General features: G+C 37.5%; 5 protein-coding genes, 1 long non-coding RNA gene, 5 other non-coding genes and 1 pseudogene across 12 annotated transcripts; 2 read left to right on the forward strand and 10 right to left on the reverse strand.

Moving 5' to 3' along the window:
- Positions 1-24430: 24430 nt before the first annotated feature.
- On the forward strand, positions 24431-26104 carry LOC111887822 (UDP-glycosyltransferase 43). The gene has a single exon (XM_023883971.3). The coding sequence runs from the start codon at positions 24572-24574 to the stop codon at positions 25985-25987; it is 1416 nt and encodes a 471-aa protein (XP_023739739.1). The 5' UTR covers positions 24431-24571; the 3' UTR covers positions 25988-26104.
- Positions 26105-28169: 2065 nt separating this feature from the next.
- On the forward strand, positions 28170-28383 carry LOC111887839 (small nucleolar RNA U3). Its single transcript, XR_002848926.1, has one exon. It is a non-coding gene; the product is annotated as a small nucleolar RNA U3 (small nucleolar RNA).
- Positions 28384-62924: 34541 nt separating this feature from the next.
- LOC111887813 (UDP-glycosyltransferase 43) lies at positions 62925-64638 on the reverse strand. The gene has a single exon (XM_023883959.3). The coding sequence runs from the start codon at positions 64525-64527 to the stop codon at positions 63055-63057; it is 1473 nt and encodes a 490-aa protein (XP_023739727.1). The 5' UTR covers positions 64528-64638; the 3' UTR covers positions 62925-63054.
- Positions 64639-71568: 6930 nt separating this feature from the next.
- On the reverse strand, positions 71569-71781 carry LOC111887841 (small nucleolar RNA U3). The gene has a single exon (XR_002848928.1). It is a non-coding gene; the product is annotated as a small nucleolar RNA U3 (small nucleolar RNA).
- A 1777-nt stretch (positions 71782-73558) lies between these two features.
- LOC122196478 (uncharacterized) lies at positions 73559-75454 on the reverse strand. Its single transcript, XR_006188174.2, has 2 exons — positions 74804-75454; positions 73559-73858 (listed from the first exon to the last, which is right to left on the reverse strand). It is a non-coding gene; the product is annotated as an uncharacterized LOC122196478 (long non-coding RNA).
- LOC111887842 (small nucleolar RNA U3) lies at positions 75103-75315 on the reverse strand. The gene has a single exon (XR_002848930.1). It is a non-coding gene; the product is annotated as a small nucleolar RNA U3 (small nucleolar RNA).
- Positions 75455-78342: 2888 nt separating the features above from the next.
- Positions 78343-78555, reverse strand: LOC111887840 (small nucleolar RNA U3). The gene has a single exon (XR_002848927.2). It is a non-coding gene; the product is annotated as a small nucleolar RNA U3 (small nucleolar RNA).
- A 1636-nt stretch (positions 78556-80191) lies between these two features.
- LOC122196617 (uncharacterized mitochondrial protein AtMg00810-like) lies at positions 80192-81118 on the reverse strand. The gene has a single exon (XM_042899724.1). It carries the CDS (start codon positions 81116-81118, stop codon positions 80192-80194), a length of 927 nt encoding a protein of 308 aa, XP_042755658.1.
- Positions 81119-90882: 9764 nt separating this feature from the next.
- LOC111887843 (small nucleolar RNA U3) lies at positions 90883-91084 on the reverse strand (annotated as a pseudogene).
- A 1516-nt stretch (positions 91085-92600) lies between these two features.
- On the reverse strand, positions 92601-92814 carry LOC111887838 (small nucleolar RNA U3). Its single transcript, XR_002848925.1, has one exon. It is a non-coding gene; the product is annotated as a small nucleolar RNA U3 (small nucleolar RNA).
- A 2117-nt stretch (positions 92815-94931) lies between these two features.
- Positions 94932-97614, reverse strand: LOC111887828 (membrane-bound transcription factor site-2 protease homolog). The gene is made up of 8 exons (XM_023883976.3): positions 97455-97614; positions 97301-97366; positions 96983-97049; positions 96710-96906; positions 96451-96598; positions 96277-96357; positions 95259-95930; positions 94932-95162 (listed from the first exon to the last, which is right to left on the reverse strand). The coding sequence occupies exons 1-8, from the start codon at positions 97583-97585 to the stop codon at positions 94998-95000; spliced, it is 1527 nt and encodes a 508-aa protein (XP_023739744.1). The 5' UTR covers positions 97586-97614; the 3' UTR covers positions 94932-94997.
- An 18885-nt stretch (positions 97615-116499) lies between these two features.
- Positions 116500-127488, reverse strand: LOC111887810 (phosphatidylinositol N-acetylglucosaminyltransferase subunit C). Of its 2 annotated transcripts, none has more exons than XM_023883957.3 (3): positions 127287-127488; positions 127096-127173; positions 116500-117450 (listed from the first exon to the last, which is right to left on the reverse strand). In XM_023883957.3, the coding sequence occupies exon 3, from the start codon at positions 117439-117441 to the stop codon at positions 116527-116529; it is 915 nt and encodes a 304-aa protein (XP_023739725.1). In that variant the 5' UTR covers positions 117442-117450; positions 127096-127173; positions 127287-127488; the 3' UTR covers positions 116500-116526. The 2 variants fall into 2 exon arrangements, with proteins under 2 accessions (XP_023739725.1, XP_023739724.1); XM_023883956.3 differs by lacking the exon at positions 127287-127488 and adding an exon at positions 117823-118259 and having other exon boundaries at positions 127096-127167.
- Positions 127489-140604: the final 13116 nt, after the last annotated feature.

Below are 140604 nucleotides of genomic sequence, written 5' to 3' on the forward strand. Positions count from 1 at the left end.
GCCTTATGACAAATCTAATTTAATGTTATTTGCGAAAAAATAGCATGTGGTAAGGGGTCGTTTTTTGATGTGTCATTCAATTGTGAATGGCTCCTCGTTCGGTTGCGATTACGTCTTATGTTTGTTTGTTTATTACAACGTTTGATCTTCCGATTGCTATTGTAACCGGTCATTTTTTGGTGTATAAACGAGGTGTCGTGGATAATATGTTCAAAAAGTGATTTGCTTATGCTCATTTATATGTATAGTTGTCGAGTTGTCAATTTTCTTGTTGATTTGTTATTTTGTGTCGGATCTGAACAACATTGTTATTTGAGGTATCTACTCTTTGTTGTTTTGTTTTGCATTATTTGTTTGTTACTTAGGTATCTACTATTTGTTGCTTTACTTTGTATTGTTTGTTTGATCATGACATGGAAGTGTCTTTTGGAACTGTGAGAGTAGTCTGATAAGAAAATTCAATGGATTGCCCAAACGATGAAACGTCTATATCTTTATCTTTCTTCATGATAATTTTTCTTGATTGAAAATGAGAAATGATAAATAGGAAATAATGTAAAAGAATTATGGTGATTTAAATTGTATGAGTGTTTGTTGTCATCGGTGTGGTGTGGTTTTTTTAGATGTTTTATATAATATTTGTTCAACAAGTATCATATGTTGTAAAAAAAATTCTATGATGGTTAGAAATCGCACATTAGTGTTATATATAACTTTCCAGGAATCGAATATGAATTTTTATCATTCCAAGAGGTCGACAAAACTTTCTATATATTTTGATCATCTATCGAGTTTAGATGTTTACATTTACCTTATCTACTTTGATTACTTTTTTCAATTAACTTTAGGCCTTAGAAAATGGATTTATGTTTAGTCAGTTTATCCATATTATTATTATCTCATCTTATTATTTTGATGAATAATTGTTACTATATTGAGTCAATTTGATATTTGTATTTATCTTATTTACTTTGATTACTTTGGTTCAACTTATCCACATTATTATTATCCTATATTGCTATTTTAAATAGTAGTCAGCACTACATTAAGTCAATTTGATATTTTCATTTATCTTATGTACTTTGATTAGTTTTCTTAATAAAATTTAGGTTCCAAAAACTGGAAATAAGTTTAGTGAATATATACACATTATTATCATCTCATATTATTATATACACATTATTATGAAAAAAAAAGATGGTCATGATTATTTACCATTGAAAAGTAGTCATAATTACATTTCATCTTTTCAGTTGCCAAGAGTTTTGTGAATTCGAAAGAGCTCAACACACCTTTTTATATATGTTGATCGTCTATTTAGTTTTGATCCTTACATTTATCTTATCTACTTTGATTACTTTTGTTGGTAAAATTTAGGCCTCGAAAAATGGAACCCCTTTCTCTCACCAAATTGACCAACATGCGAAATCCGCTACAACATGCTCTCGACAACGAGAAAGATGTCAAGGAGAAGACCAGGAATGTTTTTAGTGATGTCAATGAAGAGTATGAAGCAAATGATAAATTGTTAAAGGAAATCAAAGATTTGTCAATTTCACCTAAGCACTTGGGATTAAAAGTGTCGGTAATTGATCTAAGAAACAAAGATTTGCAAACAATGAGGTCTTTGTTGGATGTTCTTATATCCATTAAAAAGTCGATCAAGGAGCGACGGATGTCGCTTCAAATTGTTGGAGGATATTTGAGTAGGGTGATGATGGAAAATCAGATTTCTCTTGGATCGTGTAAGTTCACTTTACAAACTAACATTTCCTCCCTATGCATGGGTTACGAGAAATCCAGTCTAGGATAATCCAAGAGGGTACTTGTATATCTAGGCACAGAAACACAAGCCAAATCACCATAGGTTTCTAAGTTCGTGTAGAAGAACTGAAAAAAAAAAAAAAAGGTTCTACATACAGCTTAAAAAGAGGAGTCGTATTTATACTTGACAGATTAGGGTAAATATTCTATATTAGTTATACAAATCTCGAAATTAATGACACAATCAATGGTTACCATAATTAACGAGATTTGTCAATTTTATAAATCGTCTAAATTAGTTATACAAATCTCGAAATTAATTGTATAATCAATGGTTACCAAAATTGACGAGATTTGTTAATTTTACCATAATCACCCACTAGAATTCGGATTTTCCAGAGATAAACTAATTCAAAATTCCAAATACCTTTTGGGGCGCTGCCCCAAAACCCCGCCTTTCTGTCGTACCGGCTTATAATTCGATCTCATAGATGCATGCACTCCGCATTCACAAAACATAGAATATAGAGTACAAATGATAAACCCTTTAGCTCACATGTCAGTTCCAATTACAGAAAATGCCAGGTGACACTAAAATCACCAACAATTCTCCCCCATTTTAATGTAACCATGAAGTAACATAAACATATCTAAACAAACCAAACCAATTCATAAATGAAAATATCGAAACGATTGAATTCCTATTTTAGTATCAAACAATTCAAATACTCGAGAATCAAGGTGTTCTGAGAATTGAACCCTTCAACCCAACTAAATACCTGAAAGTAAAATGCATACTAGTTTATTAAACATTCTAGTGAAATACAACTTGACACTATTATAAAGTCATTTGTCCTAATCCTCACATGATAGTATCAAGGCCAAGCCCCCAACCTCTTGAAATGTGGCTACACTTCACAATCACGTAGGTAATTCCTTTACTTCATGTAGCTGCATATACATTTTATCAAATAAATTATTAAGAAGTTATACTTTAGCCTGGTCAACTTGCAGAACCAAACACATACCTGGGATGTATACTTCATGTGTTCCGATCTATAAGTGTGATCTTTCCACATTGAATTCAACTCTTAATGTCATATTAGAAGGGAAATGGGTGTCTCACCATTATAGAATTAAATGCACTTTAATCCCATCCCTATAATAGACTTGTGCAATAAGTCTCTTGTCATACCTTTAGTCAAGTAATCTGCCAAATTTTGTTGCAATTTCACAAATTCTACAAAAATCACACCATTCATGATTAGTTCTCTAACCATACTATGTCTAACACCTAAGTGTCTAGACTTTCCAATATAAACTTGGTTGTATGCCTTAGCTAGAGTGGTTGCATTATCACAAAGGATAGATATAGATGTTATCGGCTTGGAACACAAAGGAATCTCATAGACTAAATTCCTTAGCCATTATGTTTCTTTGCCAGCAGAAACTAACGCAACAAACTCAGATTCCGTTATCGAGTTTGTAATGAAAGATTGCTTCTTGGAAGCCCAGAAAATGACACCTCCTCCAAGCAAGAACACCCAACCAGTTGTTGAGGAATGACCTTCCATGTTTGTTATCCAACTTGCATACAAATGACCTTCTAAGACTGAAGGACTTCCCAAGTAACTCGATCCATAATCCATGGTTCCCTTGAGATACTTAAACACTCTATTGACTGCTTGCCAATGTTGAGCACTAGGATTACTAGTATACCTGCTCAACTTTCCCATTACATAAGCAATAGCAGGCATGGTACTTGTCATTGCATACATCAAGCTACCAATAGCCTTAGAATATGTCAATTGTGAAATAGGAATGCCATTGTTAGGCACTAATTTCACACTTGAATCTATGGGAGTACTAACAGGAGAATAATCACTGAAATTTAACCGTTTGAGAATTTTCTCAAAATAGTGACTTCGAGTCGTCACTAAACCTTTGTTCGTCCTTTTAATTCTTATGCCAAGAATTACATCCACCTCTCCCAAATCTTGCATAGAAAACTTAGATTACAACAATTTCTTTGTTTCGTCTATTTGTTCTTGGTTAGTACAAAAACCATCATATCTATAACGTCCCAAAATTTTAAAACCAAAATTTTTGTTTTCATAATAATAAACCCATCAACAAAATTTTTTCATAAAACCATAAAGGAAGTTAAAAGTATGTCAATCAATCATCCCAATACACCAAATTCAAATAAAGCGGAAATCATGGTGTGTGCGATGCGATGAGATCACCCCGATCTCTTCCCCTTTGATCTGGAAGTACCCAAAACATAAACTAAAAACTGTAAGCACGAAGCTTAGTGAGTTCCCTAAAATACCTCATACCCTAGATATCAAACATACAATGGGCTATGCCTGACAGCAATTAGGCCACACTCGGCATCGAGCTTTTCTCGGAACAGAAATGTTTGTATCTTGTGATGGGCCCCGCCCATCACACCCATTAGACCCTGCTTGGCATTAGGCCTCACCCGGTATACATACAATACATACACACATGCAAGGTCACACAGACAACTAGCATAGACAACTAGCATACAGATAACTATAACCCATGGGTAGGCATTGGTGCCTTCGACCCGCTAAGCACTGGAGGAAACTCACCTCAAACTGCTGAAAAATCAAATAAAAGCTTGGGCTGCTATTCTGGGAAATCTCTGCACTAAATATCATAAAATAATAACCTAATTAATAATTAGGGTCATAAACCATAACCGAGACTTTAATTTCATAATTCTCGACTCCAAGGATAAAATACCATTTTACCCTTCCTCAAATGGCCCAAACTAAGTAGCACTTAAAGCTCTAAAATGGCCAAAGTCCATAAGATATTCCAGGCCCAAAATCCTATAGCCCATGAGTGACCCAAAATCGAAAGATGCCCACAGCTAGGCTTACGCCCCACATACCTAACATGTACACCCCGCATACGCGCGTTGACCCGGAAGCAGGTTGCTAACCCAGTATGCGCAACGTACTAAGGAGTACGCCCAACGTACTGGCCAGAGTCCCAAAAGCTAATCAAGGGTCTTAATCTCTTAACACCTTAATGTCTAAACCTCATATCTACATCATTTTAAGGTCTTAACACGTAAAGTTGACAACTTTATAGTTTTGCATGACTTAATGGGACCCAATACTCTTTTTTACCATTAAGATCGATAATAAGAGCCCTAACTCATGCATGGTCCAATATAACACATCAAGATAGCAATTTATGCACAAGGAACGTCAGAAATGCTAAGACATACCATCCCTAGCTTATGGAGTAGCTTATACTCCCAAGCATGACATAAGGGACCATAAAATGCACAAAATCAATCCCTAAACTACATATATCATAAAGAACCATCAAGTTAAGAGCTTTATACCTCGAAAAGCTTTCCATGTTGGTGATGGTTTTAGATCCACAAGCTTCAACTACACCAATGAAACTTCCAAGAGCTCTTCTTCCTTCAAGATCACCAAAAACACCCTCAAAGGTCACTTCCAAGCTCAAAACACTCAAATGGCAATTAGGGTTTTGTTCTCAGGGTTTGGGGGGGTGGAGGTTGGTCATAAGAAGGTCCAAGAGCAACTTAAGGTGTTTAAATAGGGCTCAAACCCTAAAAATTAGGACTTGTCCCAAGTGGCTATACGCCTAACGTACGTGGATGCATCCACGACTAGCTTATTGGCCTAGTACGCCCAACATACTCCTAGTGTATGCCCAACGTACTAACTAGGGACCCATAAGCTAAATTTTTTAATTTTGAGAACAAAAAGAGAAATAACTGAAATGTGAATGTTACAATTCTCCCGCACTTGAATCAGACTTCGTCCTCAAATTCCTTCGATGCAAACAACTTCGGATAATGTTCCTTCATCTCGACCTCATGCTCCCACATCCATTCTGAACCCTTGAGGTGCTGCCATTGCACCTTTACCAGAACCACCTTCTTATTCCACAGAACCTTCTTCTTCCTATCATGGATGGCAATCTGTCTCTCAATATAACTCAGGCGATCATTCACCTAAATATCCTCCAATGGAACCACCGCAAAATCATCAACCAAACATTTCCGCAGCTGAGAGACATGAAACGTGCTATGGATCTGACTGAGCTCCTCGGGTAGATCCAAGCGATAAGAAACCTTGCCCACCCCGACCAAAACCCTGGAAGGACTGATATATCTACGACTCAACTTGCCCCTTTTCCTGAATCGGATGACACTTTTCCAAGGCGACACCTTCAGGAGCACCATGTACCCAATGTAGAAGTCTAGATCTTGTTAGTGCTTTTCGGCATAGATCTTCTTCTGACTTTGTGATGTCTAAAGTCGACCCCGAACCTGTTGTATCAACTTTGTCGTCTTGAGTACTACCTCAGTACTCCCCATGACCCACTGACCGACCTCACCCCAATATATCAGGGTCTTGCACTTCCTCCCATAGAGCATCTCAAAAGGAGGTCGATTAATATTGGCGCGATAACTATTGTTATACGAAAACTCCGCCAAAGGGAGATACTTTTCCCAACTCCCTACGAAATTCAAGACAGATGCCCGAAGCATATCCTCCAAGGTCTAGATAGTACACTCACTGTGTCCATCAGTCTGTGGGAGGAAAGACATGCTGAAATGCAGACGAGTACTTAGCTCCTCATGAAACCTCTTCCAGAACCTGGAAGTAAACTGGACATCCCTGTCTGACATCACTGAAACAGGCACCCCATGTCGTGCCACAACCTCATTGATGTAAATGTCAGCCAACCCTCTCTGCAAGATACTCTCCTGAATCAGAATGAAATGTGCGCTCTTGGTCAATCGATCCACAATGACCCATATCAAATCCACTCCACATGTTGTCCATGGAAACTTCGTGATGAAATCCATTGTAATCTCTTCCTATTTCCAAACGGGACTGTCTAACGGCTGTAACTTGTCGTGAGGTCACCGATGCTCGACCTTGAATTTCCTGCAAGTCAAGCACCTCTCCACATACCAAGCAACATCTCGCTTCATGCATGGCTACCAATAGTCAAGTCGGAGATGTCTATACATCTTTGTTGCTCCGAGATGAATAGAGAGCCTCGACTTGTGCACCTCCTCCATCAAAAGTTGGCACACACCACCCAAATATGGAACCCACACCCTCCGATGAAGGGTCAATAACCCATGGCTATCATAATCGAAGTGATCCACCTGACCCACTATGTGCTCAATCTCCCGATGCTTTTCCTTTATAACCTCAACCTAAGCCTCTATGATATGCTCTAAAAGTGGGGTAATAACTGTCATCCTCAAACTCATATCCCTGATCGGAGCCACGAGCGCCTTACAGCTAAGAGCATCGGCCACCATGTTGGCCTTCCCTCAGTGATATAGGATCTCACAATCATAATCCTTCACCACATCCAACCATCTACATTACCTCATGTTCAGATTCGGCTGGTCCATCAAATAACTCAGGCTCCTGTGACCCGTGTAGATAGTACAATGGACCCCTTAGAGGTAATCTCACCAAATATTGAGGGCAAACACCACAACCTAAACTCCAAATCGTTCGTAGGGTAGTTCACCTCGTGAGGCTTCAGCTGCCTCGAAGCGTAAGCAATCACATAAGCATGTTGCATCAACACCACACCCAAACCCATGATTGATGCATTGCAGTACACCATAAAATCCTCAACACCCTCCGGCAAGGTCAGAATCAGTGCCTCACACCATCTCTGTCTCGGAGTCTCAAAAGTTGCATGCTTCTCAGGCCCCCAAAGAAATGTGACGGTCTTCTCCGTCAGTCGAGTCAAAGGAACCGCTATCTTGGAGAAATACTAAATGAACCTCTGATAATAACCTGCCAATCCAAGGAAACTCCGAATCTCAGATGGAAACCTCAGAACCTCCCACCTCATCACCACCTCGACCTTGGCCGGATTGACCAGAATACCATTCTGGTTGAAAAGGTTCCTTAGAAAATGTACCTCGTGCAACCAGAACTCACACTTGGAGAACTTCGCATACAATATCTCCCCCCTCAATGTCTCCAATACCTCCCTCAAATGCTCCTCATGCAGCTCTTGGGTCTTGGAATAGACCAGGATGCCATCAATAAACACAATCACATACCAATCCAACATAGGCTTGCATACACGATTCATGAGATCCATAAATGTGCCTAGATCATTGGTGATCCTAAAGGGCCTCGCCATAAACTTGTAATGGCCATAAAGAGTCCGGAAAGCCATCCTATGTGTATCCTCCTCTCTGACCCTCATCTGATGATAACCTAAATGCACATCAATCTTGGAAAACCAAGATGCACCCTGAAGCTGGTCAAATAAATCGTCAGTCATCGAGAGTGGGTAATAGTTATTCATCGTTAGCTTATTCAGCTTCTGGTAATCGATACACATCCAATGCAACCTATCCCTCTTCTTCACAAACAAGATCGGCGCTTCCATGTCGAATTACTCGTCCGACTAAATCTCTTATCTAACAGCTCCAGCATCCGTGTAGACAACTCATGAATCTCTGGAGGTGCCAATAAATAAGGTGTTTTTACAATCAAAGCCGCACCAGGAACCAAGTCAATCTGAAACTCCACTTGCCTCTCTGGAGGCACTCTAGGCAAATCCTCCGGAAATACATTTGGGTACTCCCAAACAATCGGAACATTGTCCACAGTTGCCTTACCCTTCTCCTGGGTATCCATAACATGGGAACACAAATTCGAAACAACCATGTTGAAGATAACGTCTAGCCCTAGTTGCTAAACATAGAACCGACCAAAGATGAACACCCTCTCCCTGAATCACTAACTCTCCCCCACTTGGGGTTTGAATACGCACCAACTGTTGCTCACAATCAATCATTGCCCTAATGGGGCTCAACTAATCCATCCCTACAACAACCTTGCTCTCATATAGGGGAATAGGAACCAAATCAATCAAGTATCTCTCACCGAATAAATCCAAAACACCACCCCGATGAATCCTTAATACTTACACATGACAATCATCAACAATCTCAACCTCTAATGGATAATCTAGCTCCCTCGGAGCATCGACAAATATCTTGTTGAGCGCGAGAGATACAAAGGATTGGGTAGCCCTCAAATCAAACAAAACCAAAGTAGAGATATTGTTCACCTGGAATGACCAGCCAATAACCTCCACTCTTTCCTTCTCCTTTTCTCTACAAACCCTAATCCGCCTCCACCACTACTGAATCCCTTTTATTTATCCTTAAGGAATAACCCAACCAAGCTCGTATCTCAGATCAAGTACTTCGGCGTGGAGTTAACCCCGCGACTTCAGATGCAGCCCAATACTCTCTCCAGAGCTCTCCGTGGAGGCCTTGAACTCGTTGGAAAATTCTTACTCTCCAGCCGTTGGAACATCGAGACGGTCGAGAAGAAGATGGAGAAGGAGAAGGTCGAGAAGAAGATATCGAGGTTCTTACAGTGCCCTCTTCGAGCTCAAGTCCTCTCTGACGTGCATCACTTGAGATTCGATACCACTGGGTGGTTTGATCGACTTGAGGGCTCCGCTCAGATGCTGGAGTAGCAGATCGGGTCCATGAAAATCGGAGGAGGCATTGAAGGATGGTGGTTGGAGGAGGCGATGAATTCTAGCTAAAAAATTCCTTTGAAACTGCACTGGATCAAAGACCTCATGGTGTTTTAGGTGTATGCAGTCCCATACTCTCAGCAATTGGGAATACATTCAAACTTCAGGTCAAATAATTGAACTTCGTGGATCCAGCCTCTCTATTTTGTAGTGGCATTATTTTACCAGTTTCTCACTATGCTTTCAAAGTATTATGCCATGCCATTTATATTTCTTCAACTAGATCTTTCTGCTTTTTTATATGACTATCACTTTAAATTATTTAGCAGCAATGATTCCCTCCCTTGCAATGGCTAAGGGCAGATCCCGAAATGGAGTATCTTGCTGAGATTCATTTTAATCAACATGTATAGATGTGGGTATGTATGTTCTTGTATATTATATTCTTTAATTTTTATATATTTCTATATTTGAATGTTTTGAGAATCTATATAAACGCAAAAACCAGATAAATCAATTGGAGAAGGACAAAGATGTTGTGTCTCAAGTACAATGAATCACAGCACTAGAGTTGTTCCCTCAACTTCTTTCAATTATTAATGCTTTAAGTAATGTCCTGTCATTCTCAGGTACTCTTTCCCTCTTGTGCACCAAATATAAACATACTTTTTGTTTATTTCTTCTACCTGTCCATTAAAAAAATCTATCCAGTTATAGAATTTTCAAAGTAAGAAATTCTTTTAAAGTACAATGATTTAGTTTTCTGTAAGAAAATTATTAAAGTGCAACTGTGACGTTTTCTACCTTGTTAAGGCCTTTTGGTGTGTTCGGATTGAGGCGGATTTTGCTTTAGCTAGCACAACATCCGAGGAATATACTTGTTTGTATAAATGATTGAAATACCCTTTCTAAGATTATTACTATATTTTCTTGATATTGGTCATTGATGCATCATTTACTTTATTGTTCTTCTAGAAAATTTATTGGGTTGGTTTACTGCATCTAATTAAATTTTATAAAAGTCGAAGAGATGATGAGAAAATTGGATTCCCAAAGTAAGTGTTGCATCCTTTCTCAGTTTTAATAGACATCAAAACAATCTCAAAAGTTTTACTGACTGAAATACCCTTTCCTAAAGATTAATTTTCTTTTCATGCTCAGGCCAAATGACTTTCATGATTTTGCAGCGTATTTTGTACTCGAGGTAATGCAATGAGGTAAGATGTGTATTGTCAACAATGTCCAAAGTTTTTTTTAAAAAACACAACATGTTTTGATAATCATATTGATACAAGCAACATATTGAAATGACATTTCAGCTTTTTAATACAATTATATTTGTATTATTTATACAATATTATTTATCTAGGCAAAATCATTTATTGAATTTGTTTAATTTTGTGGATTGTGATGTCTTGACAGGCTATTCCACATGTTGTAGCTTTGGTTAGAGCAGCAGATAAGAAAGCCCTCGTGAAGCTGTTGATTGCATTTTACAACTTTTAAAAGTAAATCTTTCTTCCACTATTCCACTCCCACACATATTACCATTTCATTATCTGTTTTTTTGTATCTTCAATGTCGTTTTCTTTTTTGGGGGTACTTTCAGTACAATGAGAACAATGGGAATCCGTATTCTGATCTTTTCTGGCTTGCTGCATTAGTCCAATCAGTCGGTGAACTTGAGTTTGGACAACAGGTTTGTTGGCAATTGGCATGCCTTTATATCGCATATATAAATTTAAGTTTCATGAAAATATTTTGATAATCAATTTTTTATCTTTTGATTTTGCAATATAAAGTACTCTACTTACATTTGAAAGCAAAGTTTGTTTCTTTCTGTAATATGTATATATTCAAATCAAAATTAGACTGTTGCATATGCATATGTGTTTATGATTGCAACATGCTATATCAAATCCAATGATATGAGAAAAGAAAACAAATAGTTCCTAACTTCTTATTAGAAGCTCTATAAATCCCATAAACATGCTATATATCAAATCCAATGACATTATTGTTTCTTGATAATTATTGCAGTACTGATAATCAAATTAAGTGTTGATAGAGCATATCATATTGGACAGAAGAAGGATGTTATTGTATACCATTTGATGACTTGTGGTACAGTTGAAGAAAAGATATACAGACAATAGGTTAAACATCATCTGATCTTTGAGTTCTTTATTATGTGGAATATAGCTTATTGCTTAAATTTAATGAGATAGATATACAAAGGGGGTTCATTCAAAAGTGCTACTGAAGACAAAGAGCAAATTCACAATTTCGATTATTGGGTGAGTACTAGAAAGTTGGACATTATTCTTATTTTATTTCAGTTAATAACTAATAAGTGGGAAACAATACTCACATGTGCTTGATATCTCAGGATCTTAAGGAGTCTTTCAGTCTCCCCGAGCAGGGTTTTGATGTTTCTCCAACTCAGCAACAGTTACATAAAGAGCATAATTTAAAAAAAGTTTGGACTTAATGGGAAAGCCTAATTTCCTTTACTTTCCCTATTAGATCCCTCTTTCTAAATTAAGTCAAAAAGAAACATGCATATATAGCTAACCAGATAAAGTCTTGTCCCACTAAGTCCATTAAGTAAAAAAGAAACAAATTCTAATTAGTTACTTATGATCATCTCATTATTAGATAAACATGATGCCTAACTTTGGTATTATTTTTTAACCATTTCTTTAATATGTTATTTATTTATTTGTTTTATTTATTTTTGAATTTTCTTTATTTGTCATATAAGAACTTGGTAAACCTTGCAGGTTCAGAAAGAGCTGCAAAGACTGGTGCAGAAGGTGTTTGCTTAAAAGAGGGATAGTAACCATTACAAAATACAAAAGTATTACTAGAGAAATATGTATTGGGTATATAAGCATATGAATTTTACAAAATACAAAAGTATTACTAGAGAAATAATAACCATTAACCCCAACTTTGACCAGTGTATTTTGGCGCTTATTTGCTGGAACAGCAACTTCTGCTTTATGTAAAAGAGGTTGAAGGGAACCTGCAGCTGCTTTAGGGTCGCTTGCAAATGCACTCAGACATGGTTTCAGGTACATTATAAAATTATCATTTGAAATCTTACTACTATTCTTACAGCAGTAAAATTTGGAATGTCAATAACAATTGAAAGCAAACTTTTATCTCTTTCTCAAGGCTAAAGAAAATTAGGTGATGCTGATGTCATATTTTATCGTATCAAGGATTTATCAGGCTAACCCATTTCCTATTTTTACTTTGACCCATACTCTCGCCCAACTGAGAAAAGAGGTGGTGCATGGATGGATGAAGTTGTTGCAAGAAGTCGTGTACTATTAGATGACAAAAACTCTGCTAGGTTACCAATTGCCCATATGGTCTGCAACCAAATGCCACCTGTTGGAGACAAGCCAAGCCTTATGACATTTCGTGAGGTACATCCATCCATCCATACATGTATACTGCATAGCAAAATGAGATGATGAAAATATGATGTAATGTAATGTGTGCAAACTTGTGTTGTTTATATTTTGGTTGAAAGCTCTTAGTTAATCTAATTTTTAAAAAAAGTAATCCATTTGAGTTTTGGAATATATTTTTGGTTATTAATTTAGGTGGATACCATCTTGTACGTGCATGAGCGATATGAGGAGGTACGTTGTTATATTATTACCTTTGGTTTTCTTGTATATACCTTACCTTTTGAGGTGGTTGGATTCCTCAGGAATTGGAATTGAATTCCATTTGATTCACAAAATCCTACCAGTGATTCCATAAATTCATGTTATTTCGATTCCAATTTCCATAAATATACAAGAATACGCAATCTAAACCCCACTATTAACGTTGTAGTATGCTAGTTATCATCAAAATTTGTAGTTGGATCTTCTGCCAACCAAACACGTGACAGATTCCAATTCTTCTTCAATTCCAGTTCCTGCCAGAACATTGTTACTGTTGAATACAAGGTAGGGGCATTTATGTCTTTTCACCAATCTTGTTGCATATTCTTAACTTATCCAATTTTGGCAGGTTGATCCTGGTACATGGCCAATAATGATCTTTAGGGTATGCTAGAAGGATTGGAGATTAATTGTTGTTAAGCTTCTATCTAAGACTTCACGCCAAGGACTTGATGAATTTAAGCTAGCAATGTTTTACTTGATTTGGACATGAACCCCAAGATATCATACTTTGGCATGGCTAGAAGCTTTGGAGGAAACGAGACTCAAGCAAAAGCAAACACAGAGAGAGTTGTTGGCACATAGTAAGCTAGATAATGCAATTATATATAAATTATGCTTCAATTCTCTTGAGTTCGTTTTTTAATAACATTTACTCACTATTGGAATAATTATTTGTATTTGACATATTAGTGAAATGAATTATCTTTGTTATTTATGGTATTTTATTTTGTATTATGAGATTTTTAATGTATTATTTAATTTGAAAATTAGTAAATCTATAAATAATACTTTTTTTTAAACATTTAAAATTATGATACGCAAAAATGTGTGTCATCTTCATTTATGACATGGCCTTTCTTGACAGGGGCTTTCTTGATACGCACTGCGTGTCATTAATACGCGCGTCGTAAGGTTACGACACACGAATGCGTGTCGTCTTTCTTTATGTCAGGGCCTTCCTTGATACGCATTGCGTGTCGTAAAAGCGTGTCGTAATTGCGCGTCGTCTGAGCGTTTTACGACGCGCAATGAGCGTCGTAAAAGGCTGTTTTTCTAGTAGTGCTAATACTCTTTAGACAATTCACACACCAATTCATGACAGTCTTTATTCATACCTACTTCCAACATATGAACAATTGTGGCCCATTCGAATAATTTGACTGTTCTAAACCAATTAAATTATTCAGGAAGTCAAAACATGCAAAAGTGAAACACAAGGATAATACTAATCTCATATGGCCTCAAACCTTTGAGTATAAATAAAACACCTTTTATTTATCACCATATCGATTACACATTATTTGTTGTTTCGGGTAATCAACTTCTTACTTGAATTATTACACTTGTCCCATGCTCTTTTCATGCACACAATGTTTACCTATGGTTCTTACTTGGTGAAATAGATCAAACGAACACATTTCCAATCATACTCATTTCACAACTCCAAATCCTTTTTCATAAGTGAAAGAATATCAAATTCTTGCCACTTATAGAATATGCTAGATTCTAACATTTTATGCAATGATCCTTTCGTAATGTCATAGCAAAAAAAGTCACAAAGACTATTGCCAACGATATTACAAAGTCTTCTATCAGAGATTGTTACAATACAATTCCTTAGATATGATGTCTCTCACTCAAAGTACATTCTTTTGAACATCCTTTGCATAAAAGCTTCTAATCTAGACATAGATTTCTTATGGGATGTTACAAATGATATCAGAGCCAGGGCACGGGTCGATGTGTTCGACGGGGAGGTCGAAACCTATAATGGGGGGTGAAAGTGGGTTAGATCTGATCCCACATCGGCTTGGAAGGAGAACGAAACATTTCCTTGTAAAGGGGTGTGGATACCTTCCTTGTCACAACGCGTTTTAAAGTCGTGAGGGCAGCGTGCTTGGGCGGGAGTAGTACCAGGATGGGTGACCCCCTGGGAAGTCCTCGTGCCGAGTGGCCCAAAGCGGACAATATTGTGATACATGCCAAAGGGGGATGTTACAAATGGTATCAGAGCCAGGGCACGGGTCGATGTGTTCGACGGGGACGTCGAACCCTATAATGGGGGGTGAAAGTGGGTTAGATCTGATCCCACATCGGCTTGGAAGGAGAACGAAACATTTCCTTATAAAGGGGTGTGGATACCTTCCTTGTCACAACGCGTTTTAAAGCCGTGAGGGCAGCAGATCTCATAAGAACTCTGCAGTTAAGCGTGCTTGGGCGGGAGTAGTACCAGGATGGGTGACCCCCTGGGAAGTCCTCGTGCCGAGTGGCCCAAAGCGGACAATATTGTGATACGTGCCAGAGGGGGATGTTATAATGTACCTTTCATTGATCAAGGTCCTTAACTTTTATGCATTCAAATGAGAACTCATAGGGCTCACATGCATAATTAACTCAATTGGAACGGCACAGAAACAAAATGGTGTCAACACGATAGGTTGTAAACCTCAACTTGTGTGCTAGTGACGATCGATAAGGTTTATTTTGATTTGTTCTTGAAACCTTTCAAGACCATTAAGACTCCCACTGACTCCTTGACATATAAGATTCTCTTGTCAATAAACATTTCTTGACAAACAAATATTCAAGAGTTAGTGTAGTTTTTATCAAAACACTTCATAAATTGGTCCTAGTTGGTCTTTGTCTTATCCAAGACATCACAACTTTCCACATTTGATGAATGTTATAAACCTTCTTAATACTTATCACTCAATTTCACAATCATAACTCTAAGACTTGTTTTGGAACGAAGTATGATTGACTTCTTGATTTAACCATTTCTTCAATTCTTGATTCCTCTTCTTAGACATACAATTGTACTAAGACTCACTTAGAGGATCAATTGAGATATGGTTCTTAATCATTAAGGCCTATCATAAAGCATAAAAGGTACTCTCCCTTCTTCTTAGAATGGAGAAACTTTTATCTTTTTGCCTACTTGATTCTTCTTATTCATTCTGCTATTGATTTAAACATTTTTAATCAATTCAGAATTACACTTAATCTTATAAGTATAATCATATTTACTAAACCTTTAGTAAATCATGACGAATATCTTGGTTACTCTTATGGTGGACTTGATCAATACGCAACTTTGTGTACTCCTAATCCTTCACTTGACACTTTGTCAATGAATTAGTCTAATTTCCAAATATGGAATTTCTCATTCATCGTGCAACCAAGTTGCATGATTCCAAGTTTCTGTCCAATTGAAACTTGGGCGATGAGAAACTCTCTCTATTTGGTAAATTCTCGACATTTCCATAAATAATATAATTAAGAATCAAATCCATTATTGCTAATAATAGAAACATTCAAACATCAATTTTCACATACGCCATTGCAAGGATAATATAAAATCAAAATTTATTTTATTGCGGAAAAATTTGTCCTTACAATGCAATTCATTGAAAAACTATGCTAATACATCTTTCTTGTAACACCGTGAATTTCAAAATAATTTTTCGCAATAAAAAAAAACATTTCTCATTTAATTTCATAAAACATTAAGTTTCAAATTCCAATATGTATCATACAAATCCCAAGATCACATAAATATATCAAAGTCCCCTGCGTGTGTACAGATCAAGCCGGCGCCTTCCCACCGTCATCGCTAGTACCTGAAACAACAACACTAACATTGTAAGCACGAGGCTTAGTGAGTTCCCCAAAATACCACATAAAACACATATTAGCCACTCGAGGCTATAACTCTATGGGTCCGTGCACCCAAATCTGTGAACCCTCAGGTTCTAACTCTAGGAACCTTTCGGTTCCAACCCTGTAATCATGCACAGCATAAATCACATAGAAATAATGCAGTACAACATATGGCATACACATAACATACATACACTAACACATAGCTCTGATTACCTACTCAAGGTAAAGTATAGTGAGAAGACTCACCTCGCGTGTATCGGTATCTCACGAACCCTAGAAGCCCCTCGTGCTCAATCCTCCGAGCTCTAATCCTCCTATAACATCACATGACTCTAATTAACACTTTTTATCTCTAAGGTTGACTATCCCTAAGAAGTCAACACAGGTCAACGGTCAACGGTCAACTTCGACCGGACTCGGCGAGTGCACACGGCAACTCGGCGAGTCTAGACGTTCTCACCAAATCTCTAGGATTCCCTTTCTACACGTCGAGTACTCCCCCCTGACTCGACGAGTTTCACCTGGCAGAAATCGCAGGGCCACCCCGACTCAACTCGCCGAGTCTCAAGAACGACTCGGCGAGTCCCAGCTTGACTCAGTCCACTTGACAACCCTCTCTAACTCGCCCTGACTCACTGAGTCAACCCCTGACTCGACTGGACCACTCACTGGCCGGTCCAAGGCAATCTTCAAGCTACTCGCCGAGTCTGCTCATCGGACTCGGCGAGTCCATGCCATGCAATCACTCAAACTTGCTTCTAAGGTCAGATCTACTCCAACAATTCATAGATCTGACCCTCCTAGATTGATTCACCACGTAAAGCCCCAGACTTGGTGCATAAACAACCTCTATATGACCATATATGAAGAATTATCAACAAATCTCACTACTCAAGGTCATAACCTCCATTGTTCTTTATAAAGCTTGATGAATGAGGCTCTCTGGACCTCTATGGATCCAGATCCGAAGTCTCATCACTAGCAAGGGACTATTTGGCCATCCAATCAACTCAACAAGGTCACAAGAAACCCTAAAATCAATTATACTTCACAAAACAGGAGATGAGCCGAAATCATACCTTTAGATTGAAGAGCTAAGCTTCAAATCCACCGAATAGCAGTCCCCTTTGCCTCCTCTTGGCTAGAACCTCCCTCTTCTTTGCTAAACAACACACAAATGTCAAGAAATGCTTCCTTTCTCTCTCAAATCGCTAAGGCACTCTAGGGTTTCTCTCTATGGACTGTTGGGTGCAAATGACGGCCATAAGGCCCTTTAAATAGGTCCCAAACCCGAGAAATTAGGGTTTCATTAAACAGCGTGGACTCGCCGAGTCCATATCCTGGACTCGCCGAGTCCAGACGAATCCCGCGTCCAGAATCACGACCCTACTCGGCGAGTCTGAGCTCCAACTCGCCGAGTCCCCTCTCAAAACACAAAAAAAAACAAAACAATAAAATACCTGGAAATCCGGGCTGTTACATTTCTTAGTAATCTAATTCTAACTCTAAGTGGCAGCTCAAGATCTAATCTTCAAGTAATGCGATCGAAATCCATTTCTTCACGGTTAGATTCTGCTCACTTCTTCCCTTAAACTTCCTCTCTTTTCTTTGATTCTACAAAACATCAATTGTAATCTTATCACATTATGTATTAAGAATCTAGAATAGGAGCTTAAAAGAGTTAGTCAATGGATTTTACCTAAGGCAGAGCCATACGTTTTGACTCTCCCATCTCTTAGATCTCTTAGGTAAATAGGGCAGCTTCATTTCCAATGCCCCTTCTCTTAGCAATAAAAGCAAATTGACTCTTTTGGAACAGGACATGGAACTACTTCAGACATTGCCTTTCTTTTATGATCAGACTTTTCGATCATAGCATGTCTTTCGTTGCCATTGTCTATATCCATAGAGGTCTTGAAGGCAGATTCACCAATAAACTTTGCTTTTCTATTGCGCCAAACCATTACTGATTCAGCAACAATGAGCATATAGGTGAGATCTATAAGGGTCACGTCGCAGTTCATCATATAGTACTCTCTTAAGAACTCACTATATGAGTTAGGAAGTGACTGAAGAACCCAATCAACAGCCATCTCCTCGCAGACAACGGATCCCAACATTCTTAACCTGTCAATGTGTGACTTCATCCCTAGGACGTGTCCACACATCGACTTTCCTTCTTCATGTTTACTTGCCAAAAGGGCTTGAGTGAGTTTGAACTTTTCAAGCCTTCAAACTTGTGGGTTAGGGAGAATAATGGGAGGAGGTGGAGGAAGTGAAGCATGATTTCTTGTTCCTCGATCGAATCGTGGAATATCATCTTCATGTGGAAGGCTTGTTCCACGGAATTTGGGAAGACCATAGTTGTCGTACTTTGACATCTACAAAACGGGAGAACACGAATTCAAGTTAGTTGATTGATTGAGTCCTTAGTAAATCACCCAAATGAGATACTAAGGCTAGGACATAGCACAATACGCTACAACCTAGAAAAGCGATGCCGTAATCTAGTTGCAAATATTTGAAGGTAAGTGAATGACGATTCACCAATTTCCACCATGAAAAATGAAAAAGAACTTTAAGTTTTAAATTTATGAAAACTCCTAGATCCTTTGAGATTCATTGAACATTTCAATGGCATGTTTAAATCTCGATATGCCCCTCTTGTTTGTGACTGGGATGTCGAGGATCACAAAGCGGGTGTGAATAACCATGCAAACTTACATGGTGCCCTCACATGTTACAGTCACCTATTCGATGTGCCGATAAACCACACACGCTCCACCAAACTATGACAAACATTGAGTCACCCTTTGCTACCTTTGCTTAGAATCATTTAGTGTGCCGGTTAACCACACGCGCTCCACTAACGTCTTCGCAAGGGAACAAAGTGTAATTTCATGGAATTGCATCAATTCACTTTTGCCTAAGTAACTAAGATTGGGAATTTGTAAAACATTTAGTTACTTTTGTACTTCATTATACTTATAATGGAAGGTTTTGTCCTATCCTACGCGTTCGGCTAACGACCCTCCACTAGTCAAGAGTGCGGTGGGTAAGAGTGGATACCCATTCAATCGCCATTTTATAGGCAATTTCCTTAAACACCCCTTATAGACTAACTTCGTGAATGAGGCCTACTAACGGTAAGACTAACTTTTACTCATACATATATATATATATATATATATATATATATATATATATATATATATATATATATAATGTTAGACTTTTAATGTTATATATAGTATATGGTGTATTTTACACTTTTAAAATACTAGGTGGTCAAATTTAACAATTATACTTTTAATTCAATTAAATTGTAAACCAAAACTTTTATGGATTTATTAAACCTCTTTTAATTATACACCTTAATTAATTAATAAAACCATAAGGGTGTGATTTGAATTTTTCAAAACAGTACTAGGGTTTTAGAATTTAACATTCCTGGATTAAACTTTTAATCAAACTTTTAAATTCCAAAACTTGAGGGCAAGTTTTGAAACATTTCAAAACATTAGGGTTTCAACTATTTAAATTTCAAAACTAAACCTTTTGAGTTCAAATTTAAACTATAAAACCTAAAGGGGAAAATTGAAACTATTCATAACACAAGGATCAAATAACAAATAATATAAATTAAACAATTAATTTCATTATTATCTATATTTGACCTAATTACAATTTCTTGCAAAATAAGTTACCCAATTAATACAAATAATCCAATCTTTATCATATAAGGAAATAAATATTTTATTAATTGATAAATATCTTCAATTAGATCAAGAATATATTCATATATATCATAAAATCGGATTTATATTGATCTAATATGATAAAGGCAAGTATCTCAAAGATAAACAGCAAGAAATCCCGATATTTGCTCCTTCTGACGCTTGAACTCGCCGAGTACCCATATGGACTCGCCGAGTAGGGGCTACTCGTCGAGTCCACAATGGGACTCGCCGAGTCCATCAGGCAGTACCATAAAATCGATTTTTTTCAACTTGAACAAACTAATAAGGCATCAATACAATAGAAACCAATCAAGGCTCTGGTACCACTGATGGGTTTTAGCTATAAAAACATCCTATGTGCTCATACAAACCCTAATGCTTGGATCTAGGTTTCTCTATTTTACATGCAAGTTATCCAATACTATAAACCCTAATTCTAGCATATAAGTAATCATATTAACATAAGAATGGGTTTAAGATATTACCTTGATTGTTATGTAGCAATAACAATCACAATTCCTTCTTGTAATGACTTTAGAAAGCTTAGAGTCACAAGTGTCACTCCTCTAATGGTTCACAAACACCAAGAGCAAGAGGATGAAGAGAAGAGGTAAAGGAGGCTGCCCAAAAATGTCTACAAACCCTAGAAGGAGTCTTGTTTACGTTTTTGAGGCATAAGGACTCTATATATAGTGAGGCTATTAGGGTTATCTAACAAGGAAACCCTAATTTGGATGCTTAAGCCCTAAGCAACCCATGGACTCCTTTAATTAAAGGCCTTGGACGATTTCTAATGGGTTTCCCCATAGAATTCATCCACTCCTTAATATAAGGCAATCCATAGCCCAAATTGCAATTATCTTATAATTACAATTCCAGTCCCTTAAGTTTAATTAATCTCTTTTAATCACAAAACTAATTACCAATTAATTCTTGACTAATATTAATTAAACAATATGATTTCTCCTTTAATATATTATTCTCATAATATATTAATAAATCATATTTAATCCTTTATCTCCATAATTCATCCGATCAAGTTTCTTTGGTGAAGGCAACCCAAAAGGACCATGCACCATCGGGTCAAGTACATACCAAAATAGTTATGGACTTAGACACTAATCCAACAGTACTAACGTTTGTTCAAGTGTTTCTCAAAAGTTTTTCTCTCAACAGACCTTCACCTCCTTGGGATAAAGGTTGGATCAGAAGGCGTTCTCGATGTCTACCAACCAACGCCTACTTGCAATCGGGTCCTTCTTCCCGAAGAACTATGGGGCTCCAGATGTTAAGAACTCATGGAAGGTCAAAGTGCGAGCTCCCATCATCGCCACCATCTCAGAACAAAAAGTGCCAAGGCACTCATCTAGAATCTCCATGATACCCTCCTTGATTGTACCGAAGATCATAGGAGTATGCTCAAGAATATTGCGGGTAATATCTGATGAAATAAACTCCCGCATATGATCATCCATATGTCCGGCCCTAGAGCCCGAACCCGAACCATCACCGGCACCCCTATCTGCACTAGAAGCTCCTCGAGTAACCACCATACTGAAACATAAATCCAATAAACCATCAGAATACACTAAAAAAATCCCACACTTTACAAGCTTCTCGATATCATCGTGACTTCCCTTAACTTGGGTATGGATCCTCTGCTTCCAGTAGAATGGGCCCATAATACCTTCCACATCTATCCATACTTTCCTTAAAGATATGGTTCTCCTGAATGTGTCACCTTGGAAAGGTGTCATCTGGTTCAGGAAGCGGGGCAAGCTGGGCTACACGTATATTGTTCCTTTCATGGTTTTGGCTCAGGTGGTCTGGCTTGCTTATCGCTTGGATATTCCAGATGAGCTCATTCAGATTCATAGCACGTTCCATGTCTCTTAACTGCGGAAGTACTTAGTGGATGATTTCACAGTGGTACCATTGGAGGGTATTCAGGTGGATGACCGCCTGAATTATATTGAGAGACCAGTGACGATTCTGGATTGGAAAGCGAAAACCTTGAAGAACAAGGTTGTCTAGTTGGTAAAGGTGCAATGGCAGCACCATAAGGGTTTGGAGTGGACTTGGGAGCCCGATGATAAGATGAAGGAGCACTATCCGGAGTTATTCGAGGCAACGAACTTCGAGGACAAAGTCTGATTCAAGTGGGGGAGAATTGTAACACTTGGATTTTAGGTATGTTCCTTTTAGTCCCTTTTATATTTAATTGTTTCATTTTAGTCCTTAGAGTAGTATGTGGGGCGTACCACATGGTACGCTTAGCGTACTAGCTGAGAAGCCAGTACGCAAGGCGTACCACATGGTACACTTAGCGTACCACATGGTACACTTAGCGTACTAAGGTGGAGCCAATTGGAGGTGCGAGGCCTCATATACTGGGCGTACGAGGATTAGGCTTGGTTTAACGGTTAGACTTGGAAAGCCTAATTTCAAAGGTGTTACACCCTATATAAAGACCTTAGGGTTGGCCTTTTTACCGACCTCTTTATCAGTTCAACATTTTTGAGAGGTTAGTCTCCTTACCATACCAATGGGTCGAAGGCACCAAGGTCGGCCCATTTTGTGATATGCGGAACACTAGTTGATGTAGTGATATGTGGTATGTTAGTTGGTTACATATTAGGTGTTATGCTAGTTATATATGTGATACTTGCAGGGAAGACCATAGGGGGGAGCCCATTACACTTGGGTGTAAGACCATGCTGAGTAGCCCATGGCTTTCCAACTAAAGACCATGGGGGGAGCCCATGGCATCCTAGAGTAAGACCCTGGGAGGAGCCCACGACATCCCTATATGTTTGTATGCATGACTTATATGGTAGCTTTTATAGCTAATATGGATTATGCGATTATGTGGATTATGTGGGGTATGCTCTGGGGAACTCACTAAGCATTACAGTTTATTGGTTTGTTTCAGGTACATCTGAGCCTAAGGGCAAGGGCAAGGCTTGATAGCGCGACATGCATTCTCTCAGGCGTTTTTTTGGACACCCTGATATTTGAAATAAATTTGTTGATGTTATGAATTTGAAAACAATTGTTCTTGAGATTTTGTGGTTTATTGGAAATATTTTGATTATTTAAAAATAAAAATTTTCTTTTGAAAAATTAGGTCGTTACAAGTTGGTATCAGAGCCTTGGTTTGAGGGATTTGAGCATACTCTTGGGTGTGTCAGGACTCAGACTAAGGAAATGGTAAAATTGATTTTAAAAAAAAAAAGTCAAAAACTTCTTAAAATGGAAAAGAAGAGAGTGCAATGCGCGTGATCGGCCGAGCCAAGTAAGTAGTTCCCCAATATGTTAGCCATGTTATATTGATATTTGAGTTATGATATTTGAGTTATGATAATCATATGAATCTTGCCGAAAAAATGTCAAATCATATAGAGAGTGAAGCCACATCAGCTTTAAATGCATGTAACCTGGTATATTAGATCGCAGTGACAAAAAAACAAGCTAACATCAATTTTGTTCTCTTAAAAGGCAAAAAAATAATTTTAGGGACTATAAGGGTAAATTTGAAATACATAATAGGGCCTTTGCGTCATTTCCCATGAAAATAGGGGAGAGGTGAAAAAGAACATGGAAAGAAATGAAGGAAAAAATGAAATTTGAGGGTGGGCTAAAAATACTCTAAGTTGTTTTTTAAAAAGCTAGATTATAAGCTAATTTTTGTCCGTAAAAAACTTCTTAAAATGGAAAAGAGGGTCTTTGCGTCATTTCCCATGAAAATAGGGTAGAGGTGAAAACAACATTGAAGGAAAAAGTGAAATTTGAGAGTGGGCTAAAAATGCTCTAAGTTGTTTTTTAAAAAGCTAGATTATAAACTATTTTTTGCCCGTCGAACATGACAACTTAAAAGCTTGAAAAATAAGTTAGTTGTTGCGCACCAAACACCAAGTAACAAGCCCAAACTTGATATATTGATTGTAAATAATAATAATAATAATAATAATAATAATAAGTAAAGATTACCTAAAAAGGAAAAGAGAAAGATGCTCTAAGGTTTTTCTATCGCCCACCATACAATTTTCTATTCTATTGTGTCTCGCGAGACTATGCGTCTATATTGATTAGTTTATTACGCGTATGAGTGGATTCCAACGTTGAACGAAGAGCAATTCCCAATTTCAAGATATGAGGAGAGCAGAGGTAGCAATCATCGCAACACCCTACATGGGTAACCTTGTTCCTGCCGTTGAGTTTGCAACCCGCCTCATCAACCACCATCCCGATCGTATCTCCGTCGCAATACTCACCATCTCCATGCCGCAAATGCCACTCATCGAAGACTACATCCAATCACGCACCTCCATCGAACATATCCGATTCATCCAAATCCCTCCGGTTGACTCACCACCGTCGGATCAGTACAACTCTAGGATCGAGTTTACTTCAATCTATATAGGAAACCACAAACCAATAGTCAAACAAACACTCAAAACCCTCTCAACCTCGGTTCCACTCGCCGGATTGTTCGTGGATATGTTCTGCACTTCCATGATTGACGTCGCCAACGATCTCAACATTCCGTGCTACCTTTTCTTCGCGTCTCCGGCAGCTTATCTGGGTTTTGTACTCCACCTCACAACCTTGCCGGCTAACGAGTCAGTTGACTCAGCAAACGAGTTAATAGTACCTAGTTACGCCAAACCTATTCCTTCAAACACCCTTCCAACGTTCTGTATCAAGAAAGACGAATTTGGTTACTCGAGATTTGTAAGTCACGCGCTAAGGTACAAAGAGACGAAGGGTATTATTGTAAATACCTTCCAAGAGCTCGAACCCTACTCCATTGACTCTCTGTCTTCCAGTTACATGGATTTGCCACCAATTTACCCGGTTGGACCGATAATTGATCATGTTGGACCGGCTAAGTGGCACTCAAACCGTTCTAGGCATGAAAAAACCATCGAATGGCTCGATCATCAGCCTGAATTATCAGTTGTTTTCCTGTGTTTTGGTAGCATGGGGAGTTTAACCCCGGTTCAGGTGAGAGAAATAGCTAAAGGTTTGGAGCGAGCCGGGTACCGGTTCTTATGGGCATTACGTGAACCGGCGAAGGAGAATTTAAAGCTTCCAAACGATTATGAACATCTTGACGAGTCTTTGTTTCCAGATGGGTTCATTGATCGAACAGCTGAGATAGGATTGATCTGTGGGTGGGTCCCGCAGGTGAGTGTGCTGGCACACAAAGCAATTGGTGGGTTTGTGTCCCATTGTGGCTGGAACTCAATCTTGGAGAGCATTTCGTACAGTGTACCGATTGCCACGTGGCCTTTATATGCAGAGCAACAGTTGAATGCCTTTGAAATGGCAAGAGAACTTGGATTGAGTGTGGAGATAAGACTGGATAGTAGAGATAAGGGTGGGGATCTGGTGTTGGCGGAGGATGTTGAGCGGGGTATAAGGGAGTTAATGAACGGTGGTGATGGTAAGTTGAGGGAAAAGGTCAAGGAAATGAGTGAGATGAGCAAGAAAGCTTTGATGGAAAATGGATCATCTTTTAGAGCTATGGAGGATTTGATTAATATTCTTCTATCAAACGTATAAATACCCTATTTGACATAACCTACTTTATATGTTTGTACGGATTTAACAATCCACTCTTTCATGTTGTATTTTACATGCTTCACATAATATTTAACTCAACTAAACGTCTTTGCATTGTTTTCTCCACGTGCACCACCAACATATAAGACTCATAATCTTGCAAACTAAAAGGTTCAAGATGTTAGTCCATACAAATCTTAAAAGAATGCTAGATCATTATTGTTATACGTGAAGTCAATGAACATATGGTAGCATATACATGGAATAATAAGAAACTACAAAAAGGTAATAAGCTTTTCAAAACATCAAGCATTTAAGTGCATGTTAGTTCATACATATCCATCTACCATCACAAGCCTAATTTGCTTACCACACTCTACAACCATGTTTCTTCTTTTAGGGTCTAGGAAAATACAAAATATTCATGATTTTCTAGCTTCTAGTGCATCAATTTCATAATTGTAGAACCAAATTAGAATCCTTACCTTATTATTCTCTGTACTTTGTATCAAGGGCAAATTTAGCATGTAGCATAGGGTAGCATGAGTTATCCATCAAATTTTCCCGTCAAATATAAATTTAGTGGAAATTCATCGAAATTTCATCACAAATCCGTTGGAATTTCGTCACAAATTCATTATAAATCCGTTGACAATCCATCACAAAGTATGATAATTGTGAATTTAGTGTAAATTCGTCGGTTTAGTGACAATTTTGTGACAAAAGAGCGCTATATGAGCAACCCCTTAAAATTTTGTGCAATCCTTAATTTTTCTTTTTGGGTCTGTCACTGCCTTGTATATCATAACAAAGCCTCCATCGAAGAGCACTAGTGTTTGTTTGAGGAGGTGATATGAAGACGATGATGGAACATAAAAGAAAGTAGTATGGGAAAACCACCGCAAGAGACAAAGAAACTCTGACAATGGTTCTCCTTTCCGGCTTCATCTCTCCTCTTTAGATATGCAAGTATAGGATGTTGACATAGTCGGTATATGACAACACTTCCGACAACAGGTTGTTGATCTATACGAGGTTGACACCCCCACACCTGAGTTGTTCGCTACAGCTCGACGAGCCAGTCTAGGGTGACAAATATCTTTAGAAACTGACGCTTGAAGAACGTCAAGACATTTGCGTTAGTCACATTAGCATGGTTGTAACGACTCACATAGAGAAGGAATATATTATTTTGGATTATATTATTTTGTGTATTGTTCTTGTGTATGTGTATTATCTTAATGGAGAATCGATTTTAGAGGTGGCCCTTTGTTGCTTTAGTTCACTGACACCGAGGATACGTGAATTGGTTGTTCGATCGTGTTTAGTAAGAGGAATACTTGTTTGTTGTCTTTTGATTTCGAGGATTTTGGCTCTTGTTATTTCATGAATGAATATTGATGGTTTAAGATCAACCGTTAGTAGGAAGTTGTTTAATATGTAAGACTGACATTTTTCTTAATGGTATACACATGAGCACTTTATATATATATTTTTTTGAACAATTGATTTTCTAAAGGCAAAAACAAAGTGCAATGACTTTTTTCACACTACCATTGGAGCTTTAGACTATGTTTGTTAAATACATTTTCTATATGCTCGTATATGTAATTTGATGTTTTCAAAGTAACCTATCAATTATTTTTACCAAATGTTATTTTTTATCGGTTAGCTTATAATCTACCAACTAACTTTTTAGCTACTAGCTAATATTTAAGTTATTCTGTTAAATATAGCTTTTAACATTGCGAGACTGCGAGCGATCAATAATTTTTACGGAATTTTAGTTTATTTTAAAATAAAAAAATGTTTAATTTTTTTGTAATCTTAAAAACGATAAAATTTATAATAACTAATAAATAACATAAATTGAAATACTCAAACTATATATGATTATACGTAAAAGAGAAAGATAAATAGATAATTATTAACTTGAGATAGATTTATTAATAATTATAATTATAATATTTTTAATTTAGTAAGGGAGAAAAGTCCAAAAATATAGACAGTTAAAAAACAAGTAAGGATTAAAACGTCTGTGAATTAGTTCCACTTAATTTCTTACCAGCCCCTATACAACACAAGGTCACAAGAAGACCCAAGAATCTAGAGGCGACATCCCACATCGCCTCCGAAGTGCAAATAAATCGGCGATATTTGAGGGTTGGAGAGATTGATCAGCACGACCTTACTTGAACAGGATCTGTTCTATAGGCTCGTACCTCTGTATTCTTGATTCCTAAGAAGACAGAAACCCATGTCTGGTTGATGAACCACGACCATGTAGCCAGAGCGTGATTAACAGAGCTTCATGGTCTCGGCTATGGCTCAGTAGATGATCGTTGCCAATCTATCTTCATGGGTCCTGGCATGGTTGCATGGTTGTCTGACAGACAACTATATCTTTTTGGTGCCCAACAAGTGTTCGATGAAATGCCAGTTTATTGAGAGTTGAGGCCTTGTGGATGGCAACTATACATATGTGGAAAGGGAAAAACAAACTTGCCATCGACTAGCTACACTTACAATATACTGTGCACGAATATGGCATAATGCAGAAGTAAGTTAACAAAATCACAAATTACATTATTACCCTTTTTGCTGATTCAACATTTCAAACTCCACATTTGCACTTATGTCTAGTTTGTGCATTAACTTTGTTCCTGCTACCATTCATCTTATATCCACTTTACTCCATGGTTATTTAACGCCTATGCTTTAATAGTTTCTTTTTTATAATCTAGAGAAAATTACATTTTTGGCCATTGAGTGTAACTTATTTCTTTTGCAATTTGGTGCTTATTTAAGGTTCTTGTAATGTTTTTTGGTCCCTGAGTATAGCTGATTTTTCCAAATTTGATCCCAAGAATATAGTCATTTTACCTTAAACAGAAACCAACAATGTGACAAAAATTTCACATAAGGACCAAAATTGCCAGAGAACAAATTTGAAATTTTCAGCTATGTGCAGGGACCTAAAATATAACTTACTCTAATCTATAGTTTTAAATCTTCACTTATGGATATTTTTTACTTTTAGAGAAGCAAAATCTCAAACCAATAAAGGGTATTGTGTCCCAAATATAGTGATTGCAGGAAACAAGAATACTCAAGTTGTAGAAAAACACTTCACATGTCAAGATAGCATATTTGCTGTTTTCCCAACAAGGGTGTGTAGGGGAGAAAAAAATGTGATGGATGTGATAATATTAAAACCAATGATATTTGCTATAAATATTTTTTCTAATAAGAGATTGAGCTAATAATAAGTTGGTTGATAATAACAAATACGTAACAAAAATAAAAATATTTGAGTTACACACAACCTTTGAATGTACAATGGATGAACAAATCACAAATGACTCCACATTTCACATTTGCAACAGACCTATCAAGAAACCAAATGGGTAAGAAAACACCAAGAGAGCTTTTTCCTTTTCACTCACCAACATTATCATGAGAAAAAAATGGTGTAGAAATAGTAATCTAACTAATAAATAAAATGTAAAACTTGTATACATGTCATACGAACTCAATCTCATCAACAAAATAACCACAATAAAGTTCTTGAAGCAATTTGATTAGTTATTACATTACACAAGAAACATTTCCAAAATTTCCAACTTCTTTTTCAAGTTCCAATAATCTACGAACAATCAGCAATGGGTCCCATTTTATCAAAGTAAAGAAATTCCAAAATTGAACAATGTTTAACCTATCTTGCTTGTGTCACACATCCTATGCTTCTATTTTTTGTAGGAAAATTGTAAATGGGGTAACAATTTATTTTATTGTATCTTCAAAAATTGATGTCTCATCTCTCATTCATGAATCATGTCTATCTAGAAACTTCTCAATCACAACAGAAAAAGCAGCAAATCCTGCACAACCAACACAAGCTGCCTTTGGACCTCCTGAAAAAATCACCAATACAAATCTTTTACATTAAATTAACACACAAACTAATTTTCGTATAAAAAATATATCAAAATAAATAAATAAATAATACCCTTTGCAGAAATTGCACCCCCAGTTACACACCCAGCTGCAACTGTGTTTGTCATGTCATGTTTTGCTCGTGCCTTTAAAGAAACAATCAGCATCAATGGAGATGAAAGAAAAAAGAAAGGAAGAATATATTGCTAAAAAAATTGCATCTTGCCTTTTCAACAACACATTCAGCAGCTGAGAAGATAAACCCCATAACTGCAAAAGCCTTACAGGAACCCCAGCTCCTTCTACCCATCTGTTTTGCAGTATAGATAAACTGTTGTCTACCACTCATCTCATCTTGCATTATTGGATTATCCAATGCACCAAGAAACAACCCCATAGCTAGCCCTAGTCCACCTCCTGTACCATTTATCACAATCCAGTTTAGGTCATGGTGTGTTGGAGATCTTAAGTTTGTTGATCTGAAACAAATTGGAAGTTGGAACTAGAACTGGAATCGCATCAAAAGTTGAACTTTTATTAGCTTGAAGTTCAGTTCTTATCGTTGAAATCAATGCTCTTAAATGCAAACAGAAAATCAGGTTGATTCACAACCAGCAATTATCGATTTGTAACCCTTGCTAAGATTATGCAACAATTTTACACTTGACACAAGTTACCTTATGACGTTAGAACAAAAATAAAAATCTATTCGGTTTTCTAGCAAATTGAAAAGAGGAGCTTGTTTAATTTGGGGCCAATGTAAGAAAAAGGATGAAGAAAATACAGAGAGGTGAGAAAGAGAAGAAGGATGAGGGAGACAAACCCATGACGCCGCTGGCAACGCTACGAACAGCACAGTTGTTCCAAATATCTTGGCCCCTTACTTCTTCGATTGTAGGCATTCGAATTGGTTCTATTGTACTCTTCTCAGCTTCATTTGTGTTTGCAGCAGGAGGAGGAGGAGGAGGAGGAGGACTAGTGGATGAATCTTCGCTCATTTTGTCGTCGGCCGAGTGCTTAGCTGGTTGTTATGCTCTGCTGCCAACGAAGAAGAGATCAAATTACTCGGAGGAGGCGGAGATGGGTGGGAGGATCCAAGGAGGTCTTGGATTTGGAGGGTGGGTTTCTTTTTCTTTTACTAAAAGAAAAAGAAAATCCTAAGGAGCACTGTTAGGGTTTTTGATCCTCTTTCAACTTTGAATAGACCAAAATGAATGAGGATATTTACGAAAAGAGAAATTAAATATTCTTTTTATTAATTTCATTTTATGATATCAAATGTTGACAGGTGGATTAAATGTTTATTAATTTCATGAAATGTGTAATTAAATATGAACATGTCAACATTTGATATGGTAGGAGGAAAAGTAGAAAATCCGACAGAGCACTGTTAGGGTTTTTGATCGTCTTTCAACTTTGAATAGACCAAAATTAATGAGGATATTTACGAAAATGATCGTAGTGAGATTTTAGACGAAAAAAGAAAAACTTATTTTTTAGGCGCTTGTAAAAAGAAGGCAAAATTGCAAAAATGGCCCCTGTAGTATGCATTTTTTTTGGGGTTTCAGTCCAAACTTCGACTTTTTTGGATTCATGGTCATTTTGGCGTAGTTTGTGTGTAGAAATGGTCCATCGACCTAACTTTCGTTAAGTTATTGTTGTTAATGTAGTTTTGCATTTTTAGCTGGGACTCGGCGAGTTGTAGGCCCGACTCGCCGAGTAGAGACGAGATATTGAGCACGTTTAAGTTGACGACTCGACGAGTCCATATCCTGGACTCGGTGAGTCCGCCAGTCTGGATGAAACCTTAATTTCAAGGGTTTGCACCCTATTTAAACATCTTTTTGTGCCTCATAACGGCCCCCATTACGTCCAGAGCACCCCTCACGAAGCCCTAACCCTTCTTTTAGTGATTTGAGTGCTTTTGGTGCAATTCTTTAAAGTGTTGGAGAAAAGAGGAAGGTAGATCAAGAGAAGAGGAAAAATATCCAGAATCTTTGTGCCATTTCAGAGCTTCTAGAGGTATTAGACTCGAAATCCTCTCTGTTCCTTCATTATTATCTCCTTAAGAGCTTATGTAGTCATTTTAAGGCCTCTTCTAGTCTTGATCTTTGAGTAATGAGCTTATAGTGTTAAGGGACTTCAGGTCTAGGCATGATTGAGCTCTAGGAGCTTGGATCTATTGCCTTTATGAGCCTAACTTGTGTATAAGTCCTAGATCTACTATTCTAGTCCTTTTTTAAGACTCTTATTTCCCTTTTTATGCATAAATACACGTAAAGTTGGAAAATTTACATGTAAAACCTACCCTAAGAACCCAGATCTATAAACGGAATGCATTGGATTCAAGCAGAATCGAGTATATAGTAATTGCATGCATGCGACTCGGCGATTCGTTCATCGGACTCGGCGAGTCGAGTTGCGAGTCCCCGATTTTCCCATTTTAAGTTATGTCGAGTGGGATCAGTGAGCTATAAGTGGACTCAGTGAGTCGAAAGCCATACTCGGTAATGGAGGGACTCGGCGAGTGTGACATCCCCAAAATCTCAGCCAGAAAAAACCGATTTTCATTTATGCTTTTAAATAATTTCAGAGTAAATCCTTTTGATTTGAAAGAGTTGCGGAATTTGTTCCCAAAACAAAACATGATAAAATAATATTTATCCAAGCATTTCATCAAGAGATGCATTTCATTATATAATCAAAACTCGGGATGTCATGTTCCGATACAGACCATAAAGCATAAACGATAAACATTACAAGTCATTCAACAAATATATACATATACAGACTTGTAAACGAAACAACAAGATGATCCATCCATCTTACGCCCTTGTGCCACTTCCTGTAATACAAATAAAACTGAGTGGGTCAGGCTTGGGAGCCTGGTGAGCATATAGGGTTTTCAACCCACAATAAATAAGTAATATATTTAATTTCACCAACCAAACACTATCCCGATTACCCATTCCCGTTATCCTCACTTTACGTCCCTAAAACAACTATCTCAAGGGACCTAATCTAGGATTTTCATCGGGACGGACATCACTGCGAAGGGGTTTCCTCAACAATAGATATCCTAAAGGCAACCATGAGGGGGATAGAGTACACCGGTGAACACATCGTTCACAACACCTACAGGTTATGAACCTGCTAGCGTTCCACTGGACTGTCTAGAAAGAGTCTGTGGTCGTTATCCATACTCCGCTGAATAACTAGATCAACAACAACAACAACATCGAGGCCTCTCATCTGTTTATTACACACCAACTATCTACCCATGTTCTACCCAACATATTAGTAGATAAAATATATATTTTCATACGTAGTTTAAAGAAAACCTGTATAGCATGCTTTAATCAACACATATATCACATAACAGATGAGGCACACACACACATAACACATATCTCATAAAGAAATAAGCAGATCTATAAGATAGAAGAGAGTGAATACTCATTCACACATAACACAACCAAATATATACACATAGCACGTATTTTTATATAAAATACTTCGTATTATTGTATTAGAAGAAATAACTACACACTCACTTGATCAGAAGACGATCCAACAACACTACGACTTATAGAAGTAGTAATCCACAGCAGATCTGGAAGATCTCCTCGAAAATCGAACTTCTCGCGGGCAGAGCTTCGACTCGGGAACCGCGCTTCTCGGGATCTTCGGGATCTCGGGACTTGCCTCGGGGCTAGAGTATGATACCGGGGCTTCGGGGTAGCTTCGGCATGAAAAACGATGCAAAAGACTAGAGAGAAGAGAAGAAATTGAACAACAAAGAAGGCTGTCTTCGGATCCTTTATATAGAGGCTGGAACCTCGGAGTACGCGGGGCGTACAGGCGTACGCAGCGCGTACGCGTCCGAAATCGTCATTGCATGCGTCATCCGAAGTGTCGACACTATCGGAGTTACGCGATAGCGTAACCTCGTACGCGGGGCGTACTCCGGATTACACCGGTGACACGGCTTCGGATAATGCCTCCGAATTTTGAATTAAAAATAAATACAAAATGATTAATAAACTTCGGAAATTCATAACTTCTTCATACGAACTCCGTTTTCAACGTTCTTTATATCCACGCGAAGGTGAGACCATGCTCTACGACTTTCGTTTAGACTCCGTCGGCTAATTTTGACTTTATTTTTATTAATTATTTTTAATAGGTCGCGACAGAAACTTTCGTTATAAATTCATAACTTCTTCGTTTGACGTCCGTTCTCGCCTAACTTTTTATCGCTTCGATACCAACAATGAGATCTTCGATTCTCATTTAGATTGCTTCGGCTAACAACCGCTCGATCTCAATTCGAGTATATCAGGCTGTATACCGCTAAGCCTGAACTTCGATAAATCATAACTTCCTCATACGAAGTCAGATTTGGGCGTTCTATATATAATCGGAAACCTCGTTTCGACTACTACAACATTAACCAAAGATATTAAGTTTATTTTACACTTAAATTTTGACGCTTATTTTTATTTTTAATTAATCAGACCACATAATTAAGCAATTAAGCACAAAACACATAATACTCAAATAATACATTCTTATTATTTCAAAACGGGTTACAAAGGTTACCCTTGACTATTATATTGCTAAATATGGCAAGCCCGGAAACACAGGCGTTACAATTCTCTCCACCTTAGAATGATTCCGTCCCTGGAATCACACATCAACAAACAAATGCGGATAGCGACCCATCATGTCACTCTCCGTCTCCCAGGTGAGATTCGGCCCATTCGTGTGTTTCCATCGGACAAGCACTAACCCAACCATCTTGCGTCGCAATTTCTTAGTCTTTCGGTCAACAATTGCCTCTGGTTCTTCAATCAACCTTTTGTTCTCATCAATTCTCAATTCAGAAATTGGAATTATGTCGGGAACTTCTCCCGTGAACTTCCTCAAATAACACACATGAAAAGTGTTGTGAATTCCATTCAGTTCTTCGGGTAATTCGAGCTTGTAAGCTTGGTTCCCAATCCTCTGAAGAACTTTAAACGGTCCAATAAACCTTGGACTCAACTTTCCCCTTTTACCAAATCTTATAAGTCCCTTCCACGGCGAGACTTTAAGCAAAACCGAATCCCCAACCTCAAAAGTTATCGGTCTCCGCTTCTTGTCAACATAGCTCTTTTGACGATCTTGAGCCGCTAACATTCTTTCCCTAATTATTTTCAACTTTTCAGCAGTTTGATGAACCAACTCCGGTCCCATAAACTGCTTTTCCACAGCCTCAAGCCAACAAGACGGCGTACGACACTTCTGTCCATACAAAGCTTGGTAAGGTGCCATCTTAATGCTCGAGTGGAAACTATTATTATAGGAAAATTCTACCAACGGTAAATGTTCATCCCAATTACCTAGGAATTCTAGAGTACATGCTCTCAGCATATCTTCAAGTGTTTGTATCGTTCGTTCGCTCTGACCATCAGTCTGCGGATGGTAAGCTGTACTTAAACACAACTTGGTACCCAATTCCTCTTGTAGACTTTTCCAAAACCTCGATGTGAAACGGCTATCACGATCCGACACAATCGTTAACGGAACACCGTGAAGCCTCACAATTTCCTTCACGTAAGAATTCACAAGCTTCTCCATAGACCATTTCTCCCTGGCCGCTATGAAATGCGCACTCTTAGTGAATCGATCAACGACCACCCAAATCATGTCGTGACCATTCTTTGTTCTGGGCAGTTTAGTGACAAAATCCATAGCAATGTCTTCCCACTTACCCATAGGCACAGGCAAAGGTTCTAAACTCCCGTACGGTTTCTGATGTTGTGTCTTGACTCTCGCACAAGTCACACACTCGGCCACATACTTTGCAACATCAAGCTTCATCGTCGGCCACCAGTAGTAGGGTTTCAGGTCCCTATACATTTTAGTGCTACCGGGATGAATCGAGTACATGGTTTTGTGAGCTTCTTCCATCAGAAGATCTCTGACTCCTCCTGTCTTAGGTATCCAAATCCGATCTTGGAACACCTTCAGTCCATGACTGTTTACACCGAACACCAACGTTTTGCCCAAACGTTCCTCCTTTCGGTCATTCTTTTCAGAAGCTTCGCTTTGAGCTTTCTTTATACTTTCCACAATGGTCGAGACAACTTCAATTCTCAACGCTCTTGGCCTTTTCCTTTCAAGATTGACTTTCCGACTAAGAGCATCAGCAACAACATTAGCCTTACCGGGGTGGTAAAGTATCTCGCAGTCATAGTCTTTAAGTAATTCTAGCCAGCGTCGTTGCCTCATATTCAATTCTTTCTGATTAAAGAGGTATTGGAGACTCTTATGATCAGTGAAAAGTTTGCACTTCGTGCCATAGAGGTAATGCCTCCATATTTTCAGAGCGAAAACTACCGCTGCCAACTCCAAATCATGAGTCGGGTAGTTCTTTTCATGCTCTTTCAGCTGTCGAGACGCATATGCTATCACCTTTTCTCTTTGGGTCAAAACACAACCCAATCCAACACCAGACGCATCGCTATAAACAGCGAAGTCTTCAACTCCATCAGGTAGAGAAAGTATCGGTGCCTCGCATAGCTTCTTCTTTAACTTCTCGAATGCTTCTTTATGCTTCTCACTCCAAGCATAAGTAGCTCCTTTGTGGGTCAAAGCTGTTAATGGAGTAGCAATCGAAGAAAAACCTTGGATAAACCTTCGGTAATATCCAGCTAATCCCAAAAAGCTTCGAATCTCCGTGGGACTTTTCGGTTGCTCCCACTTCGTCACAGCTTCGATCTTCGCTGGATCAACCATTATCCCTTCTTGGTTGACCACGTGACCCAAGAATTGGACTTCACGAATCCAAAAATCACATTTGGAGAACTTTGCATACAGCTTCTCCTTCTTCAGAACTTCCAACACTTCTCGCAAGTGTTTGCCATGCTCCTCCTGGCTTTTCGAGTAAATCAGAATGTCGTCTATGAACACTATCACGGATTTATCAAGGAACGGGTTACAAACCCTATTCATCAAATCCATGAACGCTGCTGGAGCATTGGTTAGTCCAAACGACATAACCAAGAACTCGTAGTGTCCATATCTTGTTCTGAATGCAGTCTTCTCGATATCTTGCTCTCTTACTTTCAACTGATGATATCCTGACCTAAGATCGATCTTCGAGAAATAGCTCGAACCTTGCAATTGATCAAACAGGTCATCAATCCTTGGCAACGGATATCTATTCTTTATTGTTGCCTTGTTCAGCTCTCTGTAATCGATGCACATTCTTATACTTCCATCTTTCTTCTTCACAAATAACACCGGAGCTCCCCAGGGCGATGAACTAGGTCTAATGAAACCTTTGTCCAACAACTCCTGAAGTTGCATCATTAGCTCCTTCATCTCCGTCGGTGCTAATCGATAAGGTGCTTTTGCTATTGGTGTGGTTCCTGGCAACAAGTCAATACGGAATTCCACTTGTCGATCAAGCGGTAATCCAGGAAGATCTTCGGGAAATACTTCCGGATAATCACACACCACTGGAATATTCTGCATCACCTTCTTTTCCTTCTTAGCATCAATCACGAATGCTAAATACGATGTACACCCCTTGGTCAAACATTTTATGGCTTTCATCAATGAAATGATTCCAGAATTCACTCTGCGTTTATCTCCATACACCATAAACGAATCTTTCCCATGCGGGTTTACTTTGACTATTTTCTTCTTGCATAAAATTTCGGCGTCGTTGGCGCTAAGCCAATCCATTCCCAATACGATGTCGAAACCATTAAGTTCGATAGGCAATAATTCCTCGTGGAACTTATTCCCATTCAGATCAATTAAGATGTTTTTCATGTGATAGCTAACAGGTACAAACTTGCCACTAGCAACTTCGACTAATAAGGCATTATCTAGTCTAACAACAGGCAAAGCTAGCTTTCTACCAAATTCATGCGATATAAAGGAGTAGTTGGCTCCAGAATCAAATAAAATTTGGGCAGGCAATTCGTTAACGAGAAAGGTACCTGAAGCGACATCAGCTTCATCTTTAGCAGCTTCCAGTGTCATCTGGAATGCTCTCGCCTTTGGCTTTGGTGGAATGTTGGGTCTAGCTGCCTCCTTCTTCTTCGGGCAATCCCTCGACATATGACCCTCCTCACCACAACCATAGCAAACTTTCTTTGTGAGGGTACACTCATTGGCATAGTGCCCTGGCTTTCCACACTTGTAGCATGTGTTCGCCACCTCACATTTTCCATGATGCTTCTTCTTACATTTGTCGCACCATTTCGCTTCACCTCCACCTCCCCTCGAACCAGACTTCGAGAACTTGTTTTTCTTGTTGGACCCTGAAGTTCCATCGAACTTCCTCTTTTCACCAACATCTATTCTTTCCAGACCCCTTTCCTTCTGCTGGGCCTCCACATTCTTAGCTGCACGAACAGCCGTTTTCAGAGTGGTTGCCATTTTGACTGTCGGACCAAAGTCAGCAGGCAGTCCGTTAGCAAACCTCTCAATCTTGGAGAGTTCCGTCGGCACTAGGTACGGAAACAACTTCATCTTCTCAGTAAATGCAGTAGCATAGTCATCTATGCTCATCTTCCCTTTCTTCAAGTTTTGGAACTCATTGTTCAGATCAATCAGATCTATCTCTGAACAATACTGCACCCTCAGCTGTTCCAAGAACTCCTCCCATGACATTTTCAGGGCTTCTCCTCGTGGCATAGTATCTGCCAACAACTTCCACCAACTCAAGACCCCAGTCTTCAGTTGTCTAACCGCAAAGACGGTTTTCTGTTTGTTGCTACAGTCGCAACTTTCAAATACCATCTCCATTTCGGAGATCCAATCCATTATCTCAACAGGCTTTGGGCTCCCAGAAAGACTTGGCGGTTTGGCGCCCAAGAAATTCTTGTACATACGCCCATCCCTGTTGTTTCTCCTTTCTGGATCGTTCCTTCGTTCCTCTTGAGTCCCAACTTGACTCACCATGCGACTATTGTTCCCTTCCTCCGATTGCTCGGGAATCAATTCTGGTTCCTCAATAGGTATGACAGGTTCATCCCTATTATTATGCAACATTTGTCGCATCTCCTCCCTTTGTTCGGCTAGCATAGCCCGAATCATGGCTTGCACCGCAGCCATTGTTATTGGTTCTGGTGCTGCTGCTACAACAGGTATCTGCTCAATCACTGGCGGTTGATTCCTGTTTTCATCCGCGTTTCCAACGCCACTTCTCGTTCTCACCATTTTTGATCTACACACCGAATAAGGTGAAATTAGATCCTCATTCACGATAGATATTCAAATCATCCTTATCACTCTGAAACGTTTACATGCTAGTTCTAATAACGTAGACATACGCTTAGAATCCTACACACATAAGGTTTCCAGATCCGGTCGGCAACAGACCGCAGATCCGAACAAATAATATCATATATGGCAACATATAACATTTAGCACATAAAAGCATTTTAGGCAACTTTCCTAAAAATAAGCTAGTGCTTGTGTCCAAAATCCAACAGACACACATCTCAAAATTCCACTTAGCATTCTAAGTTTAAGTCTAGAAATCCTACAAATTCCTAGTTCGCTTAAACTAATGCTCTGATACCAACTGTGACATCCCCAAAATCTCGGCCAGAAAAGACCGATTTTCATTTATGCTTTTACATAATTTCAGAGTAAATCCTTTTGATTTGAAAGAGTTGCGGAATTTGTTCCCAAAACAAAACATGATAAAATAATATTTATCCAAGCATTTCATCAAGAGATGCATTTCATTATATAATCAAAACTCGGGATGTCATGTTCCGATACAGACCATAAAGCATAAACGATAAACATTACAAGTCATTCAACAAATATATACATATACAGACTTGTAAACGAAACAACAAGATGATCCATCCATCTTACGCCCTTGTGCCACTTCCTGTAATACAAATAAAACTGAGTGGGTCAGGCTTGGGAGCCTGGTGAGCATATAGGGTTTTCAACCCACAATAAATAAGTTATATTTAATTTCACCAACCAAACAATATCCCGATTACCCATTCCCGTTATCCTCACTTTACGTCCCTAAAACAACTATCTCAAGGGACCTAATCTAGGATTTTCATCGGGACGGACATCACTGCGAAGGGGTTTCCTCAACAATAGATATCCTAAAGGCAACCATGAGGGGGATAGAGTACACCGGTGAACACATCGTTCACAACACCTACAGGTTATGAACCTGCTAGCGTTCCACTGGACTGTCTAGAAAGAGTCTGTGGTCGTTATCCATACTCCGCTGAATAACTAGATCAACAACAACAACAACATCGAGGCCTCTCATCTGTTTATTACACACCAACTATCTACCCATGTTCTACCCAACATATTAGTAGATAAAAATATATATTTTCATACGTAGTTTAAAGAAAACCTGTATAGCATGCTTTAATCAACACATATATCACATAACAGATGAGGCACACACACACATAACACATATCTCATAAAGAATAAGCAGATCTATAAGATAGAAGAGAGTGAATACTCATTCACACATAACACAACCAAATATATACACATAGCACGTATTTTTATATAAAATACTTCGTATTATTGTATTAGAAGAAATAACTACACACTCACTTGATCAGAAGACGATCCAACAGCACTACGACTTATAGAAGTAGTAATCCACAGCAGATCTGGAAGATCTCCTCGAAAATCGAACTTCTCGCGGGCAGAGCTTCGACTCGGGAACCGCGCTTCTCGGGATCTTCGGGATCTCGGGACTTGCCTCGGGGCTAGAGTATGATACCGGGGCTTCGGGGTAGCTTCGGCACGAAAAACGATGCAAAAGACTAGAGAGAGGAGAAGAAATTGAACAACAAAGAAGGCTGTCTTCGGATCCTTTATATAGAGGCTGGAACCTCGGAGTACGCGGGGCGTACAGGCGTACGCAGTGCGTATGCGTCCGAAATCGTCATTGCATGCGTCATCCGAAGTGTCGACACTATCGGAGTTACGCGATAGCGTAACCTCGTACGCGGGGCGTACTCCGGATTACACCGGTGACACGGCTTCGGATAATGCCTCCGAATTTTGAATTAAAAATAAATACAAAATGATTAATAAACTTCGGAAATTCATAACTTCTTCATACGAACTCCGTTTTCGACGTTCTTTATATCCACGCGAAGGTGAGACCGTGCTCTACGACTTTCGTTTAGACTCCGTCGGCTAATTTTGACTTTATTTTTATTAATTATTTTTAATAGGCCGCGACAGAAACTTTCGTTATAAATTCATAACTTCTTCGTTTGACGTCCGTTCTCGCCTAACTTTTTATCGCTTCGATACCAACAATGAGATCTTCGATTCTCATTTAGATTGCTTCGGCTAACAACCACTCGATCTCAATTCGAGTATATCAGGCTTTATACCGCTAAGCCTGAACTTCGATAAATCATAACTTCCTCATACGAAGTCAGATTTGGGCGTTCTATATATAATCGGAAACCTCGTTTCGACTACTACAACATTAACCAAAGATATTAAGTTTATTTTACACTTAAATTTTGACGCTTATTTTTATTCTTAATTAATCAGACCACATAATTAAGCAATTAAGCACAAAACACATAATACTCAAATAATACATTCTTATTATTTCAAAACGGGTTACAAAGGTTACCCTTGACTATTATATTGCTAAATATGGCAAGCCCGGAAACATAGGCGTTACAGCGAGCCAATGCCCTGACTCGGAGAGTCCAAGGCAACCTTCTTACCTCAAGAACAAACTCGACGAGTTTTTCATACAACTCGACGAGTCACAGGCTTGAGTGTTCATTGGATGAAGATGAACTCGACGAGTTGTTCATACAACTCGGCGAGTCGGATGAAGGATCATTGGACATCAGTTTAGAAGGAGAACTCGTCGAGTCATCGCCCAACTCGACCAGTAGAGTCGGGTATGAGGACAAATGGGAAGGATAGGGACTTGGTGAGTTGGCGAGCCAACTCGGCGAGTCAGGTAGTTGACTTTGACTTTGACTTGGTCAGGGGTAAAATGGTCGTTTTACCCCAAGGGCAGTTAGCAGTGTTTGATTGAGTGTTTGGTGGGAAATTACAGCCGGAGGATTTCCGAGCAGCAGCAACAGCAGACAGACAGTTCCCACACAGATCAGCAGCTACTACGAGGTGAGTTACCTTCCAGTAGCGGTGGGTCTACGGCCACAATTCCGGCCCATTAGTAGGAGTTGTAAGATTAGATGATTGTCTCCGTGATATTCATTTAGGTTTGCTACTACCTGATATGTTTATGTGCTAGTATGATATGATGCTATGTGCTAGTGACAGTAGGGGAGATAGTCCCCAGATTACCGGTCGATAGGGCCGAAGGGGTAGTAATGCCCAACCATGCTAGATAGATTACGTGATATGTGTTATGTGGTAGTAGTAGGGGGTGAAATAGTCCCCAATATCTGGTCGAGAGGACCGAAGGGGAGACCAGCACCCAGATATGCTAGCCAGTATCCGGTCGAGAGGACCGAAGGGGAGACCAGCACCCAGATATGCTAGTCAGTATCCGGTCGAGAGGACCGAAGGGGTAGGTCGGGCACCCATATATGCCTGACAATATAAGTACGTTATGTGATTATGGTATGTGGTACAGTGGGGGAACTCACTAAGCTTCGTGCTTACAGTTTACAGTTTTGGTTTCAGGTACCTCTTCGTCGAAGGGGAATGAGATGGCGTGGTAGCGGCACATCATACACACACTGTTTTCCGCATTTATGGGATTGTTCTGGGATTTACACTCTGACGTTTTGATTGATTACATGTTTTGGTTTTCAGATATGGTTTACGTATATGAAATGTACTGATTAGACAATGTTTATTTACAAATGATTTTACTAAGTATTGTTTGAAAAATGAAATTTTTGGACGCGTGAAATGGGTCGTTACAGTTAACCCCCTCATGTGCATCTCACATGAGGGTATATTTGTCTTTTCACATATAAAGGACCATTTTTGCACCTAAAAAATATATCTTTTTTTTTAAATAAAAATTAATACCTATTTATTTATTTTAATAATTAATAAATAAAAAAGCTCTCTCTCTCTCTGCAAATAAATTGATAATCCCCATCCACCATTAATATCCATCAAGAACAAAATGGTATAGTAGAGGATATACGACATTTGTTTAGAGACTCAGTTGACTACCACAACCGCGCATATCTCTATTTAAAAATCCCCTTTCGTCACCCCCAAGCATCTTTCATCGATGGAGATTCAGATTCAGTGTTCCTTTTGAAATCGTCACCGGATTCACCTTAATCTCGGTGCCATACATCTTCTGGAGGTGTTTTGATTGATGGTCCCGTAATGCATACCTTCGAAATTAAAACCCCAAATCTCCACAATTATTGATTCTAAAGAAGAAGGAGACAGAAAGGAAGGGTTGGGGTTTGGAATCAGAGAAAGGGAAATGGGTAAGATGGTTTGTTTATTAGGAGAACTTTAAAAACAAATGATGTTTTTTAAAGCTAGATTTCGAAAAGCATATCACTCGATCTCTTGGGAGTATTTAGACTGTATTATGGAGGTTATGTGATGTGTATTTTTAATGCACTAGCTTTTTATTTATAATTTTCGTCTATCACATCTAAGCCACACCTTACATGCAGTGAACCTGACCGAGTATAATATAGTTTTGATAAACAAAGGTATCGAACTCAAGAGGAACGATTGTGAATTAACATTAGAATATTTGATTATAAGTTATACTAAATAAAAGAAAAAAATAAAAGGTGGGGTTTTCTTATTAAATCTTAATTAAATCAACAACTAAACTAACTAGATCAACTGACTGGAAACAAATCACTTTAGGTATTTTGGTTTAGATTGGATTTCATCACAAAATATTGGTTAACTACTATGTGTAATGGATATTTATTCATTATTCACTGATTCCTAAATTGACTAGTTTTCGGGTTTAGACAACTAATCCTTTGATTTAGAGACTTTTCATTGCAGTGATCAAGTAAACTAGTTAACCTAAAAATCAGTGTTCAATTCGTATTGTGAGAGACTTGAATTATGAGCATCAAAGGTCATGAAGCTACTACACATGAATGGTCATCATATATACTTTATACATTAAAATTACAAACTTTATTATTTAACCTTAGGTTTTGATCAAACATTAGTTAAACCAAGCTTATGATTGTAAAATTAATATGATTCAAGCAAACTTAAATATATTGATTGTTTAATCTATGAATTACTCAACAATAAATAGTATATCAATTTATGTAATGTCCCAAATATCATGATAAAAAATTTCATTTTTCAAAAACCATTTTATAAACCACACGTCATACAGAACGATATTTCCAAAAACATAGTCATGAAAATCATAGTATCCAAAAAATTCATTTGTCTTCGCCTTGCCCCGATCATCTGATGTACTTGAAACCATGAAACATGTCACCTATACAACAAAAAGGGACCAAACCTCAATCTACGACTCAAATTACTTCATTTGACCTAAAGTCAAACTTGGTCAAAGTCAATGGTCACCGTTCAAAAAGTCAAAAGTCAACATCCAGCCAGATTACACAATGCATAACAGCTCTACGCAAGGTGTGGAGCCTAATGTGGAAAAAACAAGGGGAAAATGGAGTTATGCCTCGCATAAGGAAATTTACACCATGTACTCCCAGAAATCCTAACTTAATCATTAAGTTCTTAATACAGAAAGTTCAACCACCAAACTTCCAAATTTAAACTAGATAGACGTATTAATGGATAAAGTCTCTGACTTTATCCATTTGTATGCATACCAAGGGCACAAAATCATAACCAATGTCAAAAAATTCACCCAATGCTCCATAACTTGTGCATGGTTGAATGAGAGTGACCAAGCTCTCAAATTTATAACTTATTGTAACAATTGGTAAAAATTGGTCAGGGTTCGACGGTCAAACCACCGCGAACTACTATGTATCAAAAACCAATTGTGGTTAACTTTGTGTTTATAATGTATATTAAATATATAATATTCATAAATTCTTTTAGAACATATCAAAACATATATTGTTGAAGATCGAATCGAAATCACCAAAAAATTAATTTATTGGTGACGTTAAAAATAAAATTTTTCATTGAGTATATTTGAGAGTTATTGATGAGAATTTTGAATAGATTATGTTCTCCTAATTTTGTGGATATAAAGAACATCCAAAACGGAGCTCTTATGAGAAAGTTATGCCTCTTTAAAGTATAAAAATCAGTATTTTTCTAATTTTCCTGAAACGAACCATACACTGCTTCATTTGGAATAGCTAGAAGCCTCGTAAAGTTAGGGACCAAACGTGATATTTTGACCAAACCATAGAGACGAAAAATGCAACGAAATCAAACCATAGGGACGATCCGAGTGCAAAAAAAAGTTAGGGACCAAACGTGTAATATCAAACCATAGGGATGATTTTAGTAATTTACTCAAGTATAAAACAAGATAAAATCAAATTTTTATTTATTTATAAAATACGGAAAAACTTTTTCCTTACAATGCAATTACAAATGAAACCTATGTTTCTAAACATTTCCTAAGCAATCTATCACAACTGCTAGTAGTAGCTCAAAAATCTGATCATCGAACCATGCAATCGAAACCCATCTCTTCGCGATCAGACTCAACTTACTCTTCCTTTAAGCTTCCTTTCTTTTCTTTGATCCTACAATAACACCAAAATGTTATTACATTACATCATGTATTAATAATCTCCAAAAAGAAACTTAATAGAGTTAGATAGTGGACTTACTAAAGCAGAGTCAAACTCTTTGACTTTACCATCCTTATGATCCTTCAGGTAGATTCGGCAGCTTCATAACCAATACCCCTTCTCTTGGCAATAGAAACATATGGACTATTTGGGAATGGTACACCGGACTATCTCTGACTTAGCCTTTCTCTTTTCTATTTGGTCAAATGACTTGACCATGGTCGATCCCTTTTCGTTGGGAAGAGAAAACTTTTCTGGACTTCTAATGTTACCATTGTCAGTGTCCAAGGAAGTTTGGGAAGTATATCTTCCAATCAAATTTGCTTGATCGGTGCGCCAAATCATTGCTGATTCAGCAACAATTAGCAAATATGTAAGATCGATAAGGGTCATGTTGCGGTCATTCATATAGTAATCTTTAATGAACTCACTATATGACTCAGGGAGTGACTGAAAAACCAAGTCAACAGCTAGCTTCCTTGAGACATCGATTCCTAACATTCCTAACCTGTCAATGTGTGACTTCATCTCCAAGACATGTGCACACACAGACCTTCCATCTTGGTGTTTGCTTGCCAATATTTCTTGAGTGACCTTGAACTTTTCAAGTCTTTAAACTTGTGGGTTAGGGATAAATATTGGAGGAGGTGGAGGAAGTGAAGTATGATTTCTACGAACATCATCTTCATGAGGAATGCCTTTTCCAAAAGCTTCGGGAAGACCATAGTTGTCTGAACTAGACATCTAGAAGGTAAAAATTCAAGTTTAGTTGATTTAAGTCCTTAATATAACACCCAAAATGAAATGTTAAGGCTAGGACCCAACACAATATTTTACAATTCGGAAGAGGGATGTCGTAATCCAATTACAAAATATTTGAAGGTAGGTAAATGACGATTTACCAATTTCCACCATGAAAAACAAAAAAGAATATTATGTTTTAAATGGACTGAAATTCCTAGATCTTTTGGGATTCATTGAACTTTTCAACGGCATGTTTAATCTCAATTACGCCCTCTCAAGTTTATAACTGGGATGCCGATGATCACAAACAAGGTGTGAATAACCATGTAAATTAGTTTGGTACTCTCAAGGTTACAAATCACCCAATCAGTGTGCCTATTAACCACACATGCTCCATTGATCCATGATTAACATCAAACTACCCTTTGCCACCCTTGTTAGTCTCAAGTTAGTGTGTCGATTAACCACACATGCTCCACTAACGACTTAACAAGGTGCAAAGTGCAATTTCATGGAATAGCATCAAATTCACATTTTTCCTAAGTAACTAAGATTGGGAATTTATAAGCGTTTAGTTACTTAGTATTTGTGACATCCCCATTTTCACGGCCAGAAAAGACCGATTTTGTTTATGCTTTATAAAAGTCAGAGTACTTCTTTTCATAAAAATGTTGCGGAATTTGTTCCCAGAAAAACACGATAAATACGTTATTAAAACATTTTCGAAGAAATGTATTTTATTCATTTTAAAACATTTGGGATGTCATTGTCAATACAGAAACATAAGCATAAACATAACTTACATTTATTTACACTAGTGATCTACATCTCTTTAATCTCTCAGTGTAATGTGACTTCATATCAACACCTGTGATATAAATAAACTGAGTGGGTCAGGTTGGGAAACATGGTGAGTACATAAGGTTTTCAACCCACAATAATATAATTATTATGTTTAAACAATCAAGCAATTAAACCCAATTACCCATCCCTATTATCCTCTTTACTCTTAAGGTTCTACCCTAAGAATCAGCTATTTTTCGTTCATTCATTCCAAAGGATTATCCTAAGGAATCGGCACGAAGTCCATCGTTACCAAAGCTTATAGATTACAAATGGTGAACACGTAGTCCAAAACATCTGGTAAACACTTAGTTCAAAAGTAACTAGTGAACACACTTAGTTCAAAATACCTAGTGAACACACTCAGTTCAAAGATACATAGTGAACACACTCAGTTCAAAATACCTAATGAGCACCTAGTTCAAAAACACCTACAGGTTACGAGCTTACTAGCGTTCCACCGGACCGTCTAGTATCGCCCATGGTCATCATCTATACTCCACTAGATGACTGGATCACTGACAACATTGATGTCTCCCATCGTGTTATCACAAAAAAAAACTATTTCATCTACCCATGTTTTACCCAACACATTTTGTAGATATAAAATACATATATAGTTTAAATCATTTAAAACATGTATAAAAATCTTTCACCCAGCATAGACAACAAGTATTGAGACAATATGCACACACAACACGTAATTTATATTAAAATACTTCATATCTATGTGTAAGATGAAAAGGACTATGCACTCACCTAAGAAGGTGGTGACTCGGTACTCGGACAACGCTTCGTTTACTTTAAAATAATTTCCTTCGACGAAACCTAGTATTATTACCACTAGATTTTAGTCTAATATTTACCGTGAATAATTATTAGTCTTATTATTATTATTATTATTATTATTATTATATAAGCGTTTAAACAATACTTTCCAACCACTATGTACAGACAGGGGCCAGACATAAAACACCAGAGAGCAGGACCATTTTGGCATATAGCACTTCTGAAATCCAACAACCCTATGCGGCCCTTTAAACTAGATTCCCCGTACCACGAGTAGTTAAAAAGATATTATAACGACACTTATATAAGTCATAATAATAGCTCAAATATTTATTATAAATTTATAATAACAATACTAATTTTAAATATAAACTATATTTAAAATAGGGTAAGCATAACTTACTTACAAGGGGACTTTAGCTAGGAGTCGGGCTTTGTAGGGGCAGAACTTCGTCGCTGAATCTTTCTAAGAAAGATTCGTGCAGCGCTTCAACGCTCACCTTACTATACTAAAACTTCAGAAAGAGAAGTCGAAATGCTCGGGGGATAAGGAGAGAAAGACTCTTGAATCAAGAGAATGGTGCAAGAAATATGAGAGCCCAAGCCTCTTATTTATAGTAATTGAATTTACAAAAACTACCCTCCATAATTACTTAATGACCTTATAGTTATATAAACAACTAAACACCCCTTTATAATACTATTTTAAATAGATTTAACAATATTTGCACTAAACTAATGTCGAAAGAACTCAACATTAGTCTTATAATGACCGCATCGTCGATACCTTTCTAATGATATATACATATGTATATATATATATATATATATATATATATATATATATATATATATATATATATATATATATATATATGTGTGTGTACGTATATATGATTTATACTTTATTTTAATACGTAAATATGCTATTATATTTTATAACTCGTTCATACGAACTCCGTTTTTGACGTTATTTATATCCACGCGTAGGCGGGAACGTACCCTACAACTTTCGTTTAGACTCCGTCGACTAATTTTGAACTTATTTTTAAAGTTATATTTTTAACAGGCCGGGACAGGATTGGTCCGTTAAAATCTCATAACTTCTTCATCCGATGTCCATTTTTGTCTGTCTTTTTATCGTTATGCTACTAATAACGAAATCTTCGATTCTCGTTTAGGTTGTGTCGGCTAAAAACCGCTCGATCTAATACTCGAACTTTGGGCTGTACATCGCTAAGCCGAAAAATCATAACTTCCTCATACGAAGTCAGACTTGGGCGTTCTTTTTATGGACGTTCTTAGGTTAATATATTATACGACTTTCATTTAGATTACTAAGGCTAAAAGTCGTTCTATCATAAATTCACTATTTATGTCTTCACGGTGTCGTGTCGGTTCCATCGCTAAACTTCGACGGGTCATAACTTCTTCGTTATAACTCGGATTTCGGCGCTCTTTATATGTACGAAACCCTTGAGACATATTCTACAACTTGGTTAAGATTATTTATTCTAATAATCTTTTGTCGAAAAGACATTTTCGACCCTTATTATCTCTAAATTGACTAGCCCGGATCTACGAGCGTTACAGTATTTTCATTATACTTTTAATGAGAATTAATGTACTATCCTACCCGTTCGGATAATGACCCTCCACTAGTCAAGGAAGCGGTGGGTGAGAGTGGAAACCCATTAAACCACCATTTTATAGGCAGTAACCTTATACCCCCCTTATACACCGGCTTCGTGAATGAGGCCTACTAACGATAAGACTGACCTTTTAATTATATATATATATATATATATATATATATATATATATATATATATATATATATATATATATAATATTAGACTTTTAATTTTATATAGTATAAGGGTGTATTTTAAACTTCTAAAATACTTGTTGGTTTAATTTATTAATAAATTATACTCTTAATTTAATTAAACTTAAACCATATGATTATGGATTTAATAATACTCTTTAAATTAAACATTTAATTAACTATTAATAAAATCCATAAGAGTTAATTGAACTTATTCAAAAAACATCAAGATGCTAAATCGAAGTAAAACTATTTAATTGATTTTAAGTTATGAACCTATGAGTTACATTTTTGAAAACTTTTCAAATTCCTAGGGTTTCTATGAATTCAATGTTTCTTAATTGTGACTTTTTAACTGTTAAAATGTAACATCCCGGAAATTCAGAATTATAGTTGAAGGGCTAAAGTGTAAATAAGAAGGTCAACTCGGCAAGTCAATGGATAGACTCGGCGAGTCGAGTCGTGATTCTGGACGCGTGTTAAATGACCAACTCAGCAAGTCGGCATCTGGACTCGACGAGTTAGTGTTGAAGGAGAAAAAAACCCTAATCCAGGGTTTGTGCCATATATAAAGCTCATTATAGCCACCCTCAGCCTCTTTACTGCCATTTGAGATCCAGAAAACCCTCATCTTGTGTGTGTGACTCCATTGATGAAGAGTTAGAGCTTGGAAGAGAGTGTTTGGTATAAGAAGCTGGGGGATTTGGAGACCATCATCAAGGGGCTTGTGTAGATCCGAAATCTACTCCTTCTTGGGCGCATTTCTGAGGTAACAAGTCATCACCTTGAGTATTCCTCTTATAGATCTATTATTGGGTTGTCAATTTGGGGTTTTAGCTTGTTTAGAATCCATTTCGGGTTTGAAGGTTGGATTTGAGGTTGCTACCTCAGATCTGGACTTGAGAGGATCCAAGAAGCCTTAAAGTGTGTGCCTAAGAGTTGTTGGTGAAGCCCTTTTTGTCCCAAACACTAGCCCTAGAGTGTTTTATGCTTAGATCTCCTTGGATTCATGTAAAGTTTGCCACTTTACGTGATGGGTGGGTTGTAGAGGAGTAGATCTATGGTTGGGAGCCCGAACATGGCTTAGAAAACCAATGCATGGGTTAAGAGCCAGAGATACTTGGCGAGTCGCATGGGTGGACTCGGCGAGTTGGATGGAGATAGGCAGGAACTCGACAAGTTGGAAGAACAACTCAGCGAGTCTGTTGAATGTGACTTGGACTCGGCGAGTCTGGTCGAGGAGTCTTAACCTTTTCGGGTTGAACGGTGAATTGGCGAGTCGAGGGATGACTCGGTGAGTTGAGCGTGAAGTGATTCAGAGTAGTTGGACTCGACGAGTCTTGGGGCGACTCGGCGATTTGAGTCGCGATATGGGAGTTTTCAGAGCATAGGGACTCGACGAGTCAGCGAGTTGACTCGGCGAGTAGAGTCAGTCAGGAATTTTGACTTTGACTGAGGACTTTGACTTTGACCAAGGGTTGACCAGTTTGACTTCCAGGGTTATTTTGGTAATTATTGGTTTTGGTTATTTGGTTTTGACCAGTGGTGAAGTTCGTGTCGGAGTTTGGAGCAGCATGACCTTATTTCTTCAGTTAGCAGTTGCGAGGTGAGTTATCCTCACTATATCGACAGGGTCTATGGCACCAAGGCTGACCCTTTATCGGATGGAAACCCGGGTAGTTGTTGTTATGTTATTGATTTGCTATCTGTGCATCCTGGTAGTTAGGATGGTATATGTTAGAGACCTGGTTAGGGTCGGTATCCTGGTTCATAGGATGATGCTATGCTAATGACCGGTTAGGTTAGTATCCTGGTAGGGATATGCTATGTATGTGATATGCTAGATTGGTTGATTAGTTGTGAACTGCTATATGATTATGTGTTTATGTGCACATCGTTGTTGGACTAGGGTTGGGTTGAGGCGGGTCCTGCTTTGTGCTGTAGGCCAACATACCCAGGGCGGACCGGTTATCCCGAAGGCCCAGCGAGCGGCCTGGATAGGCTGTAGGTCCCAAGAGGGTGGACCAGACGTGCCGAGGCTCGGGGAGTGGACCAGGCCGACTGAAGGCCCGGTGCGGGCAGACCAGTCATACTGTAGACTCAGAGAGTGGACCGGGTGGATTGAAGGCCCGGTGCGGGCGGACCAATCACATTGTAGACTCGATGTATATGACCAGACTCGGAGGGTGGACCAGGTGGACTGTAGGCCCGGTGCGGCGAACCAGTCACACAGTAGACCCGAAGTGCATGGATGTTCTGTTCTGTTTATGATATGATATGTTATGATTATGGTATAGTTGGTACTTTTGGGGTATCTCACTAAGCTTTCGGGCTTACAATTATGGTTTAATGTTTCAGGTACTTCAGAAGACCATGGCAAGGCAAAGGCGTGATCATACTGCTCCTCATGTTTATGTTTTATGAAATGGTTATGGGAATACTCTGATAATAAATGTATTGAAAACCTTTTTGTCATGATTTAATGAATATGGGTTGTTTTTGAAAAGTTTAAATTGGTTAAAATTTTTAGAGCGTTACATAAAACTTGAGGGAAAGTTTTTTAATTCTTGAAAAACTTTTGAACTCCATAACTTAAGTAATTAATTTGTTTTATGAAGATGAAACTTATCAAGTTCCATAACTTATGGAACTCTTCAAAAAAAACTTTTGAGTTGCAAATTTGATGATAAATATTGTAACTCCTTAAAAACTTTTAGAATTTCAAAACTTAATAAAAAGTTTTGTAACTCTCCAAAAAACATTTAGATCAAATTAAACTAATCCAATTATCATATAATTCATCATTTACCAATTTGACCTAGTTCATATTCAGGATAGTTTCAAATTTTACCAATAATTAGTTTTTAACAAAATCAATTAATTATCTTAAAATTTGACAAACTTCATGTTTTTGGATGGGGATAAACATTACCATATCATTAAAACCGAATTTTATGAACCTAAACAGTTTGTGGTAATGTTCCTAATCCAAATCAGGCCAAAAACTCAAAAATTTTGTCATAAGATGCATCAAATCGTTGAGTTCCATTATAGACTCGTCAAGTTCATGGCAAATCTCATCCAACTCGTCGAGTTCATAGATGGAATCGGCGAGTTGGCCCTGGTAGAATCCCGAAATGCAGTTTTTTCAGCTTTTAAAATTACATAATTGCATCAATACAATAGAAAACACCCATGTATCTGATACCACTGTTGGGTTTTATGTACTCTAGCATTCCTATGGTGCATATACAACCCTAATGCGTTGGATCTAATTTTTCTCTAATTATACATTCAATAAACATTTTTCCAAAGCATGAAGCCTAAACTAACATGCAAGGTAGCATTTAAATCATAAAAACAGTTAGAAGAATACCTTGTGTAATAGCTTCCTTGTCTTTGACCTTTAGGAGCCTAGCACCTCAAGTGTGATGCCTCAAATGTATTATAACAAACCAAGAACAAGAAAATGGACTTGAGAGAGAGGTTTGGGAGAGCAAAATCGGCTAGCTACAACTAGTGTGCATAGGGGTGCGATTTTAGGTGTTAGGGTCTTCTTATATATCTTACGATTACAACCATGCAAACCCTAATGACTCTTCATATTTCTTAGTCTTTTAGGCTAAACCTTTATGGACTTTCACATAGGTTTAGTCCAACTTTAATCAACATGAGTCATGAGCCCAAATAAGAAGTCTTACTGGTTTACTTAATCAGTCCCTATAACTTTAATTCGTTTCTTTTCATCACTAAATTAATACCAAATTAATTCTTGATCAATACTAATTAAATAATGTGATTCCTTAATTAATATATTATACTTATAATATATTAATAAATCACAATAACCTCTTTATCAAGTATCCATCCTATCAAATTGTTCCAGAGTGTTACAACCTAAATGGACCATGCTATTATCGGGTCAAGTACATACCGGTTATAGTTATGGGCTTAGACACCTAATCCAACAATCACAACCAAGACTAATACGAATCGAAGGGAAAGTCCAACAGCTGACGATGAGCTTGCCGCGAAACCATAAGATTTGACAGTTGCGTAAAAATCTGGAACTTAGAGAAATCTGATTGGAACCGAATCTTGGCACAAAGTCTTCCTGCTGCGAGGTTCCACTCTCCCCCACTTGAAATATGCTAGAAACTAAGGACTGCATAGTCCTTCGATACTCCGACTAACTTAAACTCTATTACTAGATCTCAACCATTGATATCCACACACATAGGAGAATCTGATTTCACACCACATTCATACATCCCAACTCGCATACAGTCGAGGTCAAAGATAATTAATCCATACATATCAAGAGATCAACTGAAGCTTATTAGTTTTACATATAAACTATACAAATGCTTGTACAAGGTTTCTAGAGTAAAGTTGGTTATTTTATGTTTTTCACAAGATGCTATATGACTTTATTTTATATAAATTGACACTCAAAATCCTTATATAAAAACATTTTGGTCATGGGAACTGTATAATTTTGATATAAGTCTGAATTACTTATGCGTATTTTTCCAGATTTTGTACTTTTGGATTTGAACAAATAGTATTTATGAATGAGCCCAAATACATTTTTATAACTCAATTATTTTATACCTTTGATAGAAAAAGTGCGTATTTATAAAAGCTGGTCACCAGATAAATTTTATAAAACATTTTTTGTTATAAAAATACTTTTTGTCAAAACTTGTGGAGCTCACCAACAATTTTGTTAACATATTTTAATGCATGTATTCTAAGGTTATTTAGCAGGTCGGAAGTGTTCGCTTAAGACTCTCCATTATTTTTACTCTATCATTGTAAATGTCGATCTGTTAGGTGTGTGTAGTGATTTATCAATAGTCATTGTCAATATAATTTCTATTTCGGTAATAATAGAAGATTATATTTCTATTGTTCAATATATGTTCAATAACCATGATTACTGATTTACGTCGTGCACCTCGACGTTTCCGCTGGCGGCCGGGGGTGTGACACTTATCAAGCCTAAAAACGTTTGAAAGTAGAGTATGATTTCATGAAAATAGAGTGTGATGTAACTCACTAAACCTATGGTATGATGTTGTAGATTTTCATGTTTTGCAGGTTCAAGTAGTAGTCGTTGTACGTAGGAGATAGGAGCACAAGGACTTGGACTAGAATTATTTTTTATACTTGATATTTCCTTGTTGCTTTAAATTATGGTTAGGATCTATTGTAAACCTGATTATAACTTGGGATTTAAAGTGTTTTTGAGATTTAAATTTTCACATTTTTATAGAAAACTCTAATAATCCCTAGAATATTTATTGAGAAAAGTTGGGTCGTTACATTGATGGTCAATGGACAGCTCGGTTCTATAGGCTGATCATGGAGACAATTTGTGTTACTTTGATATGGGTTTTGTGGACACATCAGAACGTGATTGTTTTTGGCAACGTGAAGTACAAGAAAGAGCTCATGTTTGATTTAGTTGTCTCTGTTTCATTAAATTGGTTTTGTAATAGCAATCATAAAACGAGAAAAAATTGGAATGAGGGGATGCAAAATCCTTGATGAACTACCTGTTTCTTCTTGCTAACTTTTTCCAAGCCTTTTAATACATGTAGATACATTATTATAATAAGGTAATTTATATATATATATATATATATATATATATATATATATATATATATATATATATATATATATATATATATATATATATATATTAAAAATGTCTTAAGTTACGAACAAGAAAGTTCCTAGGCAATTGTCGAAAGTTAGTCCCTTATTTATATTTGTATGTTAAATTTCGTCTGTTTTCTACTTTTCTTTCTAGGAGGTCCTTTTAGGCTATTTTTAAAATTAGAGTTACACACATGTTAGTCCTATCTGCCTTTCACCGTCTTTGTAAGCCAGTCAAATTAAGATTGGTGTCATTCTTCTTTACCGCCTATCTCTCGGTTACTTTAGTTTGCTCTCAGATTTTACTTCCCAATGTTTCCACCACCGCTCACTTTATCCTCCCCAAATCAAGTCTCCTCCCTTCTTCTAACTTCTGCTACTTCCACCACTTCTCAGCTGCTCTGTGCTTTGCCGAAGCACCACCACCTGCAACATCTTGCTCTGTTTTTTCCGTTAAATAGATTGGAGGTCATCGCCCACATTAGCCCCGTCCTCAACTCTGGTCATATCTCCTCCAACATGTTTGGTTATGTGTAGATCCTCCCACCGCCTACCAATGATGGATCATTGACTGCCTCCACCTTTGTTGGCCGTCGTCAGCCACCATATGTGTTGCTGTTCGTTGGGGGGGGGGGGTCTTAAACTTTTGCATCTTTGATTAGAAAGTCATCGGCTTTTCCTTTTTCTTGCTTATTTGTACTCAAGAGGCGATTAGACCAGATGGCTCTCGGAAGAGCAGGGATAGATGTGTCGGCTAGGGAAGAGCCGACACAGAGTTCTAATTTTCTGGTCTTTCTTCCGTTGCTTTCTAATTTCTGGTCTCCATAATTTGCCGTTGCTTCTGTTCTGTCTTTACCTTCTCTAAAACTTGACGCCTTTGATTTATTGTAGCCGAGTTGTCCTCTCCATTTTAGGTCTTCACAACACCAGTTAGGGTTTAAATTTGACGGATTTGATTTTGTTTGTTCCTAACGCCTTCCATCACCAAACCTCGAAAACATGCTTCAGAGGTAAGTCTTCATTTTTTTAAATATCTTTCTTCGGAATTGGGACTATAACCACGTTTTAAATTTGATTTTAGGTCTCTTTTTAGTTCTGCTATGGTCTAGACAAGGAATGACCCTCAAAAACATGCTTCAGAGGTAAGTCTTTTTTTTAATATCTTTCTTTGGAATTTGGGACTATAACTACGTTTAACATTTGGCTTTAGGTCTCTTTTTAGTTCTGATCTGGACAAGGAAATAGGCAGAATTGATTCATCGTAGGTTTGTAACATCCCAAATTTTGAGTCCAAAGTAAATTATAAAATCGTTTACTGAAAACATTGTCAATATCAAATAAATCCATAAACCATCATAACATGTCTCAAAATCATATAATAAAATAGTAATAAAATCAGAGTACAATCCCATAGATCTCAAAGTGCGGAATCATGTGTGAATGTGATGTGCAGCTACCACACCGACTCCTTCCCCTTTGCTGAGGAGGTACTTGAAACGAAACTTAAAACTGTAAGCACGAAGCTTATTGAGTTCCCCCATCATAACACATACCATACAATAGCATAACACGCCATACATATTTAGGTGTCGGCCTCCCCTTCGGTCTATTTCAATCGGATAGCTGCATAGCATATCTGGGTGCTGGCCTCCCCTTCGTTCTATTCCAACCGGATAACTGCCTAGCATATTTGGGTGTTGTCCTTCCCCTTCGGTCTATTTTAACCGGATATCGGAGACTATTTCACCCCTACCACTACCATATAAAATCATAACATGCTGGCACATAGAACATAACAGATAATGGCACACCAGACAATTATCACACAGAAAATCATCTAACTACAATCTCCTACCAGTGGGCCGACATTGTGGCCTTAGACCCACTTCTACTGGAAGGTAACTCACCTCGAAAAGCTGAGTGTCGGATCTCACGGGAAGTAACCTCTAACAGCCGCTCTGATGACTCCTGGCTATCATAATCATAATAATACTTAGTCAGCATCTATAACGCCACTTATGGTAAAATGACCATTTTACCCCTTCGTCTGAGTCGAACATTCATAAGTCCCAATTCTAGCTTATTAAGCCCAGCCCTCCCATGGCTCATCAAGGAATCCCTAAGGAACTACTAATTGCCCAACTTCCGAATTGGGCCTTAACCCTCAAATGGGCCTAAAAAGTTCCGAGTCCTAATATAATAATTCCAAAGGGTCCAATCATGGCCCAATAGGCCCAATACTCTAATTCCAGATTCCCAAGTCCAAACTTATACTTCACAGTCGGCTATGGGGCCCAAAAGTCCAGGCCCATTCTCTTAAGGCCCAAAAGCCCAAAACATTCATTTTGCATGCGTACGCGCGATGTACTTGGCACGTACGCCCAACGTACGTTGGCCTTGACCAGAACAGGGAGTTGACCCCGTATGCGCGGTGTACCAGGGAGTACGCCCAGGGTACTGGCCAACTTCTTTGGGACTTCATTTATGACTTAATCCGTTAAGTCTTTACGTCCAAAATGCAGATACAGGTCCTTTAAGACCTCCTAAACCATAAAGTCACAAACTTTATGTGCTTGCATGCATGGTTGGGGTCAAAACATGATTTTGGTCCTTTTAACAAACTTTAAGACCTACTAACACTTGCATGGTTGTGGCTTAACTATCAAGGTCTGATTTTTATGACTCTTAGAGCCCAAAAGGATAACTATTATGGTGTGAACTCATTAAGATGCAAGAAGCCTCAACAACGGAGTCCAAAAGTAACTTTAAACAACCCATAAACAAATCTAAGAATATAATGGCCAAGGTTGGAACTTGATACCTCAAATAAGTCAGGAATGGTGCTAATCTTCTGGATCTACAAGCTCTTGGTGGATCCTTGCTCCTTCTTCAAGTCCCTTTCTCTTCCAAAGCACCAAAACTACACCAAAATACTCTCAAATAACTCCCAATTCACAAGAACACACAAAAGTAGGCTAGGGTTTTTGTGGAGGCTGTATAAGGGTGAAGGGTGGCTGAACAAACAGGGGTAATGTTCTTTATATAGGGAGTAAACCCTAAATTTTAGGGTTTAAGGAGCTACACACGTACGCTGGGCGTACTCCTGGTACGCTTGACATACATGCTTGGCCTCTATGCTTCCTTTCCACGAGTACATTGGACGTACATGGCAATGTATGCCCCGCGTAAGTGGCTTCCTCAGCCCATTAGCAAGGCCCAAAGTCAAAGCCCAAACCAAACCATTCTACACTTCAATTAGGATGAATAATACTAATACCTGGAAAATCCCGGATGCTACAAGGTCCTTTTTTTTCCATTTACCTGTAACTCTTATTCAAATAAATGTGATTACAAAAGTGAAAGAACAATTCACACTTGATGAACATCTAAGTTCTAAGATGATATTCTATCAAATTGTAACTATGTTTAGATTGTTAACTGTGAATGTTCTATGTGCTACTATTTGGTCTAAAGGTATATTTAATTATACATATTTACTCAGTAACATGATATTAATCATCCAATATTTCTTCGGTCACTTTTTTCTTAATTTTTTTCAGGAGCTGCTATTAACACCTTTATTAAGCTTCATGAGAAAGCGTTTATCTGCCAAGGTATTCATCATTTCCATGTTGTTAGATCTTATCGTTGTTATCTGTTTTGTTTCCTTTTATCCATGTTGGTAAATTGGTAATGAATTGAGGATTGGGTTATTATTGTGCAGGGAATACAACCTATCTCACATGCCAACTTCTGGCCTTAGCATGATTATTATGTACACCACCTCTAGATGTTCGTATGCAGATTATATTGCAGCGTGTAACCATATATTGATCCGTCTTTCAAGAAAATTTAAACCTAATTTAGTTCTATTTTCAGCAGGATTTCATGCAGCTTAGTTCTACTAACTGTCAACATTCATAAAGTTATGTCTTTCATACTATATATTTTTTTTATTTGTATTTTTGAGCTGATCCACTTATAGCTTTTTCGAAAGGCATGTCTTAATGATTGATTTGGTTATAATAAAATTAAACGTGCGTACCCACGAAAGGATTCGGGCAGAAAAAGTGTAATTTTTAGAAGATGATTTTGGAAGTGTTCGATCAGGTGAACATAAGTAATTTTATTATATTAGAGTTTTTGTCAAAACTGACACCACATTTTTTTTGGTAAAAAATAGTGATTTTAGCGGTTTTTGTCCAAAATGGATATGCATATTGTTTTTTTTATTAAAAAAATAATAATTTTAATAGTTTTAACCAAAATGCCACTATATACTGTTTTTTTAGTAAAAAAATCATGATTTTAACATTTTTTTTGTCCAAAATGTCCATGCATACTGTTTCTTAGATTAAAAAAAATTATTTTAACAGTTTTGACCAAATCGCCCCTACATACTGCTTTTTTTAATAGTTATTTTAAGAGTTTTTGATGAAAATGGCCCTATATACTTTTATTTTTTTATTAAAAAATAATGATTTAAATGGTTTTTGTCCAAAATGCCCATATATAATGTTTTTTGGGTAAAAAATTATTAATGATTTTATAGTTTTTGACCAAACTACTCCTACATACAGTTTTTTTGGTAAACGTATTGATTTTAAGAGTTGGTGACGAAAATTCCCCGTGTATACTATTTAACTATATCTAATCTTCTATATTAATTGATCAATGAATTAGCACTTTTGTTTAGTTTAATATTATTACAAGGTTTCATGGAAGTCCTTAACCCATGACCTTAATATTGAGATTCCCTTGTGGTTAGCATGTGGAGGTGATGGTTATGTGAGTGAATAAATATATAGAATCAATAATTCAATATACCATTGGTTCATTACAAGTCTGATTCTAGGATCCTTTTAGTTGGTTCCGATCTCAACTTTGCGAAGGTGGGTAAGATATTTATTTTTTTTAATTTTATTTGTATTTTTTTCAACAGGTTTCTTTAAATATATTTTCTTATTATGTGTGCCCACATCCTATATATTTTCTTTTAATTTTTTCATAAAAGATTCGTGTAACCGATGTATAATCTTTATATTTGGTTTGAATTTACATAAGATTTGTTGGAAAGATGTAATTCGTTGAATACGGCCACTATTCAGTAAATATTGAGGACTGGGGTATATGGACAACTACATAGTTAAACTATGCTTCGTTGCCTTTCATGGTGATACGAATGAAAGACATAGAAAGAAGCACAAGTAATCGGCTAAGGTGTATTTCTTCAATTTCAGTCATTTGACTATGTTTCTTACATTCTCTACAGAAAATTCCAGCAGGTAGAAGATCTTAAGCTGATAAATAACAACGAACTTTTAAAGTCCAAGGAAATCACTAATGATTTAAATAAGGAAGTAGATGCAAAAAATATCGAACTATTAAATCTCCAAACTGCCCTTGACAGGGGCGTAGCTATGTTTATACAAGGTAGGTCCTAGGACCTACCTTTTTTTAATGCAACAAATGTATATAGAAAAAATATTATTTTTGTTAAAAAAACCTACCTAGTTTTGCTAAAAGACCTACACATTTTATTTTTATTTACATAAGAAACCATGTGGTTTTTGGTTCTAGATTCGCCACTGACCCTTGGTTAGTATTATGTTGAAATAGAAGCTAAGGTAATTTAGTACTCTGTTTTCTTTTTCTCTTTAGTTGGTGTGAATGTGATAACGGAAAGCTGTGACTTCATATGAATGAATAAATTGTAATGTCAGCTCTTAATATTGGTGACAAATACACCTCTGCTACTTTATTGTTGTTATGATCTTCTGTATTCCAAAGTCAATCGGCTTCACCCTTTAAACATTTTTTCCCTCCCGAATAATCAATCAACCATGTAGTGCATGTAAACCCCTTTTGGAAATGGTTTAATTGAATTCGACTCCCGGCAACGCGGGGCCACTTTTCTAGTATACCATTAATTATACACTATAAACAAACCTATTAATGTATTACCTTTAATTTTTTACATATCCAATTAATAAATTTTAGAAACAGACTAACGAAACACATACTAATTATTATCCTTCTTTGAGATTAAATCAAGAAAATCGGTCTGATGCTACGTTCACACAAGTGTCTGCAAAAAACACATACAGAACCGAACTGCAAAAAACAACTAAATCTCCTTTAATAACCTATAACATTTATAACATAAAAGAAAAACATGCATCAACTATTTGACACCAACTCAACATATTTTCCACATATTTCAGCGGCGAGGCATAGAAACTTTTTTCATGGGCATTCTTCAAACCTAAGTTACCTTATTTACACCCAACACCTAAAAATTCATTAATGAATGTAACATAAATGGCAACCATATTCCTATTACAATTACAAGCTAATTTATTTATACATACTAGGAATATTAGTTTCAATGACATGTGGAAAATCAATGGTTGCCATTAAACGACCAAATATAATCTGTAACAACAACCGACTGAAGAGCATCTCCTAATTGAACCACACGGCGGAAACAAAGGCTTCCCAAAGGATGTTCTTAAATAAAGAACCATTAGGCGTACCATGCAGCCTAGAAAAACATTTCTTTTTGAGAAATTAACAAAAATCATTTCAAGTTATATATGATATAAAAAAGATGTGAAACTTATGTACTACAAGTTTATTAAAAATAAATTTAATAAAAGTTTAATACAAAGTTAGAGTGACATAATCAATTGGATGTCTATGCGTGATATCAATGATTTAAGCTTTAATTCTAAAAGATTTGAAACACAAAGGAAATAAACAACTATCGAACATTTATTCAAAAATTTAATATAATTATATACCTTACATTAGTAAAATGTGGATTTTAAATTTAAGAAAATGAAACACACAAGAAAAATGACATGAAAAAAATAATTCAAAAATCCTGTAATCCAGGTGCTAAAGTGTGGGTGTTTTATATCCATTGAACAAAGACGGGTTGTAATTGTATAGCATTTGTTAAATTTAATTAAAAAATTTCAATTAAATTGTTAGTTACTAAGTAAGGAAGTGAGGTGAATAATTTTTTTTAGGTGCTTTGGTCCATCCCATATCGATTGGTGTAAGAAACCGGGAAAGGTGAAGGTGGCTATAAAATACAAGGAGCTACATTACAAGCAAAAGTCATGGAGAGGTCTGTCTGCCAATTTAAGTCTGAGCTCCTTAAGGCATGGTTTCCTCAAGAGATAGGGCTTAACCTTTATTGAGTATTAGTCTTTTTTTTTTTTTTCTTTAAGATCATCTCTAATCAAATCGACCTGTTACAACTTACTGAACCATTCTCAATCGAGAATACAATTTCACATGTAAGACATAGAATGTTGTCAAATGCATCAACATTTTCTCTTAATACAATTGTAACTAAATAATACCAAATAGAATCTACTCATAAAATTGATTTTCTTATAGCTTATACACCAATATATTATGTTAATAAAACAGAACAGATTTGACAAATAAATTACCCTTGCAAACATTCCAAATCAGGTATTTTATATGTTGGATAGAAGAACATCAATCAAATCCCCAAGAGCTTTAAACGAAGAACCATTTTCCATCAAAGCTTTATTGCTCTTCTCACTCATTTCTTTGACCTTTTTCCTCAACTCACCATCACCACCGTCCATCAACTCCCTCACACCTCGCTCCACATCCTCCGCCAACACCAGATCACCACCCTTATCTCTACTATCCAACCTTATCTCCACACCCAATCCCAGCTCTCGTACCATTTCAAAAGCATTCAATTGTTGCTCTCCATATAAAGGCCACGTGGCAATCGGTACACCATACGATATACTCTCCAAGATTGAGTTCCAGCCACAATGGGAGACAAACCCACCAATCGATTTGTGTGCCAGCACACTCACCTGTGGGACCCACCCACACACCAATCCTATCTCAGCAGTTCGATCAATGAACCCATCTGGAAACAAAGACTCGTCAAGATTTTCATAATCGTTTGGAAGCTTTAGCTTCGCCTTCGCCGGTTCACGTAATGCCCATAAAAACCGGTACCCGGCTCGCTCCAAACCTTTAGCTATTTCTCTCACCTGAACCGGGGTTAAAGTCCCCATGCTACCAAAACACAGGAAAACAACTGATGATTCAGGCTGCCGGTCGAGCCATTCGATGGTCTTTTCATGCCCAGACCGGTTTGAATGCCACTTAGCCGGTCCAACATGGTCGATAATCGGTCCAACCGGGTATATTGGAGGCAAATCCATGTAATTGGAAGAGAAAGAGTCAAGCGCGTAGGGTTCGAGCTCCTGAAACGTATTTACAATGATACCCCTGGTCTCTTTGTATCTAAGGGTGTGACGTACAAACGTCGAGTAACCAAATTCTTCTTTTTTGATACAGAACGATGGAAAGATGTTCGACGGAATCGCATTGGCGTAACTAGGTACTGCTAACTCGGTGACGAAAGACTCGGTGGCTGGCAACGTTGTGAGGTGGAGCATAAAGCCAAGAGACGCCGCCGGAGACGAGAAGAAAAGGTAACACGGAATGTTGAGATCGTTGGCGACGTCGATCATGGAAGTGCAGAACATATCGATGAACAATCCAACGAGTGGCACCGGTTCCGAGTCGGAAACAGTAGTTTGGAGGTGGTTGAGTGTTTGTTTGATTATGGGTTTGTGATTTTCTATATAACCAGAAATAAACTCGATGCCGGAGCTGTACTGATCTGGCGGCGGCGAGTCAACATGGTGGAGCTGGATGAATCGGATTTGTTTGTTGGCGATGCGTGATTGGATGTAGTCGTCGAGGATTGGCCGTTGCGGCATGGAGATGGCGAGAATTACGACGGAGATATGACTGGGATGGTGGTTGATGAGGTGGGTTGCAAACTCCACGGCCGGTATAAGGTTACCCATGGACGGTGTTGCGATGATCGCTACCTCTGCTCGCCTCATTTCTTGAACTTGGGGTTTTTCTCCGGCGACTATGGGAAACTTCATCAATTGTAATACATACTCTGGAATTTAGATCGATGGTATTTATTATCTTATATTGGTACATGCAAATATCAAAATATGTGTGGACTGAATCACTTACGTGTTACGTGCTTTTGTTGTTTTGCGTTACAAAACTTTTAATTTGCATTTAAAATTTATGAAGTTTTCAACATGCAATAAAGATTTTAGAAACTAACAATTGCGTATTATAATTGATAATTAATAATACACAAGTATATATAATGCAAATATGTTAATTAATTTATTATTAAAGATATTAAAATTAATAATTTTTGTACATTTATAATTAAACCATTTAAAACAAAATTTTTTCAACGTAACGCTTTTGATCATTATGTGTAGGATCAAAAAAAAAAAAAAAAAAAGTAATAAAACCCATATAAAAAACATGTTTTGACGTTGGTGTTGAAAATGGCTCTATACGTATCGTAAAGCTATACGGTATATGAGGGTACTAGGTTATAACCGGTGGAAACCATGATCGGTATATTTAAAATTTTTATATAGATAAAAAATAATAAATATAAAAAAACAAAGATATCGTCGCTTGTAAGTAATTATGAGTTAATTTGTTAAACAAAATAAACATAATAATGTTATTATGATATGATTTTGTATTTTCAAAATTTGAATTTGAATTGAATTTGATTTGTTACCATAAAAAAAAAAATAATAAAAATCATAGAAAAATGTCACGTGTCAAAAAGACATTCTAAAAAATTAACACGTGTTATTTTTAGGTTTTATTTATTAGAAAAGATAGATTAATGATAAGATCAATTCTCTAAAGAATTCAAAATTTTGTTCACCATAGCGTTTCAATGATGTGTGTCAAGCAAAAAAGACATCCAAAAACACATGTAAAAAGAGGTTCAAAGTCAATAGAACCCTTTCAAAGTGTTTGCTAAGAAGTTTTCCTTCCCACTTTATTAAATATTAGGTTATAACCCGTAGACACTACGGGTGAAAAATATTAAAATAATTCTTAACAAAATTTTATGGTAACTATTGACCAATAATAATAATAAAAAAAATAATTTATAAATATAGTTGTTTTGTCTGTAAGTTCATAATGATAATTCATAACAATATAATAAAAAAAATTAGGGATGTACCCCCGCGTCGCGGGGGCTAGACGATATTAAATGAGAAAGCCTAGAAAATAAATATAAGAAATAATCATTTAACAAATTCAACACATATATTTGGATAACTCTCATGGCTACAAATTCACCATAATAATTGACTAATTTATTTTGAATGCAAGGTGGAAATGCGTCTTTGACTGAAATATAATTGTACGCTTTCGAACAAAAACCAAGAGAGTGACCCCAGAAATCTACAAACGTTTAGGAAGATTAAAAAAAACTCCTCTATAATTTGGATGAGTGAAAGAATCTCAAAACCCTCATCAACGCTACAAACAGTAAATAAACAAAAGTAAGATGCTATTTCATGCACCTTTGGCTTGCTACAAGAAGCAATTCTAAAATCTAAGAAGTTGTTCAAGTGATGACATTATTTTCATATCCTTTGGAAAAACTTGGATAACTGGTTTCTTGCCATCAAAAGAGTCGGTCCAAGATGTGGTAAAATTTACATGTAAAATTCAGAAAGCGCATATAGTTTTCCCCTAATTTTTATTAGTAATTCATTATTCCTTTTTCATACATGAGTGGTGTCTACAAGTGTCTTTTGGCACATTAAAGGTTCAATCTGATGTTACTATTAAAGATGAATATAGAAGGTTATTAAAATATATGTAATTGATATTTCAAAGTAACATGCTCAAATAAAAAGAAAAAAATAAAAGTAAGATGCTATAATAAACATATAACTGAAAAGTACATTACTATTTCTTTCCTTTAATAATGCCTTTTCACTTTTTTCCGACTTTTTATAAATTAAAGTTTTAGCGTTTACCTAACAAAATCAATCGATTGTCAATCTGATTGCAAAAATTAAAGAAAGCGTAGATTCTTTTTTGAGCAGCTTGATTATTGACCTACTAAAATTACAAAAAAACAACATATGAAAAGAGATTCAACAACAACCTAGTATGGTACATATGTAGCATAATCCCCAACAGAACCATCCTAACTTTCAACAACATAGACAAAACCAGTAGTACTCATCTTAATAGTGTTAACAAAATGAAATTGCATGCATTCATGATTTTTTTTCTTCAATTACACACACACACACACACACACACATATATATATATATATTCAATCTCACTATGTTGTTATTTTCTTCATTAGGATTTGAATTTTTTTACATGTGGACAACAATAAGATTTTGAATTGTTAATTTCCTTTTCCTAATATAGAGGATAATACATACAAAAAGAAGGGATGATAATATGGTAACTACTTTTTTATATCTAAGTGGATTATTAATCATTAAATTCCTTGTTTCAAAATAATGAAAAAAACATGTAAGTTCTATAAGTGCCTCAATTACCATTTTTACCCAAGACCGTTCACAAAAGGGACTTACATATTAACTTTTCCACCTTCACTGAAAAAACAATTTTTTGATGTACGTAAAGTTTACATTTCAAGTTGAAATCTCTATTTGTATACATGTTATTAACTAGTATAATTCATAAGGTGTTAAATCTTAAAATGGCAACATTAGAAATAGGAAATGTGGCAAAAAAGAATCTATGCGTAGAAAAGAATGGTGTTCCATTCCACTAATTTAAATTACACTATAAATTAATGCGAGTATGGAAAAACAGTAGTTCGGAGGTTGTTGAGTGTTTGTTTGATTATGGGTTTATGATTTTCTATATAACGAGAAATAAACTCGATGCCGGAGCTGTACTGATCTGGCAGCGGCGAGTCAACATGGTGGAGCTGGATGAATCGGATTTGTTTGTTGGCGATGCGTGATTGGATGTAGTCGTCGAGGATTGGCCGTTGCGGCATGGAGATGGCGAGAATTACGACGGAGATATGACTGGGATGGTGGTTGATGATCGCTACCTCTGCTCGCCTCATTTCTTGAACTTGGGGTTCTTCTCCGGCGACTGTCAGAATCCTCATCAATTGTAATACGTACTCTCGAATTTAGATCGACGGTATTTATGATCTTCTATTGGTACATGCAAATATCAAAATATGTGTGGACTGAATCACTTACGTGTTACGAGCTTTTGGGCGTGTTTGGCAAAAGTAGCTGGTAGCGGGTAGCGGTTAGCTGATAGCGGGTAGCTGGTAGCTTGTAGCAGGAAGCTGTAGCTTTTATTTGTTATATGAATGTTTGGCAAAAGTAGCTGGAAGCTTTTGAAATATATAAAATTACATAAAATGACAATTGATTAAAAATAAAAAAGTATATAAATATATTTTTAAGGGTAATTATGGAAATTGATTTTAAAAACTCCGGAGCGTTTTGTTAAAAGCTACATGAAGTAGCTTTTAGAATCGGAGCGTTTTGATAAAACTAAAAGCTAAACGCTCGTACTGCCAAACGAAACTTTTTGTTTAAACTAGAGCGTTTTGTCAAAAGCTAAAAGTTAGAAGCTCCCAAACGCTTCCAAAAGCTCCGTGCCAAACACGCCCATTGTCGTTTTGCGTTACAAAACTTTTAATTTGCATTTAAAATTTATGAAGTTTTCAACATGCAATAAAGGTTTTAGAAATTAACAATTGCGTATTATAATTGATAATTAATAATACAAAAGTATATATAATGCAAATATGTTAATTAATTTATTATTAAACATATTAAAATAAATAATATTTGTTCAATTAAACCATTTAAAACAAAAAATTTTCAACGTAACGCTTTTGATAATTATGTGTTGGATCAAAAAAAAAAAAAAAAATCTACTAAAACCCATATAAAAAACGTGTTTTGACGTTGGTGTTGAAAATGGCTCTATAGGATATCCTAAAGCTATACGGTATATGAGGGTATTAATGATAAGATCAATTCTCTAAAGAATTCAAATTTTGTTCACCATAGCGTTTCAATGATGTGTGTCAAGCAAAAAAGACACCAAAAACACATGTAAAAAGAGGTTCAAAGTCAATAGAACCCTTTCAAAGTGTTTGCTAAGAAGTTTTCCTTCCCACTTTATTAAGTATTTTCATTTTTTGGGTGATTAATACAAATGTGAGAAGGGAGAAATGGACATCGACAAGGGTTCAAGGTCCCCCCGACCATACTACTGATAGAAAAATGGTGCTCAAATCATGTGCAATGTACAAGACTACAATCATTAATGAAAGAGTACAAGTCATAGACTCATAGTAGCATTATTATCTTTTTTATCTTGTTGCATAAAAAAATCATATACCAGAAAGCTCTATATGATCATAATCTCCTTCAGGCATTTGATTGGACACTTGATTTGCATATATAATTTGGCCACATAACCTAATAAGCACGAACAACACGAAAAGGATAGCACAAAAAAAGATTCAGTTAACAGTAATACATCTTTTACATATAATCATATGTATAGTTTGATTATTTCAATTTTTGTTACTTATTACCAACCAACATTAACCCAATCTTTTATTAGAAAAAATATTTATACCAACTTTATTGTTTTTAAGATTTTTTTAATTTTAAAATAAACTACAGTTTCGTATATATAATGGTGACAATTTATAACACGACACGACATATATATACGATAAGACGGAATTGGAGTTTGAGTTCATGTTCATGTCATTTTTACGTCAAATGTAAAAAACATGACGTCATATCGTGTTCAAGATTTTACACAAAATTGACAAGATAGTAATATGTGTTTGTAATGTTTTTGTGTTTATTGTGTTTTGTTAGATTTATTTTGAATTAAATAAACTTAAAGTTTATTGTATTGTACTTTTTTTTTGTGTTTGTCATTTTAATCGTATTTTAATTGGTTTATTTTCGAATTAGTTAACAAAACACGAAATCATACCGTGATATCCTGTTTGAGTTATATAAAAATTGTTATTTTAGCAAAAAAAAAAAACATGAGAAATGTCTATTTGTCACCCTTAGGTAGCGTTTGGTGGGTGAAACAGAACTGGACTGGACGAAACAAGATTTTTTTAAAAGGCGTTTGACATGTATAGAAAAGGAACACAAGAGGTTATTGACCAAGTTAAATGAGACTAATTCTTAAAAATTTAGTCCAACCAAAAAAGGTAGAACACAATGGAACAATAAATATTTGACCAAAATACCCACCCTAAAACAAATTCTACTCCTCGTTTAACATTTCTTCCATCGTTTTTTACTTCTATTACATTTTTGTTTTGCCTCTTACATTTTCAATTGTTTATTCAAAGGGGCTTCAAGTTGCAAAAATGATAGAGTGAATAAATATCAATTTCATTTATGTTTCTTTTCTCCTTTTTATTTTATTACATTAATTTTATTAGTGATTACATCCCATTTTAATTTACTTTATAACATATTTACACATTCCCCCATAGTAGACCTGACAATTTGTGTATTCATGTCATGAAAACGTGTCAGCAATGAATTTGACACGATACGATTACACGATAAGAATTAAGTTTTATCTCAATTTTTAAGATTTATCCGTGTCGTGTATTCGTGTTTTGTCGCGTCTCTCACAGATTCATGTCTTCGTGTCTGAAATTGTCAGGTTTACCCCATAGCACCGCCAAAGCGAAAAAGAAATTCCAATCGGTGGGTTGTGTGTAAATTTTTTATTTTTAATTACTCTTTAATACGATTATTATAATGTATTATACCCTAAAACAAAATGGGAATAATTTATAAACTTTTTGATAAATTCAAGGATGATTAAGTAATTTTACAATCTTGTTCCATTGAGTCCTAGCTTTGCCAAACGCTATATAGATAAATCATTGTAGTTCTGTCCAGTCCAATTCTATATTATTCTGTTCGGTTCAGACCTGTTCAGTCCCATTACCAAAAGCTACCTTAATAATATATATGACAAGTCCATGGAAAAAAATTATCCACTTGAAAGGTAAAATCCTCATCAACCCATGCGACACCTGGCATATGAATTGGACTCAAGCACAACTCATCATCCACAAACAATTACCATCATCTTTTACCAAATTGCCCCACCCATCGCCACATTTTTTTCTCCCCTAACACGCCCTTAGCCGGAAAACAATAGATATGCTCTTTTGTCTGTTGTTGATCGGTTTCATTTACTGTCCTTGAATTATATGAAATGGTGGTAAATAAAGTGAGGTCGTTTGGACATGTGAATTTGTCATCCACAATTTTAGCATTCTTTCTCCATGCAATCGCTAAATTCGGGGAAAAATGCCCTTTATTGGTTTTAGATTTTTGCTTGTACAAAAAATAAGAAATTTCCATCCAATCTCTACTCTTTAGAGGTACGAATTTGCTTCCCATATAACATGGTAATTAAGTGATAAGTAACCATACAAAGCAGAAACATCCAAAGCCTCTAAACTGTTTTCCGTAAGTCATAAAATAAGAATATAGAGTATAGATTATAAACAACATTATCAAATTGAGAAAAGTGATCCTACAATTTTAGTGATAAGATCCGTTCTTTAAAGAATTCATTAATTTATTATCAACACTCTCAAAGATCACAAACTTCCAAGCTTCAATCCAGAAGAGTTGGCATATATTGAAAAGTTGGGGTGCTTATTTAAAGCATTATTTTCCTTACAAATCATTTCTGTTCTTCAAATATATAAAAATTTGTCATATTTCTATTCCTTAAGCAAACAGATTATGACATTGTTTATTTGATTTCCTGAGTTTGTTTACTTATGAGGCATGTTATTTCCTTGGGTTAAGATTTCATCTTGGTCATGGGATTTCAATGATACCCAAAAATGGAAGGTACCCTTTGAAAGAGTTTGCCAATAAGTTATCATGGCAGCCTTTCTACACACTTGATTAAGTACTACATTTTTTAGGTGCTCAAATCATTATTTATTAGCAATGTAAAAATCATACCAAAAAGCTCAGCATTTCATCGAACACTTGCTATGCATCGCATTTACACAGGCACCAAAAAGATTAAGTTATCTGTCAGACAACCATGTAGCCATGCCAGGACCCATCAGATGGATTGGCAACGATCATCTACTGAGCCATAGCCGAGACCATGAAGCTCTGTTAATCACGCTCTGGCTACATGGTCGTGATTCATCAACCAGACATGGGTTTCTGTCTTCTTAGGAATCAAGAATACAGAGGTACGAGCATATAGAACAGATCCTGTTCAAGTAAGGTCGTGCTTAATGGTCTCAACAACCAGAATACAACGCCGATTTATCTGCACTTCAGAGGCGATGTGGGATGTCGCTTCTAGATTCTTGGGTCTCCTTTGTTACCTTGTGTATAGGGACTGGTAAGAAATTAAGTGGAACTAATTCACACACGTTTTAATCTTTACTTACTTTTTAACTGTCTATATTTTTGGACATTTCTCCCTCACTAAATTAAAAATAGAGAAAATGACAAAAATAGCCATTTACACTAATGAGATTACAAAAATAGCAAAAATAAAAAAAAATCAAAATTAGAAAATTAGCCCACAATTTCGCAGATGGAGATGCCCCATCTGCGAAATCAGCATCTCATCTGCGAATGTACAAGCACCTAAAGCAGAACTGTGCTTTAGGTGCTTTTAATTTTTTTTTTTTTTTTTTTTTCTATATAAGGGTAATTTCGCAGATGGAATAGGTCCATCTGCGATTTACTCTCATTCTATTTGCGAAATTGTGGTTTTTTTTTTGTATTTTTTTTAGTTTGACTATAAAATGAATTGGTTTGACTATGAAATCATGTTGCTATATAAAAAGTTTTGTAGAAAAATATCATTTTGGTTGATATTTGTTTAGGAACTTTCTCTACAATTTGCTCAAAAAATGATTGAATATTTGGTTTGTCTTGTAACCGGTGGGAGATGGCAAGTTAATGGAACTTGATTTATATAACAACCAAAATGATATTTTTCTACAAAACTTTTATATAGCAACATGATTTCGTAGTCAAACCAATTCATTTCATAGTCAAACTAAAAAAAATACAAAAAAAAATCACAATTTCGCAGATAGAATGAGAGTAAATCGCAGATGGACCTATTCCATCTGCGAAATTACCCCTATATATACAGAAAAAAAATTAAAAAAAAAAATTAAACGCACCTGCGAATGTACAAGCACCTAAAGCACAGCTGTGCTTTAGGTGCTTGTACATTCGCAGATGAGATGCTCATTTCGCAGATGGGGCATCTCCATCTGCGAAATCGTAGGCTAATTTTGTAATTTCGATTTTTTTGGCTATTTTTGTAATGCAATTAGTATAAATGGCTATTTTTGTCATTTTCTCTTAAAAATATTATAATTATAATTATTAATAAATCTATCTCAAGTTAATATTTTATTAATAGATATTATCTATTTATCTTTCTCTTTTGCGTATAATCATATATAGTTTGAGTATTTCAATTTCTGTTATTTATTAGTTATTACAAATTTTATCGTTTTTAAGATTACAAAAAAAATAATTTTTTTTTATTTTAAGATTAACTAAAATTTCATAAAAATTGCTTATCAATATAAAATCAGTATTAGGGACATTGGGAATTTAATTGCTCACAATGTTAAAAGCTATGCTTGACATAATAACTTAAAAATTAACTAATAGCTAAAAAGTTAATTGATAATATATAGGCTAACTGATAAAAAATAACATTTGCTAAAAATAATTAATAAGTTAGTTTGAAAACGTCAAATGACATACAAATGACATACATGAGGATATAGAAAATGTATTTAACAAACATAGTCTAAAGCTCCAATGGCAATATGAAAAAAGTCATTGAACTTTGTTTTTGCCTTTAGAAAATCAATTGTTAATATATATATATATATATATATATATATATATATATATATATATATATATATATATATATATATATATATATATATATAAGTGCTCATGTGTATACCATAAAAAAAATGTCAGTCTTGCATATTAAACCACTTCCTACTAATGGAAGATCTTAAGCCATCAATATTCATTTATAAAATAACAAGCACCAAAATCCTCGCAATCTAAAGACAACAAACAAGTGTTCCTCCTACTAAACACGATCGAACAACCAATTCACGTATCCTCGGTGTCAGTGAACTAAAGCAACAAAGGGACACCTCTAAAATCGATTCTCCATCAAGATAATACACCTACACAACAGAAATACACAAAATCTTATTTGGATGTGATGACGGGTCAGTGTTGACACCAGAGCCGCCCAGTGGAGTGTCTCCCATCATCGCTTAACAGGATGCAGTGTCCTGCTGCTCTGATACCATAAAGAACCGAATAAAGGAAAAACAATAATTACAAGAAATCGATATTGACATTGGATGAAGAAGGGATGTATATAATCCCAAAAGACAACCGGAGTACAACGAGATTTCAAATAAAAGGATAAAACAACTAGTAATTATCTAATGTGATTATCTAATAATGAAACGATAAACTCCTTTTTTATGAGGCTTTGCCAGATTCATGCACAGTATATGCTAAGTGTAGCTACTCGGGAGGGATTACAAACAACTATAAATAACACCACCACAAAATTCAATGAGGGAACAAGTAAGCAACTAAGTTGAGGCTCAAATTTCCCAAAGTAAACAAGAAGTCTGACTATAGGTATCATATGTCAAAAACTACACATTTGTTGGTATACCATGTTCTTATGTTATCAAATGTGGATTGGGGATATTTGTTCATCTATTCAACATTCAAAGGTTGCATATAACTCACCACACAATCAATTAATCATCAATCTTATGTTATCAACACCATCAAACTTCCTAGCTTCCATCCAGAAGAGTTGGTATATATTGAAATCTGGTGTGTTTATTTAAAGCATTCCTTTTCTTAAAAATCATTTATATTATTGAGAAGAAGATTATATCATTGCTTAAAAATCATTTATATTATTGAGAAGAAGATTCTCCATCAAGATAATACACAAACACAGCAACAACAATAACAATACACAAAAATCCTATCCCACAAACACAAAGCTCCCACCACATTTATTTTATTTATTTCCACATTCAGCTCTTAAAAATGTGATTTCAACTCATGTCACAAGTGGCATATGAATTGGACCCGAGGGGAAAAATGGCCATACATAACATAAGTACTGATAGAGAAAATGTTGCTTAAATCTTGAGCAATGTACAATCGCTTATACATGAATACAAGTCATAGTAGCATTATTGTCTTTGATTACCTTGTTACAGAAACTATGATTCCAAGTATCATAGTAGCATTGTTGTTTTTCTTAGCTCGTTACAATGCTAATGGAACTTGATGAAGCCAAAATCATACCAGAAAGCTCCAGCATCATAACCTGGTTCAGGCATTTAATCGAACACTTGTTTTGCATATACAAACTGGCCACATAACCTGGATGAGCAAGAATATCACGAAAATGACAGCATAATAAAGACTCTTTGATCATAATCTCCTTCAGGCATTTCATCAAACACTTGGTTTGCATTAGAAAAGGGACCAAAAAAAAGATGAAGTTATCTGTCAGACAACCATGTAGCCATGCCAGGACCCATCAGATGGATTAGCAACGATCATCTACTGAGCCATAGCCGAGACCATGAAGCTCTGTTAATCACGCTCTGGTTACATGGTCGTGGTTCATCAACCAGACATGGGTTTCTGTCTTCTTAGGAATCAAGAATACAGAGGTACGAGCCTATAGAACAGATCCTGTTCAAGTAAGGTCGTGCTTATCAGTCTCTCCAACCCTCAAATATCGCCGATTTATTTGCACTTCGGAGGCGATGTGGGATGTCGCCTCTAGATTCTTGGCTCTCATGGAATAAAGGGACTGGTAAGAAAATTGAGGGGAACTCATTCACACACTTTAAGCTTTAGTTACTTTTTAAGGGTTTCGTTTTTCCGTTTAATATTTTATTAAAAGATCTAATTTATTTATCTTTTCCCATTTACATATAAAATCATATATAGCAAATTTTATTATTTTTAAGATTATAAAAAATTTAAACATCTTCTATTTTTCAAATAAACTAAAACTTGGTATAATATTGTAGAGGCGGCGGTTCCATGAACCACGACACGGAACAAAAATTGGGACGGAATTGAAATTATGAAATCATATTTGTGTCGTTTTCATGTTAAATGTAAAACATACTATGTCATGTTATGTTATATTCGTCTTCAAAATTCTACATGAAATTGACAAGTTAGTAACATGTGTTTGTCATATTTTCTTATTTTTCGTATTGTATATTTTTGATGTTTGCCATTTTTATCATGTTTTAATTGGGTCATTATCAAATTTGTTGTTAGTGTCTCGAAAAGGATTGCGGTGGAGAACCGCATTTCCAATGGATCGTGTGAGTTCGCTGTTCAAGCTGATATTCTCACTCTATGTCCGAGTCATAGGAAATTCAGTATAGGATAATCCAAAAGGACATTTGTGAATCTAGTTACAAAGACACAAATCAAATTACTAGACGATTTTGAGTTCATTATAGAACAACAAGAGCTGAGAGACAAGGGCATAATTCACGACTCAATAGAGGAGTCGTATTTATTCTTTGACAAATTAGAGTTTTTGTCTTCTACATTAGTTAAAAGAATCACCGACAAGGGCTCTGCCCCTTCCCGCTAGGAGGCGTTGCCCTTAGGACTCTGCAAAAGAGTGTGACCCCTTGACCTATGTCATTTTGTCGTATCGGCTTATAATTAAATCTTAAATGCACTCCGCATTCACTTATAAAATACAAATAATAAGTCATTCAGCTCACATAGTAGTTCCAATTACACAAAATATCTTGCGATACCAAAATCACTAAACGTATAATATGGAATACAAATAATAAGTCTTTCAGTTTACATATTAGTTCCAATTACACAAAATATCTTGCGATACTAAAATCACTAACATTAATAAACAAAACACAATATCATATTGTGTTCATGTTGTATAAAAGTTATCGTGTCAGCAAAAAAATATAACACAAATGAGTATGAAAGTCCAAGAAAAAAAAATCCATTTGAAAGGTAAAAACATCATCTTTTGAAAGTAGATCATCAATGTAAAGTCCATATTAAAGAGCTTGGGAATTTATTTGTTCGTGGTGCTTAAAAGATCGCATTTTTTTTTCTAAGGTGTGGGGATCGGAGTATATCATAAAGTGATTGGACTTTGTTTTTGCCATTATGAGATCGGTTATTAAAAAAAAATGTGCTCATGTGTATACCATAAAAAGTGTCACTCTTACATATTAAACAACCTCCTACAAGCAATTACTAACCATAAAACCCTTTACTACGAAATAACAAGGAACAAAATCACCGAAATTAAAAGACAACAAATAAGCGTTCCTCCTACTAAACACAATTGGACAACCAATCTCGTATCCTTGGTGTCAATGAACTAAAGCAACAAAAAGCCATGTTTTAAAATAAACTACAATTTTGTATAAACATAATGATGTCAATTCATAGCACGAAACGACAAATATGCACACGATAGGATGGAATTGGGATTTGAGTTCATGTTCATGTCATTTTTATGTCAAATGTAAAAAACACGACGTCCTATCGTGTTCAGATTCTATACGAAATTGACAAGATAGTACCATGTGTTTGTCATGTTTTTGTGTTTATCGTGTTTTGTTGGATTAATTTTGAATTGAATGAACTTAAAGCTTATTGTATTGCATCTTTTTTGTGTTTGTCATTTAATTGGTTTGTTTTCAAATTAGTAGAACAAAACATGACATCATATCCTGCTTTGTGTTTGTGTTAAGCACGACAAAACTGTTTGATTTGTCACCCCTTAATAATATGTATGAGAAGTCCAAGGAAAAAATTTATCCACTTGAAAGGTAAAAACCTCATCAATCCATGTGACACCTGGCATATGAATTGGACTTGAGCGCGACTCATCATCTGTACATAAACAATTACCATCATCTTTTAACAAATTGCCCCACCAATCGCCACATTTTTTTCTCCCCTAACACGCCTTTGGCGGGAAAACAATAGATATGCTCTTTTGTCTGTTGTTGATCGGTTTCATTTACTGTCCTTGAATTATATGAAATGGTGGTAAATAAAGTGAGGTCGTTTGGACATGTGAATTTGTCGTCCACAATTTTAGCATTCTTTCTCCATGCAATCGCTAAACTCGGGGGAAAATGCCCTTTATTGGTTTTAGATTTTCACTTGTATAAAAAATAAGAAATTTCCATCCAATCTCTACTCTTTAGTGGTACAAATTTGCTTCCCATATAACATGGTAATTAAGTCGCCAGGAGATACGTAACCATACAAAGCAGAAACATCCAAAACCTATAAACTGTTTTCCGTAAGTCATAAAATAAGAATATAGAGTATAGATTATAAACAACATTATCAAATTGAGAAAAGTGATCCTACAATTTTAATGATAAGATCCATTCTTTAAAGAATTCATAAACTTATTATCAACACCCACAAAGATTACAAACTTCCAAGCTTCAAACCAGAAGAGTTGGCATATATTGAAAAGTTAGGGTGCTTATTTAAAGCATTATTTTCCTTACAAATCATTTCTGTTCTTCAAGTACATAAGAAAGTTCATAAAAAATTGTCATATTTCTATTCCATAAGCAAACAGATTATAACATTGTTTATTTGATTTCCTGAGTTTGTTTACAGGTTCAAAGTCAATGTAAAAATCATATACAAGAAAGTTGGGCATTTCATCGAACACTTGCTATGCAACCAAAAAGATATAGTTGTCTGTCAGACAACCATGTAGCCATGCCAGGACCCATCAGATGGATTGGCAACGATCATCTACTGAGCCACAGGCGAGACAATGAAGCTCTGTTAATCACGCTCTGGTTACATGGTCGTGGTTCATCAACCAGACATGGGTTTCCGTCTTCTTAGGAATCAAGAATACAGAGGTACGAGCCTATAGAACAGATCCTGTTCAAGTAAGGTCGTGCTTAATGGTCTCAACAACCAGAATACAACGCCGATTTATCTGCACTTCAGAGGCGATGTGGGATGTCGCTTCTAGATTCTTGGGTCTCCTTTGTTACCTTGTGTATAGGGACTGGTAAGAAATTAAGTGGAACTAATTCACACACGTTTTAATCCTTACTTGCTTTTTAACTGTCTATATTTTTGGACTTTTCTCCCTTACTAAATTAAAAATATTATAATTATAATTATTAATAAATCTATCTCAAGTTAATATTTTATTAATACAAATTATCTATTTACCTTTCTCTTTTACGTATAATCATATAAAGTTTCAAAATCTGTTACTTATTATCTATTTAAATATTTATCTTTCTCTTTTATCCCACCCATCACATTTTTTTTTCTCCCCTACACACCCTAGGTGGGAAACCAGTAAATATGCTATCTTGGCTGTTGATGATGAGTTCCATTTTTTTATTCTGATCAAAGACATATATATATATATATATATATATATATATATATATATATATATATATATATATATATATATATATATATATATATATATATATATATATATATATATATATATATATATGGTAGTTATACTCAATGACCAAAAATGTAATTTTCTCTATATTATTATTAAAGTATAGGTGGTAAATTACCATGAGGCTTTGCCATGCACAGTATATGCTATGTGTGGCTACTCGGGAGGGATTACAAACAACTATAAGTGGAGGCTCAAATTTCACAAAGTAAACAAGAAGTCTGACTATAGTTATCATATGTCAAAAACTACACATTTGTTGGTATACCATGCTCTTATCTCTTTTAAAATTGTAATTTTTAACATCTAGTAAATAACATAGCAAACTCCATGCTCTTATCTCTTTAAGTAAACAAGAAATCCGACTATAGTTAACATATGTATAGTTTTGAATATTTCAATTTTTGTTACTTATTACCACCAATCTTTTTATTAGAAAAAATTATTTAGAGCAAATTATATAGCTTTTAAGATGATAAAAAAATTAAATACTTTTTAATTTTAAAGTAAAGTAAAATTTCGTATAATATGTATGAGAAGTTCTAGAAAAAAAATATATATTTATCCACCGAAGTCTTACATATTAAATAGCTTTCTATTAGCAATCCAACATTTGATCTTAAACCATAAAACCCTTTATGAAATAACACGCAATAAATCCTCGAAATCAAAAGGCAACAAATAAGCGTTTCTACTACTAAATAAAGATTAACGTGATTGAATTTCTTGATCCGCTCAATAAACATTGACCATATAAATATACAATTGGGATCCTATAACTATGGAAAGTTATACAGATGCAATATGATCTATCCCTTATATATGTCGACTAAGAGTCCCCCGCAGTTTGAGCGGGAGGAAGTCAGATGCTCAAATTGTCACTGAAATCCAGGAATAGTTGTCTGGGTAAACATTTTGTGAAGATGTCTGCATATTGGTAAGCGGAAGGAACATTAAGAACTCGTATTTGGCCAATTGCAACTTTTTCACGAACAAAGAGTATATCCATTTCTATGTGTTTGGTGCGCTGATGTTGGACAGGAATACAAGATTACCGGATAAATAGACGACAGAGATATTATCACAATAGATGATGGTGGCCTACTGCAACGGAGTGTGTAGCTCAAGCAGGATGTTACGGAGCCAACAAGCTTCGACAACTACATTTGCAACACCGCGATATTCTGCTTCAGCGTTGGATCGAGAGAGAGTGGTCTGTCGCTTAGCAGACCATGAAATGGGATTATCACCAAGAAATATACAATAGCCTGAAGTTGATCGTCTAGTGTCGAGATAACCGCCCCAATCATCATCAGTATAGGAAACAAGTTGTGTAGAAGGAGAACAAGGAGAACAATGCAGTATCAAACCATGCGTCAGAGTACCCTTAAGATACCGAAGAATACGCTTTAGCGCATTAAGATGAGGGAGCTTTGGGGCGTGCATAAATAGACATATTTGCTGAACAACATAGGCAATATCAGGACGTGTAAATGTGAGGTATTGCAGAGCGCCTGCTAAGCTACGATATAGAGATGGATCAGACACTGGTTCACCATTATGAAGACTAAGATTGGAGTTGGTGTTAACTGGAGTAGCGACAAGCTTACATGCTTCCATGTTTGCACATCTAAGTATCTCTTCGATATACTTGTGCTGTGACAAAAACATGCTATTGTTGGTACGAGTGACAGAGATGCCCAAAAAATAAGACAAGAAGCCAATATCAGTCATGTCAAATTTATGTTTTAATCCGGTGATGAGACGTATCTTGAGTGCGGTGGAGGAGGTGGTCAAGACGATATCGTCGACATATAGAAGTAGGTAGGCGATGTCATTTCCCTGTCTATAGATAAACAAAGAAGTGTCACTTTTGCTGCACACAAAGCCAATAGTTAGGAGATAAGATGCAAAACGTTGATACCAAGCACGTAGTGCTTGTTTTAAACCATAAAGAGACTTGCGCAATTTACAAACATGAGTAGGATAGCGTGAATCAAAAAATTCCGGTGGTTGGTGCATGTACATCGTTTCTTGCAAGTTCCCATGTAAAAACGCATTTTTAACATCCAATTGATGAATGTCCCAACTTCGTCCCAATGCAAGACTAAGAACTGTTCATATTGTGGCGGGCTTGACGACTGGACTGAATGTTTCGTCATAGTTGATCCCAACTTCTTATGTTTTTCCATTTACAACGAGGCGCGCCTTGTATCGTTCCAATAAGCCATCCACCTTAAACTTATGGCGAAATAGCCAATGACAATGAATTATATTGTGATTCGTTAGTCGTGGCACAAACTCCCATGTTCCCTGTTTCAATAAAGCATTATATTCTGTTTGCATGGCATCGAGCCAATTTTGATCCGTAAGGTCAGCCCTAGGGTTTGGTGGTATAGGTGAAACGTATTTGAGTGTGTAGAGTAAATATGGTTTTGGGTTTGACAATCACACTTTTCGACCGTGTTTACATGTATGATGTTGGTGGTGGTGGTGGTGACGGTGATGGTGGTGGTAGCGAAGATGGTAGGGGAGTAGGTGAAGGTGATTGAGGAGGTGAAGGGGGAAGGGTGGGGGAGAATTGGTTGATGGGATATTGTTAGTGGTTTGTGGACTAGGTGGAGGTGAAGGGGGATGGGTGGGGACTACTGAGGAGCCATGGTTGGGGTCTGAGGTTGGTAGTAGGTCAGGGTTAGTGAGATATGGAGATGGATCAGTGGCATCTAAAAAGTCGTATGATTCGGATCAGTATTTGGTGAGATGAGAATATGGAAAAATATGCTCGTGAAAGGTGACATGACGGGAGATGATATGTTTGGCGGTAGATAGAGAGAGGCAAAGATAACCTCGATGGTTGTCATCATAGCCAAGAAACACACATGGTTGGGAGCATGGTGTGAGCTTGTGAGGGACGGTGGAGGAGGCATTCGGGTAGCACAAACAACTGAAGGTGTGTAGGTGTTTATATGTTGGTTTTCGTAGGTAAAGTATTTCTGCTGGTGTTTAATTTTTAGTTGCTTAGGATGGCAAGATATTGGTGAGGTAAGTGGATATGTGAAGGGCATAATTCCAATAGGAGGGAGGAAGAGAGGCGTGTATAAGGTTAGTTCAAATCATGTTATTTAGAGTCCGAATGATACGTTCGGCTTTACCGTTTTGAGAGGATGTATACAGACAGGTAAACCATAGTTGTATACCATGGTTTTTACAAAAATCTTTGAACAACCTGTTTTCGAATTCGCAACCATTGTCGCATTGGAAAGATTTAATGGTGGTGGAGAACTGGGTTTGAATTTGATTTTGAAAGTAAAGAAGTGTAAGAAAAGTTTCAGAGTTTGCTTTTAAAGGGAATGTCCATATGTAGTGGGAAAAATCATCAAGTAAAACAAGGTAATATTTGTGGTTTAGTTTGCTTGTTATGGGTGACGTCCATATGTCGGCATATATGATATCAAAAGGTAACCGTCAATGTTTTCCCAACGAGCATGCATTACAAGAAAACGAATTGTTTTTAATGCTAGGTAATGAAAGACAAGAATTTAAATGCTGTAAATTGGAGACTGCAGGATGACCTAGACGGATGTGTCATATGTTGGGAGACACAGTGCGATGAACAATTGGAGGATGCTCGTGTGCGGAGGATGGTGTGAGTGGGTATAGGTCACCCGGGATATCACATCAGGTGATAGGTGTCTTCGTGGCTAGATCCTTCACAATAAAACCCGTAGTGTCAAATTCAACATATGTATTATTATCACGGTTAAACTTTTTTACTGAAACAAGGTTTTTAATAATGTTGGGAACATGGTAAACATTGTTAAGTTTGTAAGGATGGTTAAGGTGATAGCATTTCCACGACCAAGAATTGGGACTCGAGTGCCATTACCAACAAGAATATAGTTATTATTATTGAAACAAGAATAGTTTGAGAGATTACCCGTGTCGCTTGCGAGGTGCGAAGTAGAGCCCGTGTCCATATACCAAGATCTATCCGGATGATGCATCTACATGGTGTGGAAGGTTGCGGCAAGCTCAGTGGGTGTCATTGGATTGCTGTGGGCCAACTGTTGGTTTGTGGTGAAGTTGGCGTGTGCCGCAATTTGGTCCGGTTGCTGTTGGGTTGCTGGGGGTGGTAAGTGGGTCTAAGGCCCATAATTCCAGCCTAAGAGGATGCTATTGGATACGAGGATGGGGGTGCAGCCCAAGGGTAAGGTGGAAACCATTCAGGCCATTGTCAGGTTGGGTGGTAGGATGATGATCGACCGTTTCCTCGAGCGTGTCCTCTGCCGCCACGAGGCCACCTGCTACCGCCACGGTATCTGCCACAAGCTTGACCATGACCACTATAGCCAGAGTTTGGTGTAGATGATATGGTAGGTGTAGTCAGTTTAGATTGTTGAGTGACAAGAGCGTGGGGAGTGGTGGAATTGTGTAACACCCCGAGTTCAGAAGTGCAAGTTCAGGGTGCTGGGTGTAATTAAGGAGGAGCGACTCGGCGAGTCCATGGATAGACTCGGCGAGTCGAGTCGCGATTTTGGTCGCGTGTTAAGTGACCAACTCGGCGAGTCGGCAGCTGGACTCGGCGAGTTGGTGCTGAAGGGAGAAAAACCCTAATCAGGGGTTTGTGTCATATATAAAGCACATTATAGCCACCCTCAGCCTCTTTACCTTCCCTTTTAGTTCCAGAAAACCCTAATTCGTGAGGAGACCCCATTATTGAGTGAATTGGAGCTTGGAGGAGGATATTTGGTATTTGAAGCTTAAAGGTTTGGAGGCTTGTATCAGGAAGCTTGGGGAGATCAGAAATCTACAGTTGGTTGGGCTAATTTCAAGGGTAAGGAACCATTTCCTTAAGCTATTTCTTCATGGATTCATGTATGGTGATTGATATGAGATCTAATTCGAGATAGAAGCTTGGATCAGAGGATGCTACTTCAGATCTAAGCTTGTGATGGTCCTATATGTCATAAAGTTCCTGTATAAGAGTTGTTGGTGAAGCCCTTTTGTCCTTAGCCTTAGCCTTAGAGTGTTTTGAGCTTATATCTCCTTGGTTTCACGTAAACTTTGCAACTTTATGTGAGGGCTAGGCTGTAGAAGAGTGGATCTATAGATTTGAGTCCCTGCATGGATTAAAAAGCCTCTGTATGGAATGAGAACTGAAGAGACTCGGCGAGTTCCATGGGTGAACTCGGTGAGTTGGATGAAGGTGTGCATGAACTCGACGAGTTAGAAGAACAACTCGGAGAGTCTGTTGAATATTGCCTTGGACTCGGCGAGTCTGGTCGTAGAGTCCTAACCTTTTTCTGGTTGAATGGTGAATCGGTGAGTCGAGGGATGACTCGGTGAGTTGAGCGAGAAGGAACTCAGAATTGTGGGACTCGGCGAGTCGATGGGGCGACTCGGCGAGTAAGGTCACACAGGAAGGTGGACTTGGACTGAGGACTTTGACTTTGACCAAGAGTTGATCAGTTGACTTCCAAGGGTATTTTGGTAATTATTGGTATTTATTGAGTTCAGTCATTTGATATTGATCAGTGGTGGAGTTCGTGTCGAAGGTTGGAACAGCATGATCTTATCTCTTCAATGAGCAGTTGCGAGGTGAGTTATCATCACTATATCAACAGGGTCTATGGCACCAAGGCCGACCCTTTATCGGATGGAAATCCGGGTAGTTGTTATGTTATTGCTTTGCTATATGTTTGCATCCTGGTAGTTAGGATGGTATATGTTAGAGACCTGGTTAAGGTCGGAATCCTGGTATATAGGATGATGCTATGTTAGTGACCGGTTAGGTCGGTATCCTGGTTAGAGTGTGTTATGTATGTGATCTGCTAGATCGGTTGATTGGTGATAAATTGCTATATGATTATATGTTTATGTGCACATGGTTGGTTGACTGGGGTTGGGTTGAGGCGGGTCCTGCTTTGTGTTGTAGGCCAACATACCCAGGGTGAACCGGATATCCCGTAGGCCCAGCGAGCGGTCTGGATAGGCTGTAGGCCCCACGAGGGCGGACCAGACGTGCCGAGGCTCGGAGAGTGGACCAGGCTGACTGAAGGCCCGGCGCGGGCGGACCAGTCATACTATAGAATTAGAGAGTTGACCAGGTGGGTTGAAGGCCCGGTGCGGGCGGACCAACCACACTGCAGACTCGATGTATGTTGCTAGACTCGGAGGGTGGACTAGGTCGGTGCGACGGACCAGTCACACAGTAGACCCGAAGTGCATGGCTGTTCTGTTTATGTTATGATATGTTATGAGTAGGGTATATGTGGTTGGTATTTTGGGGGTAACTCACTAAGCTTTCGGGCTTACAGTTTTCAGTGTATTGTTTCAGGTACTTCAGGAGATCGTGACAAGGCGAAGGCGTGATCGTACCGCTCCTCATATTTTATGTATTTATGATGTGGTTCTGGGAAATACTCTGATAATAAATGAATTGAAAACCTTTTTGTAATGAATTAATGAATATGGGTTGTTTTTGAAAAGTTTAAATTGGTTGAAAAATTCTGGATGTTACAAATTGGGTTTGTTGCACCGTGTTTCTTCAAGAAGGAGGGAGTATTTCGCTTTGTTGAAAGTGGGGAAGGGGTCGGTCTATTGAATGGTAGTGGCGAAATTGTCATACTCACCTTTGGTGAGACCGAAAACAAGTTGAAGGACCATATTGGTTTCGGATACAGGGTGCCCAACATTCTCCAGTTGATCTGCAAGGTTTTTGAGTCGAACACAATAATCTGTGATATTGGAGAAAGAAGAGAGGCGAGTATTATTGAATTGTTCCTCAAGATAAACGGCGCGAGCGGTTCGATTATTGATGAAAATTACTTGAAGGTGTTTCCAGAGATGAAGGGCCGAGGCACCTGGTTTCATGATTGTGTGGGCAAGTTCGGGAGAGATAGTGCTATAGTATTTTGTTTGACAAGAGCATCAAGACGATCCCATGTGGTGTTGTCAACATTGGTTGGTTTTTCTGCCTCTTCATCGATGTGATCTTTGACATTGTAAGCACAAACGTGAACGCTAAAGAATTCCACCCATGATGCATAGTGATCATCAGTTTGATTGAGGATGAGGGGTATAGCATTCTTGATGTTACTGACTGTGAAAGTTGAGTGGAAGTTAGTTTTGGGAATGGATATATCACTTTCTGTCACACCCCCGAACTGTCAGAACAGACGGCGGAAACGTCCGGGGGCAGGTGACGTCATGCGTAGTATCACAACAATCGTATCATAGTAATCAAGTAAACACAACCATTACATTTCATATGAATATTTACATATGTTTGAAAATATAGCTTGTATACATCAAAATGTGACAAAAGTAAAAGACGTGACTCCATGATGCTCCGTCTTCTCCAAAAGTTGGCGAGGGTACCTGTCTATTGATGTCCTAAGAATACAAGCGGTTTTGAAAGCATATCAACATAAAGCTGGTGAGTTCATAAGCATGTTTTTGTATTGAAAACTAGTCACTGAATTTATACAAATGATTTATTATCATTGTAAGTAAAATATCGTTTGTATCAAAATCCTGGTTACCCCCAGTATGTAAAATGTATTTTGTTTGACAACCATGGCTACCACCAGTAAGTAAAGTATGCTCTGTTAGGAAACCCTGGCTACCACCAGTAAGTAAAGTATGTTCTGTTAGAAAACCTTGGCTACCACCAGTAAGTAAGTTCTTGTTTGAAAGACCCTGGCTATCACCAGTAAGTAAGGTAGTTTTATTACTTAAATTAAAACCAAATGTTGTATCCCTGGAATACCCTCCAGTGTAGTATGTAGGTAGTCTTATTACTTAAAATAAAACTATTGAAGAATGAAAATCCCGTAAACAAAGGTTAGTTTATACTATTGTGAGTTCGTATAACCATGTTAATATGACTGATGACCTCCATGACGTTTCTTCAGGCGTTGTATGTTACAAAATTTGTCACCCCAAGCATGTCTGTCTAACAGTAGCTAACAGTTCAGGTGTGGGATTGTCGGTCCCGAATAGATCTATTCACAAATCTCACGCTCTCCCTCCAGGAGACTCTGGTTATACTAAAAGTAGAGGATTTACCAGTACCCCGAATGGTACAATGAAGAGATGTCTCACAATCCTGTATTAACTAGTTTATGTGTTGTTCTGTTGGTCACATGTTTGAAATCATTTGTGTAATGTGTAGGGTATAAATAACTATACGCAAAGTAATTATTTTAGTATGATACTCTTGTTATCTGTGTGTAATAATAGATAAACCAAATATGTCATAGTTTATGTGTTCGACTTTGTACGTAGTTTGAATCTGTAAAATTGGTAATGAATTCCCTAAACTATACCTATTATAGTTTGACTGGTATGTTATGTTCATGTACTTGTTCTGAAAACTATGCAATTATGTTTAGAAAACATCCCTTATGCTTTGCATATTACAAAAGGGATAAAGTATTTAAATGTTTGATATAAAACAGTTGAAATTGCATCAGTTTTGACTTATGAAAACCTTTATGTTTAGCTTGTATTCCCCCCCCCCCCCCCCCCACCCCAGAAACGTTTTAAAACTATAAAAGTGTAAGGGTATGAACTCATAGTTTGTTGGTTACAAAGGATTGAACTGAAAGATCCTCGAGTCGATGCACGTGGCACTTAACGGAATCCTAATATCAGTGAATACATATATGTATCTAAATTAGCGATTTCGTTAGATAAAATGTCAGGTAAACACTTGGTTTCGGTTAAGGAATGTTACCGGGACTTGGTTGAATCGAGGAAACAGGCTTTTCACCACTTAAGAGCTGTTTACGGCCGTGAACTGGGTTTGCAGCCGTGAACTGGGTTTGCGGCCGTGAACAGGGTTTACGACCGTGAACTGAGTTTGCGGCTTTTGAAGATTAAAGGGTTTACGACCGTAAACTCAAGAACAAGGGTGCTTGTTTTCGATGAAAAAGTGTTCCATATGCTCCCAAACGGCTCCAAATGACGATTTCCGGCGTTTTTCGGGTGAAAGGAGGACTTTTTGGTGTTTACGGTCAAGAGAGTTAGAGAGAGAAAGTGGGTGTTTCCGGCCAAGAAAGTTCAAATGAGGGTGGGGGTCCTATATTTATAAGTCAGGGGTATGGTCAGTAATGGGGTCCACCTGGCACCGATCGCAAACAGGTTGACGACTGTAAACTCGTTCTAGCCGTGAACACGTCGAATTTTCGAGAAATGTGGGTTTTTCGCGCGATTTTTGATTTTTCCGACTCGTATAGAATTATAACTATAACCTTAGTTGATTTTCTAACCCAAGAAGTTGACGGGAAATTCAATAAAATTAAATTTTATTAACGGAGATGGGTTAAAAATAACGGAAGAAATTTTGGGTTGTCACGCTTTCACCCATGATCGATCAAAGAAACAAGAGAAGAAGAAAGATGATAGAGGGAGATAGAGTGGGTTAGGCCAGAGAAAGCTCTAATACCATAAAGATTAACGTGATTGAATTTCTTGATCTACTCAATAAACATTGACCATATAAATATACAATTAGGTCCTAAAACTATGGAAAGGATATATATATATATATATATATATATATATATATATATATATATATATATATATATATATATATATATATATATATATATATATTATACAAATACAATATGATGTATCCTTTATATATATGTCGACTAAGACTAAACACATCGAACCACCAATTCCTGTATCCTCGGTATCAATGAACTAAAGCCACCTTTGACCTCTAAAATCGATTCTCCATCAATATATATACATATACGCAACAACAATGCCAATGGACCTTGATGAAGCCAAAATCATACCGGAAAGCTCCATCATCATAATCTCGTTCAGGGATTCAATCAAACACTTGTTTTGCATATACAAACTGACCACATAACCCGAATGACCAAGAACATCATGAAAATGACAGCATAAAAAAGACTCTCTTTGATCATAATCTCCTTCAGGCATTTCATCAAACACGTGGTTTGCATTAGAAAAGGGACCAAAAAGATTAAGCTATCTGTCACACAAACATGTAGCCATGCCAGGGACCATCAGATAGGTTAGCAACGATCATCTACTGAGCCAAGGCCTAGACCATGAATCTCTATTAACCACGATCTGTTAATCACGATCTGGCTACATGGTCGTGGTTCGTGCCTCTTGGCCAGGCAGCCTTGTCCAGCTCCTTTGGGTTGGCCCGAAGCGTGACCTAATTGTCCATTATAAAGTTAACAATACCTCCTCCATGGGGAGGGACCTTACCTTTGGGCTCTACCACCACTCTCCACCTTCAGCCACCACGTTTCTAATAGCTTTGCTCTGTGTTCTTAGATCCTCGTTGTAGTAGCAGTCCAGAATACCTCCTATAGGCTATATTCATGTGAATATATATAACATTTCGGTATCCTCAAGAGATTTGAGTCGCATCATTCGCGATATTTAAGACCAACTTCAACCTTAAGACACAATATTATGGATCTTGGAAATGGTCCAAGTCTCTTATGGTAATTTTGAAAGATCAATTTTTTTTTTCAAAGAAGAGGGTGTGTAGGATCAAAATATATCATGAACGAGTTGGAAGAAAGTGATTGCACTTTGTTTTTGCCTTTATAAAATCAATTGTTCTAAAAAGAAATATATAATGTTCATGTGTATACCTTAAAAAATATGAGTCTAACATATAAAACAACTTCCTACTAGCAAATTGTTCTTAAACAATAAAACACTATGAAATAACAAGTAACAAAATCCTCGAGATCAGAAGACAACAAATATGCGTTCCTCCTACTAAACACGATCGAACAACCAATTCCCGTATCCTCAGTGTGAGTGAACTAAAGCAACAAAGAGTCACCTCTAAAATCGATTCTCCATCAAGATAATACACTTACATAACAACAACAATACACAAAAATCTAATTAGTTATATGTGATATTAATGATATTTTAATTGATAATATATAATCTTTTAGACTACATACCGGCAAACTATTTAAAAGAGCCAACATCAATGACACATGAAAGGTATTCACCAACTTCTCCACTACAACTGGAAAATACACAACACCATAAAACCAACGAGACTGATAGTTTGTTACCCTAATCCAACGTGTCATTGACATCATATCACCTACAAACACAAAACTCCCACCACATTTATTTTCTTTATTTCCATACTCAGGTCTTGAAAATGTGATTTCAACCCATGTGATACCTGGCATATGACATATGGACTGGACTCGACGGCTCATCCTATGTACATAAACAATTACCATCATTTTTTTACCAAATTACCCCACCCATACCCACATTTTTTCTCCCCTAATATGCCATTGAACGGAAAAGTATAGATATGCTCTTTTGTCGATGATCGGTTCCATTTACTGTTCTTGAATTACATGAAATTGTAGTAAATAAAATGATGTCATTTGGACATATGAATTTGTTGTCTACAGTTTCAGCATTCTTGCTCCAGTCAATCAGTAGTACATTTGGGGCAAAATTCCCTTTATTGGTTTTAGATTTTCCTTGTATAAAAAATAAGAAATTCCCATCCTATCTTTATTCTTTAGTGGTACGAATTTGCTTCCCATCTAACATGGTAATTAAGTCGCCATGAGATAAGTAACCATACAAAGCAGAAACATACAAAACCTGTAAAATGTTTTTCCATAAGTCATAAAATAAGACTATAGAGTATATTATAAACAACATTATCAAATTGAGAAAAGTGATCCTACAACACCAGTGGAACTTGATAAAGCCAATATCATGCCTGAAAGCTCTATCTGGTCATAATCTCCTTCAGGCATTTCATCGAAAGATAGGCTTATCTTTCTGGCAACGATCATCTACTGAGCCATAGCCTGATAGCCGAGACCATGAAGCTCTGTTAATCACGCTCTGGCTGCATGATCGTGGTTTCTGTCTTCTTAGGGATCAAGAATACAGAGGTACGAGCCTATAGAACAGATCCTGTTCAAGAAAGGTCGTGCCTAGTTGTCTCAACAACAAGAATATAACGCCGATTTATCTACACTTCGGAGACGATGTGGCAGTGGCGGACCTATGTAGGGCATTTGGGGTCCCGGGCCACTGCTCAATTTCCGGCACGCAGTGTAATTTTTATTGTTTTTTTTTTTTTTGGTTTTTTCTATTAGGTGCACCCGCTTGAAGTACAAGGGACACCCCTACTAAAACAGTTTGCGCCCGCCACTGCGATGTGGGTTGTTGCTTCTAGATTCTTGGGTCTCCTTTATGACCTTGTGTATAGGGATTGGTAAGAAATTAAGAGGAACTAATTCATTTTTAACCTTTATTTACTTTTTAAATGTCTATATTTTTGGACGTTTCTCCATTACTAAATTAAAAAATATTATTGTAATTATTAATAAATCTATCTCAAGTTAATATTTTATTAATAGAAATTATCCATTTATTTTTCTCTTTTACGTATAATCATATATAGTTTGAGTATTTGAATTTCTGTTATTTATTAGTTATTACAAATTTTATTGTTTTTAAGATTATAAAAATATAAACATTTTTTATTTTGAAATAATTTCGTAAAAATTGTTGATCAATATAAAGTCAGTATTATAGACCTTTGGAATTTAGGTGTTTAAAGTTATTACAACTTCCTACCAACGCTTGATCTTAAACCATCAATATTCATTCACAAAATAACAAGCAACAAAATCCTCAAAATCAAAAGACAACAACACAAGTAAATGAACTAAAGCAACAAAGAGCCACCTCTAAGATAGATTCTCCATCAAGATAATACACCTGCACAACAACAACAATACATAGAAATCTTATTAATTTATACACACTATTATTAATATTTTTAATTGATAATATATAATCATTAAGATTTAAGACTACATACCTGGAAAACTATTTAAAAGAGCCAACATCAATGACACATGAAAGATATTCACCAACAATTTCTCCACTACAACAGGAACACACACAACACCATAAAACCAACGAGACTGATTACAAGAAATGGAGGTAAATAAAGTGATGTATGTTCTTCAAGTATACATGAAGTTCATAAAAATTAGTCTTCCTACACACTTGGTTAAGTATTCCAATTCCTTTAGGTTATTAATACAAATCGTGCAAAGGGAAAAATGGCCATACATAACATAAGTACTGATAGAGAAAATGTTGCTTAAATCATGAGCAATATACAATCGCTTATACATGAATACAAGTCATAGTAGCATTATTGTCTTTGATTACCTTGTTACAGAAACTATATTCCAAGTATCATAGTAGCATTATTGTTTTTCTTAGCTCGTTACAATGCCAATGGAAATTGATGAAGCCAAAATCATACGAGAAAGCTCCATCATCATAATCTGATTCAGGCATTTCATCGAACACTTGCTTTGCATATACAAACTGTCAATCTCCTTCATGCAAGAAGATCATCATAATCTTGGTACAGGCATTTCATCAAACACTAATGAGCAGCAAAAAGGGACCAAAAAGATTAAGCTATCTGTCAGACAACCATGTAGCCATGCCAGGACCCATCAAGATGGATTGGCAACGATCATCTACTGAGCCATAGCCGAGGCCATGAAGCTCTGTTAATCACGCTCTGGCAACATGGTCGTGGTTCATCAACCAGACATGGGTTTCTGTCTTCTTAGGAATCAAGAATACAGAGGTACGAGCCTATAGAACAGATCCTGTTCAAGTAAGGTCGTGCTTATCAATCCCTCCAACCCTCAAATATCGCCGATTTATTTGCACTTCGGAGGCGATGTGGGATGTCGCCTCTAGATTCTTGGCTCTAATGGTATAAAGGGACTGGTAAGAAAATTGAGGGGAACTCATTCACACACTTCAATCTTCAGTTACTTTTTAACGGTCTCGTTCATTTTATTAAAAGATCTAATTTTTTTTTTAATCTTTTCCCATTTACATATAAAATCATATATAGCAAAATTTATTATTTTTAAGATTATAAAAAAAATTAAACATATTTTAATTTTAAAAGAAACTAAAACTTCATATAATATTGTAGGTGCGGCGGTTTATAGCACGACACGACCAAAATACACGACACGAAACAAAAATTGGTAAGGAATTGAAATTATGAAATCATATTTGTATCGTTTTCATGTTAATTGTAAAACATACATTGTCATGTCATGTTGTGTTCGTGTTCAAAAGTCTACATGAAATTGACAAGATAGTAACATGTGTTTGTCATATTTTCTTATTTTTCGTGTTTTGTAAGATTAATTTTGAATTGCATAAACTTAAAGTTTATCGTATTGTATCTTTTTCGTGTTTGCTATTTTTATCATGTTTTCACTGAGTCGTTATCAAATTTGTTGTTAGGGTCTCGGAAAGGATTGTGGTGGAGAACCGAATTTCCAATGGATTGCATGAGTTCGTTTTTCGAACTATTACTTCCACCTTATGTCCGAGTTACAGAAAATTCAGTATAGGATAATCCAAAAGAACACTTGTTAATCTAGTTACAAAGACACAAATCAAATTACTAGACGATTCTGAGTTCATTATAGAACACAGGGATATGAGAGAGAAGGGCGTAATCCACGACTCAATAGAGGAGTCATATTTATACTTTGACGAATTAGAGTTTTCGGCTTTTAAATTAGTTAAGAGAATCACTGACAGGGGCTCTGCCCCTTGGATCTCGCTAGGGAGCATTGCCCTTAGGACCCTGCAAAGGAGCGCGACCCCCTTACCCATGTCATTTTACCACACCGGTTTATAATTCAATCTTATATTATGCATGCACTCCGCATTCACTAAACGTATAATATAGAATACAAATAATAAGTCTTTCGGCTTACATATTAGTTCTAATTACACAAAATATCTTGTTATACTAAAATCACCAACACTAATAAACAAAACACGATAGCATATTGTGTTTATGTATAAAAGTTATTGTGTCAGCAAAAAAAACATAACATAAATGCCTAATTTGCCAAAACATAACACAAATGCCTAATTTGCCATCTTTAATAATGTATATGAAAGTCCAAGAAAAAAATTATCCATTTGAAAGTAGGGATGAGCAAAAACCAAACCGAAAACCGAAACCGAAAAACCGAAACCAAAACAATAACCGACGGTTTAGGTTTGAATTTTACAAAACCGAAAAATAATGGTTTGGTTCGGTTTTGACGTATAAAACTGCCCATAAAACCGAACCGACCCACATATATAATATTTATATTATGACTTAAACTTTTAGTTTTAGACTTTAGATTTTATTTTTTTAATACTTTATGTTTATTTTCAATAAACTATTAATGGTGTTAAACTTTGATCTTTTGAACACTTTTATGCTTTTATAATACTAGAATTTATACTCTTTATTTTAGTATATTTAAAGTATATACAATACTATTTATCGCAACGTATTTTCACTAGATTTGAACCAAAAAAAAAAAAAAAAAAAAAAAAAAACAAAACAAAACAGAAATTCATAAACTGTTTAAAACCGAAAACCCATAAACTCAACCCGGAAAAACCCATGCAAAAACCGAACCTATATGGGTTTAAAAACCGAAAAACCGACTTTCTATGGTTTGGTTTGGTTTTAGCCAAAAACCGACCCAAACCGACTCATGCTCATCCCTATTTGAAAGGTCATCTTTTGAAGGTTGATGATCAATGTAAAGTCCATATTAAGTAGCTTGGGAATTTATTTGTTCGTGGTGCTTAAAAGATCACATTTTTGTCCACGGGTTGGGGATCGGAGTATATCATAAAGTGATTGCACTTTATTTTTGCCATTATAAGATCGGCTATTCAAAAAAAAAAAAAGTGCTCATGTGTATGCCATAAAAAGTCAGTCTTACATATTAAACAACTTCCTACAAGCAATTAATAACCATAAAACCCTTTAATACGAAATAACAAGAAACAAAATCCTCGAAATTAAAAGACAACAAATAAGCGTTCCTCCAACTAAACACGATCGAACAACCAATTCACGTATCCTCGGTGTCAATGAACTAAAACAACAAAGAGCCACCTCTAAAATCGATTCTCCATCAAGATAATATACCTACACAACAACAACAATACACAAAAATCTTATTAATTTATACACAATATTAATAATATTTTCAATTGATAATATATAATCATCAAGACTACATACCGGCAAACTATTCAAAAGAGCCAACATCAATGACACATGAAAGATATTCACCAACAACTTCTCCACTACAACAGGAACACACACAACACCATAAAACCAACGAGACTGATAATTTGTTACCCTAATCGAACGTGCCATTGATATTATATCACCTACAAACACAAAACTCCCACCACATTTATTTTCTTTATTTTCACATTCATGTCTCGAAAATGTGATCTCAACCCATGTGACACCTGTCATATGAATTGGACTCGAGCACGACTCATCATCCGTACATAAACAATTACCATCGTCTTTTACCAAATTGCCCCACCCATCGCCACATTTTTTCTCCCCTAACACGCCCTTGGCCGGAAAACAATAGATATGCTCTTTTGTTTGTTGATGATCGGTTTCATTTGTTCTTGAATTACATGAAATGGTGGTGAATAAAGTGAGGTCGTTTGGACATATGAATTTGTTGTCCATGATTTCAGGATTCTTGCTTCCTGCAATCTCTAAATTCGGGACACAATATCCTTTATTTGTTTGAGATTTTTGCTTCTCTAAAAAATAGGAAATATCCATCCATTCTTTTGTTGTATGAACGTGGGCCCCGTCTAACATGGTGATTATATCACCGGGAGATAAGTGGCCATACAAAGGTGACTTACGAGAAACATCCAAAACCTATAAAATGTTCCAAAAGCGAAAAAAATATATGTACTATAGATTAGTGTAAGTTACATTTTTAGTCCCTGCGTATAGCTGAATTTGCAAATTTGGTCCCAAATTTTTCTCTTCCATTTTTTATTCTTATTTGTGGTTTTTGTAATGTTTTTGATCCATGTTCAAAGTAAAATGACTATACTTTAAGGACCAAATTTGCGAAAATCAAGGACCAAAAATAGTCATTTTACTTGGAACAGGGATCAAAAACATTACAAGAACCTTAAATAAGGACCAAAATTGCAAGACAAACCTTTTTGGAACCAAAATTGCAAAAGTAATGATTAAAGCAAAAATGGTGAATTACCATGAGGCTTTCACCATGGGAGTAAAGTGGATAGACGATGAATGGTAGAAGGAAGAGAGTCAACGCACAAACAAGACATAACTGCAAAAATGGAGTCAACACATGTTGAATCAGAAAAAAAAATCAAAAAGGGTAATAATGTAATTTGGTATGGTGTGTAATGTGTTAACTTACTGCTGCATTATGCCAGATTCCTGCACAGTATATGCGAAGTGTAGCTACACGTGGGATCATTTGTAGCAAATCATCATTGAAGGCAACAAGTGCACCTGGAAACAGAACTGCCAAAAACACGGCAGTGTACTCAATTTGTATGCCCTCACTGCTACCCACAAAATGGATGCCTACAGGATCAGTTATGAGATCCATTTTCTAAATAATAAATTATTTCAATATGTAAAGAGACATAACAAGAATGAGATTGATTTATAACCTTGTGGCAGAAAGTGCGTGTCCAAGTTCATGTATGGATACAGATATTATGGAAGAGATGCACATGTATCCAATATCAGCAACTGTTATGTTGTATAGTGAAGAGTAGGATCCGAAGATGGATCCATTAAGAATATTGTTGAGCCATGGGATCCCATTGTATAGATTCAAAGCTCTAGCTGATTCCAATAAGATAATCTGTTCAATAAATTGAAAGAAGAGTATTATGATTCTGATATTGAAGGAACATTTAGTAAGATTGTGAGTTTCTTACGAGTGTAACTCCAATTAAAGTGGTCAAACTGAAACCCATTCCGATAGAGAACCATATTCTTAACCACCTACAATTAGATGAGGGAGGAAGTAAGCAAGTTAGTTCAAGCTTCAATTTTCAGCTCAAGATAATGAATCTCAGAATGTGTATACAGGAAGAAATACTATGAGATTTTAAGTCGTTTTAGATTTAGAACGGAATAGATGAGCTATAATTTCTATTCCGATCATCCGATGCCTTAAACTCCATGTTTCCGAACCCTAATTGAATTTTTAATACCACGACTTAATACGACACTGACTGGGGATAAATATAGACCTGAAGTATTTTCGTCCGAATTGAAAGAGAGGTTCGTTGAAGACAGACGACTTGAAGTCACAGTACCTGAAAAAGCACCAATTGTAGAAATATAAGCGGAAACACGAATAAACATATGAGGATGATGATGGTGATAGTGATAATGATGCAATACCAGCAGGAAATGGAGTTGGAGAGGTGGGAGGAGACACGGCGGAGCGGAAGAAGAGTACGTGGGGTTGTTCCTCCCCCTGTTCTTCTTCCGGTCCTTCTCCCTCGTTGAACCTGAATGTTGCCTTCCGCCATTGATGGATTTGAGTACTGCTGAGCTGAAATTTCACAACTCGCTCAAAGGCAATTGGTTATATATAGATTGTCGTCTTTTTAGGGTTAATTGCAAATTTAGTCCCTGCCAGATTTGGTCCTCCAAAAATCCGAATTACCAATTGCAGTCCTTAACCAATTATGTCTAACTAGTTTTGTGACCCATGAAAGGTTCCAAGTTAAATTGTGTCATTGTCGCCCAATAAATTCTGCATTGGCAAAACGATTTATAAGGGTAAATATGTTTCAAAAATATTCAAAACACATCATTGAAGTTTTGCATGTTTTAAAAATAACATCCAAATAAAGGTTTTGTACAAAAAAACCATTGAAGTTTATGATTTGTTCAAATATCACCCACGGGTAACCGATTCTTGTAGGTTGATGACTTGGTTTAATAATTGTTGACATTGCATAAGGGTGGATGAGATTGCATTTATTAACCAACAAAATTGATATTAAGATACACTGAATTCCATTCAATTTTCTTATTAATTGAAAAAATGGATGGAATCTGCCGTAGGGATAGGAAAACCTAGCACTAGAGTAGCCATGGATGATATGATGATAATAAGCAGTATGGTGTTGTTGAACCACCTAAGGAAAGAGGGATTCATTCCCTCCCAACCCACTCAACCCACTTCCACATCAATTTTTTTTTAATCTTTCTCAACCCACAACAGATGAAAATCCTATCTTTTTCAACTCATTCAATTAAAAAAAATACAAGTCTCAAAACACATGGTATAATAGAAAAGGAGAGAGAGAAAGTAGAGAGAGGATGAAGCGGGTTAGTGAAACCAATTAAACAACCCACCACTCCCAACCCTCCCAACGCAGTGAAGAGGGAGTGGTATCATGGAGGTACCAGCAGTAGCTCTATTGCTAATTAAGACTTGTACCTTAGTTTTTTTGTATTTTTTTAATTGAGTGGGTTGAAAAATATAGATTTTATGTATGTTGTGGGTTGAGAAAGATGAAGAAAAAAAATAGAGAAAAACAGATGTGGTAGTGGGTTGAGTGGGTTGGGAGGGAATGACTCCTTCCTTCATAATCATCGTGAAATTAGTCATCGACATCCTCAATCCCTTATTAGTGTCGCCACAACTATCGTTAGAGATTCATTTGAATCTCTAGATAAAGACCTCTTCTCATCTCTCATATCTAAGCATCATACAACCCCAATCTCAAGAAGATGTAGCTTCCTCTCTTGACCATCTCTTTCATATCATCATCATCACGCGTTGTTACTAATGTTCCTATAACAAAATTGCATCGCATCACAATTGTCAACCACCATAGATTTTGCAAGTGTTAGTGATAGTAGAGGAGTTGTCCCCCATAACCGGTCTCTCTCATAAAGGATTTCCTCCACCATGAAGAAGAAGAAAGTTGGTCTAAGGATTGGATGTAGTCTAAGGATTGGATATGAAATATTAGCCCAATCACAAGATTTCCATGGTAAGTGGCCACATATTTGTCTCCTATTTCCATCCACATCCCCATCTCCATTCCTGTCCCCCTCGCTATCACTTCCTATTGTTGCTGCTGAAAAAAAAAAAAAAAAAACCTTGAACCATGAGAAGAAAAGCATCAAATCCTTCCTGATTCTGGAAATGATTTCGTTTAAACTTTGTCAGAAGCAACCACCTCAGTAGTTGAAGAATGGATTAAGATAAACGAGCCCATTCCTAATTCAGAGTTTGTGGAATCTACATTAAAGAATACACAACGCGAATATAAGACTACAGAAGTACAAAGTAAGGAATATTTAGTGGAGTCTAAATATGGCCAAATTCATAAACAGATTGTTGAAAAACTCAATTGTTCATGTTATATTAGAGGAATAGTTTTGTCTTTTTTTTTTGTAATCAACATTCTTTTTCATAAATGGTATAAAAGGTGTAAGTTTATTTTTCTAGTTTTTTGGTTATTATTGTTGTTGTGAGTGCTACAAATGGCTTAATCAACCAATTTCAAGAATAGCAACATACTTTCTTCTTAAATTAAAAGGATCAATCTGGGAATATTTCAGAAAAAAAAAAAGCAAAAGGGTAAAAAAAATATTTGCGAACTTTTTTCAAATGTGCATATAAGCACATTTGAATATGCATGCATGCACATTTATATTTTTTGTGCCTTTTTAACATTTTCAAAGTGTGATTCTCTTAAATGTTGGTGTTAAAGTCTCATTGTTGTATTGGTTTTGAAACAAAAATACAAAATACGCATATATGCACATTTAGATGTACATACATGCACATTTCCCAAAAATTCAACAAATCTTTTTTTAGCCTAGATATGGAGACACATAATTTAAAGACTAGTGGTGGTCTTTTGTTTTGAAAATGATGAGCGGATTATAAGTTCTCGAGTTCTCGCAATTTTTTTAAGTTCTCAAAATAACTTATATGTAACGCTCCGATTCTCAGGTATTGTTCAAATAAGATTTCTTAGGTTAAGCCCCACTCGACAAGTTAGTTGCCCTGTTCGTCAAGTAGCAGCGGGGTGGGATAGCGAGTTAAGTGACCTACTCGACGAGTCCATATTGAGACTTGGTGAGTAGGAGCTGGCAGATGAAACCCTAAATTCCGGGGTTTGCACCCCTATTTAAAGGAACCTCAGCCTCCTTGGGCCTCTTTACAGTTTTAGAGAGTCCTAGAGAGCCCTTATACGTGTGTGTGTGTGTGCCATTATGTGTGTTTGAAGCTTGGAAAGAAGGTTGGCTAGAAGAGAAAAGCTAGAAGTGCAAAGGAGTTGAAGCAAGAAAGGTGTGGGAAGCAGAAATTACCTCAGCTAGCATCCCTTGGAGGTATCAATTTGCCATCCTTACTTCCTTTTTCCTTTTGTTGAGTTTTTTTTTTTTTTTTTTTGGGGGGGGGGGGGGTCATGGATTTTGAGGTTGATAAGGTGGGCTATGGGCTAGATCTGAAGTTGTAACTTCAGATCTGGACCCTCCTTAAGTTTTAGAATCATAAAGTTGTTGTATTGGTCGTGATTGAGGTCCCCATTGTGCATGAAGCCCCATTAAGAGCTTAGATTTGGCATTTAGAGCCTTTAAAGCCATGCATGCACGTAAAGTTTGTAACTTTACGTGATAAGCATGCCCTAGAAGCTTGGATCTGTGATTTGGAGCCGCTGCATGGCTCAAAATGGGTCTATATGGAAAAAGGACTGAATGGACTCGGCGAGTCGCCAGGTTGACTCAGCGAGTCACATGAAGATGCCCGTGAACTCGACGAGTTGGATGAACAACTCGGTGAGCCCGATGAAGATTGCCATAAGACTCAACGAGTTGAAGAACAACTCGGCGAGTCGGGTGAGTTTTAACCAGGATATGTGTGCGTGTACATCCATCGAGTTGCAAGGAGGAAACTCGACGGGTGGCCTTAAGGTTTGATCGAGAATCGAAGGAACTCGACGAGTCACCCCGATGACTCGGCGAGTTGGAATGTGCTTCAAGGGACTCGGTGAGTAGCCGAGGGTACTCGGCGAGTTGAGGTCAACATGGACTGTTGACCTGACTGAGGACTTTGGCTTTGATCAGGGGTTGACTAGTAGGTTATGGAGTACCTTATAAGGTTAAGGACTTATGAGTATATTGTACTATGATCATAGGTGGCGGAGCCTGTGTCGAGTGATCCGAGAGTTGGAGTTTACCTTCCGAGTCGACATCTGCGAGGTGAGTTATCCTCACTATATCGATAGGGTCTACGGCACCAAGGCCGACCCTTTAGTAGTTTAGTTGTTATTGTTATGGTATGCTACATGTGATTATGATCTGTTTGATCGGAATCAGTGTAGACAGTATGTTATGCTTTTATGATCCGTAGGGATTGGTATGTTAGTGACCTACTAGGTCGGTGCTCTAGTTACGAGAGGATTCTATGATTGATGATCAGTGAGATAGTTGTAACGACCCAAAAATCACTACTAAAAATTTCTTTTAAAGCATTACTAAAACGATATTTATAAAAACGTATCATAAGTCATAACATAATTTTCGAGTATTAATTTCCAAATCATAATCTCATTATCAGAGTAAAACATTCCCCAGGCTAACTGACTATGGTGTGTGCACTGCAATCTCTCCGAGCTCCTCTTTTGAAAACTGAGTACCTGAAACCAAAACTGAAAACCGTAAGCACGAAGCTTAGTGAGCTCCCCCAAACTTCCACATACCATACAATAACATATAAAACACATTACTGGGCCTTGCCCACTGCATCAGACCGAGGTCCGGACTAACTGGGGCCTTGCCCCTTGCATCGGACCGAAGTCCGGAAACTGATTGGGACCTTGTCCCCTGCATCGGACCAAAGTCCGGACTAACTGGGGCCTTGCCCCCTGCATCGGACCGAAGTCCGGAAACTGACTGGGACCTTGCCCCCTGCATCGGACCGAAGTCTGGAACTAACTGAACAAAGCATAACATAAACATATCAACTAGCATAACACACATATACTGCATACTGCATCGGGTCGTGGCCCGGGACACATAACACATAAATCCTGTCCGAGCCACGAAGGCTCCAAACATACTAACTACTACATCAGACCGAAGTTTGGAAACTACTGATAGCTAAACATGCCGACATTGTGGCCTTAGACCCGTTTCTACTAGAAGGAAACTCACCTCGAAATGATGACTGTTGAAAACCCGAGTGAAAGATCCCCGACTGCTGTCCCGACTGCTCTCCGGCTATCATGACTAGTCAAACACTAAATCAGAAGGGGAATCTTTTGATGGGTAAAATGACCATTTTACCCCTGCTATGGCATGGGTCACAATATAGCCCAAACCCTCAATTCCTTCCAAGTCCATCCATGGCCCCACTATAGGCCCACTAATGGCCTAGTTTGCTACATTAGACCCAACCCCATTATTGGGCCTTACCTGAAGCCCAAAACATATACTTGGCCCATAAACACTGACTCCTGATGGCCCACTAAGGCCCAAAGACCTACAGTCCAAAACACACCCCACACCGAGGCCCAACAGCTCAAGGCCCAAATATGGCAACGTACGCGGGGCGTACTCCTAGGTACGCTGAGCGTACTGGCTGATGGCTTGTATGCCGTGCGTACCTCCTTGTACGCCCAACATATAGCCTTAATTCAACTTTGTAATAAGTTCTTAATACCCCAATTCAGAAGCTACAAACTCAAATCCAAGCCTTATTCCATGCATTAAGCCATAAAGTCACTGACTTGGTGACTTTATATGACCCAAACCAACCCAAACTCTCAAAACACTCTTCTACTTCCATAAAGGGGACTAGATCTCATGCATGGACTTAATAGGACCACAAAGGTTGAAACTTTACTGCTTCTAGGACTCATATGACTCTAAGGAAGGCAACCCTGGTCTTAGAAACGAGCTTAAGTCATAAAGTCCCAATCTTGGGACCAAAAGGTCCATAAACTTGTACTAAGGAGATCTAAGAGGTTAATCATCAAGCTCAAGACTTTTTACCTTGCAAAGGTCCGAAATGAAGCACTTATCCCAGATCTACAAGCTCTAGCTTCAAAGGTTCCTCCTTGCCAACCTTCTTCTATTTGCTTCCAAGCTTTAATCCACCAAAATGGGTTCTCCAAGGTCAAGATCTCACAAAATGAAGGTAGGGACGTTCTAGGGTTTCTTCTGAGGTTGGGGAGGCTCATATGGGGCTAGGGTTGGAACCATAATGTCCTTTATATAGTGCTCAATCCGAAATTAGGGTTTCATAACTTTTTAGCGTACGCCTTGGACATCCGCGACCAAGCTGCCTCATTACGCTGGGCGTAACCCAGCTTGCGTTGGGCGTACCCACGCGTGTTCCAAACATGCATGAATGGTCCTCTATGCAAACTTTTCTCTTTAAGGGCCATTATTGCCAAATCTTCAAAGTGTCATAACTCCTTCATTCTAGATTTGATTCTGATGAACTTTATATCCACGGAAAGGTGACGAGAAACCCTACGTTTCTAACAACACAACCCATCCCGAAAACTTCTCAAACAATAACTCCAAATTAATAAAGGACTAAAATGCCCCTGGCCTTGGCCTCTGAAATTCCATAAACGAATATTTTAGAACAGGGTGTTACAATAGATATGCTTGATGTTTGTATATGCCAGTATATGATTGTTATGCGCACATGGTTATTTGCTTGTTGGTTGGGTTGAGGCGGTCCTGCTTTATGCTAAAGGCCAACATACCCTATGAGCGGTCCGGGGAGACTGTAGGCCCACGTGGCGGACCAGTCATGCCAAAGGCTCGGGATAGATCCAGACAGACTGTAGGCCCAGTAGGGCGGTCCAGTCAGGTCGATGGACCAGTATGCATGTTGATTGATTGATTGTTACTGATATGGTATTGTCAGTGTGGTATTGGTATTTTGGGGGTGGCTCACTAAGTCCTTAGGCTTACAGTTTTCAGTTTATTGTTTCAGGTACTTCAAGAGATCATGGCAAGGCGAAGGCGTGACCATACCGCTCCTCATCCTTATGTTATGATTTTGGGACACTCTGATGGATATTGATTTGAAAATATTTTTTGTAAACAATGATATTTGATTTTATTTATGATTGAAAAAGTTTAAATTTGGCGTAAATTTATGGATGTTACAAGTTGGTATCAGAGCCTTGGTTTGAGTGAATTGGAGGAACACTCGTGTGAATCCAATCTCAAATCAAGGAGATTTTTGGAAAGTAAGTTTTTAAAATGGTTTTCAAAATAAGGATGGAGGATGCAGAGGGTACGATCAGTCAGAGCCTGTAAGTAAACCCCAAAATACCAGACAATTATTTGATATTCTGATATGTTAGAACAGCATGCTAGTGCTAGGCTAGGGATCTTCAGGAATCGCATGATATATTTTCCTGATTATATGATGCCTATTAGCCTAGGGTTTCTTGTATATGGAATTGACATCATAACTGTAGATGTTTAGTGTATGCATCACGGCTGCGTATAGTCAAGATATTATAGCCTGAGAATGTCTTATTCGACCATAGTGTAGGATTGGATATTCGAAAGTCTATCGGGTCCAGCGTTATGTGCAACTAGCATACACTAGCGCTGCAGGGGCTGATGGAAGTTTCATGGATGTGTGAGTTGTGCGGAACTGTAGGATCAGTTGTGAGATAAGCGATGTCCCCTATTAGTGAGGGTTGAGCGCATATTATGTTGAGTATATTATTAGGACGTTGTGGTGATACTTGAGACAAATATGGGTATGTGTTGAAGGTAGTATGGGCCCGTACTACTGGAAGCACAGGACCCATACGCGTAGCAAGGAAGTCACAACCCCTAGGGTTTGAGGGTATTGGTCTCCCGACAATATATTGTTTATCTGACATATTGAGTATATTGAAGTATGGTGGTGACGAGACGTTTTACTGATGGATCCGGGTCGGGATTTGGGTCAGGATCGGGGACGGGAGACGGAGGGTCGGAGGTGCCGGTAACACCTAAGCCCATGATTTAGATTGGGACTGAGGAGCTGGATGCCAGGATCCGAGAGATTCTGCACGATGAGGTCACTGCGGCTTTCCGAGCGCGGCTACCAGAGATGTTTGGGTCGATCAAGACCGCGATGGTTGAGTATTTTGACGAGCGATATGCAGCTCTGGCAGAGACAACAGCCACTTCGGCTGTAACTGCAGTAGGGGTTAGAGGAGGAGCCGACAAGGCTTTCCAGTACCGGGACTTCGATAATACGAATCCCCCGACATTTGATGGTACACAGGATGTGATCAGGGCCATACGGTGGTTGTCTGACGTGGAGGGCTGTTTCTTCACGTGCTCATGTCCTACTGACCAGAAGGTCAGATGTGCTCTGAAACTGCTTAGGCTCGGGGCAAAGGACCGGTGGAGATTGACGACAGTTTCATATTCTGATGATCAGTGGGCTACTATTACTTGGGAGCAGTTCTGGGATATGTTCCGCACCCGCTACGTTCCGTGCGTGGAACGGGAGCGACTTGCTCATGAGTTTTTGACATTGAGACAGGATGGGGAATCTGTGATAGAGATTACCCAGATGTTCACTGAGAGGGCTATGTTTTGCCAGGAGTTTGCGTCAGAGCAGTCTCAGATGACTCGTTATCTGAGTATGCTCAAGACGGATATACGACAGTTTGTGGCTACACAGCGTTGTGATACCCTCCTGGAGCTTTAGCAAGCTGCGAGGCGGCGTGAGTTAGAGATAGAGCTGCAGCTGAAGGAGCATCGTCAGGCACCAGCATAGTCTCAGTTGGCGCTTAAGCGGTCTAAGACCGCTGATACATGGTCTGGGGGTCAGCAGAGTCGTACTTGTGGAAAGTGTGGCAGGTTTCATTCGGGAGTTTGTAGAGTAGGAGGTAGGTGCCACAAATATGGCAAGGAAGGGCACTATGCCAGAGACTGCCATCAGTCCGCCCCTCCCGCAGATAGGAGGATTTGTTACCATTGTCATCAGGTTGGTCATGCGAAGACTAACTGTCCGCAGCTCGCCGCCAAGCCGACGTAGGGTTCTGTGCCAGCTACTGTGAGGATTGGAGATGGGAGGCCAGTCAAGGTGGAGTCTCCGAAGACTCAAGGCCGCGCCTTCCAGCTCACGGCTGAGGAGGCCAAGGCAGCACCGGATGTGGTTGCTGGTACATTTCTATTCTCTATCTCAGTTATTGTATTTGTGTTATGCTTATTGGTTGTACGTGTGATTAGGTACGTTTTTAGTGAATTCTTTGCGTGCTTTGGTTTTATTTGACTCGGGGGCGAGTCGGTCGTTCGTATCTCAGACTTTCGGTAGAGGGTTTAGTGTGCTGATAGATGATCTTGAGTGTCCGTTGCGAGTTTCGATCACCAACGAGCACGGGGTTTCTACTTCTTCGGTCTACCGGGGATGCGAGTTGGAGATTTTCGGGGTGTCCTTCCCGATAGATTTGATTCCTATCCCCATGGGGGATGTATGCGTGATTGTAGGGATGGATTGGCTTAGCTGTTTTGGTGCCATGATCGGCTGTGAGGGACAGCGGGTGGTGGTTCGAACCCCAAGTGGGGGAGAACTTGTAGTATATGGTGAGGGCACCAGGTTATTATATGTATGTGGTTCGGGAACTAAAGGATCATAGTTAGCAATGTGGGATTTGTGATTCTGTTTTCTAGTGGGAACCCCAGGTTATTAGCAGTTGAGTAGCCAGTTGGGAGATAAGTGCAATGAACTCGGTAATGATCCTGTGTAGGAGGTCTGTCAAGGAGACGAACCATCTTGAGACTCCAGATTTCGGATGGAGTACATTCGATCACGTAGTAAGGGATTCTCTTATTTTTCCAGGTTTTAGAACCCTGCGAGGGTTGGATATGGTTTCCTTGGAAGGGCTAGAGTTTTGCTCGGGATTGTAGTCAAATAGTTCAAGTTTTTTGGCATGTAAGGAATGATAAGAAACGATTTCGAGGACGAAATCAAATTTAAGTGGGGGAGAGTTGTAACATCCCGTTTAAAATAATATAATTAAATAATGAACTTGGAACCCGAGAAGCAATTTGTATTATTATTATTTGTTATTATTGTCCAAAATTAATTAATAATTTGTGGAGTGTTGGTTTCGGGGTGCCAAATGAGATACTATTGATTTCCGAGGGTTAAAGTGTAAGTGTGGGGGCTTATATTGAAGGATTTTATGGAGTCAGGGATTGAAGTGTAAGTTCCAGATCTGGTTTGAAAAGAATTCATTATGGAGGGGCCATATGGTAATTACTTGGACTTAATATGTAAGGATTTCAGAAGGGAGGGTTTAGATTGTAAATTATGGGATAGTTTTGAAAGAATTGGGAGAAGGAAGGGCTAATCCTGTCAATATGGGATAAACTTGTATGGAACTCGGGGTATAAAACCCATCATCCCGGTGAACCCTAACCCTAGTGATGAGCAGCCGCTAACTTCACCTTCACCCTCCTTCAAACCCGGCGCCGCACCACCACCCGTTTCCTTCTCGTTTTCCGACCGACGACATGCCAAACGACCGTCCGCGGAGACTTCATCGCAACTTAGTCGTGCTACCCTCCTGTTGGACGTCGTGGATCACCGGGAGAGCCACCGAGATCAGTGGCAGTTGTCATTTCGGTCGCCACTCCCTTTCCGTTGAGTCACAACCATCGTCGCTGGAGTTATCGAGCAACACCACAGCCCTATGCCGACTGTGACGTCGTGAATGATCGGAGAACGTTGGAGCGTCATCGCATTTCTCGGATTGCTGCCGCCATTGGTTGAAACACTACCATATCACTGTTGTATTTGCTGCCGCCATGCGCCCCCTATCGCCGCCATGCGACTGTGACATCGATAGCCGCTGCTGCTTGCCGTTTTCCTTGCTGTCGCCGCCACCGTGGGCCGCCAAGGTGGCTGGAGTGTGTTTTGAATCGGAGATGTGTGTGTTGCAGCCGTATCTCGCAGATTGTAGGTGTCTAGGGTTGCTGCTGCCGGAGAAAAGCTAAGGAAAAACCACCATGGCCACCGGACATGGTGGCTGCCGCCTCAAGCACCGCCATGGAGGGTGTGTATGCTTCTGTAGGGTGTTATTTTGTATGTGTGTGTGTGTTTACTAGTGTTTGTGTTTGTGTTAAACGGATGGTATTGTAAATTATAATAGGTGGAATAATGGAAGAAAAGTCTAAACCACCACCGTAGGGTGGTGGTTGCCGCCACCGGCCGCCGTGTCGGGTGGCGGTGTGTTTTGATTGCGTTTGGACCTCATTTGGGGGATGTTTGGACAATATGGGACCAATGAAACCCTAATGGGCCCAAAGAAACCCTAATGGGCCCAATGAGACCTTAATGGGCCCAATGAGGCCCAAAGTGACCTAAAAGCCCAACCAATTGATTAATGGGCTAAGATTGGGTAGGAAACCTTAATTAGCGTTTGGAAAACCCCTAATGACATAAAACCCTAATTTTGAGAATTTATCGGAACACACACGAGATTATTTAATAACTTGAAATATTAAATAATAATCATTGGCAAAATTAACCTAAAAGCAATATTGGACTTAATGGATTAAGTCCTTAGTAGATTAAGTCATTAATGGGTTAAGTAACCTTAATCATCATTTCATGTGAAAGCCCTAATCTCACTTGGGCCTTGATTTGGGCCTTCCTAGTGGGCTTTGGTGATTAGACTATTGATGGATTGTCCACGAACAAGCTAATGGACCAAAATAATGGATTAAGTCCTTAGTAGATTAAGTCATTAATGGGTTAAGTAACCTTAATCATCATTTCATGTGAAAGCCCTAATCTCACTTGGGCCTTGATTTGGGCCTTCCTAGTGGGCTTTGGTGATTAGACTATTGATGGATTGTCCACGAACAAGCTAATGGACCAAAATAAGTAGACGGGCTTTAGGATAAGGCCCATGTGAGGACTTGGGCCCAATTTGGAAAATTGGGCCATAATTGAGCCTTTATGACTATGTGATAATGGGCCATGGGAATTGGATTGGAATAATCGAATGGGCCTTAAGGAAAGACCATGTTGAGGTCTGGGCCCAATTTTCCATATGTTGGACTTTGGCCTATTATTTTACTTTTGGGCTTTTGTGGTGTGAGTTAGACCTTGGGCTTGGAACCCAATTATTAATTGGGTATTGTTTTATGTTGACAGTGCGGGAATCTATCAACCTGCAGTTAAGGTTGTATCTACGGGACTTCAGTAGTGCCAGGTGAGTTATCCTCACTATACTAAGGGGTCTAAGGCACCAAGGCCCGCCCATTTGATATGTTATCTTGAGTTGTGTTAGATGATGAGTATGACTTAGTGTTGTATGCTAGTGGTTATGCCTGTTAGGTAGGTCTGTAGGAGTACCTGTGATGTTATATGGTTATTGCATGCTCGATTCTTATGATTTATGTGTTTGTCATATGGGGTGGGTTGAGGTTGTACTGATTTGTACGGTAGCCAACAAACCCTAGGAGCATTCCAGTTACGGGCTAAGGGAAACCTGTATTGTGGGCTCGGGAGCATTCCAGTTACGGGCTAAGGGAGACTCGTACTGTGGGCTCGGGAGCATTCCAGTTACGGGCTGAGGGAGACTCATATTGTGGGCTCGTGGGTATTACAGTTTGTAGGGTTGTGGATCCGTTATGTGTTGTTCTGTTCAGTTTGTTATGATATGTTATTGCTGACATGGTTATGTGGACTGTATGTGTATTGGTATTTTGGGGGTAACTCACCAAGCTTTCGGGCTTACAGTTTCAGTTTATTGTTTCAGGTACATCAAGGGATCGTGGCAAGGCAAATGCGTGATCGTACAGCTCCTCACTTTTTATGACTTTGTTTCTGGGATACTCTGATATGATACATTTTGAAAACAAGTTTGTAATAGTTAACGGATTTGAAATGTTTTTAAAAAAGTTTAAATTGGCTTGAATTTTACAGGTGTTACAGAAGGGTTCGTTCTTCTGCAAGTTGGAGGGTTCGGTCGATTTTGGTTGCATTGGGGAGTTCGGTTATGTTCCGGATAATCGGTTGCGCTTCTCAGGCTAATTATTGGGATCTGGGTAATGACAAGGAGCGATTTCTAGGGCGAAATCTAATTCAAGTGGGGGAGAATTGTAACATCTTATTTCGAATCGTTCGTGATTTAGGGTTCGTGGGCTGCAACCTGGGCATAAGGAAGCCTTGGGGCTGCAACGAGTTGCTAGAACCGTAGGGCTTCTCGCCACCTTTCCGTCTATATGAGGTTCATTGGAAACGAACTTATAACGAGGAATGTAACACCAAAATTTTCAAAACAAAATTTTCATTTAAAATTGCTTATCTCTTTAGCACTTTTCATAAAAATCTCATTTTTTTTTATTTAAATTACAATACATGTCTCTTTTGTTCAATCAATTAATAAACCAGGATCCTCAAAATAAACGCTTCCTCTGGTGTGTACAATTAAGCCGGTGCCGTCCCGTGATCCTGAGAAAACCTGAAACATATAAGACAAAACACTATAAGCACGAAGCTTAGTGAGTTCCCCAAAATACCACTCTAACACATATTAGCCACTCAAGGCTATAACTCTATTGACCCTCTGGTCAGTGTGTCTCAGTGGGACCCTCCAGTCCCAACTCTCTGTGGGCCCTCTGGCCCTAACTCTATGGACCCAAAGGTCCTAACTCTATGGACCCACTGGTCCTAACTTTGAAAACTCTGAATCATGCATATCACATATCGTAATAAATCTCAACACGTAAATAGCATACAAATACACTAGCACATAACTCTAAGATACACTGTTACATAACTTTGTTACCACTCTAGGTAAAGTATAGCGAGAAGACTCACCTCAACGAAGTCGGATAAACTCTCGTGCGCAACGTCCCGACCTGGCCTCCTCCTATTATTCCAATAACATCCCCGATCAATACTCTCTCATTGTCTCAGCTCTAAAGATTGGGTAGAAGACCATTATACCCCTCCCTAAACTCTCTTAAGTCAGTCTTGACCAAAACCCTAAAGTCAACGAAAGTCAACGGCTAAACTTTGAACCAGCTCGTCGAGTGCACATAGGCGACTCGGCGAGTCCACACGTGTCGACGGAATCCTCCTCCTAGCCTCGCTTGACATGTCGAGTCAACCCCTTGCTCGACGAGTTACACCTGGTATGAATCTCGGGGCAACCCCGAATCGACTCGTCGAGTCCTCTCATGAACTCGGCGAGTTGCTCCCATGACAACACTCATCTGACCTTCTGAGGTCAGATCCGCTCCTCTAATCCATAGATCTGACTTCCCTATGACCAATAACCACATAAAGGTCGAATCTTGGTACACATGCAAGGCTCTCTATGCTTATTTTGGTGAAATCCTTAATATCATGACAACCCTAGCTCATAACTCCAAGGAAAAGGCATAAAGCATAATGGAAGGGACTATCTGGACCTCTTAAGGTCCAGATCTAGGAATCATTTCACCATGGGACCTCTCATACTCTAGATTCAAGCTAAATAAAGCTGGAAGAAACCCTAGATTCATGAAATCTACTAAACAACGAAGATGGACATGAATCCTTACCTCTCACAGCAGCTCTGAACGAAATGATGGGAGATTTGAGTCCCAAAAGACAGCCCAACTCGAAATCCTTCCTTCCCTTTGCCAAGACACTCCAAAGGATGATGAATTAGCCATCCTCTTGCGCTACAAGCTTCCTCTCTGATCTCCATGTTTTCTCAGGGTGTAGTAGCCACAAATGAAGGCCATAAGGACCTTTAAATAGGTCCCAAACCCGAGAAATTAGGGTTTCTCTGCCCAGCACCTACTCGGCGAGTCCCTCCTCTGACTCGCCGAGTCCACTCATTAAACCCGCGTGAGAAACCCGACTCGACTCGACGAGTTGGATCCTCAACTCGCCGAGTCTCTCCTTTAATCAAAAGATTAAACTACACAATAATAACCCTGAAAATCCGGATGTTACAAGGAGGCTATGAGAGTTTGTAGTTTTAACAAGTTAGGTCCCTTAATTGAGAAATGTGGCAGCTGAGTATGCGGGACGTACGCGTGTGTACGCTTAGCGTACTTATGTGCGTCATTTTGAAGCAAAGCCACCTAGTACGCTGGGTGTACCAGAGGGTACGCTAGGCGTACTAGGCACATGGTGGAAACCCTAAATGAGGGATGTGTCCCTATTAAAAGAACATGATGGCCTCATTTCTGACCATCATTTCCAGTCTTCAACCCTCACAAAACCCTAATATCCGCTCCTCTAGCTTGAGTGTCCATTTATGAACTTCTAAGTGTTCTTTTGGTACCCTTGGAGTGAAGAAGGAGCATGTTAGAGAATGAAGTTGGAGTCCAGGCTTTGGATCTGAGCTTTTCTGTGGTTAGAACATCATTTGAATGTATAAAGCTCAAAGCTTTCTCATCCTTTTGATTTGAGCATATTATGGTCCATTGTAGGGTTTTTTATCCCAAATCTCGAGGCTTTATGAGTTGTTGAACTCTAGAGCCTAATATCTGTCCTTTTAAGTGTTTCTAGTGGAGAGGATTCATAAAAATGAGGTCTTGACTGAGATTAGTCAAGTGTTGGGGGCTCGGGCTCGACTGAAATCGGTTTATGAGCGTGAGCTCATGGCCATTGTGTTGGCTATTCAAAAGTGGAAGCCATATTTATCGGGTCGTAAATTCACTGTTCGAACCGATCAGCGTAGTCTGAAATTTTTACTCGAACAACGTGGCGTTACAGAAGACCACCAAAAGTGGTTATCGAAAATTATGGGGTTTAATTTTTATATTATTTATAAGCCGGGTAGCGAGAATCTGGTAGCAGATGCGCTGTCACGTATCGAACCAAAGGTGGGATTGACCGCGATTACGACAGGTGGTGTGGATTGGGGAGAGCTGTGGTCAGATTTAGACGCTGATTTGGAGATGGCGGCAATTAAAAAACGTGTTCGGGATGGGTTGGCTCCAGTGGGGTATTCAATTAGCCATGATCGGGTTGTGTTTGACAGTCGGCTGGTCGTTCCGAAGGGGTCGCGTTGGGTGTCGTTTCTTTGCAAGGAATTCCATGAAGGTGCTCTCAGGGGTCATTCCGGGGTACAAAAGACTTACCAACGGCTTGCAAGAGAGGTCTATTAGGTTGGAATGAAGGGTGATGTGGCTAGGTGGGTGGTGGAGTGTGACACGTACCAAAGGCATAAGTATTCGACCATGTCACCTAGTGGGTTGCTTCAGCCACTTGAATTACCATCGACGGTTTGGTCGGAGCTCACGATGGACTTTATTGATGGTTTCCCAAGATCGGAGGGTAATACCGTCATTTTCGTGGTGGTGGATCGCTTGAGTAAGTATACCCGTTTTCTGCCTCTCAAACACCCGTACACGGCCAGCACGGTAGCGAATGTGTTTCTACGGGAGATTGTTCGTCTTCACGGGGTGCCGGAGTCCATTGTATCGGACCAGGATAAGGTGTTTCTTAGCAAGTTTTGGAAGGAGCTTTTCCGGATGATGGGTACTAAGTTGCGGAGTACGGCTTACCACCCGCAAACCGATGGGCAAACCGAAGTGGTGAGCCGGTGTTTGGAGACTTACCTCTGGTGTTTTACGGCCGAGACACCGTCTTGTTGGGTTTCTTGGCTACCGTGGGCGGAATATTGGTATAACACTTCCTTCCATACCTCCGCGAAAATGACGCCTTTCCAGGTCTTATATGGGCGGGACTCGCCTCACTTGGTTTATTATGGTAAGGTGAAGACGGTGGTGGGTACAGTGGAGCAATACTTGGAAGAAAGGGATCGCATGTTGTAGGAGCTGAAAAGACACTTGCTCAAATCCCAACAACAAATGAAAAAGCATGCGGATGGGCATCGACGGAACGAGAACTTTGCTGTGGGAGATCGTGTGTACTTAAAATTACGACCCTACCGGCAGCGAACTGTGGCTAGACGGGTAAATGAGAAGCTGGCACCTCGATACTTTGGTCCTTTCGAAGTCTTGGAAAAAATTGGACTCGTGGCATACCGGTTGTTGCTGCCCGATACAGCTCGAATCCACAATGTTTTTCATGTGTATCAGCTTAAACGTGCTATCGGTAACAGGGTGGCTACTCCCAACTTACCGGCTACTTTGACAGAAGAAATGGAGGTTTTGTTGCAGTCGGAGGTGGTGGAGGGTGTTCGCGAGGGGGCAGGGATAAGGAAGTTCTAATTCGTTGGCAAGGTTTGTCGGAGTATGAAGCAACATGGGAGGAGTTTGTTGTTTTGAATGGACAGTTCCCCGACTTCAACCTTGAGAACAAGGTTCAAAATTGGGCGGGGAGTGATGATACGCCTGGAAGTTCAAGTAGGTGGGGCCAGGTGTATCGGAGGAGAAAAATAAAATTATTTTTATTCCAGTTTGGTATTTTTGGTATTTATTTGTTACTTGGGAGATAAGATATTATCTTTCCTATTATCTTTTCTATTTTTTAGGATCTGGGTTTGCAGAACATTATAAGTATGATTGTTTCTAGTTTTAAAGCATCAATGAATAAGAATTGAACCTTAGGGTTTTTTTTGGAGTTTTTCCTGTTCTTGAATTCAGGACCTATCAAAATATATATTATAAAAAAAATTGTATAGTGATAACCATTTCCAAGGCTAGTGTGGTGAACATGTAGTGGGGTGATGTGGCGCATACGTGGCATCACTTTTCTAGTAAATACATTGTGACCATACCCCATGGCCTGATATCATGAATGCGGTCTGTGGTATCTTTATCTGGTCTACTGCCTCTACACCCAATGGTTCTACTTCAGCTCTGTCACCATCTTCAAGAAAACAACTGATGTATATACTTTAAAGTGTGACTTTTATGTACTTCATTGACCGTTCATCCTTTGACCATCTGGAATCCATTAATCTAATCCAATCATACCAGTGTTTTTGAATCATGTACGAAGAATCCTGAACATCTTCTAAACATATATATGACTTCAGATCAATTATTCAGTAACCAAACACATGAACACCATAAATAAAGGGAAAACAACAGGAACTCCAGACATACCTCATTCACAATTGACATATGAACATGTTTAATCGAGCCAAGGCCTGAATTAACCATGGTTTTTACAAGAAACATGTAATCTTCTATACACAGATTCTGGTTGCGTGCAACAATCTTCGCACACTGTTCGCTGTCCCCCTCGGCCAAATACCAACTCTATTAATTAGGGATAAGTTGGTGTTGTCTGATTTTGCCCTAGAAAATGAAATTAACGGCAAGGTCTAAGTGAATCGAGGAAAAAGGAGTGTAATGTAGGCGGTAGCCATGGACGTTAAAGAGAAACCGGAATTGACTTGGTAGAGAGAAAGGAAGTTGAGGTTTATTGGCCGTCTCCAAAAGACGGAGGTAGAATAGACGAAAGAAATAAAAGGCGGTGATGATGAACGGTGAAAGAAACGTGGAAGAATAAGAAGCCAGTGGAGCAAGAAAGAAACAAGTAGCAATTGAGAAGCTGTGGCGGTGGATAGGAACACTAATGTTATTATTGGCTAAAATGGCGGAGAGACATCTTATTAGGTAACAGAGACGATAAAAAAAATTGAAGTGGTCAAATAGAAATCAACTCCTGTTCCTACTTCTCAATTAGTATATATATAAATTGATGTATCATTTATGACAATAATTTATATTTCCATGAAACGAGTGCTCATTTATAATATTTTTATAGACCTTGAGATATCTTTTAATGTTTTTACTTTGCTTGCATAGTGTATACTTATTGTAGAGTGGTGCTTCCAATACAAAGTTAGTAAATGCATCTTGTTGTTTGTTTTGGTCGTTGATCATTATGTGTTTACGATCTCTTTGTGGCGGTTAACCAAAGAGGTTGACACCCAATGACGAATTAATACTAAACTTTTTGACAATGTGACTAATAGGGAGCAATGACCATCTCTTTTCCAGTTAACATATAAACACTTTTTACAAACTGATTGCATTCTTTTGTTAAACCTTTCATTGCTTCCTCTTTGATCCAAGAAAACTAAATTAAAAAAAGAAAAATAATGCAATAATACTACCCTATTTACACTTGTTTGAAGCTTAAGGCGTTCTTATCAATAATTGGCCAAATTTGTCATATTCTTCAAGATGGTAATTTTTTTTGTTTTGATGATTTTGATTGGTATTGGAAACCAACAGTAAAGTGGTGAAAAACGTTTTGCATCTCATCAAGAAAAAAAAAAAAAAGGTCAACTATTTGTAAAATCAGAATATAAGTCAAAGTAGAATTTTACTAGTTACATGACAAAAAAAAGGGGCAAACATGATATTTGCATTTTCATATCAGATACTTGAGAGTTGAGAGTTGACACATGCTGTTAGAGTCATGCTATATATTAAAGAATGAATCAAGAATTAACTATAATACTTGTTTAATCCTAATCAACCAATAAGAACAAAGTAAAAAGTAAAAAGGCATGGATTCATTTCAGTCTGTTATGTTAAAACATAACTTAGCCTCATCCCATGGACCATTAATCTCAAACTTATACTCTTGAATCCTAATCAACCAATAAGGACACACCAAATTCACAAAACTCAACACTCCCAACAACAACACAAACATCAGTTTATGCAAACAATAAACACAGCTCAAAGTCATCACCATCAACACCAATGAGAAGAACAGGTGCAACCTTACTGAGTATTTCTTAAGGCAATAAGTCACCAAAGGTGCAAAAAGAAAAACCTGCAATGAAAACAAAATGACAGCAAACACAAGAACCCTTGAAGGAAGCCTAGAAGCAATCAAAAGTGAAGCCACAATGGAAGCATTAAGTGAAATATTACTGGTTAAAGTCGGTTTAATTTCTAAAGCTCCAGGAGCTTTAATGGTGGATCCAGAATAGTTATGGAGGAAAAGATGGAGGATTATGAGTGATGTGGTTAATGCCCATATGGAATCTGAACTTATTGACCTGGTCAACGTGTGGTATATTGGGGATAAGACATAAAGACTGGTTGTGAAAAAGGAGATTTTGATTAAGTAGTTGATGAGGAGAGTGAATGAAAGCATTTTGGCTGTTAAGAGGAGGATAAAGAAGCCGGATGCAAGAAGGGCGACATCAAGAATTAATAAAAAGTTGTGAGAGATGGTGGAATTGAGAGTGTGGGTCCAGACCAAAACCACAAGTGCTACAATGCAAAGGTATTGAGATATGGAAATGGAATCTAGCATCACCTTAAGCATGTCTCTTTTGACAACATTTGCATTCATCACCATTTCTTGAAGGAAAGTGTTGTCTGTGTGATTGTCATCAAAACCAGGCTGCATACCTCCATAAGCAACTTTTCTCCATCTTCTTTGTGTCGAGGAGGGGATTTGATTGATACGATTCTCCATTGCCCCAAACTAGAAAAGCAATCAACATTAGATTTCATATCAAGCAACAACAAGAATACCCAAATCCCATAATATGGGATAAGGGGAGGTTAGATTTATTAATGAATTCTCAATTGTGGATGTCAATAGATCCAAAAATTGACGTATAATCTGAACAATTTTGTTCAGGCATTTTATCAAATAGCTAATGTGCATGTCAAAATGTTACATTGCAATAATCAAACTAAAACATAAACTCATACAGATCTTCAAAGAAATATGAGAACAAGCTGATTGATGGAGCACTAATAATGTGTTAATATCGAGCATACTACATGATAAAAATCGGAGTCAAATACTGTGTAAAACATAAATTATCATTGCACATACGAAATCAATTACCTGTCCACAGCAACAGACCGAATAAAATCAATTTCTTTTCTATGTTTTCGGTTATTGACAAGCTGCTGAAGGATTTGAAACTCCAATTTGGATTGAGATTGTTCCCATTAAGGGTTTTAGGGCATTATGCAACGCCCGTTCCCACCAATTCGTGATCTAACCGAAGACATGGTCGATCGAAGCCTATTCAGCAGAATTTTGGGGGAAATACCTTATTGAAATTGGTGGTAAATTGAGCTAGTAATCTTCGCTTTTTCCCCTGATCTTCTTCTGAATTTTCGATAACGATATCATGAAATCTATGTATATTTTCGAAATCTGAGGATTCAACGAGAAATCAATATTATGACCTGTTTAAGCTCTGGAAGCTTAACCAAGCGCCTTTAAAGTGATTAGCACAGAGTCCACATGAGACAGATGCAGGGGCGGAACACGAGCTATCATAATTAAGGGGCCAAGAAATTATCATTTTTTATGCATTTACAATCTATTAAAATAATAAAAATAAATAAAAATTAAGTTTGTATATCTTATAAGTTTTAATTTTGAGGGTACACAAAACTTTTAATGTTTTTTAAGTTAAATGAAAGTTTATTAGCAATAAATAGTTTTTGGCCAAAAGTTTAACAAAAAAAAAATCATTTGAAATTAAAATCAAGACAAACTAATAATCTTAGACATTCATAGGGAACCAATTATATAAGTTATTTGAATTACTTAGACGACGTATTTTTTTTTGAAAGGCAATATTTTATAACCTTCTTTATTTAAATAATATCTTGATGCATTGTTTCATGTATGAGCTTTATATCTAATCTGTTTTAAATAAATAAATAACAATGTTATATACTTATAATAACAACTGAGATAAAATTGGATTCATATTTATAATAAATACTAAGATACAATATTATTATTCCATATATCTAATTAAAATGTGTTTGATAATATTTCAAATTTCCTTTTCTATTGTTATAAGGATCAAATTTGTAAAAACCTTGGTTTTCATCTCTATATTAAATAAAATGATATATTAAGAGTATGAAAAAGCTGGGGGGCCATGGCCCCCCTAAGCCTCTATAGCCTTCCGCCCATGGACAGATGCCGTAGGTAAGCGTAGCGTTAAGGTGGTAGTGGTCGTTAGTTCGTTATTTACCACCGATTGGTTTTCTCTCTACTGTGTTGTCTTTCTGGTGGTTTTAAGAGGTTTGGTTTGGGTTAATCTGCGTATTTCGTTTCTAAGAGCTTTTTCCGATGATCCTTAAGATATATTTTTTGTTACGCCTTTACTTTACTTCAAAGGGATAATGATCAATAAGGGTAATATATTTTTTGAAATATATACATTTAATTCTTATTTTTTTTGTAAAATAAATCCTTATACTTTATTAATATGTACACATTAGGTCCTTAGCACCGGATTCTATAGGTTTTGCTGACGTGGAAGAGTTTATTTTACAAAAAACAAAGAATAATGACTAAATGTGTACATTTCAAAAAGTATCTTACCCTATCAAGTCATTTTCCCTTTCTTTTATTTTGTTGAAATGAAATACCCAAGTGGCATCCACATATTCACAACGAGATTTTTCTAACTTTTATTCATCATGAAAAAGAGGGAGAACCCCGATCTCCGGCGACTTCTTTGTGTGTTCCTACACATCACTGGTAGCAAGGAGGAATGATGGCAAAAACAACAAGGTCGAAGGGGGAGGCAGGAGGAAGTAGAGACGGTAGTTGGCGGTGAGGAGCTGCTCTGGTAGCCCCCTCTTCGGTTCTTTCTTCTTTTTCTGGCAACATATCTCAAAGATGGAGGCAAAGAGAGACAGATCGGAGAAACACAACAGGTAAAGGGTGTTTGGTTGTTGCTGTTTGACCAAAAGGAAGAGAGACGAGAAAGAGAAGGGTTGCCGCCCTTTTCTTGTTGTTGGAGGATCACCCACCTCCGGTAACTAAGCTAATTAATTGCTATTTAGTGCCACTTGTGCTTCCACATCAGCAAAACCTGTAGAATCCGATGAAAATGGTCTAATGTGTACATATTAATAAAGTATAAAGGGTTTATTTTACAAAAAAAATAATAATGACTAAATGTGTATAATTCAAAAAGTATCTCACCCTATCAAGTCATTTTCCCTAAAAGAAAATTCGTATATGACCGGTATACCGGGTATAGCCGGTCACAATGATTGCATTGTTACAAAAAATAAAGTATAAGAGTTTATTTTACAAAAAAAAAAAAAAATTAAGGACTAAATGTATACATTTCAAAAAGTATATTACCCTATCAAGTCATTATCCCTACTTTTTACCATACCTAAAAAAATAAATTACCCTTATTTATTTCTTTTTTAACTTGTTTGTTATTTATTTATTAAAAATGTTTATTAATAAGACGGGACCACTTGTGTAATTTACTGTTAAATGTATTGCCTGTAATTATCCTTCCATTCATCTAATTTATCTCTTGCTAGATTAAACTACCACCCTTATGCCACCAGAAGTCACCACCACCTCTGGACCAGACTAATTACCACCATTTCTCCCACCGAAAAAAAAATCTAAAAACCCAGATGAACCTCGATACCTCAAATTGTAGAATGAATCAAGTCACATTCCACCCATCCGACACCACCCCTGTTTCCGGATGAGTTATCCGATATAAGTCTCCGAGGCAAATGAGACCACTAATTGTGGATCGAAGCTTGGGTAATGTGGAGTTGTGGAACGATAGGGAGAATATCAGAATTAAGAGAGTGGTTTAGAGGTTAAATGAATTTTGGAATGGTCCGACGAGGCTAAACACACAGTGACTAGTACTCCGTTAAATTTAGATCTCACGATTTTCCCAAAACCTGATGTTCAAAAACCAATTTCAAAAGACCATATCTGCGAAACTCTTCTTTGTGAGAAATCGATAGTAAAAAACAACACCTTTAATGATTTTCAGAACCCCTTATATTTGAAACCCGATGAAACAACGCCTTTCATGATTTTTAGAAACCCTTATCTGTGAGAAATCGATTATCAAACCTGCAATAAATGAAAGGGATCGTGTAATCATTTGTGGGCGCATCGGGTTCATCGGTGTTCCAGAACGTTCGTCGGTTCCCCACTGTGATGCTCCGATGAAACCATATACCAACACCAATTGTATATGAGATTCTCGTTGGCAAGAAGATCGTTCAATAATGTATGGAGTTCTCGAAGATGGACATAAGGGGGATAAGAGTCGCCTACGAGGGTACGGTCGCCAGAGAAGGAGGATTCCGACGTCTCCTAGGTCTGGTGTCAAGGTGTCAAGTAGGGTGGAAAAAAATAGAGAGGTCGAGATTTGGGAGACTGAAGCGACGATCGGAGGGTGAAGGTAAGGGGTGGGAGTGGGCGCCATCTTATTTAATAAATAATTTTTGATAAATAAATAACAAATAAAGAATAAAGAAATTAAAAAAAGAATAAAAAGGGAGTTGGCCACCAGCCGTGAAGTCACTTGTTTTCTCCTGAGAATATGCGACATGTATCACCTCGCGTTGTACATTGTCTCGACTGCCACATGACTCCTGTCTCATATACTTTCATTGCAGATCCTCATAACCCAAACTTCTGTTCCACATCAGAGTGAGGATCCTCCCCCACACAATACCAAGTTCTCCCCCACTTAGGGTTCGAACCATCGTCCATTGATATGTCAAACAGATCCTCATAACCCAAACTTATGTACTGTACTATTTTTGCATTTTATAATTCTTGATTTGCAGTGAAAGGCAAAGTTATTAAATTATTTTGGGAAATAATGATTATAAATAAAGGATTAGAGCTCAGGTCTGCACAACACATACATAAGTAGGGATCATTCATCCATGAAAGGATTTATTACTTGAAGATGGAGAATGGGAAGAGGTTTGATATTTACAACCAGATATTTACACTCTAATGAGTGACGATTATACAGGGGTATATGTGTGATTGTCAGTTACAAATAGCATCATGCTTTTATTTTTCTTTTATTTTTATCACATAATAGCATCATAATTTCATTTTATACCATAATGGCATCATACTTACGTTTTCAACCAATAATAGCAACATAGTTTATGTTTTTATCAGATAATTCCATAAAAAAACCAATGTGAATCCAATGATAACATTTAAATATGAATTATGATGCCACGTTACACAAATTCACAAACAAAAGCAACAGCAGTAGCAGGGTACATACAGTAATTCTATAGGACAAAATTGATTTTGCAATCTAACTTAATAAAAACAGTACAACAGTAAGAAAAAGTTGAAAATGGAAAAAAAAAATTGGCGGCGTTTTTAGCAGTGACACGGGTAAATGAGACATCATATTTGACTACAAAAACAGATTATAAACTTTATAACTATCACAGGGGTAAAAATTATACTTTATAATTGTTAAAAATCAAAAGTTTATAAAATACAATGCTATATTATGCATATTCTCTAACGTTGCATTGTTTATGTAGTGACAAAGAACATGGTTTAGCATGCGGAATTTAAGTTTGCACAATTGAACATAGTGATTTGGGTGTTTAAGAGATATATTGAATGTATATGGTGTTACACAAAAAGGATCTAGATCTAGACTACATAATTAACACACACTTACACACTCACTTTTACATCTCTCAAGCACACCTCTACAAGTGGACAAACCCACTATTTATAGAGGTGTTTACATGTCTCTCTCTCACTCTCTATCTCTCATGAGTCAAAAGGAAAATACTCCACATGCAAGTGGGTCTACACAAGTCAAACATTTACAAAGTCATGAATGAATAACTTTGCACCCCAACATTCTCCCCTTCAAAGTTAGGAATGAATGACCCACTTCAAATCTTCCAAAATCAAGCACTACGCGGTTCAAGCCTCAAAGGTGACACATGTCGAAACGAACTTCAATCTTCAATTCTTCCATGACTCTTCAATTTGGGCTCTAGGATGTGAGACCATACAAACCAAGCAGCAACGAATGATTAATTCCAAATAATCACCCAAAAGTTGCGCATAAAAACACACCCCAAAAATCTTCAATAATTCCAAACCCATTTCGAATACATCACTTCCGAACTTCCAATTACATCATCTCATAGGCTTCAAAACTTCAAGATCACTTCGGTCATCAAATCGGCGTAATATGAAAAATTCAAGTTCGAATTTCCATATAAAACTTCTCCCCCTTTTTATAATCGAAATTTGATTATAAAACCTCCAAGGAAAAAGAACGTGCTCTATTCGGAAATTTTCATGTCAAAACTCCCCCTTAACATGTGGCATAAACATTGTGCTTCAATCCGAAAAATCCAAAAAATATTGAATTTTTAGCTTCGTTCACGGATCGCCTTTGACAAAATTTCTCAAAAATGGGTAGAAATTGTCAATTTCAAAATTCTGCAGTGACCCGGTGCGCCAAAAACAGCCAAATATGCGAAACACACCCCCATTTGCGAAACTGGGTAAAATGTGTAAATTCGCACAAACTACAGGGACCAGATTTGAAAATTCAGCAATTTCAGCATTTTATGACCCCATTTGCGAAGTTGGGTATAAACTGTCAAAAATGCGAAACTACTGGTACTCGTTTTGACAATTTCTGCATGTTCTTCAAACTTGCGAAGTTGGGTAACTTGTGTTATTTCTTGAAAAGAGCAGGGACCAAATGCGAAACTGTTAACTTTCTTCTTCATTGAACTGGTAATAACAGGGAATGCTTCGCATTTTCATTCCCACACCCTTCGCATCCCTTCGCATGTTCCACCCAATTAATCAAATGCGAACTCTCAATTGGAAAATGCGAACCCGATTCATCAGACAAGTGTGTAAATCAAAAATAATTTTGAATAATTGCTGAAACTCATCCAAATGCGAACTCATGTTTTTGTTCTGAAAACAGTTTGCATAATCATCCATGTTTTTGAATAATTTTGAAATTCCAAATGTGAACTCAACTTTGATCTCATATGCGAACCGTTCTTGACTCCAAAATTGATTTCCTTTGGACGCGAACGAACACACATACAACATACAGATCATCGACTCAACCCCTTAAATCAAAATTAACAGTTTGTTTTAACAAATCATCGACTCCAATCATGCGAAGTCTTCAATCGTTCATTCACAGCAAAACATAGTCGATCATTTTTCGTTCATTCTATCATCACCCATCGACTCCAAACACTCGAACAGTATGCCCCAATTCCAAAATCAAATTTTCGTTTTACACGCCTCGATCATTCCAACTCATTCAATCAAACGATTTCCAATTCTTCGATCACGATCACAGACCGTGGAACAATTATCCAACCCTAAAATTGAAAATCAAATCTTCGAACATCGACTGATCAATTTGTAAATCAAAGACTTTCAATTCAAAATCACAAATCAACAGTTAAAGGTCGAATCCACCAAAAATCTCGATCAACTAGGAGCCTTTGCTTTTGACGATGATGAAAGAAAATTTGATCTTAGTTTCAGTTCGTCAATTAGACATCAAGAACAACATCTACCAAAATTTCCATCATAACTCCAAGATCAAATTTGCAGATCATCAATGGATATTACCAATCGATTTCACATCCTTATTACTCTTTGATTTTACTTCCAAAACTGATATCGATTTTGATTAAAAAAATTTCGTTTGACTTGCGAACGATCTTTCTAATCGATCCAAGCAAAGAAATCAAATACAAATCATAACTACAACTTAGAGTTTTGAAGATAATCAGACTCAAAATAACATGTGAATAGATTCATATTTGAGATACTATCGAGTTCAAACACCGATTACGGAAGAAGAAGAATGAATGAATAAAAGATCTAATAGAGTATGAGCTCATGAACAGTAACTAAAATCCATTTGAGTATCGATGAACAGTAACAGATTAATTGTTTTTGGGCTTGAATTTGGGCTAAATGCATTGATCAGATGAACATTGGACTTTCAAATGATATAACAATTGATTTTCAAATTTTGTTTTGAGTTTGATCAATTAAAAAAAATTGGATCATAACAAATGGGTTTTTCAAAGAAAATTTGATCCAATGAGTCAAACGATCACAAATCAAAAACGCAACGCATGAATCAAATATTACGAGAGATCATAGAGAGAGACTCACCAAAATTGCTCAAAATTGTGACAAAAATTGCCAAACCGAGAATCGTTCTTCAAAAATCACCTTGATCTTGAAGACCCGCTTTGATACCAATTGTAGTGACAAAGAACATGGTTTAGCATGCGGAATTTAAGTTTGCACAATTGAACATGGTGATTTGGGTGTTTAAGAGATATATTGAATGTATATGGTGTTACACAAAAAGGATCTAGATCTAGACTACATAATTAACACACACTTACACACTCACTTTTACATCTCTCAAGCACACCTCTACAAGTGGACAAACCCACTATTTATAGAGGTGTTTACATGTCTCTCTCTCACTCTCTATCTCTCATGAGTCAAAAGGAAAATACTCCACATGCAAGTGGGTCTACACAAGTCAAACATTTACAAAGTCATGCATGAATAACTTTGCACCCCAACAGTTTAATTCCATTTATGTTTAAAAAATTCAGAAAAAAGAAAGATAAAATGCAGAAATATGACTTATTATAAGGTAGATTTTATGAGAGGGGTAAAACAGTCAAATTTGTTGCAATATGTGTATTTTATTTCAACACATATGCAAATATGAAAATAGTCGAATCATATTTTTTTTATTTTATTGAAAGAACTGGTAAAATCTTTGGATTTGGTAATTATTGTGATTGGACAAAATTGTAATTTGTTTAAATTAATCAGAAATTTGTTATCTGAAGTGTCTATGTGTGTATTTGTTTTATTATGAATAATGTCAATTCTGGATAAAGGTCATTTTGGTCCTTCTATTATGATTTTTTTTTATAAACTAAGTCTGGTCTAGATAACTTGTAAAACATTTTCTGTTTCATTGGGGATCTTCATGAAAATAAATTTATACGACAAATCAAGTTGCCTAAGTAGCATGACAATTATAATACAATCCAAGTAAAAATCAACTATTTTCGTATAAAATTAGTTGTCAAGCCGGTTATAATAGTCTTTGTTTATACACCTAATTAAGACATAATAAAAACAATGAGAATGGTGTTTTAGGAAACTGAAAAAATTCAGGGGCAAATCAGTAAGACATAGAAAAAGTGTATACATTCTTATGAAAAAATAGTTAAAAGTAAAAAATTTATAAAGTACAACGCATATAATGCAGAAAAAAAATGTTAATACGGCAAAAATGTGGCTTATTATAAAAAAAAATTATGTAGGGGCAAAATAGTCAAATCTGTTGTAATTTGACTTTTACAAACATGTCCGTGAGCATATTTTGGGTTTAAGAGGTTGAAAATAAAATAAATGTGTTGGACTTATAATATGCTAGTCATAATTTAATAATACTCAAATCTGTCTTTATATTTTCATATTGAAGATGCTTCCTTTTCGCAACATCTCCCAGGCTATTGGAAACTATTTTTTTAATTGATTAAGGATGTTCAGGAGTTTGATTCCAAGGTAAAAATCATTCATACTTTTCTGTAATATATAATATTATATTATATAAAAATTATATTTCTAACTTTTTGATTACTTCTCATGTTTTATGTTGTTTCTCATTTTAGGTTCAACTGTTAAACACAATCTCTGTGTAATTGCCTATGTTTTTGATATCATCCCATATGCTCTTGATTTGGTTCAATTTTTTTCAGAAGATATTTATTCGAAATACTACATGATCAACTTATAAGTTTATTCTTATTTGTCTAACCGAAAAACTCTCCCTTTTTATGTCTTTGGGAGGAATCTTCTGCTGAAAGCCTTCTACAGATACAAATTCTAACCGAACTCAAGAACTTCATAGTTGCACTTGGGTATAAGTCCCATATATGCTATAATGTTCTACTCCCTGTTTTAGTATTATGGTGTTTGGTATTGATTTATGGAGGGGCTGTTTAGTACTTATAACTTGAAAGCAGGGATTATTTTTGCGAATTTGTGTAGGGGTTGTTTGGTATTTTTCTATTATAAATCAAGGTAAATAAATATCATATGTTCTGCATGTACCTTTCTTTCAAATATGATCATGTTTAACATGTATATGCATGGTAAATCATTAAACAAACAACTTTGAATCAATTAGCTATGCTCTGAAGCAAAAATTTACTGAATTATATCAAGTAGAAGAGTAATTTGAGAAAAAAAAAAGGTACAGGGTCATACCTGGTTTAGGTAGACAGACTTAATCAAGAAGCTTTGATGAAATTGACAATTAGATAAGGGTATTCCGCCTCCTGGCACCTGTGGAAGATTAACCGAGAGTAGAGAAAATATTTAGCAACTCAAATCGGAGAGACGAAATAGCTTGGAATCGATTAGGTTAAATGAAATTTCAATTAGCTATTATCGCTTGCCTTGAATAGAAAAGGTACGAAGATAACTAAGTCTTGGAGCCTTCAATGGTGTGAATCGAAACTTTGGAAACGAGATGAATAGTACCAATGAATGGCACTGTGAGCCTGCTACCTTTAATGGCAGTGATTGCCTGATTCCCGACTTAGGGTTGAGAGGAGTATGACGTCGATTGAAAGATCAGATGTAATTGGGTATAGCGTGCTTTTCGTTGAAAAGTCAAATATTGGAAATTATATTGTATGATTTAGTTACAGGGAAATAAAAAAAATTTAGCGGGTATTGAAATAAAAGGTTATTTATTGAGAGGGAAAATGAAATTAGATAAGATATGTAAATCAAATTTTTTGAAAATAAATGTACGAAAAATATATTTAAAGAAAATTTGAAGTTTATTTGATAATAATAATTAATATCTTGGATATTATATTTAAATTATATATAGAAGTGTTTTAATTAAATTTTGTTTATTTTATTTTATAATTTAGATTTCAAAATTATAAAACATGGACCTTTACCCTAAAAATTGCATTCATGTTTTAACAATACAACATTTGTAATAAAAGTTGCAATTTTTAACAAAATTTGTAACCTTTTAGAAAAAAGTTACGGTGTTAAATATAATTTGCAACTTTTTTTAAAAACAGTTACAATTTTTAATATAACTTGCAACTTTTATAAAAAAAGGTTGCAATAAATCTTTTAATGCAACCTTTTTGTTGGACAAGATCTTATTTATAATCAAATGCAACTATTGTTAAAAGGTTGCATCTAAAAGGTTGCATTAGACTCATTTTGTAGTAGTGTGAAATAAGCCAACGGCCTCCCGTCTTGCATGAGAACTGCCCCCAAAGCATACCCCGATGCGTCCGTTTCCAATACAAACTCCTTCGAAAAATCCGGAAGAGCTAAAACCGGTAGCTCAGTCATCGCTAGTTGCAATTTCTTAAACGCCTCGGTAGCCTCATCGTTCCACTTAAAGTTATCCTTCTTTAATTCTTCGGTTAAAGGCCACACAATCTTCTCATAATCCTTAGCAAACTTCCGGTAATATCCTGTTAAACCTAAAAACCCACGCAACGCCTTCAAGGTTTTGGGCAGTGACCATTTCAACATGGCAGAAACCTTGCTCGAATCAGCCGCAACCCCATCCTTTGATACAATATGACCGATGTACTCCACCTGTTTTTTTTATTGAAATAACATTTTTTTCGGTTTGCATAAAGACGATTTTTTTGCAAAACTCGAAGTACCGTCGAAAGAGGATCCCGATGTTCGTGCTCGGTTATGCTGTACACTAGTATATCATCAAAAAAACCAGCACGAATTTCCGTAAAAAAGGTCTAAATACCTTGTTCATAAGCGACTGAAAAGTAGTCGGGGCGTTATTCAATCCAAACTAGGGATGTCAACGGGGGCAAACGGGAGCGGGAATAGCTGCCCCTGCCCCCGCCCCCGAAATCACTTTCTGCCCCCGCCCCCGGTCCCGCCCCCCCATTTACATTGCCCCCGGTCCCGCCCCCGTTCCCCCGGTTACCCCAGTTTATAGGCTTAAAATTGGATTTTTTTGCAGGCAAAAAAAAACACACTATTTTTAATAACTTTAAAAGCTTAAAACTTAATCTTTTAGAAGCAAAAAATAAAAAAAAACCAACATTACGAATCCAATATTACAAAACGACAATTCCAATAATATTACAAAAAGTCAATTCCAACAATCGTCGATTGATTCGATTCGTCGTTCACTGTTTGGGTCTTTGGAAGAGGAAGACGGAATAAAGCTTAAGGCAACCGTGATTTGTGAAGCCTTAATATTAAAATTAGTTTCCCATAACCCATTTCTACTTTACATTAAATAAATATATATTTTATATAAATATAAACGGGGCCCCCGCGGGAGTACGGGACGGAAATACTTACTCCCGACCCCGGTCCAGAAAATAAACGGGGTTAATTTCGCCCCCGCTCCCGAATTTTCTTAAAAATTAGTCCCGTACGGTATCGGGGTCCCGCGGGGGTTTTTGACATCCCTAATCCAAACGGAATTACCAAGAACTCGTAGTGGCCCTCATGTGTCCGAAACGCGGTTTCCAGAATATCCTTCGTCTTCATGCGAATCTGATGGTACCCCGACTTAAGGACCAATTTAGAGAAAACCGTCGCCCCGTGAAGCTCGTCCAACAACTCATCTATGACCGGAATCGGAAATTTGTCGACTACCATTGCTTTGTTGAGGGCCCGGTAGTCTACACAAAACCACCAACTACCATCTTTTTTCTTGACCAGCAACACCGGGCTCGAAAACGGGCTAGTACTTGGCTGAATCACTCCCGCCTCTAACATTTCCTTCACTAATATCTCAATTTCGTCTTTTTGCACATGTGGGTAGCGATACGGTCTGACGCTGATCGGCCCGTTCCCTCGCGCAAATTAATGGCGTGTTCATGGCTTCTTGGTGGTGGTAACCCTTCCGGCATGTTAAAAACCTCCCCGAAACTGTCCAATATGATCTGAGTAGTCCCCGTGTTCTGACCTAAATCGCCTTCATCTTCGATAGTACCCACGTGGATGACGAATCCCTCACCCTCCTTTTGCAACAATTTCCCCAACGCCTTACACGACACAAGGGATTTGGAGAGGCTCGGGTCCCCGCGTATGGTGATCAATCGACCGTCAACCCAGAAACTCATCCACAACTCCCTCCAATTCGATGTGACATTACCCAACATTTGCAACCAAGTGATGCCCAAAATCAGATCTGAACTTCCCAAATCCAAAGGAATAAAATCTTCCACCACGCTACACCCCTGCAAATCTAGGGTCACTGCCTTGCAAGTACCCCGGGTCTTATCTTTCCTCCTGTTGCCCAACACGACCCTCACCGATCCTGTATCAATAACCATCAACCCCAAAATCTCAATTACCTGGTTAGAGACGAATGAGTGGGTGGCTCCACAGTCGATTAATACTACCACCGGGACCCCCTGAATGTTTTCCCGTACCATCATCGTGTGCGGAGGGGTAAGACCGGAAACAGAATTTAAAGACACTTCAATTGCCTCCAAATGCGGGTAGTCTCCATCGTCTTCCTCCTCTACGGTATCTTCTTCATCAACCAACAACACTTGCAACGCCTTGCTAGGACAGCGGTGACCCGGAGAATATTTGCCATCCCAACGAAAACAAATACCCTTAGCCTTTTTCTCTGCTAACTCGATCGGTGTCAGTCTTTTGAAAGTACCACCCTCGTTGTTCGAGCTCGTCTTCTGTTCTAATACAATACCAGTCGGAGTCGGGGTTTGGGTGGCAATTGTCTTGGCGGCACCACCGTTGTTCCACTTACTTGTACCATACCCACCCACCTTAACCTCTCCCTACCCCTTGTTCTCGTCAATTTTCAAGGCCATGCGGATGGTTTGTGACAACGATTCTGGTTCAGCAATCCGTACAGCGGAACGAACACTTGGCTTAAGGCCTTTTATAAAAGTGCTTTCCTGGACAGATTCTGAGACACCACTTACTTGGACCACAAAGCTTTCGAAACGATCCACATAATCTCTAACAGTGCCATCTTGTTGGAGAGCTAATAATTGCTCCAGCAGTCTACCCTCCCGAGATGATTGAAAACGATCTAACAACCTGGTTTTGAACTTACTCCATGAGCTGAATGGTTTCCTGGAGTCTTGCCAACGATACCACGAGAGAGGTGGTCCCTCCAAACAAACCGCTACCACCTTAAGCCGTTCCTTCCTTTTGACCTCCTGGACCTCGAAATACCGTTCGATATGGTAAACCCAGCCTTGCACGTCTTCCCCACTGAAAATAGGGATCTTCAATGTAACATCCATAAAATTTACGCCAAATTTAAACATTTAACATTAACAAAAGAAACAAATAGTAATTGTTTTTACAAAACATTTCCAAATCATTTATCATCAGAGTGTCCCAAAACAGATCATAAGGATGAGGAGCGGTACAGTCACGCCTTCGCCTTCCCTCGATCTCCTGAAGTACTTGAAACAATAAACTGGAAACTGTAAGCCCAAGGGCTTAGTGAGCTACCCCCAAAATACCAATACCGTACAGACAGAAACCATATCAATAACAATCAATCAATCAACATGCGTACTGGGCCATCGGCCTGACTGGTCCGCCCTATTGGGCCTACAGTCTATCTGAATCTATCCCGAGCCTCGGCATGACTGGTCCGTCACGTGGGCCTACAGTCTCCCCGGACCGCTCATAGGGTATGTTGGCCTTCAGCACAAAGCAGGACCGCCTCAACCCACCCAACAAGCAAATAACCATGTGCACATACTATCTTATACTGGCATATACAAACATCAAGCATATCTATCTCACTAATCATCAATCATAGAATTCTCTTGTAACTAGAGCACCGACCTAACAGGTCTCTAACATACCAATCCCTACGGATCATAAAAGCATAACATATTGTCTACCCTGATTCCGATCAAACAGATCATATCACGTATAGCATACCATAACAATAACAACTAAAGGGTCGGCCTTGGTGCCATAGACCCTATCGATATAGTGAGGATAACTCACCTCGCAGATGTTGACTCGGAAGGTAACTCCAACTATCGGATCACTTGTCACAGGCTCCACCACCTATAACCATAACACAATATACTCATAAGTCCTTAGCCTTATAAGGCACTCCATAACCCACTAGTCAATTCCTGATCAAGGTCAAAGTCCTTGGTCAAGGTTAACAGTCCATGTTGACCTCAACTCGCCGAGTACACTCGGCTGCTCGTCGAGTCCTTGAAGCACATTCCAACTCGCCGAGTCATCGAGGTGACTCGTCGAGTTCCTTCGAATCCCGATCAAATCTTAAGGCCACCCGTCGAGTTTCCTCCTTGCAACTCGACGGGTATACACGCAAACATATCCTTGGCTAAAACTCATACGACTCGCCGAGTTGTTCTTCAACTCATCGAGTTTCATGAACATCTTCATCTAACTCGCCGAGTTGTTCAACCAACTCGTCGAGTTCATGCTTCCTTCATCTGACTCGCCGAGTTGTTCATCCAACTCGTCGGTTTAATGCACATCTTCATATGACTCGCCGAGTCGGCTTTGCGACTCGCCGAGTCCCTTCAGTCATTTTAACATGCAGACGTCTTTAAGCCATGGCAAGATCCCAAATTGCAGATCTAACTTCCTTAAGCCTGCTTATCACGTAAAGTTGCAAACTTTACGTGCATGCATTGCTTTACAAGCTCTAAATGCCAAAACCAAACTTTTAATGGGTGTTCATGGACCAAGGGGACCTTAAACTCGACTAAAGCTGGAACTTTATGCTTGAATAATCCAAAGAGGCTCCAGATCTGAAGTTACAACTTCAGATCTAGCCCATAGATTGCCATACCAACTTGATACCCTTTCTAAAACCCTAAAACTCATTCAAAGATGAGGTCTAAACTAAAATAACTGAGGGTAATGGTCAAATACCTTCCCAAGAGATGTCCACAGGAGTAAAAATCGGATCTCCTTCCAGCTCCTTGCCTCAATCACTTGATTCCCCAGACTCTCACACCAAAATTCTTCTCTCAAAGCTTCAACACACAATGGGCACACACACACAAACACGAGTTAGAGGTGCAAAGGGGGATGCAAAGGAACTGAAAGAGGCTTGAGCTTCTTTAAATAGGGGTGCAAACCCCGGGAATTAGGGTTTCATTTTCCAGCTCCTACTCGCCGAGTCCCACAAAGGACTCGCCGAGTAGATCACTTAATTCACGATCCAACCCGCTGCTACTCGATGAGTATGGCAACCAACTCGTCGAGTAGGGCCAAAACCCAAAAATATTTTATTTAAATTATTACCTGAGAGTCGGGGCATTACATTCAATTTTCTACTCTTGCCCGGTACTCCTCTTTTTCTCCTTTTTTTTTTAATTTCTTTGAGCCTTGTGAAACGTCTGAATCTTCGCTGTCGCTGGTGGTGTCGCTCTGTGACTCCGCTGAAGAACTGGCATCACTTTTTTTTTTACCGATCTTTTCATTGCCAAGGCCAAATCGGAAATAGCCCTAGTCAGATCATCCATCTTCGTTGTTACCTCCTCTTTATGTGCCTCAGCCGCATCCAGGATCCGGTTGACAGTGGTTTCCAAAGAGCCCAACCTTTCGGCATTGGTCCCTTTCCTTTCTAGTTTATCGGCCATCGGAGCTTTGATACCAAGATGATAGGTCCTGAATTCGAGAACAGGAAAAACTCCAATAAAAACTCTAAGGTTCAATTCTTATTCATTGATGCTTTAAAACTAGAAACAATCATAATTATAATGTTCTGCAAACCCATATCCTAAAAAATAGAAAAGATAATAGGAAAGATAATATCTTGTCTCCCAGGTAACAAATAAATACCAAAAATACCAAACTGCAATAAAAATAATTTTATTTTCTCCTCCGATACACCAGGCCCCACCTACTTGAACTTCTAGGTGTATCATATTTAGATTAAAATTAAAATAAAAAACTAAATTAATAACATAATTAGATATTTCACATTAAATAAAAAAACATAAAACATAAAATTTCAAATCTAGATTCCGAATTTTAATAAAAAATAAAACTTGAAACCTAAATAACTAAAAACCATAGAAATTAAACATAAATATTAAAAACGTTAAAACCTAAAATTCATGCTTTTCCCGAACTTCTTTTTGGATTTTCAGAAATGCGGCTAAATTTTCCAGGTCGATATCTGGTTGCGGCTTCATGTTTAAAATTTGAAGATCGGTGAGTGCTTGTTTCCGGCGCCGAGCATTCTCCGTTGACTCATATTTTTTTATTTTTTTTGTAAAAAACTTAGAGTTTTGTCAATTTTGTCGGCAAGTATGTCTTCGTTAATCGCTTTTCCGCTTGAAGACGCCGCTTTTTTCCCTTTATCCCTTCCCGGTGGTCGACGAAGTTGGACTTCCGGTGGACCCTCCCCTTCGGTCCATCGAAGTCGTCATTGAGGTCGACACCAAAACCCACATCAGACTCCGAAGTTCTCGGCATTTTGTTGGAGCCGGTAGTCGATTCCGAATGCGAAGTCTCCGGGTTAAGGATCCATTTTGGACCCTTACGACAAATTTCCTACGCTTTTTGGTGGCCAAACGCTTTACCACCGGTGATAACTTTGAACTGTTGGCATGCGGTTGATAAAATATTGAAATTGTTGCTACCACTTTTAAGCATATTTTTCAGATTTTCAAATATGCCGTTAAACATGGTGCACGCCGCTCGTAGTTCACGCCATTTTCCGTTGATCGTGTCATACGTTCGACCCGTTTGCCTTCCCAAGAGCGAGTGAAAGTGATCTAAAACACGAACCCAAAAACTGCTACCCGTTTGCGCGTTGCCCGTCCTCGAGTCGCACGATATAGAAATCCAAGCTTTAGCTAAAGCTTCCTCCTCCTTTTCGATCCAAGCTGTTCCTCTTCTATTTGTAGCTTTTCCTTTTGATTTCCTACGCCTAGATGGTTGTGTTTCTTCGACTGGTCGTCCTCGTCGTTGTCCAAGTTTACAGTTGGGGATGTTAGAATTTGAATGTAACCTTGATATTGATCATTTGGAGTGGTTGGGGTTGCTGGGTGTTTGGAGTGGTAGATGTATTTTGATTTTGCTCCATATTTCTGAGAGATAATGAGATAGTAGAGAGATATTATTTGTAGAGAGAGATGTGTTTTGTGTGTTTATGTGTTTGTGTATATATAGTAGAGGAAATACATTGAAAAGTTTTTATTTTTTATTTTTGTTTAATTAACCTAACGGTCAAAAAGGTTTGGCGAATCAGAATCCGCATAACCGTCCATGATACCCATCAATCCGCGTCACATTCACCGGTAGGAGGGCGATGTTCACGCGTGAATACCCCATACACGTCAAAATACACTCCATAGTCCATACCCCATGACCTTATAACCTCAAAAATGCCTGAGGTAACATGAATCATTCATTCTTTTTATTTAGGGTAAATGGCACAAAAAACACTATTTTTACACAGAAATTCGATTTTGACACCGTGTTATTTTTTGTGTCAATTTTGACACTGTGTTTTCCAATTCGTTACAATTCTGACCACTTGACCGGTTAACCAGGTTACATGCTGACGTGGCATGATGACGTGGCATGCTGACATGATATGCTGACGTGTCAAAATTGATTTTTTTCCACAAAAAACACTAAGTTTTCACTTTTTTTTGATTTTGACACTAAGTTTAATTTTTTATTTCAATTTTGACACTATGTTTTTTTTGTTCCAATCAAACATCATTTATCGAATTTTGTTCAATTTTGTCTATTTTCCATTTGAAACCGTATAAATATATTTTTTTATTACATTTTAAACCGTATAACATATTCTTTTCGTTTAAAAACCACATTTTTATTTAAATACAAGGTGTTTTTTTTTCTTACATTCAAAGCATTAGTTATATCATGAGAATCAAACTAACCATAAGCTTCTAATAAGATGTAAAAATTTGATGGGTTGCAAACTTGATATCCAAATTTTGATCAACTACACGCCTATAAACCTTCAAACACATTTTAAAGTTGCATATTAATATAAAATACAATTTTTATATAGTTAATACATATTTATACATAAAAATATGGTTTGAGTGTAAAAAAAAAATGTATTTATACAAAACTATGGTTTTTAAATGAAAAAAAAAACATATTTATACGGTTTAAATGTATTAAAAAAATATTTATACGGTTTCAAATAGAAAATTGTCAACATTGAACAAAATTGGAAAAAATGATGTTCGATTTGGAACAAAAAAACATAGTGTCAAAGTTGAAAGAAAAAATTAAACGTAGTGTCAAAATCGAAAAAAAATGAAAACTTAGTGTTTTTTGTGAGAAAAAAATTCAATTTTGACACGTCAGCATATCATGTCAGCATGCCACGTCATCAAAACTGACACGTCATCATGCCACGTCAGCATGTAACCTGGTTAACCGGTCAAGTGGTCAGAATTGTAACGAATTGGAAAACACAGTGTCAAAATTGACACAAAAAATAACACGGTGTCAAAATCGAATTTCTGTGTAAAAATAGTGTTTTTTGTACCATTTACCCTTTTATTTATTTTCTTACTTACTTTTCTTTGTTACTAATTACTCCATATTCTAGAACTTGATTATGATGCATATAAAGAATTATTCATAAAATTAAAGAATCTTGCACTATAACTTTTGTGAAAACAATTTCATGATGGGGACCCTCTTCTGATTCCAATTACAACTACTGTCTTTTCACAGGCCTTTGTCATTATTTCGGTTGTAACCATATGGTAATTTTTAACATCATTAATTATACAGGAGTTAAAGTTTGCTCAGGACATATTCTAAAATTTTAAAGTATAACAAAGCATAATGAATTATTACTTGAAACTAAAAATTACATTTGATATTGAAAAGCTTATATAATGTGACTTATGTTATTTATTTTTCTGAATTTCTTTATGGCATTTAAAGGGAAATATCTATCATTTTCTACATATACAAAGTATGTTGCAAGTCCTTCTCTGATTATAATTAAATATGATAAGTTTTTTCAGGCCTATAGAAATTCCTATGACTTTGGTAAGAAGGGAGAAGCAGGATTCAATGTGAAGATTTCAATTTTGGGGGCAATCTCATGACCAAAGGGCATTTTGGTCCTTTTGGGGTTATTGTTAAATGTGAAGGATTTATTCTAACCTACATGATGACTATGGTATGCACATGGAAAAAAGAGGTGAGTCTGATGCTTTGAGGATTAGGTGTAACAAAAATTTTAAGGGGTACTTTGGTCTTTTACACGGTTATGATATATAACAGGTTTTTATACGAGCAAAGATTGTCTGCCAAAATGCTTTTTTCTCAAGATAGTATTTAGAGTGGTTATATCCGCTGGGTTTTCCATTTAAATAACATAACAAGTGGAATGATCATTTTTATATCAATTCAAATAGGAACGAAAATTAGAGTAATCAAGAGTTAAAGGTCCATAATGGTAATTTTATGAGAAATGTTATGCAAAAGAAAGACGATGGACTCTAGCAATTTACTTTTTTATTTTTATTTTTTTTTGTGTATTTTCGTAGTTAGCCATTATTTTTGTAATTTTTTCCTTTATTTAACAATTTCTTTTTTCACCGACTTTTATTATATAATACTGTACTTTATTTTTCATTTTCTTACAAGTCTTGACAAAACAAATGTTTAGAGTTTTTAGTTTGTGTCTATGTGTGAAAGTACGTTGTCCCCTCTTTAACTTTGTGTATATATGTTTAACTGTGTCAGTGTGTGTGTTTTTATAGGTACTGATATGTGTTGTTGATTTCATTATATAAATGCAGATATGGTTGCAGGTATAACAAATGCTTCATTATATGTACTTCCCCATTTTTTAAGGGTAATGACTAAAACTTGTATATATTTTTGTAGGTATGGTTTCTTTATAAAGATGTTGGCTGTTAAAATGGTATTTTGATAACTTGCGAAATTTGTAACTTTACTTGGGATTTAAAACTTAGGACTTTAAGAAAAAAAACAACTTTACTTTGAAAAATATTCTTCTATTGTTTTTTTTTTAAAAAAATTGTTTGTGGTTAAATCCATTCCTTTGAGTGGTTAAATAAAAATACTGACAGATTTTCATCAAAAGAGTATATTCTTACAATGCTAAAAATTATCATTTTTGGTCTCATACACAGATATGAAATTATTATCATGTTGCTTCCAATCTTTATTACAAAATGTATAAAGGCGTCTTTCTCTATGGGTTTTCAGTTAATTTTATTGCCAATACACTTGGTGGTTGCTTTTGTATCATATTACCAAGTAATTTGATCACATTTTTTGTGAAATAACCAAAATACCTTTATTAGTTTTGAAGAAGATACGGACAATTTTGCTTTTCTAATAAACAAGGGAATCAAACATGGGTTTTCCAAATTTAGGCAGAATTTTGTTATGTTATTTTTACAACCAAACACACCATATATTAAAATCTCATGTTACAATTCTTTAGTTTTTTTTTCTTAAACGTGCACCATAAGGAGTTCTTCAACAGCTGATGGCAGAGAAGTGTGGGAACCTAGGAAGAGCCTAGGGAGTGACCTTAGTCAGATGAGTATGCTAATAGATTAGAGTATTCACTGGGGAGCGACCAAGTTTAACGGGATTGGTGATCGAGAAGGTTGAGCAGCTACTTAGGAAATCTATGACGATCCGTGTGGAAAGTATGGGTAGATGTGGCAGGTAGTATGGGCCCGTACTACTGAAAGCAGATGACCCGTACTCGAAGCAGGGAGAGTTCCAGAGGTTCTAAGTAGTAGATCGAAAGGAGATAATATGGTTCAAGTATCATGATTCATAGCAGATCGAGAGGTGGTCACATGGTTCGAGTACCATGACTCATGGCGGTTAAGTGCTTCTGGTTTTACCAGTTATTCCATTGTGATTAATTAGACTAAGACCAAATGTGATAGAGTGTGGGGCCAGAGGGACATGTTGAATGAGTTTCAATGGAACATACCTTAAGAGAGTAATCGAGTTAGTTTCTGAGAGATTTTTGGTGAGATGCCAGTTGGAGTCGCAAGGCTCAGGGATGAGTAGAGATGGTACTTTATGGAGGACTACAGTCTATGTTGAGCAATCGGCCAATAGTGGAGATGTCACTTTCTATGACCAGAGTTGTGCTATTTTTGTTTCCTGTGAGAAGCAGAAGAGCCATTGAGCTCCCAGTTTTTGAATTTGAAGGTAAACCCTGTGGGGTAGCAATTGTTGCGATCTTTCACTAGAGTATTTGGGCAGTATGTTTACCGCAGGGTAATATTATAGCATGAGAGAGGCATCAGTGGGGACTGAGAGGGTCACGGATATACCTTATTTGGGTATAGTAAGGCATATGCTAGCAACAGTGTCGGGCGATAAAGAGGAGTATATCGGGGCGGTGGCCCTCATCGCCTATGATGGATATCGAGTGTGGGAGTAAGGTCTCTTCTATCATGATAATTCTCATGACGGGACGTTGGTTGGGGAATCGAAAATGAGGAGTGTGATAGTTCATTAATTTTTAGACTGAGAATTGTGACTACTACATGACAGTTGAGATGTCTGGTAGTGTGTCAGTATGAGATTTTGAATGACGTTGGGAGACTGGTCGAGAAATCAGAAATGAGGTGCGTGATAGTGCATCATTTCCAAATTGAGAGTCAGGACTGTATCAGGACAGTCGGAGTATCCTGTGGTGTGTCGGTCTGAGGCATTCAAGATGACTAGAGGCAGTCATGTTGGGAGGATTTTGAGGTTTTGTCTGAGATGTGGGATATTTGGAGTTGCTTGGTTCCTATAGAGAAGATCATTGAATGGTTACGAGGTTCATTTCAAGGGTCAAGTGTAATATACCTGGTGAAACAGTCTATGGAGTAGATCGTTGGTATGCCTGCGGTGATGGTTCGAACCCTGAGTAGGGGAAGATCCGAGTATTTTATTAAAAGGATCAGAGATTTGTTCAGGGGCGGTTAGAGAACTGGATATCGAGACCTGCAGTACGAGTGCATGAGACCAAGTTTATTGGTGGTCGAGGCAAAGTGCAAAGCGAGGTAATGCATGATGTATATGTTCATGAAAGGATGGGGGTATCCACGGCAGGTGGCCGCCGACCAGGGAAATTTATTGAGGTCAAAAAATTTTCTATATTGCAAATGTTTAGGTTCAAGGCGGATGGGTCATTCAGGTTTGGAGTCGATTGTCGAAGTATCAGTTCGATGTATGGATTTTTATATGCATTTCGGGAAGGATAGCAGTTGTTTTGGGCAACCAACTTTAGGGACGTTATGAGTATTCTTGCATAGGTTTTGAGCAATAGAGGAGGGAGTTTCGGATTGTCGTCAACGTGTTCCGAGTCATTGGCGATTCCTCTGTGTTTCAAGTTGAGGGTTGGAGTATTTCGAAGTTGAGAGTTGTGCGAGAGGAAGATCGGTGGTGGAGTCGAGATATTGTGAAATTCTGGAAGGATACATTGCGGTACCCAAGTATGATGCCATGGGTGGCTGATCAGTGGTTGAGGCAATGCATCGTGAGGTTCTGTGATGGCGTATCGAGGTATTTGAGTATGAGGCCCTTAAATTTCAAGATTATTTTGAGACTTGAGTCATGATATGGCAAGTGGCGTATCAAGTGACGGCGGTTACAGTGGGAGCCCTTCAGCTAACTATCATCAAGCGGAAGTAATCAAGAGTGTAAACTGTAGCAAGAAAGGTGTTGGTCACGATGGTTGTCGTCAGGAGTGGTGATGCTTAA

Source organism: Lactuca sativa, chromosome 2, assembly GCF_002870075.4.
Source record: "Lactuca sativa cultivar Salinas chromosome 2, Lsat_Salinas_v11, whole genome shotgun sequence".
Taxonomy (NCBI): Eukaryota; Viridiplantae; Streptophyta; class Magnoliopsida; order Asterales; family Asteraceae; genus Lactuca; species Lactuca sativa.

Bases quoted from the DNA above. Each gene is read 5' to 3' on its own strand.
- LOC111887822 (XM_023883971.3), top strand. From the start codon at position 24,572: ATGAGGAGAGCAGAGGTAGCAATCATCGCAACACCCTACATGGGTAAC.
- LOC111887813 (XM_023883959.3), bottom strand. From the start codon at position 64,527: ATGAAGTTTCCCATAGTCGCCGGAGAAAAACCCCAAGTTCAAGAAATG.
- LOC122196617 (XM_042899724.1), bottom strand. From the start codon at position 81,118: ATGTACATGCACCAACCACCGGAATTTTTTGATTCACGCTATCCTACT.
- LOC111887828 (XM_023883976.3), bottom strand. From the start codon at position 97,585: ATGGCGGAAGGCAACATTCAGGTTCAACGAGGGAGAAGGACCGGAAGA. The intron at 96,907-96,982 runs GTAAGAAACTCA...TTTATTGAACAG, and splicing joins CTTTAATTGGAGTTACACTC to ATTATCTTATTGGAATCAGC. The intron at 95,163-95,258 runs GTATGTAGTCTT...GTTGTTGTGTAG, and splicing joins CTCTTTTGAATAGTTTGCCG to GTATATTATCTTGATGGAGA.
- LOC111887810 (XM_023883957.3), bottom strand. From the start codon at position 117,441: ATGGAGAATCGTATCAATCAAATCCCCTCCTCGACACAAAGAAGATGG.